The sequence below is a fragment of the Centroberyx affinis genome, unplaced genomic scaffold (genome assembly GCF_046629955.1).
Source record: "Centroberyx affinis isolate AG114_WGS23_722 - 3 ecotype Tasmania unplaced genomic scaffold, CSIRO-AGI_Caff_v1 ptg005145l_1, whole genome shotgun sequence".
NCBI classification, from domain to species: Eukaryota; Metazoa; Chordata; class Actinopteri; order Beryciformes; family Berycidae; genus Centroberyx; species Centroberyx affinis.
This window is the reverse complement of record NW_027282554.1, coordinates 81,444-221,806: the sequence shown is the minus strand read 5'-3', so window position 1 is coordinate 221,806 and position 140,363 is coordinate 81,444. Positions and strand designations below refer to the sequence as shown.

General features: G+C 41.9%; 13 protein-coding genes across 16 annotated transcripts in view; 5 read left to right on the top strand and 8 right to left on the bottom strand.

Moving 5' to 3' along the window:
- pomgnt1 (protein O-linked mannose N-acetylglucosaminyltransferase 1 (beta 1,2-)) overlaps positions 1-323 on the bottom strand; it is a 13,276-nt gene extending 12,953 nt beyond the window's left edge. The window contains exon 1 of the mRNA XM_071546142.1: positions 1-323. This exon is cut by the window's left edge and continues 57 nt beyond it. Coding sequence (XP_071402243.1) covers positions 1-63 — 63 coding nt within the window. The 5' untranslated portion in view covers positions 64-323.
- Positions 324-1,511: 1,188 nt separating this feature from the next.
- On the top strand, positions 1,512-3,035 carry LOC139666819 (interferon-induced protein with tetratricopeptide repeats 1-like). Its single transcript, XM_071546144.1, has 2 exons — positions 1,512-1,516; positions 1,697-3,035. Exons 1-2 carry the CDS (start codon positions 1,512-1,514, stop codon positions 3,033-3,035), a joined length of 1,344 nt encoding a protein of 447 aa, XP_071402245.1.
- Positions 3,036-3,262: 227 nt separating this feature from the next.
- On the bottom strand, positions 3,263-8,015 carry prpf38a (pre-mRNA processing factor 38A). 2 transcript variants are annotated; one of them, XM_071546160.1, is made up of 10 exons: positions 7,834-8,015; positions 7,263-7,422; positions 6,526-6,647; positions 6,252-6,337; positions 6,055-6,165; positions 5,252-5,358; positions 5,104-5,130; positions 4,713-4,804; positions 4,101-4,149; positions 3,263-3,746 (listed from the first exon to the last, which is right to left on the bottom strand). In XM_071546160.1, the coding sequence occupies exons 1-10, from the start codon at positions 7,961-7,963 to the stop codon at positions 3,701-3,703; spliced, it is 930 nt and encodes a 309-aa protein (XP_071402261.1). In that variant the 5' UTR covers positions 7,964-8,015; the 3' UTR covers positions 3,263-3,700. The 2 variants fall into 2 exon arrangements, with proteins under 2 accessions (XP_071402261.1, XP_071402262.1); XM_071546161.1 differs by having other exon boundaries at positions 3,263-3,743.
- A 266-nt stretch (positions 8,016-8,281) lies between these two features.
- On the top strand, positions 8,282-19,499 carry orc1 (origin recognition complex, subunit 1). The gene is made up of 18 exons (XM_071546159.1): positions 8,282-8,391; positions 8,570-8,697; positions 8,971-9,143; positions 9,376-9,823; positions 10,248-10,491; positions 11,070-11,195; positions 11,790-11,855; positions 12,187-12,294; positions 12,524-12,770; positions 13,592-13,698; positions 14,211-14,312; positions 14,584-14,755; positions 15,421-15,528; positions 16,696-16,845; positions 17,278-17,397; positions 17,533-17,702; positions 17,882-17,969; positions 18,080-19,499. Exons 1-18 carry the CDS (start codon positions 8,294-8,296, stop codon positions 18,272-18,274), a joined length of 2,850 nt encoding a protein of 949 aa, XP_071402260.1. The 5' UTR covers positions 8,282-8,293; the 3' UTR covers positions 18,275-19,499.
- Positions 19,500-26,224: 6,725 nt separating this feature from the next.
- LOC139666824 (ly6/PLAUR domain-containing protein 3-like) lies at positions 26,225-30,425 on the bottom strand. Its single transcript, XM_071546156.1, has 5 exons — positions 30,281-30,425; positions 29,364-29,477; positions 29,052-29,219; positions 27,612-27,728; positions 26,225-27,132 (listed from the first exon to the last, which is right to left on the bottom strand). Exons 1-5 carry the CDS (start codon positions 30,327-30,329, stop codon positions 26,750-26,752), a joined length of 831 nt encoding a protein of 276 aa, XP_071402257.1. The 5' UTR covers positions 30,330-30,425; the 3' UTR covers positions 26,225-26,749.
- Positions 30,426-52,494: 22,069 nt separating this feature from the next.
- LOC139666832 (phospholipase A2 inhibitor and Ly6/PLAUR domain-containing protein-like) lies at positions 52,495-62,863 on the bottom strand. The gene is made up of 6 exons (XM_071546168.1): positions 62,738-62,863; positions 54,588-54,708; positions 54,289-54,396; positions 54,005-54,169; positions 53,431-53,541; positions 52,495-53,244 (listed from the first exon to the last, which is right to left on the bottom strand). The coding sequence occupies exons 2-6, from the start codon at positions 54,634-54,636 to the stop codon at positions 53,102-53,104; spliced, it is 576 nt and encodes a 191-aa protein (XP_071402269.1). The 5' UTR covers positions 54,637-54,708; positions 62,738-62,863; the 3' UTR covers positions 52,495-53,101.
- Positions 62,864-64,212: 1,349 nt separating this feature from the next.
- LOC139666829 (E3 ubiquitin-protein ligase TRIM65-like) lies at positions 64,213-70,385 on the top strand. The gene is made up of 9 exons (XM_071546164.1): positions 64,213-64,248; positions 65,961-66,337; positions 66,774-66,869; positions 67,583-67,816; positions 68,053-68,212; positions 68,376-68,417; positions 68,548-68,595; positions 68,709-68,947; positions 69,762-70,385. Exons 2-9 carry the CDS (start codon positions 65,966-65,968, stop codon positions 70,059-70,061), a joined length of 1,491 nt encoding a protein of 496 aa, XP_071402265.1. The 5' UTR covers positions 64,213-64,248; positions 65,961-65,965; the 3' UTR covers positions 70,062-70,385.
- Positions 70,386-70,460: 75 nt separating this feature from the next.
- On the bottom strand, positions 70,461-80,351 carry eef1db (eukaryotic translation elongation factor 1 delta b (guanine nucleotide exchange protein)). 2 transcript variants are annotated; one of them, XM_071546158.1, is made up of 8 exons: positions 80,232-80,351; positions 75,003-75,120; positions 74,465-74,536; positions 72,371-72,455; positions 71,999-72,111; positions 71,633-71,845; positions 71,271-71,465; positions 70,461-70,593 (listed from the first exon to the last, which is right to left on the bottom strand). In XM_071546158.1, exons 2-8 carry the CDS (start codon positions 75,114-75,116, stop codon positions 70,555-70,557), a joined length of 831 nt encoding a protein of 276 aa, XP_071402259.1. In that variant the 5' UTR covers positions 75,117-75,120; positions 80,232-80,351; the 3' UTR covers positions 70,461-70,554. The 2 variants fall into 2 exon arrangements, with proteins under 2 accessions (XP_071402259.1, XP_071402258.1); XM_071546157.1 differs by lacking the exon at positions 80,232-80,351 and adding an exon at positions 75,623-76,920.
- A 534-nt stretch (positions 80,352-80,885) lies between these two features.
- On the bottom strand, positions 80,886-84,922 carry pycr3 (pyrroline-5-carboxylate reductase 3). 2 transcript variants are annotated; one of them, XM_071546155.1, is made up of 7 exons: positions 84,656-84,922; positions 83,445-83,538; positions 83,303-83,367; positions 82,931-83,110; positions 82,621-82,833; positions 81,927-82,019; positions 80,886-81,744 (listed from the first exon to the last, which is right to left on the bottom strand). In XM_071546155.1, exons 1-7 carry the CDS (start codon positions 84,662-84,664, stop codon positions 81,538-81,540), a joined length of 861 nt encoding a protein of 286 aa, XP_071402256.1. In that variant the 5' UTR covers positions 84,665-84,922; the 3' UTR covers positions 80,886-81,537. The 2 variants fall into 2 exon arrangements, with proteins under 2 accessions (XP_071402256.1, XP_071402255.1); XM_071546154.1 differs by lacking the exon at positions 84,656-84,922 and adding an exon at positions 83,788-84,466.
- A 7-nt stretch (positions 84,923-84,929) lies between these two features.
- On the top strand, positions 84,930-89,863 carry bmb (brambleberry). Its single transcript, XM_071546152.1, has 13 exons — positions 84,930-85,091; positions 85,596-85,844; positions 86,073-86,201; positions 86,396-86,581; positions 86,708-86,930; positions 87,243-87,359; positions 87,473-87,652; positions 88,246-88,452; positions 88,558-88,696; positions 88,824-88,885; positions 89,029-89,156; positions 89,288-89,388; positions 89,555-89,863. Exons 2-13 carry the CDS (start codon positions 85,596-85,598, stop codon positions 89,682-89,684), a joined length of 1,851 nt encoding a protein of 616 aa, XP_071402253.1. The 5' UTR covers positions 84,930-85,091; the 3' UTR covers positions 89,685-89,863.
- A 208-nt stretch (positions 89,864-90,071) lies between these two features.
- On the bottom strand, positions 90,072-96,120 carry LOC139666816 (GDP-L-fucose synthase-like). The gene is made up of 10 exons (XM_071546141.1): positions 96,099-96,120; positions 95,157-95,314; positions 94,923-95,037; positions 94,614-94,742; positions 94,453-94,526; positions 94,205-94,338; positions 93,936-94,067; positions 93,745-93,824; positions 90,999-91,098; positions 90,072-90,895 (listed from the first exon to the last, which is right to left on the bottom strand). The coding sequence occupies exons 2-10, from the start codon at positions 95,312-95,314 to the stop codon at positions 90,840-90,842; spliced, it is 978 nt and encodes a 325-aa protein (XP_071402242.1). The 5' UTR covers positions 96,099-96,120; the 3' UTR covers positions 90,072-90,839.
- Positions 95,429-100,871, bottom strand: LOC139666815 (leukocyte elastase inhibitor-like). Its single transcript, XM_071546139.1, has 7 exons — positions 100,699-100,871; positions 100,027-100,215; positions 99,467-99,604; positions 99,258-99,375; positions 99,001-99,143; positions 98,641-98,808; positions 95,429-98,376 (listed from the first exon to the last, which is right to left on the bottom strand). Exons 2-7 carry the CDS (start codon positions 100,192-100,194, stop codon positions 97,969-97,971), a joined length of 1,143 nt encoding a protein of 380 aa, XP_071402240.1. The 5' UTR covers positions 100,195-100,215; positions 100,699-100,871; the 3' UTR covers positions 95,429-97,968.
- Positions 100,872-127,373: 26,502 nt separating this feature from the next.
- Positions 127,374-135,047, top strand: mylk4b (myosin light chain kinase family, member 4b). The gene is made up of 12 exons (XM_071546163.1): positions 127,374-127,928; positions 129,790-129,871; positions 131,000-131,441; positions 131,588-131,802; positions 132,248-132,353; positions 132,970-133,063; positions 133,594-133,703; positions 133,855-133,996; positions 134,198-134,268; positions 134,374-134,502; positions 134,628-134,859; positions 135,003-135,047. The coding sequence occupies exons 1-12, from the start codon at positions 127,374-127,376 to the stop codon at positions 135,045-135,047; spliced, it is 2,223 nt and encodes a 740-aa protein (XP_071402264.1).
- The last annotated feature ends 5,316 nt before the right edge of the window (positions 135,048-140,363 follow it).

The following is a 140,363-nucleotide window of genomic DNA, read 5'->3' as shown; positions in this document are numbered from 1 at the left end:
CAAGCTTCGCTGTTGGCGAGGGATGAAAGGCTTCGCTCGGGGATTGGGTGTCCAGGCGTCCATCCCTGACACTGACGGTCGCCAGAGAGCTCAAAGCCTCCGCCTGTCCTTCCCCTCCTGCGGCCGGGACATGCACTGCCCCACAACAACACCGAGTATGGCTGGCGAGCCTGTGTCACATTGTCATCTTCAAAACAAAAATAAAGCTCAGCAGAGGTTGTGAACAGGCTCCAGTGGCTAGCCAGCAATTTTAGCTAAGCGCTAGCTAGTTATTGTTACACCAGCGAGATAACTAATTTTAGCTTGCCGCCCCGGAACGTAAAACACATGGCTCCCCTCGGTATAGCACGGGACCTCTTGTTGCTGATGTTACGACTCAAAGAAACGCCAATACGCCTTGCATTATCGCCTGAAGCTCTGCTCGTAGCCACCTGCAAAACCAGCAAAGTAGCTACATGAGCTACATGCACGGAGTTTCTGGCGCAGTGAATATGACGTCACCAGCCAAACGTTGACTCGTTTCCGTCCTCCCTTAATTCATACATTCCTTCCTTCTTTCCTTCCTTCCTACTTACCTGCCTTCATTTCCTCATCCCTTCAGTCCCTCCTTCCTTCCTTCTTTCTTCCTCACTCCATTCTTTACTTCTTTACTTCCCTCCTTCCTTGCTCCCTTTCTCTCTCCCTCTCTCCCTTCTTTCTTTCTTTCTTTCTTTCTTTCTTTCCTTCCTTCCATCACATGAAACGAATAGTGGCTGTCCAAACATTAGGGCTGTATTAGGCCATTGTGTTTGTGGGGATATCTTTGAGTGGGGTAATTATTAGATTTAGTCCGTTAAAGCCAAATATCTGATATTAGCTTGAATATAGCAGTCTCTGATGGTGATCACACCATTTGTGTCACAACCTGAGATAATAACACAACCACTTGCTGTCCCATGAGACTGAAAAGACGGAGACCCACTGGATTATACCAAAACTTATCAAATATTGTTAATAGCAACTTTTACACAGTCAAGCCAGGAAGCGGCCATCATGGGGACAACAGGTTGGGAACCATTAAACATCGTATTAAGGACCACTACATAGGCTATGGCTTACAGGATGATCAGCTGTGAAATGAGTGACCTGTTCAATTTTCCATTAGGAGGGCCTGTGATGCTGTGTCCAATAGCCATAACCATAACCATAAACCACAGCCATGTATTTGTATCATTTTGTATGTCCGTAATCAAGCTAACCTTCTGTTTATAAATTGCCCTTTTAATCTTTGCCCCACACATGTCCACGGAGTCATGACTAATGTTCCTTTTTAGTAGAATAGATTTGTATCAGCTGGTTTCTAATCCTGGGAATAGAAAGTCCACCAAAAGTCCAAGCAGGATGTTAAACATTACAGCTTTTATTGCACCATATGAGTTAAACATGACTGATTTTATGGCCCCACACCCGAAGCAACAGCATACATATAGAACAAGAAATAGTCACCAATACAGTTGACAAGGAGAGCTAAGATGAGGTAAGTACTTGCTGAATCTGTATTTCGCATAATTCCATCATTGATATCACCTTCATGAAAAAATGGTTATTTGAACTGAATAACTTCTTTTAGAGCCATTTCTGTCATACGCCACAGACCACATATTACAATATTAACCAATGCATCCAATGCCAATGTTTTATTTTCATTATCTATCAGTGCTGCTCAAAGTCAGACAACACTGAGGGCCAAGCTGGAGGCACTGCAATGCCATTTCACATGGGAGCTAGACCACAGCAGATCAAAACTTCTGCTGCTCAGGGATAACATGGAGGATATTGGCACTGAAGAGGGATACCTGTGGCTGGGGCACATTTACAACCTGCAGGGATACATACACTACCAGTTGGCCTCTCAAGATGACACCCTGGGTTCCACTAGAGATGACGCTCTGCGGTGCTTGAGGGAGGCAACAGAGGCCTTTCGCCAGATTAGAAACACCGTTTCAGACGAGGGTCCCTGGTTGTTGGTGAACTATGGGAACCTGGCTTGGCTGTACCATCACCTGGGAGAGCAAGTGGAAAGTCAGTCTTATGTGGCAAAGATAGAGGCCCTGCTACTGAAATACCCATCTCCACCCCAGGATGACCTCCATCCAGACATCTATGCTGAAAAAGCGTGGACTGTGATGAAGTTCAGCCCAGACAGAAAGTTGGAGGCTACAGAATACTTCCAGAGAGCCATCAGCATGGAACCGGACAGGGTGGAGTGGCAGACTAGCCATGTCTTGGCATTAGTGAGTGCTGTGGAAAACCGCACCCCCAAGGAAGAGGCTGAGATGACGAAGAAATTGGAAGATGCCAAGGAACACGATCCAGAAAATTCGTACCTTGCTGCTCTTTACCTTGGGAGACTTGCTAAGGATGGTAAAAAAATTGAAGATGAAGCACGCAAGTTGGCTAAAAGGGTTTTGGAAAAGCCTGTCAGCAGCTACAGTGGTATCAGACCATTACTAAAACTTTACAGAATGTATTTAACTATTGATGAGGCTGTTGATTTGGCAGGTGAGGCTTTAGAAAGGCATCCAAATGAACGCTATCTGAAAAGCTGCCTTGCAACCTGCTACAAATGGAAGATCTTTTCAGACAAGGACAGTCACCTCAGGCAAAGTATGGTGGACAGAGCAATCGGTCTTCACAAAGAAGTGATCTCTCTCTACCCTCACACTTCACTACCAACAAAATTAGCCTTAGCAAGTCTATATGCAGAGTCAACTCATCACGACAAAGCACAAGCCGACCAGATATACAAGGAATTGCTAGAAAGCAGCCTGGAGCCTGCCGAGTTACAGATGCTTTACAACAACTATGCAAAATACTTACATCATCATCATAAAGACCGCCACAATTCAATAATCTATCACATGAAGGTAGCAGAAATACCACAACCATCCAACCATAGAAAGAACAGCATCAAAATTTTGAAAAAAATTAAAGACAGGAGGATGAACCGAATGTGTGGAGAAATAGAAGACTTTCTGGCTAACCTCCAAGAGTAACACATAATGGAAAATGAATAATTTGCATTTACTGTAGCTGTATTCACAGGGCTGGGTATTAACAGAATACCTGTAACGGCATTATGTATTCTCAATAAATTTCCTAAACTTTGTTATTTTTCACTTCTTCTGTACCTATCTGTATCTGTACCTTTATACCTCAAATATAGCAAAGTAATCTTAAAGTAACAGAAACACAAATGTGAACCTTGATTTCCGTACAGTGACTTGTCTTTATTGTGGTTGAATCAATAAAACATCCCATAAACACATGACTCATGTAGTAGGGGAAGGTTCTTTATTTCTATAGCCTAATGAATGTCAAAAAACAGTGCTAACTCATATTTGATATAGAGACACTGAAACAATGTTTACAGGAACCATTTGCTACATTGACAAATATCCAAAACCTGTTAATGTGGGTCGCAATTATTCTGAAGGATGGAAACACAACACTGGATTTACTTGTACATCTCTCGGAGTGAAGATATACAGACTGTGTCCATGCTCAGTCCATGTGCATTGCAGTAAAGTTAAACATGTTTTAGGCTGGTCCAATATCCATTTCACAAAATGGAATTTAAAAAATTCAAAAAACTTCATACAAGATTTAGAGGTAATACCTTTGACAGCTTGCAGGTAAAAAAAGAAACAAAAATAAATGATCACTCGTTTCCTCTTCGACTCTTCTTGTGACTCTTTTTTGAACTCCTGTAATATAACAGAATAAAATAAAAATATTTGGTGTTGGTCAACACAAACAGGCAACAGATGAATAGAATTGCTGTCATGATCTAGGTATATACACAGAGGCATTTCAATGAATGGTATATGTCCATCACAAATTATGAATTAGATTGATGATATTTGGACAGATTCCCTGTTCACTTTGTCTTTATCAAAGATTTTTTATTGTGCAAACACATTCAGATAAATACCACGAAGTATTTAAGAAATTAGAATTACTTGAGTGGACTTAAAAAGTATTATGAGATACAGCACCAGTTTCTAATTTTGAAGCTTTACATTTCATTAGACCTTCTTGCCTTCAATTTTAGCACTCACCTCTCTGGGGACTTCGAGTGGCTGCGATGCCTGTGGCTTCTGTGATGACCTGGTGGAAAACAATGAGCTGGATTTCAGAATAGGTGCCTAACTAGCATCATCAAATCAAGCTTATATATTGCTGCTGCCAGGTAAAATCCACATATCTGCAAAAAGGGTTTCCCCAGAATGACTAAATGCTGGATACTTATTTTCTCACCGACATCCATGTATTTAAAAAAAAAAAAAAAAAAAGAAACACTAAAGTGCAGTTAAATGTGTTTTCCAATAGCAAGCAAAAAAAACAGTAGCAGCAATACATACATACAACTTCATATGAGCAAAAAAGCTAGTGAATGGAAAACAGAAAAAAAACGTTTGGTTGTTGTGTCGTGATCATGAAGCCTAAATTATAAAATTTTCAAAAATCCCATTCTGGTTGGATAAATTAGAATGAAAGAATTAAATTCCTCTCATAAAAACTTTTATACTGAGACATTTAACAGTGATCAGTGTGTGATTGGTGAAGATCCAACTGTGGGGTGGCGGTCTGTTTGTAACTGCTTCATGGTTTACAAATGGAGGCTGTCCCCCTTCATCCGCTCTCAAGTCATCCACTGATGCGAGTGCTACCTGGGGACTTGGAGCGGTGGCGTCTGTCTCGGGACCTGCTGCGGTGCCGGCGGGGGCTCTTGCTGCGGTGGCGGTCTCTCCGGGGGGACGGGCTGAATGCGGACAAGACGAATAAGGAAAAAATTATGTCAGACAGTGGCCCCCACTCTAAGTGAAGTTTTTGGAAACAGCGTGTGATCAGGACTACTGGAAATAATGTGGGGAAAAGGAAAACAGAAATTTCCATTAGAAAATGGTAATCTCCAACAGAATAGAATGGGAGTTGTGTGAAAAAAGCCTGAAATCCTGGAAGTAAAGAATCTATAAAATCACATCTGTGGAATAATCAGATTATGCTGCAAGTATCTGTTAAGCCAATTGGATTTAGGATTTTTTTAAAAAGCACACGTACCTTCGCCTCTTTGGTGATCTGCTCCTCCTGGAAGGAAATAAACCACATGGGATTTAACATTGTAATTTAGCATTCATCATCATTGAGAGTACAGATATACACAGCTAAATGTATGTTAAAATAAAGGATAAATATATTATTGACGGACCGTCTGGGTGAGCGGCTGCGTCTGTAACGTGGAGAGGGGGAGCGGCGGGGTCTGTCGTTGTCACGGTAACTGCGTCTGTGGGGCTCGGGGGTCTGGAGTCTCTCTGGCTGCAGGCAGTGAAATAGACAGACAACATTACAGGGACCATTAAAGACTTTGCAAGATAACACTTGGGTTTCCGTGATCTTCTTTCCAGTACACGGCCAGCTAGAGCCAACACAGAATCCCTCATTATTCAAGTCTCTAGAAATGAAATGTGTTATGATTGTTTCTGTATCATGATGCAACAGAGTTGCTGCAACTGTCAAATTACCTTTTTGTTCATTTGACAGTGGAGCCCCTGTGCTTCTGATTGTAAAAAAAAAAAAAACTGCGTTGGCTCAGTGTTGCCACTGAAATGTGGATAAGTACGTATGCCTTCAAGGAGCTAGAACGGTCCAATAAAGCAGGAATCTATTCAGTGGAAATCAAACTGCTAACTAACAGTGTGCTCTACCCATGAAGTTATTAGGTGCTTATTAGGTGCTGGACAGAGCATCTCAATAAGAGCTGGGCTCTGTGTGTTCGTCAGTGCTGGCGGAGTCTGCGGGAGCGTCTGTGAGGATGTACGCACAGGATCAGGCCCACTGACAAGCTAGATGGCGGTGATATTAGATGTGCCAGTATGTGTAGATTTACTGTTGCCCTATTACATATCCCTGAGCACCTAAAAAGCGTTGGTAATAGTTATTATTCACTTCAGTGCAAACCAATTTTCAGTCGGGGGAAAAATATAGCTAGTTAGGCTTTCAGTGTTATGTTACCTTCTCTTCCTCTTCATCCTCCTCTTCGCTGCTTTCCACCTCATCCAGGTCTTCCTCCAGAGCACTGATGCGTGTGTCTAACAGCTCAGCCTCCTCAAGGACCTGTCTTTTCTGTGACACACACACACATACACACACTTCAGTGGCCTAGACGTGTGAATCAAAGGTATGCGTGTATAGACATGATGCCAACTCACCTGAAGCCTAGGTAGAATGATGTCGCACATTCTCTCAGCATGAAGAAGCTCGTCTATGAACTCATCCACATGCATCAGCTCAAACTCTGGAGCAGAGAGGAGGAAAGTAGCAGAAACAATAAACCATTACAGAAAGATGGCGGCACCCTGGCATGACATCATCTTACATCCACAATACAAAGCATCCAAATGGCAACATTTGTTCTTGCTAGAAGCAGGCTGGCAGGAACAATTAGCTTGCTGAGTGATGGACCCACTTTGAAAAAAGACTCACCTCCGTTTCGGTTCTGACTCTTGATTTTTCTGTAGTCATTGTATAGAGGCTCCAGGTACTTGTAACAATCCACCGAGGTGCCCGTTAACCTCATGTACATTGCTCCGAGTAAGCGAACGTATCTAATAAAGAGAGAGAACAGGTTGCCAGAAGCTGATATGTACATATAACTCGATGAGATGACTATCACAGCACCAGATTCACATTACAGCATAATTGCTGGTTTTTATAAGCTATTCCAATGGTTCATTGACCCGAAGGTAGTCCAAGAACCAAAGGAATCTGAAATAGATGGTTTGGTTCTAATAGGCAAACAAACGTTACAGTCTAGTCACTTCTCATGCTAAATAATCAAAATTCAGCCTATTTAGCATATAACTACTGCTGATTATTAGACTTACCAAACATGATGTGCTTGCCCCTATGACTCTCATTCATTTAGCTTCAGTGGTGGCTCAATTTTGCTGATGTGCATTTGCAATTGCAGAGTAACTCACAGGCTAAAGAACCATCAGAGTGTCATATGAAAAAAGACACCTGTCTAATAATATCTCCACATTGTTCTGACCTAAAACATCAGGAGGCAGTGGGAGTTACATTTATTATGGTTGTCAATGTTTACATGTTCTTTTATATCCTTTATTAACCAAGGATATGGATGAATTTATGAATTTGTGTTGTTGACAAAATGGATACCGCTCCTCTTCGTTTTACTCCCTGGATCCATCAGAACTTACTTGAAATCTTCATTTTTAATGAACTCCACGATGATATCTTTCTCGGGCTGAATCTGCAGCATCTTCAGCGTGAGGCAGAGGAAGGGAGTGGGCTTGATGTTTCCACCATAAACTCCACCAACAAACTTCAGCTCCATGGCTTTGTCAACAACTAGCTCGGCTGTGGATAAAACAAACAGTACATTGCCTTTACAGCTCTCATTTCTCACATGCATTGACTCACTCATGTTAAGTTTCTCCTAAAACTCCAGGTTTTACAGGGGTATTTACATATATTTTCGTATATTTTATGGTCCAGCAGAAAACACAGTAAATCGCACTTGGGTGTAGCAAACAACACAAAAACTATGAATCCACAGCCAGTCCCATTTGCTGTGAATGGAGCAGACTCTCTTTTTAAATCACAGTAAAGCCGTTATTTGGTCCTCTACATGTTGGGACAAATGGATTTCACAAATTCAAATGAACGGACTTTATTTAAGATTAAGAAATAACGTGTGCATTCGGTTTTCGGGCTGGATGGTTAGCTTACGATAGCCGAAATTAGCTTGCTCGCTAACAAGTTTCTTACCCGTAAGTCCAAAACACTCTTCTTTCCAATATTTAGACTCATAGATTCGAGTCCTGATGATTTTCTCCACCAGATATTGTGGATTTGTCCCGTGTATACTGTTGGCATCTTTAACTGTTCTATTCGCCATCGGGATGGGGAAATGTGTTTCTTTAGCGAAACAACACTAGCGGTATCGGCTTCTTGACCTTCCTTCAAAACAGCATTCATGTCCGGGGTCAACGTCTGTCGAGGTGATTGGTCGATAGCTTTGGAAAACGGAAATGACGAAATTTTCGCGCGAACTGTAGCTGGTGTGTGTTGTTTCAAGACTTTTTGCTGCAAATCGTCGTCTTAAATCCAGCTTGTGAAAGAAAGCAGGCAAGTGATTAAGCTACACTATTATCTCTAGGACACAATCTGTCTTTTACCTCTGCATTTATCACCGTTTTATCTCAGCTAGCGTAGCAGGTAGTCAATTATGGTAAGATACTTTACAAGACTGAGAGTGCGACGAGTCTACAAGTGGGTTGGCAAACCAATAAGTATCGATAGGAAATTGAAGACCTATGAATATGGGTGAGTACCGACTTCTAAGTTCATTTTCTACGAGTGCATTTTTCTGAAAGCTATTCCTGTGCCTTGATTATTTCAGTTTCCTTGAGAAATCCCTGCTTTTCATGTACAGTATATCAAAATTAGACTTGACTGATTGATTTCAACGTGGCTTTTCATTCTCTTTTTTATCATGTGCTAGCTCCTTGAGAATCAGTGTAGAGGGTCTCCCAAGGACCACTGAGATATCCAAAGGCCAACACATTCTCATAGAGGGAGAGGATGAAGACAACCCCTATGTGGCGAAGGTCATCAAGCTCTTCGGTGATGGTGAGTCACAGACAGTGGGAAGGAATGCATGTTATAAATCAATAGATGTTTTGTGACCTCTAAAAAGCATGAATTTCTGAAAAAATGGCATCCCTAGGGTAAAATGAAACAACCCAATTCCACTCATCACAAACTGTGTGAGCAGGTTAATTGTCATTTCCCTAATGTTTCTCTAAAATATATAATTAATTAGAGTAATGCATGCCATAATTTATGCTAACAAGGTGGATGGGATCCCCTTCCACTCATCCCTTGTCTCGGACTGTGTTTCAGAAAGCGGGGGGCAGAAGAAGGCTCTGGTTCAGTGGTTTGTGCGTGTGTCAGAAGTGCCACCGAACAAGATCGCATTGCTGGGCAGGGAGCCACACCCACAGGAAGTCTTCTACTATCAGGGCCGTGCCTGTGACGACGAGGTGGATGCCGTGTCCATCATCAGCACTGTGCAGGTAAAGGAGGGAGGGATGGTCACTTGGAATAAGACTTGAATAGACTATAAATGAAGTTTGGCTGAATTTTTCAGTTTTTTTTTGTTTGTTTTTTTACATTCAACTCAGTTATTTTGACATAGACTCCAGTTATCTTTCTTTCAACCCTCTATTTCTTTTGGAGGCAGAAGTGTATTGGGTTTCTTCTTATTCTTGATCACTCCATTCTAAGTGCATCTCCTTTTGCCCAAAGGTCAAGTATGTCCCGGGACCGGCTCCCTTCCCCGAGTCTGACAGCAAGGACACTCTGTACGTGAAGGTGTCCTGGGACACCAAGGCCTTCAAGGTTGTAGACCCGGCCGTGATAGAGGGCGCCGCTCAACCCGCTTCCCCTCCTCCTCCTCCTCGTCCCAAACCGTCCCTCCCTCCCTCGCCCCCCTGCTCCCCCCCCGCGGCGGCTCCGGCGTCCCGAGGCCCCTCTCGACGTGCTCTGCCCACCCCAGATCCCTCAGTCATGCGCAGAGCCTCTACTGCGGCCCACAGCAGGGCCACCGTGAGCGCGGGCAAGATGGGCACCTCCGAGGCAGAGTCCATACACTCGGCCTCCAAGCTGTCCGCCTCCAAATGCCTGAGCGCCAAGCGGAGGGCCGGCATCACCAGGACACCGGGCGTACGCAAGAAGCTGGAACTCAGCAGTGAGTGTCTCAAAAACAGGATGCCGTTCAGAACGTTTATTTTTTTCAGTGTCGGTTGTTTGCGTGTTAATAATGACACAGGTAAATATTTAAGAAGTAATTGCCATGCGCAAATACAAGCCCCGACTATGTTTTTATCCAGCTGTTGGGTTAATTGTAAGCAAATGTTTGAAATTTTGCACAAAATAAAACGTAAGTTAGGTGCATTTCCATCAGCTGGGTTGAAGAGAATTTCCTGAAAGTAGAATATCGCTGTGTCAGAAAACACATCCACGAGTCATGATTGATTTGACAAATGTGTTCTGTTTACTGCATAATGTCTTTACTGACAAAGAACTTTCCACCTCAAGCAAGCGTAAATATAATTTTGTTATATTTAGCACTTTTTATCAAAATTTTACATTGCATGTTATTCTCCTCCTCCTGTCAGGTCCAGGGAAGAAGACGATGACCCGGGAGGATATTCTCAGCCAGCTGCTGGATGAAGAGGTGGAGTCTGAGGTGATACTGGCCCAGAGACTGTCGTCCTCCCCTCCTCAGGCCCTGCCCCTGTCCCGCAGCCTGGCCCCCATGAAGATGGCCCACAGGACTGCCGCTGCTCAAGATGCGTTCCTGCTGAAACCCTCTAGCGTCAGCTTGAACAGACTGTCCCCCACCAAACATGACTCCACCAGGTAAAGGTGGACACATACACATGCACACACAGTGTCCAAATAGTGCTAAGTAAATTGTGCTTAACAATGAGTACTAGATAGATACTTAATTGCCACTTGCTTGGCTCTGTAGGCAAACTGGTGGGGGTCTAATTGTGGGCTGACAATGTGCAGGATAAATTTGTTTTAAATTTTTGACTTAGTTGAAGTTAGGATAGTTGAAAGTGGAGAGAGACAGGAAAGCCTGGGAGAGAGGGGGGGTGACATGTGCCAAAGGTCCTGGGCCGGATGCAGCTGTACTACATGCACAATTATATAGCAATACATAAACATGACAATTTCAACATAACATTCAGACCCACCTCATTGGCGGCGAAAGGCTGATTTAGAGCATTGCATTATTATTATTTTTCCATGATTGATTAATTTTACTAGTACTACTTATGCTGTTACAAAGAATATTGTCATCAACCAAATTAAGGGCAGGACTCATGCGTAGTGTGATTCCTTGCAATATGCATTCTGACTATCTGTAGCTACACTGGCTACACTGTGTCGTCCTTCTGGTGTAAAGTTGGACACATTGGCTGCTCTTCTAGGGAGCTGCTGGATATGAGTCCTCTGGAGGATGAGGTACTGGAGGCAGAGTTGCCAATCGGTTCGGCTAAGACCCCGAGGAGAAGAAAAGCCACCCCTCGAAGAGAGTCTGCCACCAGAGGGCAGAAGTGAGTGGGCCACTCAAGGCCCGGTGGCTGGAACTTTACATACAAATCAAGGAGTGGACAACACTTTCAGTGGGAGGCAACACAGGAGCAGTGAGATTTGAATGATCGGGCCATGTCATGCCCTCCTAACTTCTTGGCTCCTGTGATGTCCCGTGACAATGTCCACTCCTGTATTTTCCTCCTAGGCTGCCACTGGTTTGACGGTATTGGGACATGTGGTGGGGTGTGATGCAAAAACGGGGAAAAAAGATCTTCCGCACAATTCACACCAGTGTGGTTTTTTTTGTGGTGATGAGTCAGTCCAAATCCTGTCTTTCTGTTTTTTTGGAGGAGTTGGTCTGAGAAAGTCGCAGCAGTGTGAATGTTAGAGCATGTTGTGGTAGCTGGTGTCACAAAACTGTAAGTTAACTGCACATACAGTTGGGCATTATTGATGGCACTTTAAATAGGGCAGATTTTTTTTTTTTTTTTTTTTTTTTTAGAAAAATAAAATATAAAATGCTGACTACATGTGTTACTGCACCTTTACCTGATATTTTTTTCCTTATTTCTAATCCCTATCAAATATGTCTCATCATGTCTGCCTTCAAATAGAGCAACCACTCCTTCCCGAAGGACAGACTCGTTGAAAGCCATCAGGGAACCTGCCCTGGCAGTGCTGTAAGTACCTGTGTAATGCACTGATGAGGTTATTCTTATACTGTATTTAAACTCTGATGAGCAAGAACACCTGACACTTGAACTTGGAGTGCTCCAAGCACCTCAGTAATTCACTGGTAGTTTTCACTGGCAAGAAATCTTAAGACCATTCAGTTCAAAGCCACATTAGGTTGGAAGTTGATTATTTCCTTTTTATAAATACTATTTTATTTTTATTTTTTAATACTTTGACTACTCCATTGATTATGATAAAATATTTTTCTATCTGCACCATGACTCGGTTCAGCGGATGCACTTCCCGGCCCACACTGTTTCTGTCTGGTGTTTACAGGCCAGAGGTGGACAATGAGAACTCTCCCATGCTGCCAGCCGCCATGACACCAAGGAGCTCCAAGAGGAAGTCTGCCCAACTGGTGGCGTCACGCATCAGGAAGCAGCTGTAAGTGCTGTCAGGGATTCATAACTCACTGACTGTAAATTCTGCAGGGGTCAGAAAACCTCTGACCGCTGCTTCTGTCTTACAGTTTAATTTTAGGCTTAAAAAAGGGAATAATGTATCCAGCTTTTAGACTAGGCACCAACAATACACATCCCAAATGGTGAAAATGGGAACGTAAACAGAATTCAGTTTCCTTCATAGCGCTGAGTCTCACTGTATTTTGTGTTAGGAATCTGTTGGATAACCAGCAGGACTCCGACTCCGATGGAGAGGATGGGGATGACTTTATCCCTGCTAAGAAGGAGCTGCAGAGTAGCAGTGAGGATGACGAGGAGGAGGAAGAGGAAAAGATGGATAGCGACGAGGAAGTGGTTGTGAAGAGGAGCAGACGGGGTGCCGCGGCGCCTCGCACTCCTCGCTCCACACAGAAAAGCCGCTCCTCGACCAGGACCCCGCGCAAAACTCCCAGCAAGAAGGTAGAGTGGATGCCAGATCCCTGCCTGGATCCAGTTCTGAAAGGCTTGTTTCTAAGAATCTTATAGGTTCCAGTGGTCATTTCATTCCTCTCTGAATCTTTCCTCATTTCTCATAAAGAGGCAACATGTTTTGGGGTTCTTCTTGCATTAAGTATTGTCAGTCGTACATACGTTTTACGGCTGTCTGACTGTCTGTCATTCCAGAGACTTAATTTGAATTAGAGACCTTAAAGTGATGTTGAACTTTGCTAGTACTTTTGGTTGTGTAGCTTCCTGGCCATGATATAACCCCAGAATTGGTGATTGTCTGTTATTCTGGGGCTCCAGTAGAGGAAATTGGAGAATTGCGTTTTTTTTCTCTCTGCATTCATTGCTATTGTATGTGAAACATCTCAAAATCACACTTCTAGCACATAAGCGAACACGAACAAAGCAGATTCTGACAATATGGTCTGATAATAATCGCTTCTTTATGTTATTAAACTTTTCAGTTTGAACAAGTGTAACACTGGCGTACGTTTCCTCCAACCGGATTTCGGTGTTACACTTGTTTAAAATGAAAGGTTTAATAACATAAAGAAAGCGATTCACTTAACCACACATGAGTGACAGTACTAGTGTCTTTTATATATATTGTCAGAATCTGCTTTGTTCGCATTCATTTATGCGCTAAAAGTGTGTTTTTGAGACCTTCGGCAAGACCCCATGTCAATCTGTGGACACATTTTGTTTATGGGAACAGATATGAAATGACATCAGAGCAAGAGGCTGCCATATTTTCTTGTCACCTTGTCCAGTCTGACTGTTGCCTGTATTGACAGGCTGTGCCCAGCACACCGCGGACCCCTCGTCATGCCACGCCCAGTATCCCCAGCCGGTCCCTGCCAGCCAGACAGCCTGCGAACGTTCTAGAGGAGGCCAGGACAAGGTGAGGCGGAGAATTTGGATCAGAACGAATGGTCACCAGTCCTAGATCCTGCTCTAAAGGGGCTTGATGAATGTGGGCCAGTTCACTTAATGTCGACTTAAATTGATTTAGCTGTACGTATAAGTTTATAGACTAAAACTGGGAACTGATTGCAGAAGAAAAAGTACTGCTATGACTCATCATTTTCTCTTTCATGAAAACACACTATTAGAAACACTTATTTGCATTTTCGGTATTCAATATTCATATCGCCCGTGTTGCAGATTAGTGTCCTTATTCAGTGGTGATTGCACAACAACAGTATATGGCAATGAAAATAAGATAATCGGATAGCAATTTGAACAGCATGACAATCGATTATTCAGCCAGTCATTAAACACAGCATTTATTGGATTGGTAGGTGGGGTGGAATCTATGGGTGGAATAGAAACAACATAATTGGATATAGAGTCCATGAAACATGTTATATGTATTCTGTGTGTGTGTGTGTGTGTGTGCGTGTTTTCCACAAGGTTGCATGTGTCCTCAGTGCCAGAATCTCTGCCCTGTCGAGAGCAGGAGTTTCAGGACATCTACAACTTTGTGGAGAGCAAGATCATGGATGGCACCGGAGGGTAAGAGGAGCATCTGGCCGTTTTCATCCCATGAGGACTCGCTGGGTCGAAAACATCAACTGTGTTTTAAGATTTCGAGAGGAATAAGAATTGAGGCGGCTTAGAATTAAAGAATTTAGTCTGTCTGAGCACTTTTCCCAACATTTGAGAGTCTAGTTTTAGATAGATAAGTAGATATATTGAATAGCAGCAGCTCCGGAGAAAGAATTCAGAATTTCTGACATCATTGGCTTGTCCTCTTATTTATCGGTGCTTCACTGACTTGTTTCAGGTGTATGTACATCTCTGGTGTCCCGGGCACAGGCAAGACGGCTACGGTGCACGAGGTGATGCGCTGTCTGCAGCATGCGTCGGACATGGACGAGATCCCTCCCTTTCACTTCATTGAGATCAACGGCATGAAGATGACAGACCCTCACCAGGCCTACGTGCAGATTCTGCAGGTGAGGACAGAGTAAAGGCGCACACCCCAGCACAGGTGTTTACTGCGCTAGTTCTGCAGGCGTACACTACCAGTCAAAGGTTTGGACACACCTGATTGAATGTACTATGTTTTTCATTATCTGAAAGCCATTTTGATCTAAAGGCTTCTGCTTAAATGCTTGAAATTTGTTTCTGAGACAAATATAAATAGTGAAGTTGATGCCTATGTATGAAGTTCATTCCATAACCTTTGCCTTTCCATCAAGACAAAGGGCGGCTACTTTAAAGAATCTAAAATATAAGATAATTTAGATTTTTTGGTCACTGCATAATTACATTTGTGTTATTTCATAGTTTTGATGTCTTTACTATTATTCTAAAATGTGAAAAATAGTAAAAATAAAGAAAAATGTACGTGTCCAAACTTTAGACTGATACAGTATAGCTCCAAAATAAAAATAAAAAATAAAAAAACAAATGTTACAGTAAGAGAGAAAGGATTGTGTATTTTTTTCTTTTAATATCCAGTATAGTCCTATGAGTGCATGGCTTTGTGAGTATAGCCTCAAAGTAAGTGCTATAGGACAGCCAAAATCTTACTTACTGCTTCTTTAATTAAATATGTGGGTAAATTTTGACTCTGTTGAATGACACCTCTATGCCTGACCTCGTCTCCTCTCTGCAGAAACTGACCGGTCAGAAGGCCACAGCCGACCACGCAGCAGCTCTGCTGGAGAAGAGGTTCAGCAACCCGGCGCCCAGGAAGGAGACCACCGTGCTGCTGGTGGACGAAGTAAGAACACGGCTTGGCCGACAGTCTGCAGGCTTTCCTTCCAACCAAACACTACAGCGGCTGATTTCATGAACTGGCTGCTCCCTCACTCTGGTGGAAGGTGTGCTAATCGGTGAACTCTGCAAGCGTTTGGTTGGAATGAAAACCTGCTTGGCCTTCTGTGGCGTATGATGATATATCCACTGGGCTTTTACTTCGCATGAGAACAAAAAAAAGAACACTCTTGTCTATTGCCGTTTTACTTTTAGACATTTGTTTTGCTCTATTCATAGTATTTTCTTACATCATTCCACCGCCATCTTGGTAGGAAAATAAAAGGTGATTGTAATCAAATGGCAGCCACAGCCAATGAGCTGTCTATATGGTAAAGCACCATATTGGTAGGAAATGCATGTGACATCATGGGAATACTATGAATATACTGCAGCACTGGGTTCAATCTGCTTTCACCTTATTCAGCTCAAAATGTAATTGAAATTGCAATTCACTCATTAGCAAGAGAGGAGTTCTCAACAACTTTATTGGTAAATCGGTTCACTTGAGAATTGATATCAGTGCTGCTGTGTTAGAGCATCGTAACTCTGATCCGAGGTAGTCGAGTGGTTAAGTTCGTCACCTCTGCAGCTACATGTGTGTCCCTGCTGGAGCTTTCTTTTCTGCGTCTCCCCCACTCTTTCTCCTTCTCTACTTTCCAAATGTCTAAAATAGAAACAAGAGAAAGAGTTATACATTACCATCTTCACACACCATGAAACTGATGCCTCTACATAAAGCTTGCACATCCAGGCTCAACAGCACTAGAGGGCCCTAAAGCTTACCGTCACAGTCAGTTCAAGCGTGTGCAGTTCAACAGTGGCTTCATGAAAATCTTGCCGACAACACCCTACATGTGAAAAAAATACTGGGTGACTGAACTGCCCTCTCCTAAAAAAAAAAGTAAATAAAAAATGGATGTGCTGATTGTATTGATTTGATTTGAAACTTGATGTGTTCCTGAAGTGAATTTCATGATCTTATAGGCCATGAAGCACATCCAAGGCTTGCTGTATAAATTTGAAAAATACTGGGGAAAATCAACAGTTTTCAACATTTTTTTTCTCAGCCGTTGCAAAGTTGTCTTTTCGTCTTAACAGCAGTGGTATGTTTCACATATTTCAATGACTGCAGCTGGACCTGTTGTGGACCAAGAAACAGAACGTGATGTACAACCTGTTTGACTGGCCGACACGGCGCCACGCCCGCTTGGTGGTGCTGACGATCGCCAATACCATGGACCTGCCGGAGAGGATCATGATCAACAGAGTGGCTAGCAGACTGGTGAGAGCGCTAAGCCTGTCCTGACACAGTGCCAGGGCACATGCTGGATTTTCTCTGCGATGTTTTGTCAGTAAAAGGTCGTATTAGCAGTTTTCATAAACAGTGTAGTAACGCAATTTCAGTTTACACTCCTGCTCTCACACCACTGCTTGCAGTTGTGCATGCTTTACTATTATTCTAAAATTATAAAATAACAAAAATAAAGAAAAATGTGGTGTGTCCAAACTTTTGAGTGGTAGTGTATTTATATTTTACATTAATCTAGCACTGTGTTATTATTGCCACTGCTTCAGCGGTTTGATGAGACTGTGTACTGATCAGGGACCATGCCTCTCTACATGGCCTTTAATGATGGAAACAAAAATGTTATGTAATTCTAATTGTTTGGTGTCTGGGGTGTGTGTGTGCGCGTGTGTGTCGGTGTGTGTCCAGGGCTTGACAAGGATGTCGTTCCAGCCGTACAGCTTTAAGCAGCTGCAGCAGATTATCATGTCCAGGCTGAACAAGGTCAAGGCCTTTGAGGAGGATGCTCTTCAGTTGGTCTCCAGAAAGGTAGCGAGGAGCGGCAGCCATCACCTCACCTGACTTATTTTAGTTATTAAGCACAGCGTCCAGTCCCAGTCGAGTCCAGTCACTTGGAGTTAACAGTGGGTTCAGAATGATTTCAGTGTTCCTCTCCCCTCACAGGTGGCCGCTTTGTCGGGTGACGCTCGCCGCTGTTTGGACATCTGTCGCCGAGCAACCGAGATCTGCGAGCACTCTGCCTCCAGCCGTCCCGCCACAGGATTGGTGGGAATGAGTCACGTGATGGAGGCGCTTAACGAGATGTTTTCCTCTGCCTACATCACTGCCATCAAGTGAGATTCTGTCATGGTCGTTGAGTCATTTAGCTGTCAATTAGCAGTCGATGATTAACTGGGTGTTTTTTTTTTGTTTTTTTTGTTTTTTTTCTTCATTGAGATGTTTTAGAAATGTGGCTAAAGTGTCCAGTTGTAACTGGCATGAGATAATCATGACTAATGCTGTATGTTTTGAGGTGTGCATCGGTTCAGGAACAGCTCTTCCTGAGGGCGGTCATTGCCGAGTTTCGACGGCTGGGATTGGAGGAGGCCACCTTCCAACAGGTAAAGCATGTACAAACCGGCGGAGAAAACACATTTAAAATGGAAAACTCTTCTGAACTTGCCACCTTGATCTTCTCATCATACTTCTTTCTGCTCCTCTCTTTCCTCAGGTGTTTGTGCAGCACCAGGCGCTGTGTCGGGTGGAGGGCCTGCAGCCCATCAGCGTGTCGGAGGGCCTGGCGGTGTGCCAGCGTCTGGGAGCCTGCCGTCTGCTTCTGCTGGAGCCCAGCCGCCTGGGAGTGCAACAGCGCGTCCGCCTCAACGTCAGCCAGGACGACGTCCTCTTTGCCCTCAAGGCCGACTGAAGTAGGCTGGCTGCTCCGAGAACATTTTTGCATTAACATTGGGTCAGGGGTTATCTTAAAACTTTTCCTTTTACCACATGAGAAAGGTAATGGACTGATGGAGGGGGGGTGGGGCTGGATTGGCCCACAGCCGTCTATAGTTCATCAAGGGGGCAGAAATGTTATGGCCATGTCGGCTCAAATTACCTGGTCAAACTAAGAGATTCCTTCCGTAAAAATGTCACTGTGAGATGCCTGTCCTTCTAAAAGACGAGAGGATCATAGCTGGATATTTTGAAGGCACTGTAATACATTTTAGCACAGGTTCCGAAACTTTTTTTTTTCCCTCTTTCTTTTTTTTGTTAGCCTAGGCTTCAAATAATATTTTTAGACAACTGCAGACTGAGGGCGGTGGCTGGGGTTGGATTGCAGTTGGCAATTTCCTCTCTTTCACTCCTATTGAAGATTCCCGTATCTGGTTTTCTCCAGTTATCTTTGGTATTGTCCTCGCCTGTCCTAACATGCCTGTTGACAGCTTATGTTTCAATGAGTTTCAATGAGAAAGGATTTATTTAGAGTCTCGTGTTTGCAATACTTCAACAAAGATGCTAAGGAAATGTTTAGAAAAGCTTGACCCTCCAGCTACTTATAAGGAAAACTGGTCTCAGATCAATTCTCTGCTTATAAGATATTTTAATGTATATGGGCCCACAGCTGGGTGTTCCAAAGGCTGCACCTTAGCTCAACTTGAATTATGATCTATCCTGAAATGGTCGTGATATGAACTGAAACGATCGGGTTAAGAATTGTTATTTATTCATGTAGTACCTATGAAAAGTTCTGCCGATCCAAGTTCTCATCAAAATCTATCTACCGTATATGAAACACGGTTGAGTTTTCAAACCTTAAATGACTCCTTTTGTTATGTATTTCTACTTTAGAGTTTCACAAGAATTACATTATTTCAGTTATTTTGTGACACTGGACATTTCAGCAACATCAGAGGGAAATTTTTGGAGCACTTGACAGCAAAACTAATTTTAAGGAAAAGTTACACCATTTGAGCATTTTATCAAATGTTTGTGTTTAACTTAATAGAAGTTTCACACTTATTTTTTTTCACAAACCCGGTTGTTCAAGTCTCATTTTAAATCTGTTTTTGTGATGGGAGAGTTTTATGATGTCCCCATTTCATTTGTTTTATTTGAAATGTGATGTTTCTGCTGTTTCTGGTCTCATTTTTAATGTTGCTGTAGTGTATCTTATTTTTATGTTTCAATATTGAATATGCAATAAAATTCGATCTTAAATATAACTGCAAGCAGTGATGATAGTGTTACAAGCTCAACACGTCAATTTGACTGAAGATGACTTCTTGAAGAAATAAAGAAACAATTATCTCATAGTTGGAACTTAAAAAGTTGAAAGAAGATTCTGCTGTACGTAATGCTTAGGTATACAGTGAAATACAGTGGAGGTCTATGAGAGACCTGGTTATTATCGCTGCCATTTGGCATTACTCTCACCGACTTGGACGCAACTTGTTAAGAACGTTCCAAATAGGATTACTAAGGAGCCTAGCAAGATTTGTAGCAATCGTCCAATCACAAGCCAAGTTATAAGCAAAAATATTATAGGCTGCGCCCACCGGAAGTAATTTGGACCAAATTTTGGATTATGATTTGTACTTGTCCACTGAGTATGTGTAGCAAATTTCATGACATTTGGTACATGCAGTTGTGAGAAATAAATCTTTCAACATTTTGGCGCCCCCTAATGGACAATTTTAAAGTGGTTTTGCACACATAGTTTCTGAACTCTATTCAACATAAGTGTGAAATTTGGTGAAGATTGGACACACAGTCAGTAAGTTAGGCCATTTTTCTACTTAGCTACATTCCGGGTCAAGAATTTGTTGGCTAATTGTAGCCATGTCGTTAAACCAATCAGGAAAAAAATGGATCCTTTGTGTATCTCGGTATGATAGTGCTGTGTACACATTTTGGAGGCAGAAAGTCAAAAATTTAAGAAGAGGAAGTGAAAAAACCCTTTTTAATGAAAATCAAAATGGCGGAAAATCCTATATGGCGGAAATTGACCCCACTATGTGCACCTGACTTGGCCTGACCCAAGGAATCTAAGAAGATTTTTTTTTTCTAAGTCAAACAGTTTAGAAGTTATACTGTAGGTCAAAAGGGCAAGTGTCTTGTCATAGAGCCACCAGCTGGCCGATTCATGTAAATTTTGTAGTGGCTGACAATACAAATGTATCTGCCAAGTTTGGTTACTGTGGATCTTACGGTTTCCGAGCCCCAGATACTTTTAGCGGAGAAAAATAATAATAAAAATAATAAAATTTCACGACTTGATAAATATGACTTCCCCTTCTCCCTCTTTATCTAGCAGTGCCACAGTGAAGGTGGAAGTGATCAAATGACTTAATTGTCTGAAACACTGAACAATGTTTGGTGAAGCAGACAACAGACAGAAGTGACAGAATACAGCCCAAAATAAAATGGCAGAGAGAAATAATTCAAAACAGCTATGACTTCATTTGTTGGTCTTTCTGATGCGTTTGGAGTGGGACCCAAACCCCCTGGCAAGAATGGAGTGCTTTTCAGTTGTTGGGATAGAGCAGCAAGCAGTGGCTGTAGAAACGTTAAAACATTAAACAGGGTGTGGTAAGTTTTGAGTCAACTTAGGTTTATGCTATAGAGATCTACGCTCACCGGCCACTTCATTAGGTACACCTGTTCAACTGCTTGTTAATACAAATATCTAATCAGCCAATCACGTGGCAGCAACTCAATGCATTTAGACATGTAGACATGGTCAAGACAATCTGCTGAAGTTCAAACCAAGCATCAGAATAGGGAAGAAAGGTGATTTAAGTGACTTTGAACGTGGCATGGTTGTTGGTGCCAGACAGGCTGGTTTGAGTATTTCAGAAACTGCTGATCTACTGGGATTTTCACGCACAACCATCTCTAGGGTTTACAGAGAATGGTCCGAAAAAGAGAAAATATCCAGTGAGCGGCAGTTCTCTGGGCGAAAACGCCTTGTTGATGGCAGAGGTCAGAGGAGAATGGCCAGATTGGTTGGAGCTGACAAAAAGGCTTCAGTAACTCAGATAACCTCTTTACAACTGTGGTGAGCAGAACAGCATCTCAGAATGCAACACGTCAAACCTTGAGGCGGATGTCACTTTGGTAGCCGGTTGACACTGAGCTGAAAGTTGATACCTACCCAGTAGTAGTAAGGTGTACCTAATGAAGTGGCCGGTGAGTGTATTTCATCAACCAACATCAGAGAATGCAATTCGAATTATGCCCCAATTCAGAAGCCAGTTAGATTAATTCAAATTTAGTCATTTGTGCATATGTGTATTTATGTTTTGATGTACTGTATATTTTTACACACATTGCAATTTTGCTTTGGAAAATTGCTTATATAAATACATACATACATACATACATACATACATACATAAACAAATATACAGATGAATTGATTAACAAAATCAGTCATATATAATATGTAATGTATAATAGTCGAGGGGTGGGGTGGTACATGGATGGCTGTAATCCTCTCTGTCCTTGCATGATGAGTGTGGTAATTGAAGCAAAGGAACCAGACTGACTTTAATGGATCTATTAAACCAGTGTATGTTGGCTGAAATACAGCTGTTCTGTAATTCAATTCTGTTGGTATGGATGAACCCTGCCAACAAAAAAAACATACTTATTGCCCCTTTAAAGGTCTTCTTTGCTCATTTTCTCCTTGAGCTAATCCAAATAATAGAAAATGCAACAAACACAGGTGCTGTCTATCAATAAAACAGTGAGTGGCATGTCCAGGCCATTTTGACTGGGGTGGCTAAGGTGGGGCACAGACTCAGGCAAGGGTGGCACTGAGCGTGGCATTTAGGAAGGATGTAAGCAGGTCCAATTGCTGTGTTGGTGTTGAAAGGAAGTGTTCTAATCACTTTTTGGATTCAACGCTAGGAAGAGGATTAGGGCCACGTGAAAATTTTTAGTTCTGAGATTAAAGTCTCATCTCTACTCATTAGAAATAATTAAACTTAATATGATCAGACTTCATGGTGTAGATCACATGCTTGATTTTTGCCTATTGTGATGTTTTTATGTAGTTTGTGTTTATGTGGAACATAGTTTTATGTGAAACTTTCAGCTTTTGCCGTCATATTGACCAGGACTCGCTGGAGGAAGAGATATCATATCTCAATGGGACCTTCCTGGCTAAATAAAGGAGGAATAAAATTACAGCTCAAGATGTTTAACTGTGTTTAAGTGTGTTCAGTGCTATGGGAGATAAAATGCCTGTGTCGATGAATCACTGAGGAGAGATGCCCATAGAATTCAGCTCTTACTGATACAAAGAGATGCCGTTTGATTTGGCTCTTTGAGTCCTGATACTCTGGAGCGCCCAGGCTGCCAATTCTCTCTCTCTCTCTCTCTTTTGTATGTATAGCCATGTGAACAGACTACATTGACATCAAATTTTTTAAAGATTTTATTAATGCCTGTTAAGGCTCAGCGAGGTCTGACTGCAAGCTACAACTCAGACTTTTTGGCCTCTTATGAGCTGAGGCAGCGATCCTCAGCTCATCCTCGCCTTTAGAGTTTAGGCTGAAGACTAAAGATGACCTGGTCTGGTTGGTGTATACCTTATACAGAGATATATATAGAGACGACGTCTACGACCGGATTGTTTCACAAGTTTTTTAGGTCCAGACGACATTTCGGCTAATCTCTATAAACAGATATCTGCATATGAGACGTCGTCTCTCAACTCCAACTCCATTCTCACGTCTCAAGTTGCTAATCGGACTGTAAACAATGACCGGCGGACAGAAGAGGAAGTCTTGGCCCGGATGTCCGCTGGCTACACCGGAAACCCCGAAGTATTGGCCATCGCCCCCAGAGTCTAATCGTCGTCAGACCGATAGATGATGGGTTCCGAGATTGACTGCAGTGTGATGGCCCCCATCATCTCTGAGGTAAGGAAAAAAAAAACCTGATAAAAAAGATGTGTAGTTTATGATTGAAATGTCACATATAAACCATAACTGTTTTTTTTTTCTGACGTCTGCTAAAATTCACTATATTCATTATACTATCAAATATGTCTGCTCTAAACTTAGAGCATCAGTTTTACAATTAAGTGTGATAATTAAATACTCTGTCTTTTGTCTTTTCAGACTCTAGAGATTTGCAGTGCGGCGGCTGCAGGGGGTAGGGTGAGTTGTTGATCATTTTGATAATAGGAGAACTTTTTTTTAACTCCATTTTCTTTGAGACTCGCATAAAAACATCTCTCAATACTCAGTGCTTTTTTCTCCACAGATGCAAACAAAAACAAGAAGAAGAAGAAGAAGGGAGTGCATGCCTTCTTCCGTCGTATCTGGAAGATGATAAAACCAGCTGGCCGCTCTCTCTAAAATAACAATCTCCATAGCAATAAAGAATCATAGCATTTGAAAGTATGGCCATTTTGTTATTATTTTTATTGGATGTATTATTCATACATTAGGGTTCTCAGTATCTCCACTGTAAAGAGCAGTCTGTTTTCTGTGACCACTGATTTTATGCTAACGAGCAGCTGATCTGATGTAAGTAGACAGTCTGGCGTGATCTTGGTCAGACACGAAGGGAGTCTGTGTGTCAATGGAGAATTTTAGTGGCACATGATGGTCTAAATGCTGTTTCACAGGCTTTATCCCCCTAAAATTTGGGGGGAAACACTTCATTGGAATTTTTTGGCATGAAACGGTCAGATTTAAAGCTATTGTATATCAGCACAAAATATCAGAAATTTCTGGCCATCACCTTTGCTCTCCATCTGAGCGATCCAAAGGTGGATGCTGAGGATGAGAAAAAGAGAGGAACAGCACTGGTTGTGCAAAATCAAACCACTGTACCACAGCATAGGGAAGCCTGCGTGAGCAATTTTCAGCCGTCACAGAACATTTTGGTAGATGAGAGAATGATTGCGTCAAAGGCAAGAATTGGACTCAAACAATATATGAAGAACAAACCTACAAAATGGGGATATAAACTGTTTGTCCTGGCAGACTCCCTGTGCGGTTACACGTGGAACTTTTTCATGTATGAAGGAAAGTCCCCTGCCGAGCAGGGCAAGGGTCTTAGCTATGAGTCAGTCATGGTCCTTCTTGAGGAAAAGCTGTTGGGCATGGGCTACAAGCTGTTTGTGGACAACTCCTACACAAGCCCCACACTTTTTAGGGACATCCTCCGAAAGAAAATATGGGCTTGTGGGTCTATCCGACCAAACAGGCTTGGCTTCCCAAAAACACTGTCCAAAGGAAGGTGAAGGGAAATGATGGACAGTGGTCACATGCGGATATCCCTGTTCCAGCAGTGAAGGATTACAATAAGTGGATCTGTCAGATGCCCTGATTGGATACTACAATGTCATCCATAAGACAAAGAACTGGTAGAACAGGACTTTTATCTACCACTTTGTTCACATTGCAGTAGTGAATGCTTACATCATGCACAGGGAATTAAAAACACAAAAAGATCTTACCGAGAAAGCATTCCCGGAGACACTTATCTTCTTCTTATCTCTCCAAGATCGGATCAGATCAGATCCCTCTGCCACTTCCTCCTGCTCCTCCTGGTGCTGCTCACAAGCCAGTCTACATTGCAGGTGACAGGACTGCCACCAGAAAACTCCACTGAAGTGTGTGTCCTGTGATACACCATTATGCCTTTTGCCGAAGCGTGATTGCTTCAATGCCTGTCATGATCTGAATAACCTGTGAATAACCTGTGAGGCAATGACCCCTGCTTGCTTCAAAGCACTGCTGTGCAACAATTGTAAATAGTTTTATGTAAATAGTTCTGGATGTGTGAATGTGAAAAATATGTTCTCACTGTACTTTTATACATATACTGTATATTTTTACTTGGTGTAATACTTTTGTATTATATTTTACAACTTAAGTATTATTCAATTATTGCAAAATACTATGTTCTCGCTTTTTACTTTTACATATATATATTTTTGCTTGGTGCAATACGTTCAGCAGTCCATTTCATTTGTGCACTAGTGTGCTCTCAATACTGTGTTTTTTTTTCCTAGATACAGCCCTTCAAAAAATGTCAAAAAAGAGTAAAAAAATGTTTGACTCTTTTCTTCTATTGTTTTAGTATGTTTTTCAGTCACATAAAAATCATTTGGATAACATTAGATATTGGTAAGCCCAATTGGCCTTTTGGAGAGGTTTTGGGTAACTAAGAGGTGATCAAAAATGTATTTCTAAAATATTTTTTTATGAGTAATTTGTGTGGTATTGTTGAAATACTTTTAATAAGTAAAATAGTCTTATTTACCTCTAAAGACCCATAATGTCATTTGGTTACCAAGTGTCCATTTGGAGTCTCCAAATGGCCATTTGGAAATCTGCCCCATCTTACCCTATAAAAAACATTGCCAAATACTCATTTTTGTTGTTTTTCCATCTACTTTGAAGCTTCTAGGCTGAAATAGCACAGCCACAGGTAACTACACTCAAAAAAATATATATATTTTAGGTGAGAATGAAATTTCAATTTCCACTGTGTTTGAGTAATTCTGACACTTGGAGAAGAAACTCCCAATGCCTACCTATCAGGAATGACCAAGCTTTTGCCTGTAGTCACAGGGGTTCAAGAACAGTAACCATTTTATTTTGGGCATGTCATTTTCAGCCTTCAGAAATAGTATGGCTTTGAATCAATGACACCAGTTTGAGAGTTTATGAATGATGTCCCCAGGTGATGGATGGCCACGCACTTCAAATCATACTATTAACCTTGTTGATAAGGGTCTGTCTCATACACATTTCATATCCTGTAGGTGTACACATAGTAGCACTATACGGTGTGAAGAAACTTCAGTAGGAAAAGAGTATCCAATTTTACAAATGAGAGTTTGAATCCAAACGGTTTTTCAAAGCATTCTATTTATTGGTGTACTGAACATTTTACACTTTAAGATAAAGCTTCAATGCAACATTTATGTGTCTAAAATATTCACCAAAGAACGTTTATCCTGTAAACAATATGCTGAATAGTGGAAGGACATATCGTATCAGTGTAAAAAGAGATAGGCACATAAAGCAAAGCTAGACCTGTACAGTGTATTAAAAGCAACTCTTTGCTAGGCTGTGTTTTGCTGGGACAATTACATCACAGTAACAAAACAAAAGGCAGAATTTAACTAAAAAAGATGAACAACCTCTATTAATTCTACTTAAAGAGATCACAAATTATTATCTATCATCAGGCTTGTGCATTTTGATCAATGAACTAAAGTGAACGCAGAGAGAGAGAGAGACTGAGGGAGAGGGAGGGAGAGAGAGAGGCTGTAGGGGTGTGTGTGTGTCTGTGTGTGTGTGTGTGTGTGTGTGTGTGTCTGTGTGTGTCTGTGTGTGTGCATGCCCACGCTCATAGTCTCACACCTCCGCCACTACTGAATGAGTGTGAAGGTGATGAGCCTCAGCAGCAGAGGAAACATCCCCAGTCTGATGCGCCAGGCGCCACTAGCAGTCGTCGGTGTTTGGGTGGTTGTTGTTGTCGGTGTTTGGGTGGTTGTTGTTGTCGGTGTTTGGGTGGTTGTTGTTGTCGGCGTTGGCATGGTAGCTGTGGATGGGGGGGAGGTTGCTGTGGGTGAATCCCTGTTGCAGAGGTTTCCCTCGCAACAGGTGAGTCCAGCCAGTGACAGTGTGTTCAGGACAGCGGGGAACAAGGGCAGGGCCTGGAGCGAGGGCAGCAGTGTGGAGGAGTTACACAGGAAAGCAGAGGTGCAGCCCCGGGTCAGAGTGGTGACGGGCAGAGGCGACTGAAGAGTGACTGTCAGTGAGAAAAACACAAACAGCCTTGAATGCTGTTGGCGGCATCATGTCACCATGCAACTATATGTTAGAATAATAATATGACTTAAAGAATTGACAAAATCCACCCGTGGATACTCTTGCACTGTTTTATATCATCAATCTGTGATGTTCAGTGCATTCTAGGAGTTATGTTGCGATGAAGTGCTGTTTTTCTGCTTTTAAACTCCGTTGTAGCTGTGCTGGAAATATCTCAGTGTGACCTCATGTCATCTATATTTGGCCACAGGAATAAGAAAAATACACCAACAAACAACAAAATGGACAGCAATGGAATGCAATGTCCATCACAAATAGTTGTTTTTAAAAGTGTTAAGTAATATAAAATTAAACTCTCCACATAAAAAGCAGGCACCTTCCCTAACATTGATCTCAAAAAATATGACTTGAATCCTAAAGTGCCATTGAAGTGGTCTTGCACATGACCTTTGAACTCACCGGTGCCATTGAAACATCGATCCTCATCTCCTTCACAGTTGACAGTACTGCTACACACACTGTCTCCTACACCACTGCAGGAGGCACACTGTAGTCCATTGGGCTGACCACTGGCAACTAAAGAGGAAATCACAGGGATACATTACGATCATCCTCTCATTCTAGCTTCCAACTCTAACTCCACTCCATATGTTGTACAAAATATTCAATGTTTACCACACAAGAGTTCTCAAAGCTCTCTGTGTACATGCATAAAGTATATGTAGGGGACTCTGTTTGTTTAGTGTGCGTGTAAATGTGGGTATGTGTCTGTAAGTGGGTGTGTGTCTATCAATCTAAATGAGTTTCAACCAACATGTAAAACAGCATTCCAGCACCAGTTTATCACTGTGGAGGTAAATACTCAAAGTTCCTTCTATGATATGATATCGAATCACCTTTGACAGTGATAATGAGATAAGATGATGTGAGTTTTTTAATTCATCAATGCTTGTTCAATCCCAAATTCTTTTTAGGACATAAATGTATATCCACATGTACTTTATATACACCTAGACTCTAGGAGCATTAGATTTAGAGATAAAAAAAACAACAGTTTTTCAAAATTTTCTTTTGTCTATTGTAAAATTGAAATACAGGTCTTGTATTCTAATGTATTGTAAGTTTTATAATTAATAAATAACATTGAAACTTCAAAATAAAACTTAAAATCCATGTTTAGCTTAAGTCTTCTTACATCAAAAAACTCTTTCTAGAGGGAAAACAAATACTGAAGTGCCTTCAGTACAGATTCTAGAGATATGAGACTCAAAGTACAGGTCTTATGTAGTCTAGTGTATTCCATTATATTTCTAAGTTTACAAAGCCCTTCTCCTCGAATGAAAATGCTTCTCTGTGATGGGATATACTTTTGTTTTTATTAGGAATTAGGCATTTACAGCAAAAATCCACTCTAAAACAGAATTAAATTAAAATCTTTCAGTCAGGCTTTGTGCTCATGAACAAGTCTCTCCTAAAACCAAAAACAAGAATATAGCCGCAAGCGGCCATGAAAGGGGTTCAAGCCTTTTCTGAACGGTCCTGACGTCGCGAAAAAAGCGTCAGCGGTTCCGAGGACATGGTCCAAATATATCCTTTGATATATCTGCCAAGTTTCGCGATCATTGAACAAACGGGTGCGGAGTTACGGCCGTTTTAGTGTTAGGCCACGCCCATTTTTGGCGTTTGCGGCGCCCCCTTTTGGTCGAATCGCACAAAATTCGGTACGCATGTTCGAAATGCCATTCCAGATGAGGCTGAGAAGTTTGGGACCGATTATGCGAATGGGCTTTGATTTATTGGCTGTTACATGGTTATTACACCATAGGCCTCGCCCACTAACCCACGTCAAGTGAATCACAGCTCAGTCAGAATGATGATAGTATTTATGAAATGTCCTACCAGACAGTGTTTGGTTGTTGCAGTTGTCACTGTTACAGCAGCGAGCAGCTGCACGGAGCACTGTGAATCCCAGGTTAATGGATACGTTCTCAGATGTTAGGTTGCCACAGAAGGCAGTGGATACGCAGGATTTCTTCACTCCATTGAAATTGCCCAGATTCAATGATGCTGTTGTGTGAACAAACAAATCAACAAGCAAAGAAATTATACAGGAATAACATTCTCAACCTCACTTAGCATGTTGACACTACTGAACACAACGCACACGCACTACAAGCCAAATATTTGTTGTGAATTAAAAAGGCGACTTACTTGACACTGTTGCTGTGAAACATAATGGGACTGAGGAAGGGCATGACACTAATGATGTATTTGTGCAGTCTGGGTCTGAGAAATCCTCACACACGGAGCACTGCATCGTCTCAGCTTTAGAGGAGAAAAGAGCTGTGATAGATACTAGGATACAGTGTACTCCAGCAAGCCAACAAATATAAACACTCACACTGCCCCTTTAAGTTGACAAAGCAAGTTAGGTGATTTCTCGAATTAAGGAATTAAGTGTACTTTTTGCATCTTTAGATTAAAATAAGTGTTGCCTCAGAATGGCAACCTGATGAAGGCCAGCTTTCAAGCCCTGTTTGGGCTGGTGTGGGCAGGTAAGGCATGGAAGAAGCAGTAAACAGTGTGACAACATGTCATTTCTTTATTCCCACGGTGCAGCCAAGGTCATCCCACGGCCTGAATCATATTCAGGTCAGGCAGGGAGGCAGTCGGTCAGTCCATCAGTCATCAACGCTTCGTGAGATGGCCTCTAGAAGGTGTCTTCGGCTATCAGATGCAGTGTTTCCCATACAGGCTCATTTTTATTGTGTGATGCACCGCCACACAATAAAAAGTTGGCCAATGTATAGAAATGTATGTAAATCGATCTCTAATGCACCTAATGTGCACATCACATCATGTCTGTCATGTGGAGATGCCCAGACCAGTAGACCAGCAGCATTGTACTCAACACGACAGAGCCTCCCATTGTGAAAATAAAGTTAAACTTAATACCTGTGTAGCAATGCTTCAATGCAACGCATTTAACTGAATTGAACACATGCGGTGTGGGCCTGTACAGGATCTGCGCTTATTTTCTTTATGGTTTAACATGACAACTCTTAAGATATGCATACATATATATTTTCCTTAGATCTACTTCACTAACATAACAAAATAAATTTTACCTGTACTGAAGACAACCCAGGTGAGAAAGATGGCCAATATCACCTTCATCTTGGACAGAGAGAAAGAAAGAGGTGGAGTTCAGACGGCCCCAAAGGTGAACAGTGATTTTATACTCCTTGCGCCAGGGCATTATGTGCGTCAATACACACATCATGAAGACAGGAACCACCATTGTCTGTCACCAGGCAATCTACAAATCGAAAAGTAGACATTCCAAAAAGCATGTGACATTAACCTGTATGTGGGTATTTTCTATCTGATGATCAGGGTATTTCAGTACTCATGTTAACATATCTCTTTACTGCTCTCCCACCCATAACTTGCCCATTTTAGAAATGGCTAGCTTGCCCTACTTTTATGTACAATAGTCTTTGAAGAAAAAACACCAGTAGTATAATATAAAATCTATTATCATTATTATTAATCTATCATATCTAAATAAATGTTCAAATGATGTTTTTCCAGTGCCACATCCATGTTGTTTATGTCAGATGAAAAATATGCATAGTCTCCTGTGTGGGATTATATCAATCAATCAATGTTAGTGATTAATCAGATGACTAATCTGTGTGTGTGTGTGTGTGTGTGTGTGTGTATTTGTGTGTGTGTGTGTGTGTGTGTGTGTGGGTATGACTTAAGTCACTTTCAGGGACACACCAGACTTAAGACCAGTTGATTGGGGACGGCTTGTGCAATTGTGGACAAAAGCCGTGTCCCCAAAAAGCTGATTTTTGGGTCAGTGGTTAAGGTTAGGGTAAGGGTTAGGTTTAGGCAAGTAGTGGTTATGGTTAGGGTAAGTCTCCAGGAAATGAATGTAAGTCTATGTAAATACCCCAAAAGTGACATAAGTAAGACTGTGTGTGTGTGTGTCTAGAGGAGAACTTTGAGACAATTTGAGAAAATTAGGGCTGTGGAACAATACATGCAAAAAAGCTACACTGTTCTGTTTGTTGCTTGCTTTGTCCTGTCTACAATTGTAGCCTACCAGGTAGGCTACAATTTCATGTACTACAACACACCAACCTGTGACAACAGGAGAAAAACAGGACAACAGACGTGTGTGGCTTCTCCGTCACAGTAGTAGTCCATAGTCCAGAGTGGAGCCACAGTGCAACACTGCCCTCTACTGTCCATACACTTTAGTGTCTTTTCAATTGGCTTATACGCCATGCAAAATCAAAACAAAATCAATCAATCTAATTAACACAAATGGGATCACACTTTATGTGTATCACATAAGCTTAGGTGGCCTATTTGCTATGGTGTCCCCCAGGAGTCCATTTTAGGTGCTATTCTTTTTTCTGTCACAATATCCATTTTCATCGCTGTGCAGATGATATCCAGCTGTAACGGTCAAGCCAGTTTAGACAGCCTTCAAAAGGGTCTTGCAGACGGTCAAATGACAACAGCTGGCAAGAGAAGGGCCTGATCGAATGTTGGATGCCAGAAAACCTTCTCCAGCGCAGTGACAATAAATAAGATATGCTATTTGGCTCCCAATCTGAAATATCCCAAACTGAGACTCCACAAAACCATTCTCACCAACTTCTACCTGTGCACTCAAAGTATTGCCATGGGTTGCATTACTGTTTTTTTAAACACATGAAAAATAAACTTGAACAATTTAAAACATGCAATTAGATACCTTGGTGTTATTTTTTACCTTGAACTATGTTTTGAAAGTCAGGGAAAGTCAAGTCCAGTCCTGTTTTTATCAGATGAAAATATAGTCAGTCTCTGACCTGGATAAAGTCATCCATGCTATTATTTCATTACATTTGATTACTGCAGCTCCATCAAGGGCACCGATGTTGGATTGAGAACCGATGTGGATAGAATTCTACAACGGTTAGACAAAACAGAAAGCCAAATATAGCAGTTGGAAGATGAGAACAACCACTTTAGTCAAACTGTGGATAAAAGTGCCAAAAAAATGTGTGGAGCTGCATCAAGCCAGTGAGGATGCCACTAATAGAGATAGATGCTAGGGAGGGATTTATCAGAACTGTCAGGTTATAAAATAAACTGGCAAAAATCAGAAATTATTCCCATGTCAAGACAATGTCACCCTTCTGTAAACACACGTCAGTTTAGATGGATACCTGTCGGGATGAAATATTTAGGAATGTTAATGACCTAGTTCTGGCAGGACACTCCAAGTCATGCTATGCTGCGTCAGCTGACTGCTGCCACACCTATCACATCTTACTGTACTGATTTGGCAGTCTATTTAAAGGCCTTTACATTCATTCTCATGAAATCAAATTGAGCAGAGTTACCTGTGTTGAAGAGGGTCCAAATGAGAGCCAGAGTCAGGATCAGCTTCATGGTGATGAGCAAGTGAGCAGATCAGACAGTCCTGGATGATGGCAATAACACCTCCTTATATACTGTAGCTGTTCTGAATAAATGGGAGAGAGATGCATGCTTGAACCCACACGGACTGGGTGTGCTCCCACCATGATAATTTATTCCAAACAGTAGCCTCATGTTTTCATTCTTTATAATGCCCCCACACCCTTTTTTCTTTGCAGATCCAGTATCACGTTAAGTTAATTTTCAACTTTTTTGTCCTTTAAATTTTAATATTCAATTCCTACATTTTGGACAGATGAAAGTTTTAATTGCATTATTTATATTTTTAACAAGAAAAAACATTTTAAGAATGTTTTCGTAAAATCACATGTTGATGCTCACCCTTGAGACCATGAAAAGATCTGGGATAATTTTCAGAAAATCCAAACCAAAAACAACACGTTTTTTTTTTTTTTTTAGATCCAGTATCATCTCTTTGTCCTCTGTGCAAAAATATGTGGCAATGAAAAGTACATTTTCAACTTTTTTGTCTAAATAAAAATTTTAAAAAATTATAAATTCCTACATTTTGGACGGATGAAAGTTAGCATTCTAATTTTCAGTTGCATTATTTATATTTTTAACAAGAAAAAAACATTTTAGAGTGTTTTAAAAATCCTATGTTGATGCTCATCCTTGAGACCATGAAAAAATCTGGAATAATTTTCAGAAAATCAGTCATGTATAATTTTGTTACTTTTGTATCTTCAAAGCTGGGAAAATTAGAATTAATCAAATAAGCATCACAGACTGCAAGCCCCCACTGTCACAGTGTAATTACACTGTACTTATATGAAGGACTATTGCGGTGAAATTTCCCCACAGTTGAGATTACTTGTCTGTGACACTGCGAGAGCTCACAGTCAATCCAAAAACAACACATGGTTTAGGTGAGAGAGGGCAAAAGGCAATGCATCAAGACAAAGTCAATTCTTCTCATGACAATATCGTTGTCGGCTCTACTGATGGTACAAACATCTATGAATGGTACTGATAGAGTTATATTCATATCTTGCAAACCCATGTGTGCTCTGCATGGTTGATGGGTGCACGATGCCACAATAAAATCAGACATGTACAGTATACACAGAAGATGATGTGTGTTAATGATCAGACAAAATCCATTGGACTGGACTGCATCTGGTGCGACAAGTAGAAAGATTAGAGAGACTTCACAAATTCTAAAGAATGGGGAAATCATACCATTTTTACAAATTAGAGAGAAATACAACCTAAAAGACAATGCTTTTTTGCAATATGCTCAGTTGAAATCTATCTTTTCCAAATATACAAATTAATTTATTGGCTGTAACTCAGCAGTAGATACAAAACTGAGGATGCTTGCTTGTAACAGGGGAACTGTTTCAGGCCTGTACAGGCTGCTGACCCACTCCCTCACTGATTGTATTGTACTGACTCAAACCCGGTGGGAACAGAACCTAGGTGTGTCAATACACTGTAGAATGGGACAAACTATGGAGAGATTCAATAACTACATCTAACGCAGTCAGATTCAGAGTCCTACAATTTAAAATTCTGCATAGGGCATATATAACTCCCTCAAGAGTTAAAAAAAATGGACCTAAACTTCTCAGATCAGTGCTGGCATGGTTGTGGAGAAGTTGGTACTCTGTTTCATATGCTGTGGCACTGTCCAGCAGTTAAAACATTCTGGGTAGAGGTTATTGACACACTCTCTGGAATGTTGAATGTAAATGTTATTGTTTGTCCTGTCATATGCCTGCTGGGGGCTAGGGCCACACAATTACAGAGCAAGTGTTTGCAGAAAATTGTTGGACTGGCCTTTCTGGCCGCTAAGAGGGTGATTTTGTTGAACTGGAAGATCCGCAAACCCAGATGTTTCTCAGTGGAGAGCTGGTTGAGTGGATTCCTAGACTTGCTCAGTATGGAAAGAGTTGCTGGGAGGTTAAGGGATCTTGATCATGGTTCCACTGGGCTGTGGGACCAGGTGAGAGGTTCTTTAGCCTGTCAATCCTATCCTTAGCTCTTCAATCTCAAATGTCCAAAAAAAAAAAAAAGAAAGTTTCCAAGCACCTTTTTTATATCTGTAATTTTTGAATTTTGATTCAAATGTGGTATTGTATTGTGGTTAGTCTTTATTGTGGACGGCTGAGTACCCTTTCTGGGATTCTTGTTGTTCTTGGTTGATATTTGGCATTTCCATGGACTGTCTTTGTTGCCATGTCATATCGTATTAGAATAACTGCAATTAATTGCTTAATTCTTACATTATATTGTAATTGTACTGTGGTGTTGACCCCTTTTTTTTTTTTTTTTTTTTCGTTTTGTTTCTCTTTCTTTCTGTCTCCTATGTGCATACGTAGGTGTCTGTATGTCTTCTTTGTCATTTGGTGGTCTGTATGTAATTATTAGAAACTGTGAGTAAAAAAAAAAAAAAGTAGAAAGATTAGGGTGAAAAATAGTCATCAGTGGTCCTTGTTTGAGACAAACCCTACGCCAAAATGAGTACACAATGTTTAGAATTGTAGCCATTCATTTCCAGTTGCAACTAAAGCACAATTGGTAGACATCTTAGTCTTAGTATTGTTTTTTTATATAGCCCTTTATAAGAGTCAAGTCTCAAAGGGCTTTACATACTATCATATACCATACTACATCATATACATACTACATACAGCATATACACATCTTTACTATTTTTACTACACCATATACATACTACAGATCATACTACATCATATACTACATCATCAATCACTCACTGTAAGCCAGTAGTATTAAAAAGTAAGAATTCAGTTGTTTGAGGATTGGAGAGGAACGCTAAATGTGACAGCATGGCTCGAGCCTGATTTGAACTCTTATAATGAAAATGCATGGCACTGCAGGCAAAAACCCCACTCAACTGTTGGGTTCCAGTAACCTTTCATCAAGTGCTGCTCAGATGTCTTCAAATGTTGCAAAACTTCAAGACTTATGTTGAAAATAATACTAAATCAGTCGAAATATTCTGCATCATATTGCGCAAAGCTTCGCTGTAGAAAGGGGGTCCACTAAAAGATGGAGAAATATATAAACAGTTTCTGCACCAGAATGTCCATAAAAACATTAGCACCTAAGGAATATTTTCACCATTCACTCTATATTGGGTAGATAGGATAGTCTTTGGAAAATTTGGGATGATTTATAAAGTGCAAACACAGAACAAAAAATACCAATGAATTAAACAGCAATTCACAGAATAATCAAATAAACCTGGATAAAATAATTAAAAAAAAAGGAAAAGGTTGCCACTTACAAAATTAATACATTCCACTTTTTTTTTTCATTAATCACCTCAACAAACAATTGATATCAAACATATTAGAACAATGACATCTATTTGACTGTTTATTTATAACCAGCAATGTATTCATTTCACAACATTCACACATTTAACATATATATATTAACTTATAATTTAAGTTATGGTTCTATAAAAAAAAATCCTTCAAACAAAAGACATTTACCTACACTTAAGTTTAACAGGCCGCAAACCAACAACAGCTGCCAGGCATCATCAAACAGAGTAGCTGGCACCAGGTGCAACTGATAACCAGCTCTGTCCCTCCATACCAGCTGAGGGATTGGAGGGTGGATCTGTCCATCAAGCTTGTGGCAAAAGCTGCAAACTTTAATGGGTAGTGTATGGATATCTTTCTTGAGGTATTCTTTGTCAGAGAATAAAATAATTTTGGGTGTTCTAATATGTAAACACCAAACACATTTTTTTCAGTTTTCATCGGCACATGTCTTTATAGGGGGACTTACAGTGTGAGTGTTGTTTGAGGCAATATGTCTATGATCACATGTTCAAAGAAACATTCAAAAATGTAGAGAACGCAGCTATCGGGGCAACCTTGTAAGGACCAGGATGCTTAAGTTGTTCATAAAGCTGGTACATGTGAAAGAGGACAAATGCTCTCCTTTTCTCAAGACAGCAGGCATGAAAGGGGATACAGGGAAAACAGCTCTCGAAACAGGATAGTCAGCTTTGGCAGGTTGTTACCGAAAGCTAGACTATCTCTGGAGACATAACTCACAAAGACCTGTGAATTATGTGCGTTGGCCTGATCACCACTGTGAGGTACTGTGCACGCGGATGAAGGCACACTTGTGAAAACCTGAGATGTGTGGAAAGTTACAAGCTCATGCATGGAGTCTCCATCCACTTCTTTGTCTTTTACAGTAAAACCACTAAGCAGAATTTCAAAACAAAACACGTTCGTCATAAGATATAGTAGGCTACATATTCAGGTCACTGGATTTCATTGTGGCTCATTTTATTGTGAATTATTTCAAGTTCCTCATTCTTTTGCATATGTTGACATTAATACAGGTTATAATGTAACTATACCAGAGGGTCAGAGCTTACATAAAAGCCATCACTGGATGTTAGGGAAAAGGACTCAGCAAAGACACTTTCACTGATCACACCTGACCACAGATCCCTAACTCAGTGAGTAACCTGGAAACTGAATCTAGTCTGAAACCTACTGCACCAGTCGCACCATGGCTTTGCATCCTTGTTTCTTAAAGGAATAGTTCACCCAAAAATGGAAATTGAAACATAGGTGAAGTTTGTTAGTCCACATAACACACCGGGACGTTGCCAGCACAACTTCGTAGCAGCCTTCTCCAAGACAACTGAAGTCTGTGGGGAGACAATCTTTTAATTCCCAAAAAGGAGAAAAATGACCATTAAATTACTCCATAAAGCTCATGCAGCATATTCCAAGTTTTCATGACCTGTGATATCAAATTAAACAGTTGCACTGGACAGGGTAAAATTGTAATGTCAATGCAATGCAGATATGACTATAATGCAAAAGTGTACATTATGGAGACACAAGACTGATAAAAATTAACTGAGAGGGCGAGAATATTTCTGCATGGCTAAAAGATGTGATGTTTTTAATTTAAGTTTAGGAAAAAAAAAATATATAAAAAAAAATAATTATATATCTATATATATATATATATATATGCATGCTCTGTGACATGCATAAAAATGCTGAGCAGGCTCGATTTTGAATCAAGATGGCAAGAGGAATTCATTATTGGGGCACGGATGGCAGGAGCTTCAGTCACAAAGCCTGCTCAACTGGCTAGTGTTTCAATAGGAACAGTGACTAAAGTGACATCTGCATTTAGATCTATGGGAAAGACAGTAAAAAAGGGTCAGAAATTGTGGTCGAAAGCGCACATTGGATGACCGTGATGCTTGTGCATTAGTGCGATATGTAAGGAAAAACAGAAGAGCAACTCTTCCTCAGGTGACTGAGAATGTCAATGCAGGACGTGATCAGACTGTGTCAGCAAGAACAGTCCATCGACAACTACACAGAGAGGGATATTATAGTAGGGTTGCAGTGCATAAACCCCTCATTACAAAGACGAATGCACATTTGAGAGTTTAGTGGTGCAAAAACCATGGGCAGTGGTCTACAGAGATGTGGAAAAAAGCGATATGGTCAGATGAGTCATAATGGACAAGTGGGCGAGTGCATGTGTGGCGTACACCAAGAGAACGGGACAGGCCTGAATGCTTGACCCCTACAGTGAGGGGGTCCGGTGGCTCTGTTAAGCTGTGGGGGGCATTTTCCTGGCGCGGTTTGGGTCCACTTGCCCCCTTAGAGAGAGGGGTCACTGCAAATCAATACAAAGTTATTCTGAGTGATCACCGTTGTCCTATGATGAAACATTTCTATCCTGATGGGACTGGTCTCTTCCAGGATGACAATGCCCCCATCCACTGAATGGTTTGATGAGTATGAAAGTGATGTGAATCATATGCTAAGGCCTTCGCAGATCTCAACCCAATTAATTGAACACCTATGGATTTTGGACTGACGTGTTAGACAGCGCTCTCCACCACCAACATCAAAACACCAAATGAGGGAATATCTTTTGGAAGAATGGTGTTCCATCCCTCCAGTAGAGTTCCAGAGACTTGTAGAAGCTATGCCAAGGAGCACTGAAGCTGGCGGCTCGTGGCCAAACACCTTACTAAGACACTTTATGTTGGGTTTTCCTTTAATTTGTCACCCGTCTGTATATGGGCTTACAGTACCGTACAAAAGTCTTAGGCACCCTAGATTTTTTTATATACATTTTACCTAGATGTTTATTTATTTGTTGTCTGCATTAGAGTGTCAGTAGACTGCTCTTTATAGTATTCTTTTTATATTTAGAAACTTTTCATTTAATTATTTTTGAAAGTAACTTCTAAGAATTTTGCACAGTACTTCATATACTGTATACTATATTAGCCTATTTTTTTTTTAAGTATTGCAAATGCCTGGAAAACATGAGAGCCTATGAGTAACCATGCATTATTTAAACTTGCAAGCGATTTCAGACCCTATAACCAGTCCTGAAACTAATGTGTGCTATGTGGAGATTTCCGTGAGCTCTAACCATTTAAACAAACAGCCACACACGCGGGCCAGCTGTGTTGTTGTTTTCAAAAATCCTGGTAATGGCAGGATCGATGAAGCGAGCTACTAAACGTTTTCAAGTAGTTGCTAACTTGCTACCTACCTCTTCACTTGTGGGGCATGTAGTCTTCAGCGGGAGAAAAATCTGGCAAAGCAAGACTGGTAACGGGCGATATTTACGTTTATTTTAGCCATTAGCCTTTGTGCACGGTTTGTCCTAAGGGGCTCCTGTAGCTTCAGCAGTTTTGCTGTGTGTGTTTACAAAATGTGTTTCTAGTGGTCGGAAAATCGTTTAGTGTAGCTTTAAAACTGGGACCTGTCTCACAAAGTGACTTTAACATAGTCAGGTTATCTTTGCATTAGCTGTCTTCACAAAACCTAACATTGGTGATAACATTAGGTAACCGGCTCTGTCAACCCAGGATTTACCTAAGCAGCTATGAGCGCGTTCACATGAAAGAGGCGGGCGGGATTTGTAACAATCACATGCAACATGGAACAACATGAAATTGATCCCTGTGGGGGAAATTAGGTCATTGTAGCGGCAAAAGTAATATGATTCAGCTTGCAAAAGGAATATAATGTAAGCACACAAAATTCTTATCACTGCCTGTCATTAAGACACAGTGTTCATTCTTCTCATTAATAGCCTACAATGTTGTGTAATCCCAGTGAGGCTGTGAAAAGATTTCTTATTCACAAAGTCGGCCTCATATTGCTCAGGGCTTTGGTGATGGAATATGAGTGCAGTCTATTGAATTAATCACAACAGATTTTAGAATAGAATTTCACCGTACTCATTTCATTCTCTATTCACTAACTTGTTAGAAGCCCTCTTTTATAGACAAAGTGGGCCGGCCTGGAAATGCTACAAACAGTTATATCTAATAAATTATAACAGGAAGCAAAGTGGATCTACCGGTAAACAGAGTCGCTCTAACAGCTTACTATATGATATTTGTCAGAATTAAATGTTTTTGTTCATATCAGGATTCTACATATAGCATGGAGCACCCCAGGGGTCACCTGGTGTAGTGACTGCACCCACATCATCATTGTCATCCCACATCTGGAAAGGCCCCTCCAGTGTGAGCCTCTTCCCTGATAACAGATCAGTATGTTGGGGGAAGACCAAAATCAGGAGAAATCTTTGATACAGACTCATGAAACCTTGGTTTTCACATTGTCTCCCTCTGGACCTCCGCTGGTGTCGTATGTATGGTCATTGTCCGCTGGGCATCATATCATACATCACACAGTTATATCACACACTTCATTACGGCTCCCTGTAGTTATAGGCTACAATATGTATCCTATTCATCTAAGTCAGTTTTCCAGATAGCCTAGTTATAATCGTTGCTGACTTGTGTCTTCCATTGCTCAACTTCTATAATTGTGTCTGCTGAAATATTGGTTTAATTATCAGTATTGTATATTCACATGATCATCATTCCTGATGGTATACATAGGTAAACCTCCTGTATATACTGTACCATATTCATTTACATTTACCTGATTATTGAGTGTGCTGTAGTTTAGTAATAAATATATTATTTTACATAAAGTCACCTCCTGTGTCCATTGTGTGGGTTTAAATTCAAACATGCTGAGAATTCAGTCCTTCAGATGAGACCTGTTCATGCTGTCTGTTACCTGGTGCCCCACCACAGTGGCCCATCGTCTTAGGCAGAGTGCTCCATAATGTTAAAAACAGTAGATGTATGCATTATTGTGGGCCATTACTCACCGTTTATTTTAGAAATGAATTGGATTCTGCACCTATACCTGCATTTGATTAGACCACATTTGATTCTGCATCTAGGCACCTTCACAAACCAAGCTGTAGTTAGCCACAGCGATTAGTTTTGACAGGAATTAGGCACCGCTAGGCCTATACACAGTGAGCCAATAGCCAATATGCACCACTTGTCATACAGTGGGCCATAATAACAGAAACAGAAAGATATGTCAATGACAACACTTGTATTGCGTTATACATTATGTTGAAACACAAAATTAGTGATCACAGACAGTTATGGGCGAAAGAAAGTTGGCTTCTTAACATTGCTGGCAACGGTGAGAACCGAGCTATACCCTGCGTAAGTACGGCAACCATGTTTGTGAAAAAGGTCTATAGCTCAATGATTGATCACAAGAGTAAGTCTAATTTATGATCCGATGTGCATTCTTACTCCCAAATTACTGTATATGCATTGGCTCCCAGTATCCTTTAGAATCGTTTTTAAAGTCCTTCTACTTGTATAGAAAACTCTCAAATGAGACTGAAGTTGTCACTTTAAAACATCTTTATTAAAACTGTTTTTGCCTTGTTTTTACAGTAGTAAAATGTTCTCGCATGTCAGTGAGTTAAAAGTAACATTACTTTAAATGTCTTGAAAATAAAACATTCAAAGCCAAATTAAAAGAAATGGACATTGCTGCAAACTAAAACAAACTGCAATCCAACAGCAACAAATAGACTCTATTAAGCAGTCATTTCAATATTCCCCAAGTACCCTATAGTCCATGACTTAACATTTTTTATTGAACAGAACCCTAATAAAGGCTATAGTGGCTACTTGTTAGAATTTAAAAAAAAAAAAGTGCTATCTTATCTTTACTTAAACATGTTAAAATATCACATAGGCAACACAAACCAGAGTTATGAACATGGAAACAAAATATAACAGAGCCGGTGATGGAATGTTTACAACCTCGTCTGTCTACTTAATTCTTGCACAGCTGGCTGTGAAGCCACACATACTGAATAGTCCATCTATCCAGGCTGCAGAGAAATACAAAAGCCAATGTGGGGCTCATAGTAATATTGGGCAGAATTTTGGACAACCCCCACAATGTTCTTTATTTTTATTTCTTTAAGTAATTATATCAGTAATATCAGTAAATTGTTTATCATATTCACTTATAAGGTTGGTTGAGAACAACTGAATTGCACGCAGGCACGCGGGGGCAGCCCTGGGGCCTTTTTGAGAGGTCCATGTCATGTGCGTAGTTAATTGACCGATAGCTACAGGTGTAGAGAGATGCAGTCGATTGTGTGTTGTAATTAACGTTGACCTGGGAGAAATAAATGTTTTAAAAACATATACACGCCTGGACATCGGTTTATCCAAGTGTGTTACACCAACTCTACTCTTGCACAACTGATTCAAATAAGGGCCACACGTTCTCATGACACCTTAATTGAATCAGGTGTGCAAGAGTAGAGTTGGAGCTGAAAGTTGCAGTACAGGGGTCCTTGAGGACTGGGTTCAGAAACACTGCTATTGTTACAAACCAAACAAACAAACAAATAAATAAATAAATAAATAGAATTATTCACTAAAATACTATTATTATTATAACTATTAATTTTAGTGGAAAAAAAAACATTTTATCCATTGTTTTATGCAGATTGAGTTTCCCTCCATTCAGCTTCCGCATTCCCAAAGTTCGCGTGGCCACGTTACGCTACTTTTGTGTCTGCGACAGTGTGCGTCTTCCATGGCCACATGATCTTGCAACGTTTGGGAACCCAGAAGCGGAATACAATTGAGGAAGCCTAGATTTGCATAAAATAATTGATAACATTTTGTTTTTTCCCACTCAGAGTGATTTTTTGCCCTTTTATCAGCCTAAAGGCCTCCATTTGCTGCAATTGTTTGGAAGAAAGCATTTCCAGCAGTGAGCCTGGGGAACTCTGTATGAATTGTACTGAAATTGAATTTTTGGGTGAACGATATAACTAAAACGTGGCTGAGAGTAAAAGTTACTGAGTTAGCTTTTTTAGAAAAGAAAACATTTTTACATGTGATCTTCCCCATGCAATTCCCCAGGATTAGAGTTCAAACTCAATTCTTTTAATTAGAAACTTAGTAAATTACAAAATAAAGTGCACAAAGTAAAGCCAGATTTATCTTCTTTGCTGACTTAATGTTCACTTGAAATTTAGGATGGTCCACTTTCTGGTGCTTATGGAGAGCCAATGTAATGGATGTGATTTAAAATGTAGCCTCATACAATACTTCAGTACAAACATAGTTCAGTAAAAGTAAAATTACTGACTTTAAAAAATACAAAAAGTTCAAGTACACAGAAAAGCTAGGCTACTCAATTACAGTAACATACACGCATATGCACAAGCATGCATTGATGTCTGTGTGCCACCTGAGTGTGTGTATCATTCACACAGTTTATGTTGGCCTACGCCGTCCTGTACTGTTCTAATAGATGAAAGTAAGGGTAAAGAGTCCGAGCAGCAGAGGGAACACACTCAGTTTCACAGCCCAGGCAGAGTTACAGAAATTGCCCTGACAGCACTTTGGTCCACTGGTGAAGTTAATAAAGTTAGCCAGGGAAGGCACTATAGTCACGTGAGAAGCAACTCCACACAGGTTTGCAGACGTACAGCCAAAACTCAGAAAGGTGTCAAAGCCATTCGTCACTGTAGTTGAAAAAAAAATTACATTTACTATGGATACAATTTTAATTGTCTTTTATTAGTTAATTTTTACAGAGCCCCTAAGGGGACATGGGGGAGGGAAAAATACACGGAAGGAATGATGGAGGAGAAAAAAATAGATACTTTTACATTCTCTCGCAAAACTATCGCGTTCTCCCAAAAGTGTGGGAAAAAAAACTTGGTTTGTAAATACATTTTTTGCCGTTTTCTCCCTGCAACACAACACACCCCCAACGGCAGTACAACTGGCTACACGGCAATACTTTTGCCAGAGAACACAAAAGTATCTATTTCTTTTTTTCTCCCCCTACTTATTTTTTTCCCCCTTCCGTGTATTTTTTTCCTTTTAGCAATCTCAAAAGTATAGAAGATTATAAGGAGCATTTGAAGACAACATTAGTAACCAATACTTGTCCTGGCAATAGCACAATCTTTGTGCAACCTCCATCTGCAACATGAGGACTCACCTCTCCCATTAAAGCAGCGGTTCTCTTCTCCTACACATTGGAATGTGCTGTTGCATTCAGTGCTTTCCATACTGTCACAGGAGAAACACTGTAGGCTATTACTGGCCTGGTCAGCAAGAACTGAAATAGAGCAGAGTAGGAGACATGCCGCTGTTAGAGTTGGTCGATAATTTAATGGAGCTCATGAGAAATTTTGGGAGACACAAAACGCCAAAAGAAAATGATGGAAGATGGCAGACGCCCATTTTCCTCATTTTATTTGAGCGCGGCCAAAGCAATAATTGTTTATTCAAAGCAATAACAGGCCTACGTAAGATCTTTTTCCCTTGTATATTATTCACAAGCACTTCACCACTCTAAAGAATTTACTTACAAGGTAGAGTTTCAGAGTTGCAGCCATCTGTGTTGCAGCATTGCAAAGATGCAGCTAGGCTCGCAAACCCCATTCTTCCTGAAAATGTCGTGCCGTCACTGCAGACAGAGGATGGCACACACGCCTTGAAGATTTCCTCCCTTGAATATTTCACCACGGTTGCTACAAAATCAAACTGCAATTTGTCAGTGTTGATGGAAAAACACTGTAATGCAGAAATTGAAAAAAAAAGGCAGAATTTTGTTGCACACTTTTTACACCCACCATTTAAGGCAGCAGTTACACAGCGCTGGTCAGTGTCAGAGGAACAAGCACGCAAGTCTGTGTCTGTGCACTGAAGATCATCAAAATTAGTGCATGTATGACACTGAAGTGCTTCAGCTGCAATACATAAAATATTCATGAATGAAATGAGGAGTACACCAATAAGGACATAAACATCTTTTTTTTCCCCAATGTAAGATGGCTCATTTTGCACGATGATGATTAAGCCAAAGTAAATTCAGGAAACAATTCTGGACCAATAGCCTAGATTTCTGAAATCACTAAATCATCATTAAATCATGAAATCAAATTGAGCAGAGTTACCTGTGTTGAAGAGGGTCCAAATGAGAGCCAGAGTCAGGACCAGCTTCATGGTGATGAGTGAGCAGATCAGACGGTCCTGGATGATGGCAATAACACCTCCTTATATACTGTAGCTGTTCTGAATAAATGGGAGAGAGATGCATGCTTGAAACCACACGGACTGGGTGTGCTCCCACCATGACAATTTAACAGTAGCCTCATGTTTTCACTCATTATAATGCCCCCCCAACCTTTTTTCTTTGCAGCTCCAGTATCACATCTTTGGCCTCTGTGCAAAAATATGTGTCAATGAAAAGTAAATTTTCAATTTTTTTGTCCTAAATTTTCGACAGATGAAAGTTAGCATTCTAATTTTTAATTGCATTATTTATATTTTTAACAAGAAAAAAACATTTTAAGAGTGTTTTCGCAAAATCACATGTTGATCACGTTTGAGACCATGAAAAGATCTGGGATAATTTTCAGAAAATCCAAACCAAAAACAACACATGGTTTAGGCGAAAGAGGGCAAAAGGCAATGCATCAAGGTGAGGTCAGTTCTTCTCATGACAATATCGTTGTCGGGTCTACTGATGGCACAAACATCTATGAATGGTAGTGATATACACAGAGATGCTACAAGTCACTTAATGCAAGTCCAAGTCTTAAGTCTTTTTGGCTCAAGTCTGAGTCAAGTCTCAGATGGTCTGCTTAAACCCTAACTTTTGTCCATAGAGACTAAACCGTAGAGAGGACATTACGTCTTTAACTGTGGGATAACCGTCCACCATCTAGGTGCAGTTTACCTGTAACCATAACAACTAGCCTACTGATGGGCAGCAAACATGGCTGTCCTGATCTGTACCTAATTGCTGCCCTTAAAGGACCAAAGAGACCAGAGAGGCTGGCATCACCTTCCACAAGTCAGTATGAAGTAGAAGATAGAGACTGTTTTATATACCAGGTTTCAACTTTTGTGGCTAGTAGTAGCCAACAGACTGGGGTTCTATTTGAAATTGTTTGTAGCCTAACGATAACATTAGCTGTTGATGCAATCCTTACATTTCAGCTTTGTGATTTGGCCAGGTCACTGTAATTGCCATACAATCACTGATGTTTCTGAAAATAATCAGCACACAGCATTGATCATTATGTACACACAGCTGTCTTTTATAGCACAAGGGATGTAGAAAATGTTAACAACCAGTTTAACTATAAGAGTTGGATAGCAGGAGATTCCATAATCTAACGTTAAAGGATAAGCCTGGTGTTTTTTAATGCATTGTCAACAAATAACAAAATCAGCAATGAATTTGTTTTGCTAACAAGTCTCGTCCATGAAGCCAATGTCCAATAAAGCCATGTCTCAGTAGCCATAAAACTCCATTGTATTAAAAAAAAACCTATTAAAAACACATCAAAGTGTTATAAACACAGGAGGGACCCAAACGCAGGACACGGACAGAGTGGTGGTAAGGAAAAGGTTTAATTGTAAAGGAGGATCTGGATGAGGGGCTGAAGGCAGGGAATGGGAATCCGGTGGCTGCAAGGGGGAGTGACGGTGAGGAGGAGCGGGGCTTGGCGTGAGCGTGGGATGAGGGGAAGCGTGGCAGGCATTTAAGTCGCGGAGGTTGATACATCTAGTGGAAGGGCTGATATGAAAGTCTATATGACATCAGTCTTTCTACTTTCTTAATAACAGGTTACCTCTTAGGGCTGAACGAAGTAGTATTTTTATCGTTATCGCGATATGAATTTCCGTGATGAACACATCGCAAAGGGCTGCGATAACGAGCCTATTATGCAGGCTATAGTCGCCTAGTTTAATACATCCATGATAGTCGCCTGCGAGTCTACAGTGACGTAAGTCTACAGTGACGCAAGTTGCGTGTGCCTGCGCGGATAACATACGACATGCAGAGAGGCAGAGAGCGAGAGCAAACGGTAGCCTACAAAAATGAGTGAAAAAACAAACGAAGAGGAGAATGTAAGCGGAGCAGCGTCTGACGATTTACACCTGCAATAAGCGATTTCAGACCCTATAACCAATCCTGAAACTATTGTGTGCTATGTGGAGATTTCCGTGAGATGTAATGATATAAACAAACAGCCACACATGCGGGCCAGCTGTGTTGTTGTTTTCACCTCTTTTCTAAAGCTTGTTGTCAAACTCGGTCTGAATCGTAGCTTTTCCTGTGTCTCTTCCCTCACTGTTTAAAAGCAGCGTTCACCCCCTCCCATAACTGAAAAAAAATCTCGTAATGGTGGAATCGAACAAGCGAGTAAACGTTTTCAACTAGTAAACTTGCTACCTACCTCTTCACTTGTCATTGTGGGACATGTAACCTTCAGCAGGAGAAAAACGGCCCTTAACGGCCCTGCTCCACTACAGCCATAGGCCATTAGCCATCGAAGGAATGATTCCTTTAAAAGCACTGAAAGACGCTCCACTGCTCGCATTGCATTCGCTTTGCATCCAAAAAATTGTTTTCTGGTGTATCCATTTACAACATCACGCACCCTATGGAGCAGGGAGAATTTGAATGGTTTAGTCGAGCTATGAAATAGCTTTACATTCATTCTTTTCTGAATAAATATGATTTTGGTACCTTTGGCTTGTGTAAGCAAGTGGCTTCACTGCTGGACCAGCTTCACATACAGCCAGGGTAGGTTGAATAGGAAGATTACTACTGTTTTCTTTAACTAAGGCTATTATATGTACATTATTATCATACTGTTAGAAATTTTATCAGAATTTGTGTTCTGATACAACTCTCTACAACCCCTCTCCCTCACCCATCCCAAAGGGGGAGAGGGGTTATTTTACCTGGTGTGCCGTGGGTGTTGATTTCTGAGATGTAGTATGTTTCAAGAGTATGTTTCTCATATTATTATAGTACTTAAATGGAAATGGAATTGAGTGCACAACACACTCGTCTACGTGACAACATGCCTTGATGTGGGGTAAGTAATCACAAGTTGTCAAGTGGTATTTCATCAGTAATAACTTTTGCTTCCAGTAAATCAAAATGTAAAAAAATTTTTTTTTTTTTTTTAGATAAGACTTTAATCAAGCTACAAAAATATAGTCTATCAGTAGTAAGACACTGCTGAGAAATACACCAATGAGTAAAAAGTGTGACAACATGCCCCGGTCTCCCCTACTCACTGATTGATTTATTAGTTTATTAAAGTGTTATACACACAAGGTGCCCAGCCCACATGGACTCACATGACACTACCAAGTAGTTACAATGGTGTATAACATCATAAAAAAAGGAGATTCAGAAAACTTCAGATATCACACAAACAAAATATCCTGCTTTTCCCCCATGCTTTACAAATGAAGCGAACAATATGGAAGCTACCCTTTCTAAAACATGGTTCAAGATTTTCATAATCATCTAGCCAAAAGAAATTCACAAAGACAGAAGTCATTTTGCTATACAACACATTTCTTAGATCAATATATGCTGGACTGTAGAACATAAAATTTATTTCATTCTCAGTTTCTCCCAAACCAAAATGTAGGCTATACATATTGTTTCATCATCAGAATTTTTTTTACTAAACCTAACTGTTTCAATGGCTGGTGGTAATGTAGGCTACCTGACCTTAACTGTGCACAAAGAGATCTATGACGTCTAGTTAAGTTTAAGATAACATAAGGTTCTGTATTGAGTGTGACAGCATGTCCTTAATTTAGGTTTAAACCAGGTATCAGTGGACCACTTTTCTTTATACATAAGGAATAACTTATCTTTCATTGCCTTCAAGTTTCACCTTTATATATTGTGAAAAATAAAAGATAAAGCTAGGTTATGGTTAACACAGCTAGCAAATAGGAAAACCAGCTATCTTGACCTCAATTTCATTTACTGTAGATATACAGTAAAAACATAACACGTTTGTTTAGAATCGAAGTGCCTTTTGTTAACTCACCTGGCCCACCAAGTTTCAAGTCACATCCCCCGTCCTAAGTGCCAACTAGTGTCGAGACGTTCACGTGAACGGCTCTTTCTTAGGAACAAAGGGAACCGAGTCTCAATGGGCGATGAGCCGTTCTTATTTTACGGACAGATATGTCATGGTCTTTGTTGCCGTCTCCTACCGCTGGCAAATGTTTCCCCCTTCACTTAAGAGACAGCTTATGCTCATCCCTCGTCGCTTGCCAGGAGGTGCGTATGTCCCAAAAGGCACGCACCCACTGTCACGTGTGGTTCACAGAGCGAAGGCATGCACGCACTGGCAGAGAGTACGGAGTAAAAACATATCTAGCCTAGGTAGAGTAGGCCTATCATATATTTTCAGGTTTTCTTCATGTCATTTGCCAGTACGCAGATGTTACAGTCCTGTGTGCCAGACACTGGGCGACTAATACATGCATTATATTTAGTAGTGTAAACCTGTCACTTGTAAAGTGCCCCCTCTCCCAAACAAACAGGCACGCGCACACACACACACACACACACACACAAAGAGCGAAACGACTCTTGGAAATGAAGGGAGCCATCAGATCCGGTTCCCTTCAAAGAGCCGTAATTCCCATCAGTGTAACTGATCTCACCGGTGGCGTATGCATTGGAGACCAAAGGGATTGCTTTACCTGGTGTTATTGCGCAAGGAAAAATAGTTCTTAACAAAGGCAACTCGAGGAAACGTTGAAATGAAAGGTAAACCTATTTTAGCCCCCATGTATTGGCATATACATGATAGCATACACTACTCTGTTAAGAAAATACTCTTACGGACTCATATAGTGTTCGCATGAATTGACAACATTTTTATTGTAGCCTATTTCTACTAGGCTACTTTTCCTCAAATTACCATTCCCCTAAAATTATATGTTGTCATATCGGCAAAGGTAGTGGCTCGCCATCTATTTGCGTTGTTGGCCTTGACACAGGTTGAGCAAATAGTGGGCAGCCTAGTGTACGGTAACATCACGCAACTCGCACATGTTAATGCCCATTTAACTGCCGGTGCCATCTGGAGCACCAGGAGCAGCAGTGACTGACGGTGGGTTCAGACCGCAAGCGTAAGCGGCGTGAAGCGCAGCCAGTTTCCTTTTGGCGCCCATGTTAACCGATTTGACCGTTCAGATCGGCCGCGCCGCACCAAGCCTCGGCGCGGCGCTCCGCAGCCGGCTCGCGATCTGGAGCGCCAGTTTTGGCGTCTGGTCTATTTTCTCCGCGAGCCGCGGCGCGCATTTCACAGGAAAACACCATAGAAAACACTATAGATGGTCAAATCTCCATTATATCACCACAGAATCACAAATATATTAAATGATCAACCAGGGTCTTCAGTGTTGTTGTTCATGAATCCATCTGCACTGATGCAAGTTTTAAATGCAACACATTGTAGGATGATGATCTATCTGGTTTTGAATTATCACTTGTCTTTTGAAAATTGCGTCTGTTATTGAGTTACCACAAAAGTAAACAAGGATACATGTTTAGGTTTGTTTATTTATAGGCTACTTAATTTATTTAGGCCTATATGTCATTATTTAAAAGAGACAGAGATAGAGAAAGAGAGAGAGAGGGGGAGAGAGAGCTATCTAGGTCCCCGAGGGCTAGGCTTTCCTAATTATTGCCTGATCACAAGTCACGACTCTTGCTGAGAAAACAAACAAATACACGTGACCGCTTTGATATGAGGGAGTTTGTGAAGAAGGGGGGGAATTAAGAAGATGGAAAATATAAAGTTCATCCCTGATGTGGAAAAGTACAGTGAGCTGTCAGCATTGTTTCTACAAGGACAGAGACAAGCTTTGGTGGCTATTGGAACACAATGTAAGCAGCCTACAGCATGTTTCCACAGGGTTTTCTCCTCCTGTAGACCATGTAGACCAGGAGAGCTGCTGGCTGGCGCGGAGAAATATGCTTCCTGTGTGAACAACCCAACTGCGACTCACGCCGAAACACACCGTAGGGGGAAAGCCCTTTTCAGCAAAAGAAAATGCATCTGTCTACTAAGAAAGACGTTTTCAGTAGCCTAATGTTATGCTGCAGAGTTTTAAAAACAATTAATGGAAGGAAAGATTACATTAGTGTAAGGTGAGCGACACCTGAATCCCTCTCTCTCTCTCTCTCTGATCTCTAATTCACGAGATGTTCACGTTTCAAGGCCAATTACAGTTTTTAACTTTAAAAACAGCATTCACTGTAGTTTTGATAGATATGTACACTTGTGGTTCCTATATACTTCATTTGGGTTACATTATCATTGTATTACGCAGTGCTATAATAGCTAAATAAGATGTATAATCACCTGGCTATAAACTGCAACTGCATAGAGATTTAACAGTAGGGGAACAGAGAATTCCTGCAACGGGACAACACGGTCTCACGGCAGTTCGTGAAATAGTCACAAAATTTAATCTATTGATTTGTGTAGCCTACATGGACACGATTTTTCCATTTTTTTCGTGATACTCAGCACGACTTTGAAAAGGAATGTATTTCAATTGGAAGTATCTTTCGTGCCTGCAACACGTTTTTTTTCTGTCAGTCGGGACTCAGGAAGTAGTGTGACATTGAAATAAAACCGTACGTTTGCCTTCGATGCCGACGACTGGGGTTCAATCCCCAGCGTGTTCAAAGTACATTTCAACCGTAAGCCACATTTACATTTTTAACGAACGTTTTTCTTATTTAACCATGACCAAACCATTTCTCTAACCTTAACCAAGTTGTTTTAGTTGCCTAAACATAAGCGTAACACAAGTAGTTTTATTTGCCAAAACGTACGTTTTCAAATTCGTGGTGGAGGAACGTAATTCAGGTCATGGTGGAGGCACGTTCTTTAGGTCGTGTTCATTTCATGAAAAAAATGGAAAAATCGTGTCCATGTACACGAATCAACAGATTACATTTTCGTGACTATTTCACGAACTGCCGTGAGACCGTGTTGAATGGGATCATAGGCATCCATCTCACCTGGGCCCACTTCATGCTAATATATATATATATATTTTTCTATTGAAAGATTATTATTTTTTATTTAATGCATTGTGAGAGAACTGTAGCTGTCTAAAATGGTTGTAGATGTTGTAAATGTTGTAGTTTTTACATAACAATAGCCTAACTGTGAGCTAATCATCAAATTATCTGGAAGTATTTTATGATGGTGCATTTATTTTGAGAAACCATTAATCCTTTTTTCAAGAAGACTTAATAATTGTCATATTTCTTTGGTATTGGTTGTGGAATGGTTGTATTAAGAGTATATATTAAATTGTGATTAAAAAATATTGTTAATGTAGGCTAAAACCCACTGAAATGATCTATTGTTGGCAGCAAGTGAATATCACCAACATTGAAACACACCTAACGAAACATAGATGCAAGAATAGACAAAAAAGAAGCCCCTTTCTGAATTATATAGAGCCTGGTGTCACTGCTATACTGCTGCAGGGATCTTTATGAGTTACCTTACTGTACATTGCTGTGGTTACTCATTTATTAATCTCAGTTGAGTTGAGCTTTGTTTTGTTTTGTTTATTGATGTCTTATTTTATTGTCCTGGTGATTGTATTATTGCCTACTCAGTTATTTTTAATAATAATAATACTAACAATAATAATAATAATAATAAATAAAGACAAAAAAGAAGCCAATGTGATTCAGTGAGACTTTATGAAAATTTAAGCAAGTGACAATCCATATAAAGAAATGATTAGGCTACTAGAGGTGCCATCATGTAAACAAGTATAGTAAAAAAAAAACCTAAAAAAAAAAAAAAAACATTCCTGCACATGAAGCAGAGACAGAGCTGAGTGAGCTGCTGAGAACTCTGGTCAGTGAGAAACGTCCCACTGCTCTGGTCTCTGAACATTCTGCCAGTCATCTCTATGGGCCAAAAAAAATCGCATTGAAACTTAAATTGCTATATAAAAACAATAAATCAGAAAAATACAGAGCATACCTTTCATGAATATGCTGAACATTTTAAAGTTTGAATGCTGTTGATAGAGTAAGTGCCTAAAAAGCATGCGCATGCATTGGTGTCTGTGCGCCACCTGAGCGTCATTCACCCAGTATACGGACACCCTCCTGCGCTGTTCTAACAGATGAAAGTAAGGGTAATGCGTCCGAGCAGCAGAGGGAACACACTCAGTTTCAAAGACCAGGCTAGTTGCAGAAATTGCCCTGACAGCAGTTTGGTCCACTGATGAAGTGAAAGTCAGCCAGGATGGCCACTAGCTGAGGAGCAATTTCACACAGGTTTGCAGACACACAGCCAAAGGTCGGAACAATGGTGGCTCTATTTGTCACTGTAGATGAAAGAAAAAAAAATGTTTTACTGAACACAATTTTCATTGTCTTTGATTAGCTAATTTTAGAGATCTCAGAAGTATAGAAGATTACAAGAAGCACTTGAAGGCAGCATTAGTAACCAATACTTGTCCTGGCAATAGCACAACCTTTGTGCAGCCTCCATCTGCAACATGAGGACTCACCTCTCCCACTAATGCAGCGGTTCTCTTCTCCTACACACTGTATTGTGCTTTTGCATTGCGGGGTGTCACAGGAGAAACACTGTAGGCTATTACTGGCCTGGTCAGCGGGAACTGAAATAGAGCAGAGTAGGAGACATGCCGCTGTTAGTCTTGGTCACAGTTGATAATTTAGTGGAGCACATGAGAAATTTTAGGAGACACAAAATGGGAAAATGATGGAAGATGGCAGATGTCCATTTTCTCTTTGTATTTGAGCATGGAAAAGCCTATTCAAAGCAATAAGAGGCCTATGTGAGTAAGATTTCTCTTTCCTCAAATTATTCACAAGTAGTGATGACCTGGGGCATGTTGTGACACTTTTTCCTCATTGATATATTTCTCAGCAGTGCCTTACTACTGAGGTACAATATAGACTTTTCTAGCTAGGTTAAAAAAAAAAAAAAACAGATACAAAATAAAATTAAAAAAAATAAAAATAAAATATTTAGTTTCAGAAATAAAGCCCGAGACAACTTACCCATGTGACAACTAGCCCCGCTGTCCCCTACTTCACTGTTCTAAAGAATTTACTTACAAGGCAGAGTTTCAGAGTTGCAGCCATCTGTGTCGCAGCATTTAAAAGATGCAGTTAGGCTCCCCAAGATCCCAAAGTTTCCTGAATATGTTGTGCCGTCACCGCAGAGGGAGGATGGCACACACGACTTGTCGATGCGCTGTGTTGAATTTCCAGACTGAGTTGCTAGAAAATCAAACTAGAATTTGTTAACATAATGGAAAAACACTGTAATACATAAGTCTTAAAAACAAGACAAATATGATGAGAAATGCCTTTTGTTTTTTTACACTTTTTACACCCACTTTTAAAGGCAGTTGTTAGACACCGCTGGTCAGAGAGACAGGGGATTAAGCGCATGTCTCTACACTGAGGATCATCGGAAATGCAAGTATGACACTGAAGTGCTTCAGCTGCAACACAGAAAATATTCATGAATGAGATGATGATGTGTACAACAATAAGAACAATATTAATACAGATGGTTCTACCAGGCAACAACAATAAAGCATAAAACATTTTGCACGATGATAATTAAGCCAAAGTAAATTCAGGAAACAGTTCTGAACCAATAGCTTAGACTTCAGAAATCACTGAAAGTTACCTGTGTTGAAGAGGGTCCAGATGAGAGCCAGAGTCAGGATCAGCTTCATGGTGATGAACAAGTGAGCAGATCAGACGGTCCTGGATGATGGCAATAACACCTCCTTATATACTGTAGCTGTCTTGAATAAATGGAAGAAAAAACACAAGGACTCTGTGTGCTTGTATAATTTCCGGTTGTTAACTGAAGCCCAACCTCACAAAAATTAGGAAATGAGCTGCTCTACACTTGAATTAGACATATTGGCAATCGCTCACTTTAAGCCAAAAAATATGTTTCAGTTCACTTCACCTACACACACGTAAGTATATTTCCACCTCCTTAAGAATTAAGTTGTTTGATGATAGGAGAGGAGCACCAAATAAAATGTGACAGTATGGCTTGGGCCTTATTTGACCTCAAAATGAATGGTGTCACAAGCAAAAATCCCACTCAACCACTTCCTTGTCATCTGTGCCTGAATGTTTGGCAATGAAAACTTAACTGAAACAGAAGCACATACAAGGAAAAATCAATAAGGATAACACACCCAAATGCTGGAGCAACTGTGGTAGGGAAGTAGCCGATCATGCACCTGTTTTATTTTTCTGTGATAAACCTAAATTGTATTGGAAGGAAATGAGTGAGTTAATGTCTCATATCTTTTGCAACCAGCTACTCCTCACTGCAGAAAATGTGCTTTCAGGATGTAACGTTCTTGGTCGTGTTTTAGCTTACATTAGCTTTAGGTTGCTCCAAGATAGCATGACAGAGCCAGACGACGTCAGTGTTGGGATTTCACACATGTACCACTTTATTCACCTATACTTGTCAACCATACAATGCCTGGTCTCTACGGCACTATAATCTCTCAACATACATGTAGATTGATATAGTTTAACACGTACCAAATCATTACTGAAGACACAAGCTACTTGTCGGGAGACAGACTGGGAGTAGTACTCAACCTGTGACTGTAACTCTCAGTAAAACCAAGGAGCGCCACCCAGTGACACAATCTGTCACTGCAACCAAACAATGTTCCAAAAGCATAGTAGGCACATTTGCGACTGTTACAAGGATTACAGCCGCAGACATTAGTCTCCGAAAATGACCTCTACTTATTTCGAATACTGCACATAACAGCCCTGACACAAATTACAAAAAATTGGTTAAGTAAATGGAAAGATAGCATTTCTATATATATATTATGGAGAAAATCACTATCAGATGGATTCATTTGAAGAAAGATGGGCTAAAGTGGTTAACAGCAGTGTAATTAAAACATACACCTAGTTATAAGATAACACTATTAATAATCTCCTATACCTGATGACGAACTTATGTGGGCGAAAGATAACAAGCTGCGGTTTACTTTATTTTTCCTTTTTGTTTTTTTTCCTTTTTCCGTTTTTCTTTTCCCCACAAAGTGTAAGCTCTGAATTGTTTAATTAGCATCTTTATTTATTTGACTATTTTTATGCTTTTTCTGTTACGACAAAGAAAATGTTTTTTTCAATTAAATGTATCATACATGTTGTAAAAGAAACTCTTTGACAATAAAGTACAAAAAAAAAATGAAACAGAAGTACAAGCCCACAAAAAATAGGAAATGAGCTGCTCTGCACTTGAATTGGTAGACATATTGGCAATTGCTCACTTTAAGCCAAATATATATTGTTTCAGTTCACATCACCTGGACACACATTTGTATATCCTGAACAAAAATATTTACCTGACTTGCCAGATGTTTTGTTACACAGAACCATCTGGGAAGTCGTCATTGGAAACTGTTTGGAAAAGGGCAGGCACTTTCAAAAAATACTTGGCAGGTGATTGGATGAACCATCTGTCTATCACCGTCTATCACGGGCTAACTTCAGCCAATCAGATCAACGAACCATATAAACAAACTCTTGCCGAAGCCGGTCGGGGGAAGAGCGAACACACTTCGAACTTTTCCATCCAGAAAAGCCTTCAGTGCCGTTCTTTGCTCTTCTTTCAATGAAGAAATACTCTCCAGTTCAGAAATAACTGACGTCTTTAGGAGCCGCCATTGTTGTGAACGAACAGTCGCTTCTCGCTGTCGCCACACCTAAACCACACCCCCAGCTGCCCTCATAGGACGCTGATTGGTCTGCACCGCTGTGGTTCGGCCACAAACGCATAACTTGAAGCCTGGCAAGATGGATTCTTGCGTGATCGTGATTTCGTGAATCCAGCTACCTCGCAAGGTAACAAAAATAGCCATTCTGTCACATTTAGCGCTCCTCTCCTATCCTCAAACAATGGCTTGGCCTTGATTTGAACTCTTACTCAAATTGAATGGTGTTGCAGGCAACCAATTATTTGTCCTCTGTGCAGAAGTGTGTGTCAATGAAAACTTATTTTTCAACTTTTTTGCCCCTTAAATTTTCGTTTTCATTTGCTACATTTTGGACAGATGAAAGTGAGCATTGTAGTTTTGTCTTACATTATTTAAAAAGGGCCTGATTTGAACACCTGTAATGAGAATGCATGGTGTCACAAGCACAGACCCCACTCAACCATGGGGTTAAAATAACCTTCAAAAAAGAAGAGATGTCCGCACAACCAAATTAATTACAAGAGTTTATTCTATGCACAGCAGCAAGCGAACGCATTTCAGCACTAAACCTTCATCAGCGTTTCCACCCCCCTGGGGGAGTGACCCATATTTATAGACAATTACCAATATCCATAAACTCTGGTAATTAGAACCCGTGTGATAGATTAAGATAAACAGTAACAATACAATGCAAAACACTGAATATATAGAGAAAATACAATATCAAATGACAAACCTATAAAATGTATAAGAAGATAATAAACTATAAAACTATCTGCACAAACTGCAGATCTTTGTTAAGTTACAAGATGTGTTTCAGTTTGTGCTGTTTAAACCAAAAGACATCTTGTAACTTAGAAAGACCTGTGTATGTGAGGTACTGTGCACGTTGATGAAGGAACACTTGAGAAAACCTGAGATGAGTGGAAAGTTTTGTTACAAGGTCATGCACAGTACCTCCATTCACTTCTTCCTCTTTTACAATAAAACCAGTAGAATTTCAAAACAAAACACTTTCATCATAAATTAGAGTCCATGTTCCAGGTCACTGGATTTCACTGCGTTCAAGTTCCTCATACTTTATATGTTGTCATTATATCCCTGAAATGAGTTTCGGGGATGGATTCACCCCACCCACCGCTGTGTCCGCCATCTCGTCCGCCGCAGATCCTTCGTGTGAATGTGATAACTTGAATAGTTTTTATAAGAATCTTTTAAAATTTGGTATTGGTACATTGATGACCCCTAGAGGAAGAAATCCATCGATTTTGATGTGTTTATGATTATAATCGGCCTGATGGTGGCGCTATAATTAAAGGTCAAAAATAAGGGCTGTATCTCCCACACCGTTTGTCCGATTTACATGAAACTTGGTACACATGTCCACCTAATCTAACAAATTTGCCATAAGGACCCTCAAGCTCCGCCTGGATTGAATTATTTGAAAAACATTTTTTTAACATCTCCTCCTACACCGTTTGACCGATTACCATCAAAATCGGTCAGTAGCATCTATGGTCTTACACTCTTTAAATTTTGTCCATAGATTGTTGATATCTACTGTAGTTTTGAAGATATTAACTCTTAAAGTTGTGAAGGAGGCGTGGCCTATAAGCTAAATTGTTATAACTTTTTTATAGATGGTCCAATCATCATGAAACTTGGACAACATGTTCAGATATAATGAATGAACATGTGTGCAAAGCCCATGCGCCTATCCCTCTGAACAAAGATGTTGATAACTTTATTGTAAAAGTCTTCCTTTTCAGGTGTATTCCTCAATTTCATGAGTCTCTCCTTTTTAATGGAAATCAGAGCCAAGGATGAAAGCCTGTCCTGTTCCATCCTATTACGGCTGTAAGTCTTAATGCGTTTTAATGCTGAAAAGGTCCTGTCCACAGATGCAGTCGTAGCAGGTATTGTTAAGACCAGCTTAGCTTTGTGGCCTCAGGTAGCCTACATTCTCTTGCAGGTCATTGTCCCTCAAAAAAGTAAGCAGCTGTGACATTCCTTGGATCATTTGGAACAGTATAATCCCACCAAATCAGACTTTAACTAGATAAAATAATTTTGCGTATTTGGACAGGCTCTTCAATTTGTTACAGTCAAAATTAGCTGACATCTCAGCAAATGTCTTGCTGTCAACTAAGCCAAGGAAATCAAGCTCATTCAAATTGTCAAACCTGGTCTTCATTTGTACAGTGATGTTGTCAAGAACATTGTAGAAGATTCTCCTCCTTTCATCTCTGGTGGATTCGCTGTGACGTGTATTGTTGTCTATCAGATTCAGTTCATTGTGTTTCTGTTCAAAACGATCATATAAACTATGAAACTGTTCGCCCTGATTGTTCAAGGCACACATAGTGTCTCTGACGCGCACACAGCATAGGCCAATGTCCATTGCCTTGTTCTGAAGAACACGAAAGAGCACGTCTGTCACGTTAAATGTGCCATCATAAGCCATCAGGAGAAAATAGGTGGATGCTTTTGATAGCCATAGATCAAATCCAGAGGCCATAGCGAGGGTCTGGTAGGTGTTGGAGGATAGTCTGTACCAACCTGGAGTTTGAGTTCCACCTAAAAGATGATGCTCTAGGGATGCGGCATTTCACAACTTCATCCAGTAGATGTGTGCGTTTGGTAGACTTGCTGAAAAATGACGCGAGCCTTTCAGCAGTCTTGAAAAAAATGTTACACTCAGGAATGAATTTTGCAGATTGTGATAGACTAAATTCAATTTATGCGCTTAGCAATGCGTAAATATAGCTTCTGGCACTTTTTCTTTGATTTTTGCCTGTACCCCGTTGAGCTCTGAGGCCATCACTGCAACTCCATCATAGGTTTGTGCGACTAACTTCTCAACACAGTCATATTTCTGTAATAAATCCAAGACCATGGGCGTTGCAGCTATTATATGAGAGTCCCACCCACTTTTTAAAATTATTAGTTTAGACCCCCCCACTTTTACCATGTTGAAAATCAGTGCATTGGTATCCACTCGCATACCTAATGCTTATTGAGAGAATGCCCACATCAATGAAATTCCATACCACGTTTTCACTGCTACCTTGCACCCAGGCAGATTCTCACATAGCACTCACACACACACGAGCGCGCTGCTAACGTCAGCTAGTCATTGATGTCTGGATGCCAGGTAGCTGAGTTAAGGCCCATCACACTTAGAGCGACAACTATAAAAATAACTATAAACTATAACGATATGCTGTTGCTCAAGTGTTCACACGACAACGATATTGGCGCTGAATATTGGAGCATGATTACTTTACCGACGTGCTTTTATTTTACTCACTCTCAAAAGTAAATAACGACATAGCCGAAGGATTTGGGTTCATGCATTGCCACAAAAGAGAGAGGAGATGGCAGATAATAATGCTCTTTTATGGTGCTTTCATAACATTATTGTGCTTTGTTTATATGAGATCTAATGGTACTAATGGTCAAGTGAAGCTATTCATTTCTTTACCAGTAGGTGACTCTCTGCACACCACATCTACCGTGGATCAAAGAGTCAAGTCTCCTGACCGTGTTGAGAGAAACACCTGAACGTCACCGTGGCTAAACGGGTTTCAACAGGATACTGAAGGGACACATGTTGTTACCTCCCGGTCATATTATAAACATAGGATAATAGCGCATTTGCGGTCAGGTTGGCCAAGAGATTATGCTATTTTCTTAGCATCATGCTAGCAAAAGGTAGCGATTTAACTAGCTTCCAGGTCAGTAAACAGCCTTACCGCTAATCCCAAGAGCTGTTCCGATCCCGACCGGTATGTCACGTTTCTTTTCAACACTTTTAGAGGCGATAGGCTTTGTGAAACAGCGCGGGGTTCCTCAGCAAGCAATGCCATCACTGCAGTGAACTACTGCAACTTCAGCTAACTAACAGCCGGGCCTGGCTGGCCCATGGCCTCAGGTCCTGGTGATTCTTCATAGTAGTAGAAATGATTTGAAGATGAATGTAGTTTATTGGAGAATGCATAGGGGCACTTTGACTACAGTTGTCCTCTCCACTTTACTCATTGATTTGATAACATTAAAGAAATTCAGAAGAGTGGTTATTATTAAAGATGGCTCTGAATTAGTCATCGAATCAATTTCTGTACTTTTAGCTTTTTAATATCTTCAAATATGTGATCTGGGGCCAACCACTTCCTCTGGATGAAATTACAAAATGTACCCATAATTTTTCTCATGCTAGTATAGCCAGATAAAAGTATCAAACCATCTGTTAAAAGGCACCAGAATACAGAAAATGACATCTACTCTGTTAAAAAAATTTCTGGGGGAGGACCCCAAGACCCCCCATTAGATTGTCCCACCCACATTTTCAATGCTTGCTACGCCTGTGTCCAAGACATATTCTGATATTCCCTGTGCCCATCTGTCATTACTCACATCGTCAAATCCCAAAAAGGCTTCTTTAACTTCACTGATGCTGCTGACATATCGCAAAACCACAGATATTTGGGCTTTGTTTGTGATATCTGTAGTTTCATCTACTTCGACTGCAACAAACAATGCAGCGTTTGTCACTTTTTATATGAAACCTTATAACCTCACCGATTGCTTCGATAAGGTCATTCTGAATCCTATTTGATGTGCCCATAAATACAGTTGACGACTTTAAATGTGTGGCTAATTTGTCATCTTTTTCCGCCAACAGATGTAAAAGTTCAACATAATTCCCACGATTGATGGAGCTACTGCTCTCATCGTTCCCCCGAAAGGCTAGCTCTTGTTTGGCAAGGTAGCATGTGGCATCAATGAGGCTTTTTAATAACTCCCTGTTAGCCTTTACTTTTTCATTGTGTGCAGTGACATGCAGCCTGTGCTGCTCGTCCAGGGCCATGTCTATGCGACTCCAAAGCCCTTGGTAAATTGTTCAGGTCGCAGTAACCACCTTTCACCCACACGCTATCGCTGGTCGAGAACAGTAGACACGAAAAGCAGAAAAGCTTGCTAGCCTGGCTGCAGCCACACAGCCAGTCCTTCTTTTGGTACCATTCTGTTGGAAAAGTTCGTATAATCTTCTGTCCCTTCCTTTGAGTAAGATCCGTCAGGTCAGGTGTTGGCTTCACATTTGCGACCACATTCCTTTTTTCCTCAAAAGTAAATGTTGAAAATAGTTTAGCTGAAGTAGCTAGCGAAAAAGTTGCAGCGCAGTGAAGAGGTCGTCACAGTGTGTGGCAAGCCAGACGGGTGGGGGGGGAGTCAAAGTACATCCATGGTCATGCATTACTTTAAAGAGGCAGGGTAGCACTGTGCCTCATCGTTGATACTGCTAGATAGTGTGAAAACAGACTACACATGCGCAAAACTTCGAAACCATTTGCTTTCATTCCACACAGCAGAGAGAGGCACAGGCAGACTCTGCCTCAGCAGCCTGCATTCACGAACGCTGAATCCTGAATGGGGCATGCATTATATTGTTAAAACAACAAATTTTACGTTGTTTTTTGTTTTGTTTTTTACAACAATCTTAACAAATTAAAGTTAAGAATAAAAAGAAAAAATATTTTTGTAACTATCATGATATTTAAAAATTTTTTCTTATTAGCCTGGGTCACCCGCTAATAAGCGTGACGCACTGCCTACCCTGCATACCCTGACTGCACATCACTGCCTTTAACAGATGCACCAGGCAATTATTATCGATGGATACCCACCTCCAGTGCAACGCTGCACTACATGTTGTAGCTTCTATCACTGCACCATCTGTCCATGCATAAAACCAACAAATAGATCCAAAGTCCTGCGGCATTGGAGAGCACATCTAAGGACAGCAATTCCTTTCAAAGGTAATTATTTAATCATAGTTTGCATTTTCTACTGATGGAGGATATACATTGGTATATATCCAAAGTGGAAATACAATGCGTCGACTGGCCATTGGCTATTGTCTAGCAATTTTGCCGTAGCTATTATGGAATTACTGTTAATGACTTTTTTTTGGAAAATGTGCATCCCTAACCCCTAATGAAACAATGAGGGTGATTTATTTTGCTCACCCTATTTTTCACTTATTTAAGTTGTATAACCTCATAAAAATGTCAAATTTTCTTACCAGTTTGGTGTAAAAAAACAAAACAAAAACACCCATGGGTCTGTGAGAAACAACCCAAATCATTTTAGCAAATTGTCTAATCCACTGTATAGATCCACTGTATTTTAAAATGGTCTTTCTTTCTGTAGACATGAGAATTTGCAAGTGCCACCAAGGCTGCAGGAGAGAGTCATTTCCATTGCCCTGGCTGTGATGTCACAATAATAAGGAAGGATGATATGTGCTGGCATTTGCAATCCTGCAATGGGGCAGCACCTTTGCCTGTGGTAACATCCAGCCACACTGCCGCACCTCTGCCTGTGTCAACGTCGCAAGCTTCGTTATTGAAGTTTACCTGTATAACTGTTTGTGGTTCGGGATTCCCCCCATCCCCAGCCAATTGGGGGTGGCGTAGTCATCGATAATCTAGAGACCTACTTCCTACTGGTCACACATTATCCACTCATCTAAGACCTCAGTATTCATACTGATTGTCACACCTAATTCTCTTTATATTTAAGTATGTATACTTTAGTTCCATTAATCTTTGGTTAGCTTTATTTTACGTGTTTTGTCTATGCTTTGAGCAAGGTCATGGCACACAGATATTTCAAGCTGTGTCACTAAGTTTGTGCTGGTACTTGGTAAACCAGAGAATAGCACGTTACAATAGTCGAGTCTAGACGATACAAACGTGTGTACTAGGGTTTCAGCGTCAGACATTGTTAATATGCCGGATTTTGGAAATGTTACGAAGATGGAACAAAGATTAACCTGTTATGTAATGGTAGAATAAAATTGTTTGGAACCATTAGCCTACCTACTGTGTTGTGAATGTTTTGACCCCTTTGACCCCTACAGTCACCGCCTGCAGCTACACTGGAATTTGTAATTTTTTAATCTCACAGGTTTTACATAACTGGAGTGACAATCATCAATGTAATGGAAGTTTGTGGCGCTTCAGAGCTCATACTTATCCCCTGTAGTTTGGAATGATTGAAAAGTCACTCATACATATTAATATATTAATGATATGAATACATGGGTATTTGTTTTTACGCATCAATAATTATTTGAATAACTAATATTGATGTATTTTAATATTTGTAATATATATTACAGTAGTCTTCATATATTTATTAGATTTCTAATATATAGTTTTCATATAATTATATTTTATGAACTATGACCTGGCAATTGACTTCTGAAAGAAACTACAATACATCCTCCGACAAGCCTGGTGCGATAATTAGAAACGGTCCAGCTGCAGACGTCCCGGCCCAGGAGGGAGGTCGTCATAGATATGCTCAACCCCCATTGGCTCACAGAACTTCCGTGCCTCAAGAGGGAGGTCTGCAGCTGGACCAAGGAGGTTCTATGCTGGACCCTTTTGGTTGCATCTGCGGTTCCATGTTCCAGCGGCCAAAGGGGGCAGCAAAGAGGCTTTCCAGCTCGCCGCACAGGGAAGAGCGTAGAAGAAGAGTGGCAGCCAGGACACCCGAATGAAAACGACTCGGACAAGCCACACAAAGGTGAGATTTTAACTTTATTGCAAATATTTTCAAACAAAATGTTTTACTCATGTAACAGAAGAGTGTTCAAGGACGACAGAAAGCTTGTCAGAATGGCAAAATTCGATCTGGACACCTTGCTTAACGATGTGATATAGGGCTGAACGATTTTGAAAAAATATCTAATTGCGATTATTTTGACTGATATTGCAATTGCGATATGATTTGCGATATTAGAGGGAATGGTAATTTTTACATCATTATTCTCATTTTCATTGAAAAACGTATTAAAATGTTTATGGTGTTATTTTTGCGGGGATCTGTACCAAACAAAGATGTTTTCTTTAGTCTGTGGAATATGATGTGTAGGCCAGGACATCTCTGCAGCACGACAATATTTCATTTAAAATGGTATTTTGACAAATATTGCGCCTCCTGCGATTTGAAAATTGCAGTAGGCCATGTTGCGATTTCGATAAAATTTCGATTAATTGTTCAGCCCTAATTGTGATAGCTAATGGGACAAAGGATTGGGAGGGAACGACCCGGGACTGACATCCACGCAGTGTAGTATCAGTCCCAACGGGGCTAGGTAGCAGCCTGAACTCCAGTCGGTGGTCATCACAAGGTAAACAGCCATCATAGGCTACAGGCCAAACAAAAATCAATTAGCCTATTTTGTTGTTTTTTCCTCCTCCTTTCCTTCGATACAGCTGGTTATTCTGTTTACCAAAGTGGTACATTCTATTCCTCAAATAAAACGATGGGCAAACGTTTTGGTGGGCTTATCTCCACTATCTCTTGGCACTGATTACCTTTCTTTGTTACACTTCAAATGCAGAGGAGGACAACCGCAACAGAAAACTAAAATGAACAGTTTAAATCTCACCAATCGGCCATCGCCGGTAGGCCTTTACATAAACTGGCCAATGCTATGCAGACTTGTGACCTAACATCTGTCCAATACATAACCAAAACAGCAGATATGACAACAGCCGCACGTTTACGCACAACACGTCAGATACTGAATACACCGTGGGGCTTCTCTCTAAAATGCTGTAGGCCACATCTGTTGTGGAAAAATGTTGCTGCCTGAAATTCATCAGTGAGTAACGTTATTTAAAGAAGTACAGATTCTGTATACTTTGCTGAAACTTTTCCATCCTATTATTAAGTGGATACTGCTCAATGGCGATTGAGCCAAATATCATGAGAGGATATGTAGAAAATGTTTGCTTAGTGCTGTAAAATGTGACTAAGGTTGATAGTGGACAGGATGAAGGAGCGGAGTGTCAGGGCCCTGACTGACTGACCTGAATGAGCTTCTCGATGACACTGCTGTAGTGAAATCAGTGCACTATGGGCCCCCAACTGATTCAGTGTATTTCACCCATATTTGCAACGCTGCTGTTGATGACTGCCATGTGGATGTTTCTGAAAGTGATCAGTCCCAGCAGAGGTAGTGGACTTCGTCAATAGATTGTATAGATATTTAAGAATAGAATCACACAAATGCTAAGAGCTAATGTATTATTAAAAAAACCAAAGTCTGGCAGCCTAGGTGGTCTTGAATGTGGCATTGGGGAAGGTAAGCCCAGCTAATGAACCCTTTAAAGCCAGGCATTTGGTGTCACTGCCAAATGTGGAACTTGTAATAATTGACAAAATTATTAACTTCTGCATACCATGCATTGCACAAATGGTATTTTCTGTCTCTGTGGCTGTTTCTCCAGCAACAATGGCTCAGTCCCCTCTCAGCTTGGACCAAGCCCAGTTCAGCTGCTCTATCTGTCTGGACGTTCTCAAGGATCCAGTCACCATCCCATGCGGCCACAGCTACTGCATGAGCTGCTTGAGAGACTACTGGGACCAACGTCAGGGGCAGCAAGCCTGCAGCTGCCCACAGTGCAGAGCAACCTTTAGTCCCAGGCCTACACTAGGCAGGAACACCCTCCTGGCAGAGATGCTGGAGAAGCTAGGCACCGTGAGGCTAAGTGATGGCCCCTCCGCCCCCCCTCCCTACCGAGAATTGGGTCCCTCAGTGGACCGAGGCTTCGCGCACGCCACTTTTGATGTGTCCTCAGTCCGGCCTGAGAGGAACGAGGGGGAGGTGAGGTGAACTCTCATGCTCCGAGGGGTGGGCAACCGTGTGCCATGGAGGGCCAAGAGTCTGCAGGTTTTCATTCCAACCAAACACTACAGCAGCTGATATAGCTAATCAGTGAAATCACCTGGTGTAATGATTGGTTGGAATGAAAACCTGCAGACTCTCAGCCCTCCATAGCACACGGTTGCCTATCCCTATAAACTGAAACTCAGGGCCACACACCTGGCCTACATTACAGAGTCAGACAGCCCCTGTTCATGATGTATGCTGATTATTTAATGTACTGGTATGGATTAGTTTTAGGGTAATCCACTGTTTTTATTCTGGCAGGAGACTTAACTCACGTTTGATTCTTAAATGGCAGTTTCTCTTCAAGGTTCCATGAGGTATCACTTTGCTGACACATGAGGTTTTATTGCATGTAATGTCTCTGCTACAGAGGCTGTTGGGGGACACACGGAGACAGCTCGCACAGCAAATCAAGGAGAGGGAGTCAGAGCTACAAGAGCTGAAACAAACTCTCAAGTCCTTCTCTGTGAGTAGGAGTAAAATGGTATTTCATGATGCAGTTAGCTTTATGGGGTAACTATGTTTGTTTATATTTTGAATGTTTGCACAGCCATATCGACTTTATGCAACTTGCTTACCAGGTATGGGGGACATTATGTCTGTCTCTCTCTCTGTGTAGACACATTCTTGTGAACACAATCACTCAAAAACAATACATTATAGAAACTTCATACTGACACCACAGGTTCCCCCAATAGAGTAGATGATCTGATTAGATTTTGGAGCACCTTGCAGCATATATTTGCATATTAATGAGGAAAAACAGATTTTCTTTACTTTTACTATAACTCGTTAATGCTTTAAGATAGAGTTCATATTAATACCACCCATGTGTTATGTGAAGATAAGCATATTGACATAGACACACATTTGCTAATCAATGCATTCATTCGCTTAATTAATAGCTTCATTAGCTTAACTGGTTATGCTTAATATATCGTGGTGATTATGGCAGGACACTAGGCAGCTCAAGTGCCTCTTGTTAAATAATAATGTGATATCCAGTGTGAAGTTGCATTTTACATATTGCTTCATTTGAACTACCGAATAAAAGCAATCATCATGAAATCACTCACTCAATCTAAACGCCATGATGAAATTAGCTTTAATACTCTAAAACCACCATACACACACAAACACACAGATACACACATATCAACAGCTTGGTGTTTCCCCTAGCGTCTGGCCAAGGCAGCAGTGAAGGACAGCAGCAAGATCTTCACAGAGCTGCTGGAGTTCTTGGAGCGGTGTCGCTCTGAGGTGAAGGAACTCCTCAGGGCTCAGGAGAAGGCAGAAGTGACTCGAGCCGAGGCCCAGCTGCAGCATCTGGAGCAGGACATCTCAGAGCTGCGGAGGAGAGATGCTGAGCTGGAGAAGCTTTCACACACACAGGACCATGGCCTGATTACACAGGTGAAGACACTCAACCTTTTCTGAGAGTCAGACAACCAGCTAATGGAAACAACATGCTTATGGCTTCTCAATATTTTTAATTTATTATTCAAAGTTCTAAAACTGTAACTGAGTTATTTATTCACTTGTACTTTCCTTGTCCTTGTTAACTCTCTTGGTAAGTACGACTGAAGATGTACAGCTTTGTGTCAGTTTGTGTGTGAGTATTGAGTGCCGCTGTGTTTCCTCTGCGGTAGATGTGCCAGGGGTACCGCGGTACGGTCCGTCCAGGAACAGCCAACTCCCTGACTGTCAGTCCACACATCTCCTTTGGGCCTGTGAGGAAGGCCGTCTCAGACCTGAAGGAGAAGTTAGAGAGCCTGTACCACAGAGAGTTCCCAAGTATCACCCATGCCGGTAAGTTGGGTGTCATTTTTCTGACTGTAACATATTCTTTCAGTTTCATGTTGATGGCTACAATCCAACCATACATACAATGGATATTATAAACAATGGCACACGTTTTGGACATTAATCCTACTGTGTGTGTGTGTGGATGTTTGATTTACTCTTTTCATAGTGAAGAATGTGAGTGTTCTGCAGGTAGCCAAGCCCAGCCCAGGTAAGTATCTCTAATACATGAGCAGTTGTATGTCACCTGTCAGTGTAACACTTTTTTGGCAAATTATTGAGATATTTTCAACCACATCTTTCTGTAAATATTTTTTCCCCCCACATTTCTGCAATGATAGATGCTGCATATGCTGCTACTTTGGACAACAGAGATGAGCTCCTTCACTGTGAGTAACATTGATCTCTGCCAGTCTAAAGAGCCACTATACAAGCAGTCCCTCTTCCACATGTGGGCACGCACACACACTTTTATTGAGTCTGCCCTCCCTTTGCCCTGCAGTTTTCTGTCCTCTGTCGTTGGACCCATTCACGGTGCACAGGGAGCTCTTGCTGACTGAAAGGAACCGCGTGGTCAGTCGAACTGGAGGACTACAGCAGTACCCAGACCATCCTGACCGCTTCGATACTTGGGGCCAGGCGCTGTGCCGCGAGGGTCTAGAGGGCCGCAGTTACTGGGAGGCTGAGTGGGAGGGCCTCCAGGTGGCACTGGGGCTCAGCTACGAGAGCATTGCTAGGAAGGTGATTATGTCAGGTTTACACACTTGCGTGTATCATTGATTTTCAACCATGTGCCTTCAACCAGAGAGCAGGGAACTAATCGGTGAAATCAGGTGGTGTTGCGTTTCCTGGGTCACAGTGGCACATGGTTGAGAACTACTGGTTTACATGGTTATGGTCATTGTCTTCCACAACTATGAAATGGGAAGGGGATTTAGGATCAGTCTCTGTGATTTTGGCACACGCAATATCTTTGAAATCTACAGGCCCAATTTTTATGAATTTTGGTTGAATCATGTGGAATGCTAAGGATCAACAAGTCACAATACTGTACCATGACCACTGTGTCAAGGTTTGCTATAGACTACCTGTAATTTTAGTGACTTCTAAAACACAACCCCAAAAGCAAAAAAAACTAGCTTATTTAACTGGTGTGTCTGATGCCGACTGCCAAAAGATGTATAAAATCATTGGAAGCATTATTGGAGAGAAAATTACATGCTAACAAGGATGACTGTATTTCTTGCCAAGTATGCTGTACAAAGCACATGTTTAGCCCAATCAAATCAATGTTTCCTTAGTAATGTAACTCTGGGTACATTGACAATTTGACAGGTACAAGAATTCCATGACAGCCATGGGTTATGATGAAATTATTCAGACTGAATTTCCTATCCGGTTGTGACCACACCTTCTGGCCATTCATGAGTCAGTCAGAGCAGCATTATTTTTTAAGTCCTATTAGCATCTCCCATCAGACTTCGTTGAAATGAAGACTTTGTTGATATTGATCAGATTATCGATTTGTTATTAATCTGCTTGATCCCATCCTCAGGGATCATCCAATGACTGCAGGCTGGGACACAACTCTATTTCGTGGAGCCTTCTCTGTAGCGCGTCCTCCTTCATGTTCTGCCATGGAAATGAGCCGCAGGCTGTAGTGGTGCCCCGCAGCATGGTGTCCCGCAGGATAGGGTTGTTTCTGGACCATGGGGCGGGGCTGCTTTGTTTCTACACTGTGACACCTGGAAGAGTCCACCTCCTGCACAGGGTTAAGACCACCTTCACCCAGCCCCTCTATCCTGCAGTGTGGCTGGGAGCTAAATCTAGCGTCACCTTCTGTTCCATGAGCTGACAGAACACAGGAAGTTAGCATACCTTTTGGCATTATTATAAATTTAGTAGGTCAGAACTATTTGTACTTTTGCATGTTACTCAGGTATAGGACTGTATCTTGCCACTATAGCATGCGTATCCCTTTATTGCTAGCTAGCTATGGTTTCTCAATACAGCTTGGTAAACAATGCACTTTGGGCATATAACACTTTGAACCTCACTGACTGATGTGCCTTGTTATTCACCATTTGTTTTCAAATGTATGACAAAATGCATATATTCTGTATATAAATACCTCTGTGACCAAACAGGACGTCTTTTATTCATAGCAAATATTAAAATCTGAAGCAAACACTAAATTGGTTTACTCTATTCCTTTTACTTCACATCCAATATTTTTAGATTCAGGAGACGGGGCTTTAGTGCAAGAGCTTGTTTTTATTATTATTAACCGTTTGACACAATCAGCAGAGAAAAGGAGTGTGGAAAGAATGGGACAAGACGTGCTTGAATCAGATCTTGTTGAAAGCCGCTACGTCAACACTCTGGACCTGAAATAGAGCAAGAGGGAATAACTTGCATGAGATTACAGACCAAGAGTCCACGCCTAGATTGTAATTTAACACCGTCTCTGCAAGGATATTCTGGGACTGTGCATCTGTAGGGGACTGGTATTCTATGGCCACCTTCACATCTGGCATTAGCATGCAACTTGTATGTAGATTGTGTCTAGACCAGGGGTGTCAAACCATCTGCCATGGAGGGCAGAGTGCAGGTTTTCAATTCAACCAAAGACTAACCCAGGTGATTTCACCAGTTAGCAGACCTTCAAATCAGCTGGTGTAGTGTTAGGCTGGAGTCAAAACCTGCATACTCTCACGCTCAATGGCACATGGTTTGACATCCATGGTCTGGAATGATTTAGCTGGATTACGTTTACAACTCAAATTGAAGTGTCCCCAGAATACACATGGAAATCTGATTTGTCTTTCAAAACATAGTAAACAAAACATAGATCCTAATAGTTAAGTAAATTTGAGACTTAACACCACATTTTTATTCTATCATAACACAATCACGCAGACAAAACATCACACACACAATGCCAGGTGTAAAAGGGGTCTCTCTTGCTCAACTGGTCTGTGGCATGGTGTGGGACCTTTACAAAAAACACTCACCAAATATGTGATAAGACTACGGCACAATAGCACACCATCTTTGTACTCACATAGTCCTCAAACTTGGTGATCTCCTCTTCCAACATGTCTGTTCCCACCTTGTCATCCTCCACCACACATGCAATCTGTAGCTTCTTGATGCCGTAGCCCACAGGAACCAGCTTGGACGTGCCCCATAACAGGCCGTCAGCATGCACCGAGCGCACACACTCCTCCAGCTTCACCATGTCAGTTTCATCGTCCCACTGAAAGGGGAGGGGAGGAGGGTGATGAGGGATAAAGTACAAGATGAAAGGGTAAAAGCTACCGTCAAATGATCTCAGAACTCAATGTGAGCATGTTGTATCCCCAGTTTTAGGCTCCTGTATAAACAATGACAGAATGTTTAACAAGTGAATAGACTGTGACATACAGGCTTGACGTCCAATAAGATTGAGGACTTGGCGATCAGGGCGGGTTTCTTGGCCTTCCTCTCTGCATACTCTTTCAACCTCTGCTCTTTGAGTCGTTCTGCTTCTGGATCTTCATCGTCACTACCAAACAGGTCAATATCATCGTCATCCTCCTCGTCTTCCTCCTCTTCTTTAACTGGGGCGCTGGTCTTCCTTTGCTGGGCTGGAGTGCCCTGAACAAATTAAAGAAGATAACATTAGTCGCTCACTCCCTCTCTCTGACGTTATGCTGCTAAAATGGCAGCACTGTAGAACCCTGACACAGGATGATGACTTAAAGAGTGATTACAGGATTGTCCTGCGTGCTGAAGAGGGAAGAGACTCACATTTGTGTAGGGGGCTGCAGGAGCTGGGGCTGGGGTTGCAGCAGCAGGGGATTTCTCCAGAACTGCTACCCGACATTCCAGTTTGGAAAGTGCTGACCTTAAGTCGTCCACCACTAAGCAAACAGAACGAGAGAGTCAAGCAGGTTCAAAAAGTCTAGGAAATCCACTGAAGGGATCCTGAACTGTGATTTGGTTGAATGTATTTGCACAGTGATAAAACAGAAGCAGATAGTCTTTAACATTAGATATGCAAATAACCATCTTCTCAATAAAAGAAGATAGCCAGTAGAGGAGAGACAAAATCTAAGTAACAGAAACAACATGGTGGTATAAAAATTGATATCTGATTGAAGACCACACACATAAACCCACCTTTGTGTAGGCTGTGGTTCTCAAGTTCCAGGCTCTTGATGCGAGATACAAGTTCCCCTTGATCGCCTGCCCCACTGCTGGTACTCTGCACAGCAAATAGAAAAGACAGTGGAGAGTGACAAGACTGCACAATTAAGAGAGGGAGTGACATCTAGTGGCCAATCCAAAATATTAGTTCACTCTTCAAACCAAACCTAAAAAGCAGACCCCCATACATGTGAACACGCAACAACACACAACCAACGTCCATCTCACCAGCATCTACAGCCAGACTGGCAGCAGAAATACAGTAGCCATGGTTGGACCCTGATAGAGACAAGTGCAAAGAGGTGAACGTTGAAAGACGGCTACTTGGATGGGGTCCATGTCTGCCATAGTCCACACTGATTAGCCTACATCTTTCCAAATGGCAATAATGGCACTAATAAGCCGACTAAAGGTGGAATTCTGAGCAACTGAGTGTGGATGTCAGCTAGGTCCACAGAGAGGGCAATGTGAGAGAGCCCCGTTGTTCTTGGCAGAAGTGGTTCCAGCCACACACAAGATGGGTGGTGGGGCACTTACGAGCTGGGATTGGTGGTTCAGGGAAGGTTGACCAGACCCTCTGTTAAACAGCGTAGTCTTCAGCTGGGGGGGAGGGGGGGAGATTTCAGGCATGGAAAAGGAAAACCAGGGAAAAGGGGGAAAGGGAGGGAAGGAGGAACAGAATTGAATGAACGACATGCAGAGGGGGGTTTAAAATGAAGGAATGCTACCGAGAAGCCTAGAACAGACAGCATTACCCAAGACAAGCAAGGAATCAATGTAGAGTCGGGGGGTTATAGAAGAGATCAAGCTAAAATCAGATGTTCGCACACATCCGCTCACACATCCATATGTATGAAGGTATTATTGTAGCAAAACACCTGATAACTTGCATACTGCAAATTAACATCTGAACACACACCTGTGTCCTAAATTTGAATTCACTGGAAAGATTCACAAATGTAGAAGTCAATATTTGAATGAATGGAATAGAAGCTGCAAATTGGTAACTTAGGCCTATTTGCCATTTTTTTCTTCAATATATTTTTTGAGGATATAATACAACTCAGTGATTACAACTCCTCTAATCTGCTGTTGCACATATGTTACAATCTTGCAGCTTGTATTCCATTCATTCAAATATTGGCTTGCACATTTGTAAATCCTTTCTGTGAATTCAAATTTAAAAACCACACAAGTGTCAATATTTTCTATGTGTGTAAATTCCAACATGCAAGTTCCCAGGTGTTTTGCTACAATAATACCTTCACACGTATGTCTCATTATAGAGTACACCTTTGTTCATTTTATTAATGGCTTGAGCGGAACACCTGGCCACTAGTTCAATAAAAATCAGTATCCAAAACAAGTTCTTTTACCCTACCAGCAACAAGGAAATGACACAGCACTACCAGTCAGAAATCTGTCAAGCAATTTCCCAAGCACGTACAAATTACATGCTCACCCATACGCTGCAGTGGTTCTCAGCAATAACCAGAACTACTCTACAGAGAGGCTCTAATCTGCTGCAGGTATGAAAGGTCAAAGTAAAAGCACCCTGTTTAAAGAATGGCACAATGACACGTAGCACCAACTGCATAGCATATAAGATAAAAACAGATAGGGGATTCAGAGCATGTGTTTGTGTGAGTCTCTGTGTCCAGTGTTTTAAAGCTGATCATTCACGCTACATTGACTGGAGTATAAATAAATCATGTGAGACAACAGGCAGATACTGTGCATAGATGAGGAAAGAAAAGTCAGCACTCATAATGTCCTTTTGTCTTTTTAATTAAATGGGCAGCTACAGAGCACAAACGACGCGTTTCAGCAATAAGCCATCATCAGCATTGTATGGCATGGCTTATTGCTGAAACGCGTCCGTCGTTTGTGCTCTGTAGCTGCCCATTTAATTAAAAAGACAAAAGGACATTATGAGTGCTGGCTTTTCTTTTTTCTTTCTTCATCTATTAACCTTTGGCCGTGCACCTAAGGAAGATTTTTTGATCGAGTTGTGCTCGCACTTGGCAGAGTTTAGATACTGTGCATAGCCTATAGAATAATACTTACTCCTGCTAGAGACTTCTGGATGTTCTCCCGGGCCCGAGCAATGTCTTGCAGAATGCTGTTAGCCCCTAAATCCTTAAAGAATACAAGCAGATAGGAGCCACTGTTTATATGTGTCCATGCTTTCTTTTGAAAAGGCATTTGCACCAACATTCAATGAACTGCTTTGCCTCGCGCCATTGACTACAGTTACACTTGTAACTCCTACAGCATTTTTGAGATCTGATTCCTAAAATCTGATTTTATGACATCACATCACTGCAAGTCTTGGCCTGAAAATGGCTGTAATGAGTAACGGTTAATAATGTATTCTTTAAATCTTGTGTATATGACTTGGTACCTACTTATGTATCATTTAATGTAACCTGCCATGGTTGGATAATAAAAGCTGCACTGAAATGTCGAGTGCAACTATAGCCATTTTGTGTCCCCACATAAGTTGCATTAAGTACTTACAAGGAGGGAAGCAAAATGGCTTCAGATGGGAGATGTGACAACCTAACGCAAAGGATAGGTAGAACTGCTAGGACAGTGTGGATACCTGTGGTGATTGTGAAGAGCCATTCATGTGCTCATAGAAGCGTCTCTCTGCCTCATCATAGCGAGGTTTATCAAACCAGATCTTCTCCTGGGCCAGGAAGTCTACTGCACTCATGGTGCTACAGAGCAGAGAGCGAGGGAGGACAACAGAGGGATATATGAAAAGGACACAGTAGGTTAGAAAATTACCATTACTACTACTAATAAGAATAATAGCCAAAAAAAAAACCCTCTATCCACAATTCTTTCTTTCTTAGCTATAATGTCTCAGATCATTTTATGGCCCAATGTATGTATTCTTTTATTTTATCTATTCTCCCCACAGTCAGACCACCCCAACACAATTCCACAATGAAACCCTAAAGAAACAAAGAGTAACTCGAGAGAAAATTTCACAGAACAAAAAAACAACAAATCATGCATGAAAATTATAAAATAGACTAGAGGATTAAAACAAGAGGTGAAAAAAAGACAAGCAAAGAAAAACAAATCATCATAAATATCACTTGAAAAAAACAAACAAAAAAAACAAATCAACACAAAAAGACATAAATAACACTGAAAGCATAAAGAGGAACTGAAACGCTTGGAGTGGCTCCATTCTCCTGGGCTGGGTCATACTTGTCCCTCAGTGGCCTGGTGGAGGCACCTGACGAGGCCTCAGCGTCTGGCCCCCGAGCCCCCTGCACCACCATGGCTTCAGCCCCACAGTGACCACGGAAACGGCTCTCTGCGGCATCGTAGCGCCACTTGTCCAGCCACACCCGCTCGCTGTCCGGGTGAAGGAAGTAGCAGACTCCTGCCACCGACGCTTCTCCCTCCTCTGGGACCTCGGCCGGCTCCTCTTCCTCCTGGATAGGGTGCAGGGCGTGGAAGACGTCTGCCTTGCCCTGCGGGACCACCCGTGTTTCCTCCACCACCACCTCCTCCTCCTCCTCTTCTTCCTCCTCTTCTACAAGGCTTTGAGGATGATCACTGCTTCTGGAGGTGGAGGGAGAGTTGGCCCGTTTGGAGGAATTGTTACCATAGAGATTCTGGTAGAAGGCTGCCTCGGCACGGTCATACAGGGGTTTCTCCAGCCACACATCTCTGAGCAGCTCCACTGGGATACGGGGCAGTCCGTTAATCGGCTGCCGAGTGGTTGGTGTGGCGGCTGCTTGCTGAATAGGGGTTGCGGGAGTTGGGGCTAAAGACTGATATCCCTCATCAGGTGTTGCGGGTGCGATTGGACGGTTAGGCGGAGATGGGAGGTCCAGGGAGTTTGGAATGGACGGCTGTACGGATTCTTCAACGAAACGGCGCTCTGCCTGGTCGAAGGTTGCTTTGTTCACCCACACTGCCTGTACCACATGGTGACAAGCCACCTGATCGGCATGGCTGCATGCCGGTCGTGAGGGAGAGGGAGACACGGAGGACAGAGAGGTGGGGCGGTTCTCTCGGGCTGGAGGTGACCTGTTCGGCTGGGTGGTCCCATTGGACGAGCGTGCCAGCCAGCACTGGTACAGGCTCTCAGCTTGCTCATAGATGCTGCGCTCAAACCACACAGAAGCACAGTCTGACTTCAGGCCAAGCAGAACTGTGCAGGGGTCCGGTGGTTGGTTGGTCCCCTGGTTTGGTTTCTCCACATTCTTGACTTTGCCTTCGACCTTCCCCTCAAGGCGGCTCTCAGGATTTGACACACGTTTCCGACGGCGGCGGCTTTTCCCACTGCGCTTCCCGTCTCCATTTAAGCTGCCACTCTCTGGGGAGGATGACGCCGTCTCTCCATTTCTCTGGCCTGAGTCAGCCTTGTTCCTACCTCCCACTGCTACATCGGTGGAACGGTCCACCTTACAATGGCTGGGCGGTAGATCGTGCTCCGACTGATCCACTGCAGAGCACTGGGGGATCTTCTGAGGCATCATCTTTGATCCGTTGCAGAAAAACAAGAGAATAACAGGGATAGGCTCTTGGATTAGTTACAGAGGCAAACAGGTTTACAGACAATTAGACAAAAAAGGGATTGATCGATGAGACTCAGTGCTAGACCTGATGTCCGTTAATCAGTTAGAGAATTGCTTTGTCAAAGAGTTATTTCGGGGATCATACCCTACATTGCAGAGAGTCTACAAATCAATCCCAGGGGAACACAAGTAGCATGCAGGAAACTGGACACACCCCATGCAGATGAGCTTTAGCTAAAATGTTCAATGAATGGAATCGACTGGTTTATGTACGACAGAAAACATTTAAATGCTCATTCCAAAGTTAGGACTATGTCCATTGCTAAGCTCACTGAGGTTGCTAAAGCAGTCTCAAGAAAAGAAGTTAGTAAGGGAAAATGAACTCTGGTCTGGATGCTTTTCATTCTAAATGCCCAATGCGGATGCAGAAAATTGTCTGAGGTGAAGCCAAAAATCCAAAGTGCTGAGCCCTTGAGTTCATGTTCCCACTTACACGATGGCTTACAAAATAAGTGAGCAAACAAAAATAAGTAGACAAATGCATACATAAAATATTTTTTTTGTAAAAACATGATTTGGGTTTACCGCTTGTGCAACTTGGACACTGACAGGTTGCAAGAATAATGCTAACAAACTGCTATCAATATTGTTTACATGATGTCTGAGCTAAAAGTACATGGGTAAAAAAAATGAAGCATGCAAACAAAGTTTGGATATGAGGAGTAAAAAGCAACATTTGGAAGATTTAGGAAATGAATAATAATTAACTTTATGTATTTATCTATAAACAGTTTACAAAATGCTTCACATAAAATGAAATAGCACAGCAAATAAACTGGCATGGATGGATTTGTGGTAACAGCACTGACATGCTCAAACAAGAAAACTATAATCCATTAATTTCAGAGGTTTTGCTCTGTCCTTGACAGCAAAGTCAAAGCATGCGTTTGTAAGACTGAACAGTGTTCTGCTGTGATACAGGAAATGCATTCCCTAAATGTTTCACCATGTGGAGGTTAGCCATTTTGATACAACTGTATCAAACAACTGAAATGGATTTGGGCACAGGTCCAGGAAGTCATTTCCTGCTGTTCATTACATTATATATTTATCAAGCCTTTGACTCACCTTCCTTGGTAAAAGTGTTGAAATCAAACTAGTATCAAAGTCAAATGCTCAACACGTTCCTTTCATCCATTTAGCCGCAAGCCATTGAGAAAGAAATTAAACAATCACCACCTTGAAAAATAAATTAAAACTACACTGGAAATACAACTATGTAAAAAATGAGCTACATGAAACCCAAACCCAGTTACAAGTCGATGTCATGAAGAATACTCACTTGTCCAATTCTGAGAGCAAGATGAGAGGAAAGAAGCTGTGTGTTAAAGACTTCTCAAAAATAATTAACCTGGCTAATACCTTAACGTGGAAATTAACTCCCAAACAGAATTCACATGGTTACTCCTTTGGTCTTGGATGATGGCAAACACAGAAAAACATTTTAAAAAAAAACTTTTTATTCGCCATCCTCCAAGGCTCAAATTATATGTGAGGCCATCAAGCAACACCTTGGGTGCATCCCAAAGCTTTTTCCACTACCCCTCCTTTCCTCCCCTCCTGCAGGAAGTAACTTGGAGGAGACGAGGGGGGCAATGGAGGAGAGGAGGGAGCAAGGGGAAATTAGAGGCCATTTGCTGCTGCATCATCAAAAATGGACGTCTCCTATTGATGAAGTGGCCCTATCATAGATGACATAGCTCAAGCTCTCAATACACCTTAGAGCCAATCAAAATTTTTATGCAATGCTGGCACACTGACCTTAAGATGTTGACGTTAAGTAGTAAAAGTTACAAGTCAGAAAATAGCGCTGACTTTAACGTTAACTTCAAGTTACGTTAATCAGTATACTCACATTTATGAACTGGAAATTCCCCAGCCATTTTAATTACAAGTTTTGTCAATGTCATATTCTGGGTGTGGCCACAGTGAGCGCCCCACCCCCAAGGGAGACTTCAGGAACTGGTTTTCTCATGTCCTCCAACATTGGGACAGCAAGCAACATGGCAGCACGAACATCAGCTTGCAGGCCACAGAGGAGAGGTGGTGGAAGTGGGGGACAGGAGGAGTGAAATCTGGAGCTCTGGGATGCACCCTTTTGGAGCTGCACTACTGACAACTGTATGGTGTAATGACTTGATAACCGTACTGAGGGTTTACTCAAGTTATATTTCATGGTGCTGATCAGAAAGTGTACCCTTATTATAACCCGGGAAATTCGCCTTTGATAACCTATTACCATGGAGTCCACAATCTGGTCTCCTGGTTGGTGTCAAAGGAGTAGCTCTGAATGCTGCTGGTTGATGCAATCAGAGACCATTTACTAAACCAGTGATTCTCAACCTTTTTCATATCAAGGACCCTAATTCTCTAACTGTGTTAACTTAACTGGTAAATTAAATAATGGTGAAGTTTAACAATTCATCAATTTGCCGGACCCCCCTGGAACCCCCTCAAGGACCCCTGGTGGTCCCCGGACCCCACGTTGAGAAGGGTCAGCTACAGTGCAGCAGGGTAGGGAGCCGGTGATTTGTTGAAGGACACTTCAGCGGGGCGGATGCTTAACTTACCAACACGGGGGCTGAGTAAATGTCATTCAAGTCAAGGAATGTCTCTTAACTACTAAATCATTAAAAGTCCAAGATCACAGAGATTAACACATCCAAAGCCTGTATAAGGATTTATTTTCACTTGAAGTTAAAGCAATACCTTGACTGATAATCAGACTAATCATAGGAAGGGGAAATGTAGTGTAAGATGCTGACTGGTAAGGGAATGGCCCTTCATGGCCCTTCATGGCCCCAGTAGCGCTGTCATCATCAAAAGGCTGCTAACCTTAACATTAGCCATTTTACATCACCTCGAAGCGAGTCCTGTCATAAATACTCGTCATTATCTAGTTGGTTGACGTTGCGTGACGAATAGCAACGATTACTTTCACACCTGACACCAAACTATTCGTTTCCAATTTGTCATTTATATGAATTGTCAAGGAAGCACAGCCGGCCAGTGAAGCCGGCATGGTTCAGCTCTGGCCAACGTTAGCTAGCTGCCTCGATTTAGCTTGCCGATTGCTAGCTTCAGCTAGCAGACATTAACGTTAGCCTTCTGATTCACTGCTGTGTCTCTCCTAAGCATGAAGTAATATGCCAGCCTGCCTTGAAATTAATTCCCCCCAAATCTACTGACCGAAACCCCAGCTGTCAGTTAACGTTAACGTTACTTACTGCTCTGTTTGTCGGTGGCGGACCGGGCCGGTTGATAAAACGTGTGCGTCCAGCAGTATTCGGTAACGGGAAGGAGGAAGGAAAGGAGGGAAGGAAGGAGCAATGGTTGCGTGAACTTGAAGGATGGGGGAGGGGGAGCGATGATTGATGTTGATTGTTAACCCCGACACTAATCTCATGTATTGTTATTTTCAGTGAGGTAGTGGTAAATAAAAAGGTGGGTCATATGGCAATAACCACCTCCAATAAACAAAAATCAATTATAGTTTCAGATAATTTATTTTTGCTTTCCTTAACGACTATATCCCCACATAACTATCAGTTTGACACTTCAAAGATATATATAATATATATCTTCAACGTTCATGTACATTATAAAGATTTCTGTCAGCGGAGGTTGGAAAATAATTTTACAAATAAAAAGGGGGTAAACTGAGTTCAAGTGGGTTTACCCTCCACTAGATCCCTCCATGTACTTCATCTGTACCCATCTATCGGTATGATTTTCCCATTTGATCTGCATACGTTTATATTGCTTTGTATATTCCCATTCACTGAGAATCTGAGTTTCACCCAGTTTCAATGTTTTAATTGGATCCAATACAACTCTCCAGTTGACTTAAAATTAAATGAACAAGGCAATGCACAAAGGGAACCAGTTCACATCACAGTTTATGAAAAAAAAATATTCTACTCACTTTGAATTATATGCAAATCATGAATATTTTTCTAAACATTGTGTGACACAAAGCTAGTAGTGACAAAAAACTACATCTGGAAAAGAAACTACAGCTGTATAACCACAACCATTCTTCAATGACCCCAAATGTATGCTTTATTTGTCCAAATATAAAATTATAATGACGGTAGTGTATTATATTTAAATACATTAAGATCAGCAGATTAAAGTTCAATACTGTGGAACTCCACATACTCATATCATTTTAGATCATTGATCCAAGTATTCTTGTAATGATCAAATATTTATTTTATTATCAGTGTGCATGTTAAGATTGAGCTATAAACAGTATCAGGGCAATGGTACTGACAGGGAGTGCTGTTGGCTTAGTTCACTGATGTACACTTTCTGTTCACAACAAATCCCTCCTGTCACAAAAAAGGATTATCAGAAGTATAAACTGCACTCATTTAAAAAAAAAAAAAAAAAAAAAAAGATGACACCAATGACAGTCCAGTTTTGTCTGTATGTCCCTTGGTGACATGAGCCACAAAGTCAGTTTGCCATTACGCTTGAGTCAAGTTTAAGTCTGAATGAGTGGTTATTAAAGGAGCAAAACAGCAACCATCATTTCCTGCATCCCGCTGCTGCCGACTTGCGGCCGAGCTCCCTGGCTCTCTCGGTGGCAGATTCCACGGCACTCATAGTTGCTGCCCGCACACCACCCTGCTCCAGGGTGTGAAGCCCGTAGATGGTTGTCCCCCCTGGGGTGCACACCTCAGAGCGAAGCTGAGCTGGATGCTTCCCTGAGTCGCGTAACAACCGGCCGGCACCCTGCAACAAGAGGGCAACGAAAAGACAACTAGATCGATGAGGGCGGGTTCAAACATCATACTTTTATACTGAGAGTTCTGAGACAGGCAGACATCAGCCATTTTTTATACTTATAACAAGTGATACTAAAAATGGCTGTTGTTGCTACATTGAAGCAAGAGCACACAAAGTGTAAAACTGACCAGAATAGTCTGCGATGCAATGCTGTGGGCCAGAGCACTGGGCATGCCCATCTTAACAGCCCCTTCTGCCAGTGCTTCAGCAAACAGATACACCTGCGGAGTGAATCACATGCAGAGACATCAGAATTAAAAAGGGCAATATGCAAGATTTTGCTGTTCTGTAGCAGAAAATGACCATAATATATCTGCAGGGATCTCATGGGGTATTTGATGAATACAAATGACTCAACTATTACTTTGCCAGTTGCTGAGATTTCTGGTTTCAAAACTCACATTTTCAAACAATGGAGGACAGTGCTACAAGGTGTCGCAAGACTTTTTGTTCAAGCCAAAAAAGCAAGTGACAAGTGCAGTATATACAGACATGGATCTCTGCTCTATGTAGCTTGCTTACTCATCTCTATTGTGAAAATGTGACTCTTATTTGTGTCCATTACAGGCCACTGTAAACTGTGCCAGAGACCTGATAATGTTGCAATTCCTTGGTTGCTGATAGAGGTTGATAAAAGTCATAGATTACTTAATGCCCCTTTAAATACATGGAGGATACATTTCCTAAAATTCAACATGATTCAATAAAACAGAACCACTCGTTTCACCCATTTCTCATCAATTGCATATAAACATATTTGTGTTGAGGAGTAGAATAGAAAAGACATAACAAACAGGTTTTCCTCCCCCCTAGAGCACTCACAAAGGCGACTCCGCTACCACTCAGTCCTGTGTGGACGTCAATCCAGGACTCAGGTCCCTCCTCCACCAAACCACAGTGATGCAACAAGGAGAGAAGCAGAGCTCCGTCCTCGGGCTTTGCCTGGGATCCCCTTGAAAACAGGAGAGCCCCTTCTTGGAGCAAACACGGGAGGTTGGGCATCAGCCTGAGGACTACTGAATTCGCTGGCAGGAGCTTGTAATTGAAAGAGGGAAAAAAAATGAACAAGATTACTCATCCATCAGCTAACATGCTTTTGGTTTATAGACCACATGTGGGCTAAGGGACTCACCTGCTCCAATGTTGCCAACGTTACGCCGGCTGCGACAGACACAATGATGTGTTTCTGAGTGACGTATTGCGAGATCTCACTGAGAACAAGTGGAACCAGGTGAGGTTTGACTGCCACAAAGACCAGATCTGAACCACAAACCAGCTCTGAGTTGGAGTGAGTGACTGCAATCCCCAACTCCTGACAAGCAATTGGAAGAGACGTTATTGAACAGCATGTACCTTTGTGTCGGCATGCTCACACAGCATGAATCCAAGCACAGAGGCAAAATATCAGCTCAGCTTGTTTTGTCTGAGAAAAGTGACGGTATAAGGGAAATACGGGATATGGAGGGGATAGAAATAGAAAAGGAGAGAAGAGGGAAAAACATACCTGAAAGCGCCCTAAGTTCCTGGAGGATGGGGCACTCACTTTGACATTTATGGGAAGAACATCTCCTATAATGGAAACATAAGATTGTAAACTCCCTCACTTAACACCTTTGCCCTGCTTCACCCCTGTCCTCCTGACTCACCAGACAAGATGCCCTTCGCTATCCCATAGGCCATGTTCCCTGCCCCGATAAAACCAATCTTCAGCTGCGAGTCCATCTCAGGGTCTGTTTTGATCTGCCAGACGGGTAGGGACAAAGGCGAGAGGAATCATCAACAACATGTTATAATCACACTCTCACATTTAGCTGAAAGCAATTACATTTGAACAACCCCGAGGCATCTTCCCTAGGGTATAGGTTTTGCATATGAATGTGCGGGGGGGAGAGGGGTAACAATTTTGACAACAGATGAAAGAAATCATGGAATCAACTCAGAATTATGGTCTTATGACAAACTAGACCGAATCCACGGTGTCACCCCTACAATCAAATCCAGATTCAGACTGGAACTGTCTGGGCAGGGCTGAGGCCAGTGCAGGATAGATGCTTCTCCATCCGAGTCTTCCGTCACTTCATCATTCCTATCAGAGTGGACCACAGCTCCGACTAAGGGACGCCTCGATTCCATGATTGCAATCATTGTTTTTTCATAACGCCACCAACCCTGTATTTTGGAAGGGGCGTTGGACTGTGGTTGCCGCTTGCACTTGTAATATGCACTTTTGAGAACTTTCCAACGAATCTTTAATTGATCCACTGATCTGTGGTAGCCGGCCGCTGTCATTCTCCTGTGCGCCACCTTGAAGAGTTTGTTGTTCCTAACTTTCCTTCCGTCTAGGCATTTCTTCATGTCGAGCTCCTTGAGGATTTCCAGAAATAACTCCGTCTCCCTCACGTCCCAGTTCTGTTTCTTAATACTAGTCTCGTCCATTGTTGTGGCAGAGCAGCCAAGTTAGCTCGGTGGCTAGTAAACGTTAGCGCAGCAGCAAAATGTTGTTCAGACAGCTAGCTTGCTACTGAGGTACTAGCATGTCTGAGATGTGGCAGAGGTAGAGCTGTGCAGTTGCTAGCTTTAACTTTAGCTTTATTCAGCCCACTGGTCGTCCAAACAGTGTCGATTAAGTGCAATGGCCTCTCTTTAAACACCTGGATAGCCAAATGTAGCTCTGCTGCTGCATCTAGCTAGCGTTAGCTAGAAAATAATCCAGGGAGAGATTATAGAAACACAATGCACGTGTTGCTTGTTGACTGGGCAACCATAAAGTAACCCAGAGTGTAACAAACACGATGTCACACGATACAGTGAACAAAAAGCGGCTAACGTTAACGTCGATAATAGGATATTTATTCACCTGATACATTTAAGATTTGTCCGAAGTTTTGCACAGATCAGATTGCAGGTTAATTTCAACTATCTGCCGGTCTGTCAAGTCGGATGCACCGGCGCATCCACAAACCAGCTGGCCGTCCGTAAACTATTGGTCCGATTGGTTTGTACTCGCTGCTGCACCAGGTAGGCGGCGTCTCCAGTACCTCCATGCACTTCAGCGACCTATTTTACAACCCCCCTTTCCGTTTCAGCTGTGACTTGAATCGAACACATCCCATATCCGCCCCCAAAAATGTAAGTAATGCCATTGGTTGCATCCTTGCCGTATCAATAGATAGGGCGGAGAAGTTGGGGAGGAGAAAAATTTAACTGTCATTCCCATCAGCTGTGCGTGTGAGTCTGGGATTCTGATCTTCTGCATACTACCAGCTATTCTTCAGAATTGACGCTTAAAAAAGGTATTTATTTGTGGAAATGTTTAAAATTGCGCATTTACTGAAGCGTACGCGGCATTATATATTCATTTTTAATTATTTTACCTCCACTTATAGCTGTAACAAGTTAGCGTTAGGTGTATTGTGATAGCTTTTGATTGTCAGTGATGTTGTGAAATGCGTTTCTTGCATCCCATTTTTTTGTTTTGCGTTTTCACAAAATATATGCAAGGCTAATTCTTAGTAGCCATGTATTATATTTTAATAGTGTGTGTACGGTCCCTCGGTAGCCTGCAGTAGCTGCTGTGTGTCTGTCACGAGCGCCTTGCTTGGTGCAGACATGCCTGGGCAAAGCCTCATGCTGGTCTGCGCTCAAGGCTACTAGGTCTGTTTATGTGGACTAGCTATCCGGTGACTTTTTTGTATGTGTCCAGTTTAACTATCTTGCATCTTGTCCTGCTAGTTATAGCTGTATTCATGACACACGTGATTCATTTGTGCTCATTATTTTCTGAAATTTCCCTCGAGATGGCCCGGCTCCTGATCCGTCGCCTGTCTTTACTGCTGACGGTCATGCTGGCCTCCCAGTACCCTGCAGTCAGTGGGTTATTTGACTGGCTGAAGCGAACAGAGGCCCCTCCAGCAGTCCCACCACCAGCAACTCCAGGACGTCCTGCAAGAGATGCCCCTCCATTTGAGATGACTGTTGCTGATGAGAAGTTCTTGGCTGAGGCAAAGCAGATGGAGCTCAGCCCCCTGGACAGCTGTCATTACAGGGTAAAATAGACACTGTCATTGCTTTTTAGTGCACCCAGCCTTGTAAATCAGTCTGTAGAGCTTTTTTTTTTTAAAGGGGAAAAATACTTAATGTCTCACCTTTTTGATATCAAATTGCACACAATAGCAGTTTTCACCATCACCCTCACTGCTGCCCCAAAGCAGCTTCGGTACACCTGCACAGGTTGTGTGCTGAAACATCTAATACAGCCTTCTGTTCTGTCCCAGGTGGTTGCTCAGCTGAAGTCGACCTGTGAAGGTCTATCAGAAGAGCAGCTTGCCAAACTTGGAGTGGTCCTATTCAACTGCCAGGCAGAGGTTGAGGGGCGCAGGGCCTACACTTGTACAGAGGAAATGGTAAGCTTTCAGAAATTCAAGAAATCCAAACAATGAAGGTAGTGGTTACTTAGGAACAAAACAGGGGTAAAATGTGAGGGTTTAAAAAAAAATCTTAAAATCACACCAAAGCTGTGATATTTAAAATGGTGTATCTGTGTGTTTTTGGTCTTGGTGGAGCTTCTTATGTTAAAGTCGTCATTTTTATGTTTCAGACTATAAAGCAGTGCACAGAAGACATGGACTCGGACACATGGAATGCATACCACATAGTGAGCAACCGAGCTCGCTCTGTGTGCTACGCAACTCGCCAGCAGCACTTCCGCCGCAGGGCGGAGCTCACAGTCAATGCTCTCATCTCCACAGCCACCAGCCAACTGGATGCAATGAAAGACCTCAAGGTAGAGTTTTTAGTTTTGCCTTTTTCAGTTTTAGCGGGGCAGTATGCAATGGGGGTGCCAGGGTCAGATCCTGTGCTGGTGATGGTTCACAGTTCATTTGGCCTTGACCATGGTGCTTTATAACAGGAGGGCCAACTGGAACTGAGGGAGCTGACTGCAGCCTCGTTGGACAAGCTGCTTCAGGGCCACAGTGCTTTGCAAGCCCAGCAGGGGAAACTGTGGGAAGGCCAGGAGCAGATGGAGAATTCCCTGACGACCAACCTGGAGCGGCTGGGCCAGGAAAAGGCCCTCATCGCCTCTGGACAGGAGCTGGTGGCTCAGCTCATTCACGGCATTACAAAGAGAATGGGTGAGAATGTATTTTGCTCAACATCACACTTCAAAATATTCTCCTTTTGTATTCCTTTCCCCTAGTATTGGTACTATTGTTTATAGATGAGCTTTGACAAGTACAGTGCTGATTGAGTTGTGCCTGTATGAATCGGCATACCAAAACAGGTGGTTGTATTTGTGCTGTGCACAGCTGTGGTTACATTTTTGGAATTGGATATGCTTTATACTTCTCAATCAACACTAGTATTACCTGTTATCCCACTTTCACAGTCACAGTCGTGTGTGAAGTAATGTGCTGTACCTGCTGTCTGCTTCTGTCTTCCTGTAGAGAATGTGAGTGAGCATTTGAAGAGCCAAGGGTCTGAGGTGCAGGACAGTCACAAGGCTATTATTGAAGACCTTGCAGATGTCAGACACCGAGCACAGGACATCTACCAAAAAATTGGTAACCAGAATAGTGTATCCTAAATCTAAATTTGTCACAATTACATTTCTAGTTCATATCAACACTGTCCATTCCTCTGCTCTTTTTTCCCCCTGTGCCCATGGTTGCCTCAGACCATAGTATGTTAGGGTTTCTCCAATACCAGGACCAGACAGCACAGTACTACTCTGACCTGATGAGCAAACTGGAGCGCATGAATGGCACCCTGGGAGTCATGCTGCACTACCTTGATAACATGCAGACCCGTATAGAGGACAGGCTTCACATGATCCAGGGCTACCTGGGCTGGGCAGGTGAGACTCAGACCCACATATATTTTAAAGACCCCATGAAATGGCATCTTTACTTCCTTGATTTGATGCATTTCATGTTAAAACAGGATGTTGGAGTGGGACATACTGCAGTAAGCAATCATTGAAAAGTCTAAACCAATGGAATATGAGTCTGGGAGAGAAAGGCAGTTTTATTTGATGGGAGGGGTGAGGAGGGGTGGGGCGGGGCGGGGCGGGACTGTTAACAAATCTGCTAGTTTTATTAGTTAGAAATGTATATTTACGCCTACTAGTGCAGCATGAGGTCACCATGAAAGATACTCGGTTTTCCAGTAAGGAAAAGTAATGGGAGTTCATTTCATGGGGACTTTGAAAGAAATAGGAAGAGCTGGTCTTGGCTATTCCATGTTGCACCTCTGAGTGCAGAACAAAGGCACAGAATTTCAAGACTATTGCGCATTTAGCTGTAAATTACCCCAGATCTCACAGTGCCGGGGTAATTATTTGACACAATAGTCAACCTGGCCACCTGACTGTGCTCTAATCAACCTGGAATAGACTTATATTTTCAGTATGGATTTATGACAGTTTCCCCTGTTCTTCTCTGATAACAGGTCTGAGCCTGGCCGCCATGTGGACATGTATTGCACATACAGGCTATTTCCTACTGTGTGCAGTCCTGTTGACGTTTCTGCGCTGTCCAATTTTCTCCCGAGCCATGCTGCTGCTCACTGTGCCCCTTAATGCAGTGGCTGAGGTCAACCAGCAGCCTGCACTGGATCTCACCGGCCTCAGCCTGCTGCTGCTCACTCTCTCTCTGGGTACGGACTTGAAGCTGCTTACAGGTGTACGATGTATCATACAATCAGCTCTCTTTGTGTCATAAGGTTGTTTTCATTCTGTATTTTTGTAATATGTGTGTACAGGTTATTGGTTTGTGAATCAGCTGTTGTGGGCATGCTCCCAGATCAGAGGAAAGTCGGCCAGCCTGCCCGCACTGGCCCCCAGCGAAATTGTGGAACCAGAGAAGCAGCATGTTCCATACTGCTCCTCTACACCACAGAGGTGAGTCTGCAAATGCCTCACCAGTGTCACAAAGAACCCCAAGGATTGTGGCAGTAACTGGTTAGTGGCCCAAAAATGCTTGTTGCTTTATTTGATGTAGTGTGTGTGTCCTATTCTTTATCTTCAGAGATGAACTGGACGGCTCCATGGAGCAAGAGGACCTGCTGAATCAGGACAGCTTCATGCCTGGTGAGGAATGCATATCATTAACGGTGACGGATTGTAGAAATTCTCTCCAATGGAAAAGCAATGCATTTCTGATAGAAATCAGGTTTGCCTAAATTCCACTACTCACATCTCTTTGCTTTCATATTTCATATTGTTGCATACAGGTGACCCGTGCATATCGGCACTGTCTCCCTCCCACAGCCACCCAGTGCCAGAGGCCAGGTTTGTGCCGATACTGGGCACACCCAATCAATCAACTCCCAGGCTCATAGCACGGCCAAGGCTTTCAGCGGTGAGCACATGGAAGTGAAGGTCATGGGTGACTATAACTGGAGAGATCCAGTGGAATGGCATTTATCAGTTGTGAATATATTTTCAGTAGTTTGTGTCGTCACTAATTTAATGTGGTATTATTATGTTTAGGCTTTCATTGATGATATTCCTCTGAGGAACCTGGGAGGTGTTTTTGATGCAGTGAATGACTCAAGAAGTGCGAGTCCAAATCTGTCACTAGCCAGCAACAGGTCAGTGTTGTAAACTTTTCTGTTTTCTCAGATCTGACCTTTATCAAACAAGTTAAACTTGATATACTTGTATGTCCTTATTGTTGTATTTTTTCCAAGTTGGCACTTCTATGTTTTTTTTCTTGACATTTTCATTTTGTCTCTCCCTTCATCTTCCCCATGGTAGCTCGGTGTCAGGCCGTCAGTTGTGCTGTGGTATCACAAAGACGGGGAAGGCTTGTAAGAAGAGAGCCGTGGTGGGACAGGAGTACTGTCGAGTCCATGAAGGGGGCTACACCTCCTACATCAACCCCTGAAACTCCAATTTTACCCACTTTATTATATTGCTTGCTCAAGTTTTATTGCTAGAGGTCTGTCTCTGCAACCGTGTGTGTGATTGTGTTTATGTATGAACTTCTGCCCAACATTTTTGCTATAAGTTTAAGATGAAATTGGGTAAAATAGACACTACAATTATGTATTTTTACTTTTTTTTAGCAACATGTTTTAGTGTTACATTTTTTAATTAATAAATTATTTCTTTCTCTATGAATGAGGCTGTCTGTACATGTATACAAATGGCAGTGGTAGTCCCCAAGGTTGCAAATTGATTCACTAGACTTGGTCTTACTGCATTTTACTGCCTGTGAAGTCACACAAAAGCCAACAAAACTCAGGATTTCAAGTCAAGATGCCATGACAGGTATAAAAACATTTATTTTGTTCAGTGCTAATACTGAGCCCATTTCATAAAATAGTTAAATATGCCAAGCCACCAGTTAAACAGCAGCATGTACCAAAACCAAGAGAAACAAATCATTGTGTTCATTCAATAAAGTGAATCTAGGCTACATTAATTAACACTAACAAATCCAAACCCTTCAAGAATGAAGGTCATTCAGACTAGTGAAATGTTGAACTGCTGAATACAGGACAGAAGATTGTGTGTGCCAGCTCCTCGATCAAGAAGCAACTGATTTACAACTGAATTGTTTAACACGAGCATAGTAAGCAAAATTCATAAAATACATCCTCACAATGACACATTTTATTATGCCCACACATAGTTAAACAGCTCAGATAGCTGAAGGTGGGTTAAGTTCTACTGTACTGATTTAAGTTGTACCACTGGGGCAGATTAAATTGACGTCACACTGATGTAACAACCATTCAACCACAGAAACTATAAGCAAGTCTGTAACAACAAAGTTTGGTCTGCATGGTGTTGCAGACGATTCAAGAGTGGTGAGACATACTGTTGAGCTCACACTGTTCACACACTTTCAGTGCATAGATATGAGTGACGCAATCATGATCACACCGACAGACTTAATTTACAGTAAACTGCATTCTGCCTGGGTGGATGAACCATCTTCACCCCTCACTACCTCTACCAACACCCCTTTCTATTCTTGCTCCTCACTGAGCAAACAGTGGCTGGACTAAGATTTTGCCAACTTGTTTGGCAGACTTCACTTGCGAGCTGTGTCATAGTTTGCGACAAACCAATCACAGGTGTCCTTCAAAGCTGTAGATGAGAAAAATAAGAATCAGTGACAGCATACAGCAGATGTAAATTTCACACATGCATGCACATACATAAACAGAGACATTTAATGAGGCAACTGCACCTTGGTTAAAGGGCGTAAAGGTGAAGTTTGGCAGGTAGCGGAGCAGCTTTGCGTTGCTGGCCGTCTTCTTGAACTGGCCGTCTGCTTTACTGGTGTCAAACTGGAGGTCAGAGGTCAAGGAAATCACATGGCTAATGAGACAATTGGCAGTATTGTGAATAACTACTGCAAGCAGCTGAAGCTGTGCAATACTCAGTTTTGTTTTTTTTACAAAAGTTGGTTGTCACCTCTGGTAAAAAAAAAAAAAACTAGAAATAACCGCCTCACGGTTGTATGCCTCAGCCAACAAGTCAAGTTGCAGTTTACATCCATGTCTGTCCAGACTCATAAAATATATGCAGTGAAAACTTTGAAGGAATTTAATAAAGGTTATTAAATGGAAGTTATCACTGTACTGACATGTATGATTCCAGTGAATAATTTCCAGTGAGAAACATGCTGTCTTCACTTAGAGACTATTTTTACAGAGGAGTACAGAGGACTGATAGAGAGCTTCATCACATGGTGCAACGACAATCATCTGAAGCTCAATATCAGCAAAACCAATGAGCTTGTGGTGGACTACCAGAGGAACAGGAGGCCCCCTGTCCTGGTTGTCATCCAGGGAGAGGAAGTGAAGAGGGTGGACTCATACAAGTATCTTGGGGTCCAAATCAATAAAAAACTGGACTGGACTCGCAACACTGAAGCCCTCTTCAGGAAGGGACAGAGCAGACTGTTCTTCGAGACTTCGAGAATCCTTCAGTGTGTGCAACAGGCTCCTGCAGATCTTCTATCAGTCTGTAGTAGCCAGTGCTCTGTTCTTCACAGTGGTGTGCTGGGGTGGTGGCATAAAGGCTTGGAGGTCAGCAGTCTCAACATGCTGTCTGTGAATAATACTAAAAAATACTATGTTAATACGTGTAGACTATGTAAGATGTATCATGTTAGTTGCTGTTAGTTGTTGTTATCTAGATTGCGCTGGATCAGTGTATGCTAAAGCCATATGGTTTGTTTGTCTGCCTGGATCTTGCCATCTTGGCAAAGCTAATTAGCCAGCCAATATAGTTTTGTCATTTTTTTATTTGCAAATTAAATTACAGTCATGTACCTGAACATGTTAAAAGACATACGTGTGTTCAATTTGGCCGCTGATCACTAAGACATATTTCAAGCAGCTGAGAACCATGAGAACCGTGAACTATAGAAAGACTGTTTGTGCTCAATAAATATGTTACATTTTTTTCTAACAATAGAGCCTATATTTTTAAAAATCACGTCTAATTTTTCCAAAGAAACTAAATAAAAGCTGTCAACCCAGTAATCCTAACACAACTCTCTTTTTCTAAACAATTAGGCTACAGCATAAATAGTTGTCCAGTAAAATGTATTGAACATATAGAATTAATGTGATTATTAGGTCAACTTAAAGGATTTTGGTGCCTGCAAAAGTAAGTGACAGCACTTCCACCGTTTTTGTAGAATGAACCAAGATCGTTTTCTCAGCTACAGTGGTAAGCAAAACATTATGACGTCACAGTGAAGTTACCTTTGAACTTTTGGATATAAAATGTCATCACTCCATCATTTTATCCTATTAGACATTTGTGTGAAATTTTGTCATAATTGGCGTATGATTTTTTAAAAATAAAAAATTTGTAGGCTTTATTGATAGAAACAGATTTATGAAATGTACGAAATTTACTTTCATTTTGAGATAGCCTACTTGTTTGAGGTCTGACCATTTTTTCTTCACCTAAATGTAAAGAATTGCGATATAAGCTATTATATTACTATTATATATATAGGCTATACATATCACAGATGTATAAATTAAATATTCAAACCTCAGCTGGAGTTCGATTGTCGACGGCAACGCTGTTGACCGCAGCAGTGATTTCTTTCCATACTGCATTTTTCCGACTTCCTTTGATGCCAATTTTCAGGCTGCCAAATAGAACTAATTGGTTCAATTGGACTTGCAACGTTAGAGTTTCTATTTCGAGGTCGGAGAAGTTTCTCTTCTTGGACGCATCTCCATGTCGTAAACTCTAGGGGCAAGGCCTCTAAACCGAGAATATCCAGGGGCGTGATATTTAAATGACGATTGTTTTCAGCCGCCACATTTATCAACGCCCGATCATTCTTACGCTGTGATTGGCGAGATACGAACGTTTCATGAATCACACGTGAACCCTGTCGGAAGATGATTTCTGCACTCGGATCTGCGCTGGTTTCTACGTTAGATTGATAAATGAGGGCCAGTGTGACAGAGAGACAGGAAGGCATGGGAGAGAGAGAGGGGAGGACATGCAGCAAATGACCGCGGGCTGGATCCGAACCCGGGTCGCTGCGGGAAGGACTGAGCCCCATGTGGTATGCGCTCTACTCGGTGAGCCACCGGGGCGCCCCAGCGTATGAATTCTTCTATGAATTCTTCTAGTGAATTCTGAGTTATGGCCAAAAACGTCTTTTGTGAGGTCACAGTGACCTTGACCTTTGACCACCAAAATCTAATCAGTTCATCCTTGAGTCCAAGTGGATGTTTGTGCCAAATTTGAAGAAATTCCCTCAAGGTGTTGCTGAGATATAGCGCTCACGGGAATGGGACGGACGACCTGAAAACATAATGCCTTCGGCCACGGCTGTCGCCGGTGCAGAGGCATAAAAAAACAGACATATGACCACATTTTTGCCTGCTTGCTGCAACAGCTCAAAAGTAACTTGCTGTGACAACATCCATTAACTTGCTTGATCAAAAGGATACCACAACTTCACCTTCGAAGCCCAGTGCTTGCACAACTGCACCTGCTGCTTCTTTGATGGACACCTCATCTTCCTCACCAACTAGCATGAGAAGAGAGCAATATATTACTTCGTCAATACACCTTACTTTGAGTTGCCAATAATTCAATTCACCTTTCACTATCAATATGTTGGCTGTACATGAGAACTCACCAGAGAGTATGATTGGATCCACCTCATTATACTCCCTCAGAACCCACAGGAAGAGGCGAGCCAGGTCCAAAGAGTAAATGAACTGCCTTCTGGGAGTGCCAGAGCCCCATACCACCAATGGTTTCCCCTCCTCTAACAAACAAACCAACATATGACAACACACACATGAAAGAGAAACTGGTTTACATGAATCCATGTCTCCATACTCCTGTCCATAATGCATTTTACTACAGTATCTATGTTTGCTTATCCATCAGAATGTGACTTACTTTGAGCAATGTAAGCTTTGTGTATGAGGCCTGGCAGCACATGACCATCGTCAATGCTGAAGTTGTCATGGGGACCAAACACATTAGTGGGAATCACAGCTGTGTAGCAGCGTCCATGCTGCTGAAAATATGCCCTGCAAAACATCCACACAATTTGGCATACAATTCCCACGCATGTGCCCATGTATATACACAGATAAATACATTACATTACAGTACACAACCGACACCTGAGTAAATTTACATACCTATTATGAACATCAATCATTCTCTTTGCATAGGCATAGCCAAAGTTAGACTCATGAGGTGGGCCATTGTGGATCTGTTGCAAAGAGATAATAGAAAGTCAATTGCCATTTACCAAACAGATACAGACCAGCAAACAGCATACTACAACACACACGCTTACCATGGTCTCATCGATGGGGTAGGTGGTCTTATCGGGGAAGATGCAGGTGGATAGGCAAGACACCACCTTGACCGCACCTACTTCATGTGCTGCCTGCAGCACGTTATCATTGATGTAGATATTGTTCCTCTGAAGGGGATAGATAGGCCTACATCAATAGCTAACGATGACAAATCTGTAATCTGTAAAATAATTGTTAGAATACTAGATAAAGACACCATTCTATTACCGCACAAAGTGAACTTCCAACACATTTGCAGTAAAGAAGCTCGTGATAATTGAATCTAATTCACTGTGATTTCCTCATACCCAGAAGTCCAGGTTGGCCCTCATGTTCTTGAACAGTCCTCCCACCATAGCGGCTAGGTGAATGACGTGGGTGGGCCGATGCTTCTGAAACGCTGCCCGTGTCTCCTCCATGTTCCTGAAGAAGGGCCACACACAGAATGAGGAAGTGACAGAGACAGTCTCTGATTTGTGTGAATTTAAATGTGTGTGTGTGTGGGTTGGGGTTGTAAAGGCAGTAGTAGAAGTAGTTCTCACATGAGGTTAGCATCCTTGGAGGAAAGGAATATCCATTCTTCCCCCTCCCTGCCTGCCCTCTCTTCTTTGACGACGTGCTGTATGGCCCTACCTACCAAGCCAGACCCTCCTGTCACCAGCACCCTCATTGGACCTGTGTGATCCCCCAAACAATCCATCTACACAGACAAACCGACAGAGAATGGTGGTTTCATCCTCCATGTGAGTGAAGTATAATGCAAATGACACAAGACTCTTATTAAGAGCATTATTGCAGTGAGGCTAACATTTTATTATACCAAACAGTAGATAATCTTGCACCTACAGACTTAGTGTTATATGTTTTGCTGACAACGTCTACAGGTGGGTGTATCAGTTTTGTTATGCTCTGTTCAAGCAGGACTGATGGTAACTTAGATAAATGCCACGTCATCCAGCAGTTCAGTCCGCTGGATCAGGTTTTTTTTTTTTACACCAACATGGGCCAGACACATTTCATTAAACAGCAGAGAAAATATTAAGTGAGGGCACTGAGCGTTATCTAGAAAGCTATATCAAGCCAAGTTTAACTCTAATTATCTTATCTAATTTACTTTAGCTTAACTGCCAAGCCCAAAATTGTACATCAGTCATTTGTTGCTACACACTAACGTTACTGTAAACGTGTAACAACGGTAACCCAAGGCCAATTTGCCATTGTTACCTGCCTCTCCCCTATTAAGGCAGTCAACTCGTGCAGTAGTACCAGCAAAGCCAGCCAGGCTAGCTACGTTAGCTAAAGTTGATGTTAGCTAGCTTATAGTTGTCATTAACTACCGTTAGTGGTTTCAACGAGTGTTTACGTGAATAACAACTAATTGCAAAAATAGCAAGTATATTAATATGTTTCTTTTTTTCTACGAGTGTGGCACTGTTACCGTCATACTATGCTAACTTTGGGCTGACAAATTAATAGTCTCTCACCGACAAGCTGTAACCTGCGAGTGGGGATGGGAAGCGGAGCCAGTGTCAAGTCAGGGAGAATTAAAAAAAAGATGGCTTCCGATCACAACTTTCAAAATAAAACCCTTATTGACAAACAGGTGTTTCATTTTCTAATACAAAGTACAAACGTGAAAATAGATAATGCATTTAAGGAGGAATGTGTATGTGTAGTAAATGAAAAAAGTTGCTGTTTTTTATATCAGAAATTGGTTAAAAATGCATTTCATGGGACATAAGAGGATATAAAACATTAACTTCGTTTCAGTCAATATTTACAGTAAAGAGTATTTTGATACAATTCCTACATTTTTTAACCAGGCATGACAAATTTGAGCTTTTATTTTGAAGGCAAAATCACCGTACTCTAGACCTCTCATCACAGCAAGCAGTAAAAATGACACTTCCGGCCAATAGTTTTCAAAGTAAAGGCCGCCATGACGAACATATTTCAAGGCTTTATCCAAAGCTGCATGAAGAACACCGTTTGGCGTGCTATCCCCTGATGAAAACCACAACCAAAATGTTCTTTGAACTAGCCATGAAATAAATGCGTTTTAATGTTTTATCTTCTTTCTCATCTGATGAATGTTAGGCCCATATAGGCTAATACTATTACTATATTGTATATTGTATGTCTCAAAAACATACCATTGACAGTTATCACTGCAATCTAGTGGACAAAAGCAAAGGCACAGCTAAATTTCTGAAGGCACATGCTAACTGACTTACAACTGAGGCTATGTGTGTGTTCACCCAGCTTGAGTGGATATCACATCATTAAGGGGGGCATGGAACCCCCTCAGTCTACCCAAGCAAACACCTGAACAGACCAAATATGAAATTCATTCCACTTAGCCTCACCACCATCACTTTCTATAAGGAGCCAAACTCTGGAGAGAATGGAGTTTTGTCACTGGATTTGTTTGTGTACTCTGTCTATACTTACTCGCTGTTAAACACATTTTATTCCTTTTTTTGCTAACTTATGTAGCTAAGCAGATCAATGCTTGCTCATGAAGGAATTGGCGCCTAAAACTCGCTCTGGACACTGCTGCTGTGTGAGATTAGGCCACCAGTGAAAAGCCTGCCTGCAGCTGAAAAGAATTCCATTTGTTGGAACTGGAATGCTGTTTCAGAGAATTGTATTTACATTGGTTTCTGCTGAGAGTTTGAGTTCCACATGTTCTAAATTCTTTTTCAAAGCCTAGTGCAGTGATGCAAGGGCATTAAACATGCTACTGTAAAAGAAGTAGTAATATCTGAATTAAACAAATTACCATGAAAATGTCTCTTTTTTTTGCTTTGGACACTCTTTGAACATATTTATGTTTAGATTCATTAATATTCTAATTATATATAATTGGAATGATAATGTTTTTAATTGATCATTTCAACATTTCAAGCGTGAGTACTTTCAGTCCATAAGAAATACTACAAAGCAAGCAATATACTGTATGTTCACTTAATACTCAACCAGACTCTCTTCTCTATAAATGCTGTATTCATTTTTTCTAGTATGGATAACATACCAAACAAACTGTAGATTCCAGCTGATGGTCTGCACTAAAAGTCAAAGTCTCTCTTGTTTAATATTTTACTTTTTTATAGTAAAAGTATTATGCCCCTAACTCTTGGAGCTCACCGTATTATTTATATTAAGCCAATAGCATATTCACTATTATTTTTGACTAGCTATATCCACAATTTCAATAATAATGTACACAGCAATGTAGACAGCAAAATATGGTTACACCGTATAATCTGGTGAACAAAGCATTTCCTTAATTAGGTGTTTTTCTGAAAATTTTCATTATTTGAATTCAACCTAGTCCTTCCTGTGCCGGTTTCTCTACTGAGGAGAGGAGAATCTGCCAAGGAAGAGGATGGACTTGGTCTTGTTGTGCCTTATGAAGAAGAGGAAGGGGTGGTCTGCTGTGAAGTGTTCCTCGCTCAGCATGCAGAAGGCTACCAAGCCAGCTGTGGCTGCGGCCGCCTCCGTCCCCTCCTCGTTCACCTCCACAAAGGCCTTATGGGCCACCGTAGACAGGAAGAGTCCGCCCTCGCCATTCATTCCAGACAGGTCGGCCTTCGCCCCGCAGAACACGTCCGTCATGCCCAGTTTGCCCAGAGGCTCGTTCAGCTCATACTGCTCCTCCAGCTTAAACTTGGGCAGGTGAACTAGGATTTCTGAGTGGATGTCCATGTTGTCCCTGTTGGTCCAGTCATCCAGCTTCTCCTGGGTTAGCTCCTTCTCCAGCTAGAGCATCACACACACACACACACACACAAAGTTTAAGTCTAGCTCTCTACCTCATATCATAAGAGGTTGTACTTCAAAATCGGGTCCACATCAGCTCTTTGCATCCGTGTTGAATACTATAATCCTTGAGTAGTGCCTCAGTCTTGTCTCATTTGCTTTATGCTTAGCTGGGCAGATGTTAGAAATGACTCTGAAATAAAAACGACACAAAGCAGAAAAGGGGCCTTTTCATGAGAGGGCGGCTGTTCATGGGTTGCGTACCTTGAGCAGAGGGTCAGGGCTGTTGGCGGACTCCTCAGGCAGCAGGACGAACATGCTGAGCTCCTCCTCCATGTAGGGCAGCTCCAGGATCTGCAGGCTGTAGTCAGGGATGTAGTTGAACGGCAGCTTCTTCATCTGGTACATCATCTGGACCGGCTTGGTCTCATTCTGGCACACAGGAAACGCAGACAATCAGGGGATCTGACCTTGTTAGAATGCACTGAATCTGTATCTAGTTGGAGGTTTATTTTTCAAGCTAAAGTCGTCCATATCTGTGTGAGAACATTATCTCTCTTGTGTACAACAACTCATACAGTTCATATTCATCAACAAATCTGCAGTCTTCAACTTAGCTTTCACCTGGTTGAGTTTAAATGGCATCTCTTTGGTGTTTGCCTCATCAAAGCGGTTCATCCAGTTTCCTTTGAAGTAGATGGCATTGACCAGAGCCATTCTCGTCATAGTACTGACCGTGCCTGGCTTCAGCAGATCTTTTATCTTATCTGAAAGGAAACGACAGACAAACCGACCACTGAACACCGACTCACACAGAACATTATCCGGCTGTACGCATCACAGGAATCCATTTTGTGTCTGGTTAAGCTGGATATTCTTACTCTCCGTCTGCTGCTCCACCCAGGTGTTGATGTCCACTCTGCACTCCTCTGGAGCCCCCATGAAGTTGACGGCCTTCAGGTCCGCATGGTAGAACTTCTGTGTGGCTTTTAGGAAGTCCTGCGGGAAACAGCGGACGTCTTATGAATCCACACAATCAGAGGGACTGTATCTTTCGCGATGAGCAGATTGGGTGAAAAAAAAAACTCACCGGGAGGAAGTTGAAAGTATTTTCTCCATAAAGGCGGTTGGCTAGTTTGAGGATATATGAGGCAGATGGCGAGTTGACATCAGCACTGAGCGTCTGGAAGGCTGTGTGGACGTCCTCATCCAAGCTGAATGAGAGGGCCTGTACGCAATGCAGAGCAACAGAGTTCATTATCAATCTCCCTAAAACAAATAATTGTGGTATTACAGATAGTGAAGATGAGGGTGAATGCAAGAGGGCAAGGAGATTACAGTGAGCTTGAATGAAGCTCCATAGATTCAGACTTTCAGAGGTAGATTGAATCCATTGTTCTGTGTGCAACTGCCATTTTTTTTTTACAACCCTCTCCTTTTGTAACATACATGCTATATCTTCCAGAGGCAGGTAGTGAGGTCAAAGTACAGGTGTCATTACACTTAGTCATCTCTTCTCTCGCGACACGCCCTTCACCCAATGATGTTTGCACTCAGACAGAGACCTGGGCCTATAGCCTATACGTGAGGCAAAGAACAGGTGCGCTACACTGATGGGAGAAGAGAGAGAGATAGAGAGAGAGTCCTTACCTTTGCCATCTGGGTGGCAGTGTCTCCTTTAGCTCCCAGGTAGACCATGGCCAGGGCCGAGCTGATGCTCAGGGGGGAGATGAAGACGTTCCCGCCGGGGTTGGCTTGGCTCAGAGTACGGAACAGCTCTAAGGCAAAAACTGTGTTTGAACTGCTGAGGGTGGCCATGGCTGCTGATGTATGGTCTTCCTGTAAAACACAAATGCCATTCATAAATAAGCCCAGAATGCAGATACATTTCACATATGCATCAGAATATTTTTAGAGACATGTTTAAAAAAAATGCAGAAATTGACAAAAAAAAAAAATTATATGCATTTTTTCATATAAAACACATTTTGAATACTGGAAATACATTTTCCTGCACTGTTGACAAATACATACTTATAAATGTATTTCCAAATATATTTTGGGCTCTCAATATATACTTTTGGCCTAGTTTGGTCTATTTTGAAACATATAAACTAGCCATTTTTTTCGCATGATGATGTTTATGAACATAGTTGTTTGATTACGACAGGCTGCGATACCCGGAAGTGACTCCGTAAAAATCAAAGCTAAAGTAGAACAATCTGGAGGCAAACTGGACAGGCAGCATACGACTCTGGATCAGCTAGAACATGCGAGGCTATTGTGTGTGGATCACAAGTATCCATTATATTATTTCATTACCTGATCTGTGTCCCGCAACGAGTGAAGCACACGGCCAACGAGGGAAGCGAAAGTAAAACGTAAAAACAGCAACAACTCAGAGAAAGTCCCTTGGGGGAGAGCAGCGGGGTCCTGGCGAAGTGGATAAACACTGGCTTCCGTCCCAAATCATGTGCTGCTGCCTCTCATTGAGGAACTGTGAACTGGCACTGCGCTGCTGTTGAGTGCAGTGGGTGGGGTGCACGCGGTTTGGCAATAACTTACCGTCGAGTGACAATAACATTTGCTTCAGAAAGAAAACGCACATTCGCACAATGTTGGGAACCTGCAATAAATGTAAAAAATAATACTAAAATAATAATACATATCACAGTAAAACTAGGGATATTATAGTGATGCCAAACAAATATAAAGTAATAAGATCATTTTAAACTCATTGAGTAGCCTACCGCAGACACACTATCTACAGGAATATATATTTTTTATTAGGGACTGTCTATGCCTAGTTTTTTTATTATTATTATTGGGTATTAGGAGTTGCAGAGCTGCCATTGAAATTGATGGATTATCTCACTAACTGGAATTGAGTTGGTGTAAGATCTGGTTCACAATACAGCTATAGAGAGATTTTTGCACACAGATAGGCGGTAGGGCAAATCTGACAAGTCTCTACCAAGGGAGTGAACAGGTTTGGAACAAAGTGTTCCTTCATGCTTCATGCTAAGAAAGGTGTGCCTGTGTGATTTATAGTAGAGATGTAATCCTGTCTCCACCCACCATTAAAGACAATGTAATCTCACAGATTGAAGTCCTATAGACAATTTCATTTTACAGTAAAGTTCCACAAGCAGTGGCCTTGGCAACGGCAAGACCAGAAACATGTCTGATTCATTGCGACCCTTGGACTCCAGACTTCTCTGTCACGTAACTGCCTTCTCACTCTGTCCTCCTATAGAAGTCCTCCCTCCCTTTCCTCTCTTTCTTACACCTGGGGTATTCATGTTTATTATGATCTTAATTGTCTCTGTGCTTTATAGAAGATGAGCAAGGGGAGCAGTGTAATCACTTTCCTTAAGCCTAGTAAGCCTATTCTGACATTTTGAGAATTGTCACAATATTTTTAGGATTGCTACCTTTTAATCTCACATTGTGTGTAATTTGCTAAAAAAAAGACAAAAAAGACATTTGCTCTTTAAGCCTGATGACTTAACACTTAACTAGAAACTTTCTCCCCTGTAGCTCTTGTTCTAGTGACAAAACTTATTACATTCAGACACAAACCCTATGGACACACATGCAGAGTGGGTTTAAAATCTCTTCTCTACTATTTCCACTAGAGAGAGCCATAGGGAAGTGCTGCCAGCACCGGGCCTCTCTCCTCGCTTGTCTTGAGGATTATCAGTATGAACTTTACACATCTGAATACTATAAAATGATCACAGCACTATGGCACCTTTCAATTATGGAATGATTTAGGAATTATGGCTTTCTCAACAAGCCTGCCAGTGCTACTGTGTTGCTGTGTGTGTATATGCATGTGCGTGTGCCTGTCCACTGAAGATGTAAAGACTGATAGTTGTGTTTGACAGAGAGCCATATTGGTGGGTCAGCATGTCCTCCATATGACGCCCCGCTGAGGGGGAAAGTGAAAGTCACATACCGACCTCAGTCCCCTTCTTTCCGAGGTGTGCAGCTCTTACAGTTTGACAGGGCCAGTTCCGCGTCCTGTCAGCATAGCCTATGATCACGGGGCGCTGATCCTTTCCACATGCTCGTCAGCCATGTCATTTATGAGGGGAAAGTGGACGGGGAAATGGAGTTAGCCTGGTGGCAAGTGAGGGCAACGGGTTACTTGGTGGATACTGCCATGTTGGGTCCTAATGTCGGCCATCTTATGAAAAAACCTGCTTGTGCAATATGGATAATGTGGTTCTAGCAGGAAAGCTACTCGCGCTCTTTAAAGGCTACTCAGTTATATAGTTACTTGTTATTGTACAGGTAATTGCCAGAAGCTTATGCAGCTGTGCAGTGGTTTTCAACGTGGTGTCGGGAAACCACCAGAGGTCCTTGATGGGGTTCTAGGGGGTTCCCAGCAAATTGACGTATTGTTAAACTTCACCATTATTTAATTTACATGAAGTAAACACAATTAGAGAATGTAGAAGAATGAGTATTTTGATCATAGTTTCACTGTTATCTCTCTACCTACAATACAGATAGTCGTGGAATTCAGGACAAAATCATATCAATATTCTCAGATTTGGGTCCAAGAGACAAAATCTCATCAAATGGGGGTCCATGACCCTAATGTGGACTAAATTAAGGGTCCTTGATTTGAAAAAGGTTGAGTATCACTCATTTAATAATAAAATGCTGCATTTTTTTCTGATGTATTGCTGCGTAATTACCACTTCGATACAATTTGACACAGTTGTTATATTTTTATTGCTTAACTATAAAAAGAACTTAGGAGAATCTGGTCGTGGGGTGCTTATATTTTCGATATGTTGCACTACACAGAGAGAGAGAGAGAGAGATTGGCCCAGATCTGCTCTCAAAGATTCTTTGACCTTTCATAAATCTCATCATTGTTATTCTGACTTATTTACGAGCGCGAGATGAAAGCGTACCAGGAGTTCAGCTTGCCATAGACAGCAGGAGGGGGGGATTTCACATTGTTTGACTTATTTTACCTTTGTCCTCCAGCAGGCACATGGAGGACACTCTCATGCCCCTCGTCTCTGCCACTCTCACACTTAACGGTTATAAACTCACAGGGACCACGGCTTATGAGATCGGGTCCTGCCCTAGCGCAAATTACAAAACAAATAAAGGCCTGTATCCCCTAAAGCCTGCGTATTGGTGATACATGGGACCACAGTGGATACAGGAGTCTGAATAAGGTGCTGCCGTGGAAAAAATTCAAAATGTTTCGATGAGAGAGGGTAAACAGATGCAATATGATGAGCTGTTTGTTCCAAAATAACACGGGACACTGTGGATGTCAATGTAAAGCCAAGGTCTAACAGCTTACCTGTACTGAACATGAATTTATGAGAGATCAAATATAACTTGATCCCAACCCTGAACCGTCCTCATTACTTTGAGTTGTTGGATGGAGTTTGCTGAGTTTGACTGATCGCTGCCCCTTACAGAGACACTTCTTTTCTAACAGAGCTTCTGTAATGTGAGTGAAGTGCTCATGTGTGGTGGGTGAAGTGGGTGTTTGGAAGTCTGCATGTGCATGGATGTTTATCTATGTGTGTGTGTGTGTATGACTGACTGAACGCACGCTAAATACGTACTAATAGTTCATGAGATATCATCGGATACCACCTGTAGTTGAATGTTTACAGCACTGATCTCATCTTAACGCATGCCTCTAGATGTTAATGCTCTCTTAAGACGCAACTAAATAAGGTGTTACATATTTGATGCTGGAGTGATCCGGCACCTCAGTTTGATCCAACATAAGACGATCACTGCGCAGCGACTCTTATCGTGTTTGCTCAGATTTCTCAATCCAGCTAGCTAAGCACTTTAAGTGAAACCAGTTTAAAGTTGTTGGAAATTAGATGCTCTTCTTTAACAACATGCCAGCAGTGTAAGAGCCACATACGATCACACAGCAAGACACATGCCAGCCAATTAAGACAGAGAAACAGTATTCTATATACATATGCAATGTACAGTATGTCTCTTGGATGCGGGGATGTAGTGTAGCCTAAACCCATCTAAACTCAGTTAACCCTTGCTTTTTATAGAATAGAGTTTACCCACCTTCTCAGCCTGACTTAAATCTTTATAATGTAAATTCACAGTATATGTCACCGTAGGTAATATCTGTTACCTACAATGACATATACTGTGAACCTATCTATATTTATTTAGCCTTTATTTTACCAGGAAGTCCCACTGAGATTCAAAATCTCTTTTCCAAGGGAGAACTGGCCAAGAAATGGCAGCAGGGGTTACACAATAAAACATAAAATACAGTAAAACATACAAAAATAGTAAAATATGTTCAATAAAAAAAGAATCACACTTTAAATCAGAAACAGGAGCGCACATCTTGCATAAGACTGTGAATAATTGGTTTGAACTGATTTAGGGGAATAAAATGGTCAAGCTGGAGCTTTAACTGAAGATTGTTCCAGGACCAGGGTGCAAAATAATCAAATGCCTTTTCACCAAAGACAGTTCTGACTCTGGGAACTTTAAGAAGAATACAGGACTGTGATCAAACTGATGTAAGTGATATTAGGATTGGGTCTTTTAAAGGAACATTTCTACACCGTATTTCCATATATTGGTCCTCACTAATACATGCTATGAGACGGCACTATGTCTGTCTACTAGCTCTGTGTCTCGGCTGTGGGAAGCCCCAAAATTCACCCGTCAATGACGTCATCGACAGAGATTTCCAACTCGTAGAAACTACAACTCTCTTTCTGGATTTTCGTCTCCGCCTCAGGCAGCGGGCAGTCCAACCAGGAAGACAGCGTAGTAGTCTCTAGCAAAAAACCTAAACCAATGCCTTTCTGAAAAAATAATCAATTTTTGTTTATACTGGTGGTTGTTTGTGCTATGATGATCACCAACTGGAGTTCACAGTTTACCCCTCTTTTTATGTGCCACTGCATCACTGCTTGTCTGGACAGCATAGCCTTAAAGCAATATTCCACATAGCTTTAATATGGGGGTTAGCCTACTTGCCGCTTGACCACCATGAAAACCATAATATAAACTAATCACCCAGATCCGATGTTTGTAGCATTCGCATTTTTACTTTCCATTCATTTGAATGAGGCCATGAAAATAGCCTGAACACTTACATTTAACACGTTTGTGAACACATTCAACAACAGATCCCGCCTCATTCAAATGAATGGGCAGCAAAAATCCAAACGCTACAAACCCGTCTCAGCTGCATCCGATCTTGGTGAGTAGTTTATATTCTGGTCTTTATGGCGGTCAAGTGGCGAATAACCCCCATGTTAAAACTAAGTGTAATACTACTTTAAATAGGCTGCAGATCTCTAGACATGAGCGCATGCCGGTGTACTGCAGTGGCCATTACCATGTGTGGCTCCATCCTCTATGAATGCACTTCAGGTCAAGGCAAACACGGTGCCCTCAATCCTGGCAATCAAGGGAAGTAGCCTCGCCCGTCCACACACAGTGTGCAGCGGAGCGCGGTGGTCAGCCAGCATGCCGGACTCAGTGTGCGCCCGCACAGCTGTGACCTTCTAAGGGATCACCAAGGAATCTGCCCTCCTGATTGAGATTCCAGGTAAGATTAAGTGCGGCCCCTGGAAAACTGTGTCAAGTATACCGTCTGTCACCTGTCAGCTTCTAAAGTGCGAGTCTTTTGTTTTTCAGCTCGCGTGCAGCCAGCGCCCGCAAGATTTACACTTCATACAGTGTCAGCGGCCCTCACAGAAATTGTGATATGATATTGCCCAGTGTGTCTGCTGTCTGTCATCCAGCCTGGGAAATTGAGTTAAATGACTGTCAAGCTATGTTTTATTATGAGTCTTTTAATTGATTCACATTAGGATTTTTATTTGTTTATTTATTTCAGTTCATTCTTAAAAAAGATTGTATCATTTTAACACATCTGTGTGTCCTCTTTGGGACAACACACACTTTTGTGTTACGTTTCACCACAAGATATGTTAATAACAACATGTTGTGTTAAAATGTGTTTTCATTAACTGTTGTGTTGAAAAGTAACACAAGTGTGTGTTGTCCTAAAGAAGACAAAGATGTGTTAAAGCTGACACATCCTTTCTAAGAATGTTTAGGTGTCAGTATTGGTTTGGTAATTTTAGTTTTAGATTAGTTTTTATTTAGCTTCAGTTCTAGTTTTAGTATATTTTGGATGGTATTTTTAGGGATGGTATCTTTGTAAGAGTTCAGAAGAGGTATTTTGGACATGTTTGCAACAGATGTTGTGTAATACAAACAATAAATCATAAATTCTTTAAAATTCGTTTAAGTTTTTAATTTGCGTTCAGTAAAATAGCCAAAAACTCATTGCTCAAAATTAATTGTCTTTTATACCCTGCACATAAACAAAAAAAAACAAAACAAAAATGAAAAGCATTTCAAATATATTTTTTATTTTACTTTTGTTGTTTTAGCACAGTTAAAATGTTTTCACAAATTCTAGTTTTGATTTCTATTTCAGTTTACAACAATGCTTTTTAACACCAAGTGTTTGTCTTAGTTTCAGTTGTAGTTTACTATAATAGCCTTGATTCGTATCAGTAGATGAGAATTTAAGTGTTATAGACTATAGGCCTACTCACACTTCCATTAAGAAACATTGAATATATAGCCATGTCACCTGCCACCTTTATTAAAGGGAAATACATTCCTCAGTTTATTGTGATTTTTGTTGCTTAAGCTCATGGTCTTTTTAAAAAATGACATGTCAAGTTTGACAAGTTTAAAAGTGTTTTACAACAGTAGAATATAAATGAAAGCTAGACAAATGTTTTGTGGCCGCTGTGGTAAAGGCAGACATGCTAGTTCTTGAAAGGCCCAGTATAAACCAGACTAAAAGAGACAGGCATGTGGTGGTCAGGTCGGACAACTGTTTGTTTTACAGTTGTCCTTTCAGTGTTTTCTTTATAAGGCTGACTGAGATTATGGTAATCACAGATACTGACTTACTATTGTTGCACTTATTGTAAGTTGCTTTGGATAAACTCCAGTTCAGGATTGTACAGCTGGAGTTACAATGTCCAGAGAACAGTGGCCAGTTGTTAAGCCACACATCTCCCAACAAGTTGTGATGAGCCTGTTGCTGAGACTGTCCAAAGATGGTTAAGTGTTGCTGTTGCTGCACTTTGCTGCACTTTGCCAGTCTGTTCCTGTAGGCAAGCCAAACAACATTTTGAGACACAAAAAAGTCACAGTATTGATTAATACTGTAAAATGTTTTGAAACATTACTAAATCAAAACTATACAAAATCTACTAGGTCCATAATAATATGGTTGTAAAAGCAGCATACACAGGTTGTTTCCTGTGATCAGTACTATTATGACCCTAATGTAATCTAATTGAGATTGAGCTAAATATAGCACAAGAAGAAATGCAAACATTAGCCGCAGTGCGACACACAGGGGCTGTTGTAAAGCACTGTTAAACCCTATGGCAACAGGCAACAGTTGAGCCAATTAACACACATGGAGAAGGTACAGGGACAGGAGGGCGACAGAGGAGTGAGAGAGTATTCAGTGTGACGACCGGAAGAGAGAGACTGAGCTCACTAATGGAAAGGTCAGGGGAACAACACATGATGATGATAAAAAGAGCAGACGATAATGAGAAAATAGTGTGAAAGGCTGGAGCGCAGGAGAAATTTACATATCGTTGCCAAGAGTCTCATTCCAAAATGTTGTTGCTACTCACCCATCAATTAAAAAGAAATCAAATAATGTATTTATGAAAATGTTGCTTTTGTGTAAGCAATGGTCTTAACATAAAGTTAAATCATTTTCCAAAGTGAGTTCTACTTTCATGCCAGGAACCAAAAATGCCTTAAATGTGTGTGTGTGTGTGTGTGTGTGTGTGTGCGTGCATGTGTGTGCGTGCATGTGTGTGTGTGTCTGTGTAGGGGTGTGACCCTTAGGGTGATGAGTCTCACAGCTGACCCATCACAGCCCTCTATATACATATATATATATAGAGAGACCAGGTGGAGAGATTCTTCATATATCCCTACACTATATAATCCCTCACAACAGAGTTCTGTCTCTGTGGTCGTTCCCATCCACTTCAGCCACAAGCCCCTATATACGTGTATATATATAAACTACCAGTCAAAAGTTTGGACACATGTTTTTCTTTATTTTTACTATTTTTCACATTTTAGAATAATAGTAAAGACATCAAAACAATGAAATAACACAATTATGCAGTGACCAAAAAAGAAAAAAAAACAAACGTATATTTTAGATTCTTTAAAGTGCCTTGATGGAAAGACAAAGGCTTTGGAAAGAAATTCATACATGGGCATCAACATTTATATATGTCTAAAAAAACTAATTTCAAGCATTTAAGCAGAAACCTTTAGATCAAAATGGCTTTAAGATAATGAAAAACATTCAATCAGGTGTGTCCAAACTTTTGACTGGTAGTGTATATCTGTCCCCTTGTCATCACTCAAGGTGAATATCTCCAAAACTCCAATCTCTATCTTTGCGTTTCAATTCTCCAGTCCATCATTTGAGTCCCCTGTGGTAACCGAACCCTATTTCTTCCCCGCTCCACTCCTCTCTCTCTTGTTCTCCCTCTCTCCCTCTCTCTCTTGCCCCCCCCTCCCTCTCTCTCTCTCTCCCAGTCCATCATCCCTCCCCATGGGAGAGACACATGGCACCCCGGCATTCCACACGCTCCATTATAATAAGCCACATTCCCTGGAGCGCTTCCTCCGTTCTGTCCCCGCCTGTGGTCCCCGGGTCCCTGAGCAGACCCCCTCCACCACCACCCACACCCCCCACAATCTTACACACACACCCTCTCTGATCCCCCTTACCACACCACCTACCCCTCCTCATGCTTTTGACTTATCCCTGGACGTCAGGTGGCTCCCACAGCAGAGAGCCACTAGCTACCAGCGCTGCCCACTGAGCTGTCTCTCTCTCTCTCTCTCTCTCTCTCTCTCTCTCTCTGTCTTTATCTCTCTCTCACACACAGACTGGATAGATCTGTCCTCTTCTAACTCTTTTGATCTGTGTAGAGAAGAGAGCATCCTGTCCTACCCACAGCCCAGGACCCATACACACATACACACACACACACACACACCAGAGGAGAGAGAAGAAACCTGAATAGAGGAACTCTATCACACCCATGAGAGATATGGGAGGAAAGGAGAAGAATATTTTGGTTATTGCCAATGTACCCGGCTACCAAGGGTGAGTTTTCTGTGCTTCTAGCTTTAGATCTGCATGCTGTCGGTTCCATGCCTATTCTTGCATATTTTCATTTACATTTCATTTCATTTTCTAATTTGAATGGTCAAGGAGGGAATTTTTTACCCTCGCACAGTGAATCTCCATGTTATTCTTCAGAGATGCAAAGCAATCTTAGACTTTCATAATAACCATGCTTAGAATTCTAACACCTCTTTTCCAATGGTATCGGTTGCATCCAGTGCAAGGTGCCAGTTGTCAAGTTACGCGGCACACTGACATTTGGTCCTGGACTGGCTTAGTCTGAGATAATATTTGACCAACGCATCTTGGCTGTGTTCTTGTCATGTATATACAATATACTGAATTTAAAGACTCGACCTTACAACCAGAATAATTTATGTATCATTAATGTAAATGTAGATGTAATAGCTAAATGTACTGTTTCATTTAAACCTACTCATTTACTAAACCTACCAATTTTTCACCTTATTTTCCCAAATTAAAATGAGAGAATGAGAATAATATTTACACTGTAATTGATTATAGCTACTGATTGCAATACTAATTCTACACAGTGTAGAAGTTTGCTGCAATGTAATAAAACAGTTTCTTTTTTGGGTATGTTGGGCAAAGTAGAATGCAACTCTGACTGCTGTGGACTAAAATAAGGGCTCTGCTTTGTTCTTGGCGAAATGGAAAAGTACATTGAGTGGAAGTTCTACAGTTACACTCTTCTGCAAAGTTGCTGAGCTGTTCTTGCTGTGAAAGATTGAAAGGGCTGCGGGCACCAAATATGTGTGTAGGGGTGCAAATAAGTGTATTTCTGTGTGTGCGTGTGTGTGTGTATTGGTGTAAGGTGATGACTATGCAGACCTATACCTCAGTTTAGGAATCTGTGCATTTTCTGAGAAGCATGTAGGGGGGGTTAGTAGTGTGTGTGTATGTATGTCTGTCTGTATGTGTGTGTGTGTGTGTGTGTGTGTTATATGTGTTTCTTCCAGCGCATACTCAGGGTCGGGATGGGTTTGGTAACGTTTTGGCGCGGTTCGTGAATACCCTCGCTTCAACCACTTGCATTAGACACCCCAGAGAGCGATAGCGATGATAGGGTGATCAGGGTGACTGAACTTGGCCTTAGTTGTGATCAAAGCCGTGGCGAGGCTGGTGGGCTGGAAGGAAAGCGCTTGACGGGGGGCCGCCGAGGGGGGATACTGAGTTTAGATGGCGAAAAATAAACCTGTTGATTACTTGATATTATGGTGACGGGCAAACAACATGCTTAATTTGATCCCTATTAATTTGCAAACTTGATGCCGTCACTTCAGTATTTCATATATCTTCTCTCATTAAGGAGTGCGGGCTTGGAAATGTTTTTTTTTTTCTTCTGGTGAACAAGGTTGCATTGGAAGGGTGTGTCAATTAACAAAGGGTATTTGGAGATCTACACTTGAGGCTCCACTAGAAGACTTTCGATCGGCCACTCGAGGATTACGAACTCATACAGTACATGCACACAGAGAGGTGCCTCCCCTACATTCCTATGGTTTAGGCTTTAATAGATGTTGCCATGCGACTAAACCTGTACAGCAGAGGCCCCTAGACAAAACTGTGTTGATGACTGTCCATGTGAAGCCTCCCCTCTTAGTTAGGGTGTCCCAGACTAGACCCCCTGTCCAGGGCCGACACTTATATAAGGCTTGTTGTAAATCCGCCCTGCTGCTGTCACCTTTCTCACATGTAACAAACAAAGCGTAGTGGAATAAGGCCTAGGATTACATACACATATGCACATATACAAGCATGTACTATATGCATGCACACATGTGCGAACACACACACACACACACAAACTCACATACAGCAGACTCTGTGTCTCCCCACCCCACTCAATGATACCTGACAGCAACTGCGAAGATTTAATGTATCTCCAAGGCGGAGACACGCAAAGTAGAGGCTGTTTGATTGAGATAATGTGATTATTATGGTGTATTTTCATAATGTGTTAAATGAAATGTTGATTGGGAATTCGCGACTGTCGGAGTCTACTGTGATCTTTTGGAGAGGCAGATCTGGCGTCACCTTGACCCACTGTCTGATATTTAAGTCTGGGTTGTTATTCTAAGCAGGGTCAGATAAGGGCTGGGAAAGCCGCTGCTGCCTCAGAAAATAAATAAATAAATGAATCATTCATAGACAGTTAGATGGAACTTGGAACTTGGAACTTGGAACTTGGAGACAGCCTGTAATGCGTGTTTCTTTATCTATGTGTCAGGATACAAAGTGAGTTATGGGCCTGTTTCTTTTGGGCCTACTGAGTATGAGTATATTTTCATTGTACCGGTCCTCCTATTACACTCTCATTACCCCCAGTGCCATTTTGTATCCTTGTCATCAAGAAGGTATAAAGGAGAATGCTGTATTCATATTGTCACCTGTTGCCACTATCTTTCTTTATCTCTCTCTGACAGCCTCCATAGTCCCTAGCTTGTACAATGTACAATTAGCCTGTTACAATAAACCCACAGCTATTTACAGACTTTGGTGTAGCGCTTGGCCACAACCCTGTACATAGAGAAGTAACTTCACAATACCAAAAACAACCTGATGGTGTTTCCTCTAATTAGCATTATTGTCATAATTAACACTTATCGTGCATATGGTTCTCCATTCCTCCAAGCCCCCATAGACAACCAGTATAAATAGATGCTGAGATATTTGATGCCCGCGGATAGGCTTGCAAGGCCTGTTTTGACGGCGATGTTTGCTCTCATCACTGTACTCTTGTAGCACATTCTGCATTTTAGGGGGCAGTTAAACGACGCCGACCCCTCCCTCTTTTTTCTTACTCTTCTAAACACACACATACACATATAAACACACACACACACACACACACCTACACACACATTTCACTGTCTTCATGATTCATGATTCCTTTAAGAGTTATGAGACACACGCAGTTCCTCCTATCAGTTACATAGAGGGATTATGATGGAGAAGACAGATAGGAACCCCCCTGCTGCTTTATGTTTTATAGAGAGGGATTACCAAGGGCAGGCAAGCAAAGTACACATACACAGACTACAGCATTGCTTGGACAGTGACACACTCACCACTTGCATGCATGCACAAGTACACACATAAGTGCAGTCACATACCATACACAATACTCTTACGTAACGGTCGGTTAAAGCAAACAACTGCAATGAGTCAAAGTGACCACAATGGAAACCAATCTATTGTGATTTAATGCCCCTCTGCCCAGCAACAAGCATTGTAACAGCTCTATCATATAACGGTTTTTCACTGATGGTGGTTTTCCATTTCTGGTGATAGCCTGCCCCTTGACCTGGAACTCTACTATGGCGCCCCAAAATAAGCCCTTTAATGTGGGTGACCCAGGGTCACCAAGCCTCCCAGGAGCATCAAGGGTCTCCAGGGCTGAGACCAAGCCCCCCTCCAGCCGACACCGTCAAAACAGGCGTGCTAGTTCTTGAAAGGCCCTCGGAAAAACACCAGACTGAAAGGAACAGGCAGGGTGACGGTCGGGTCAGACAACTGTTGTGTCTTACAGTTGTCCCTTGCACTTCTTTATTAGGTCGCTTGAGATTATGGCACTCACAAAGGCAGACTTTTGATTGTCGCCCTTATGTCATGTTGGTTTGGATAAGGGCATCAGCTAAATGTCACAATTATAAATTGTTAGTCTCCAGTTGAGTGTCTGCAGTTACAATATCCAGTGAACACTTCTGTGATGTGATGTGGCCAGTTGTTAAGATAATCTTGACCAGCCACATATGTATCAACAAATTGTTAAAAGGCTGTGTTCGTTGTCCTCTTATAGAGGCAAAATAGGTAAATCGTAAATCTCAGAGTGTGTGATTTGGTCTGTTACTACAGACTACATTTGGCTAGCAAAGCTGGTTCATGATAATAAGCTTTTCCAAAGATGAGTTTACGCTGAGCAGGATGTGATGTGCTTTGTTCTCAGTCTATTGATATTTCTGTTAGGCTTTCTGTACAAAATATTTTGCTGTACAAAAAAGTTACAATATGCTTTGTGGAGTTATCAAAAGTATTTCAGTATTCCTCATAGACGTAATATCAGTCAATCAGCCTATTAGACCATTTCAAAATCTTTGAATCAGATTGTGAAATGGTCTAGTAGGCTGATTGGTGAGTCACAGCTTAACCCAGCGTCCCTGTACACCAGACAGTTACAGCGGATAACTGGCTCGATTTTAAATGACGACTCCCACCCTTTGCACAGTGAATTTCAGCTTCTTCCTTCGGGACGAAGGTTTATAGTCCCAAAGTGCAGAACAAAGCGGTATAAAAACAGCTTTGTTCCAGCAGCCATCGCTCAGATGAACAAGTCATAGTAACATTGCACAGATGATATAGAGGCAATGTTTATTTATTTATTTATTTTATCTTTTAGTTTTTGTGGTTTAGTGATGAATTTTAGTGATTGGAACTTTGAGTACTTTTATTATGTTTGTCTACAGTTTGTGTTGTTTCTTAATGTGAGTCAAGATGGATGACTCTCTACTGCAAACCAAATCTACCTACGGGTACAAATAAAGTAACCTGAACCTGAACCTGAACCTGATATGACATGACTACTGGGTAACAAAATTGACAAATCAATGTCATATTTCCATAAATCAGTATCAAGACTTTGTCCCTCTTTGCCATTTACAGATAACACGAGCAGCACAGCCTGAATTTGTACTTTCACAGTTTCAATCTGAACTTCATTTCTCATATTGTGAAAATATCCTGTCATGAATGCAATAATTCATATCAACTTGTATCACATGCCATGCATATTGTTGTAGCTGCACATTTGGTGCAGCTGCACAGGAAACCTTTTCCTTTCCATCCCCAGCCTGATGCTGGAAAGGAAAAACAAAACAAAACAAAACAAATGTGGTGATGCAGCATTTGATGTTCGTTCAGCTGTAAATTACTGGATGTAAGAGGACCAACATAAGGAGCAGTGACAGGTGCATCCCTGGCCAGTCTTTTGGTTTTAGTGCTGCGGCTGAAATCCTACCCTGAGAAAGCCCCTGATGCTGAAGGATTGGCCCTGGCTGCTACATATACACATCCGGGGCTGGTGGACCGAGCTGAAACTACAGCCGCTCTCTGACCTCTGTAATTGAAAAGCATAGGCAGGGAATTTGCACTCTGGAGATATAAATACCCCCGGTGATCTGCTATAACTCCCCTAGAGGCTCAACAGGTAGAATACAGCAGAAAGCCGGCTGTCACCCGCGGGCGTCACAGCAGATTCCTCCTCCACATCATCAGTCATCCATTTAGATCTGAGATCCTACCCACTGGCAGACAGGATCGCCACATAGGGAAAGCACTGCTATTTCAATAGTGTGCCCTCATGTTCCCACATATAGGTTGAGTGAGTATAGATGAATCCATGATGGCATCAGGACTGATGTAATTTACACTGTACCATCACATTCAGAAAAGGGATAATCAAAACTTTTTGTAATTGCAGGTCAGACAAGAAGACTCTGTGTAATGAGTCGGTTTCTGGCAGGAAGAATGGAAGAGTCCATTCCTCAGGCGTGCCGCCGCCACCGCCCATCCCCATGTCCCCCATCGCCGAGAAGATGGAGGGGCTGAAGGCCATCCGTAACCGTAGCAACAGCCTACGCCTGGGCCGCCTAGCGTTCTATCGACACCTGGAGAAGGTGGAGACCATGCGCTGCTTCTGGGAGCTCAAACATGTGGAGCTGGAGGGAGGCAACCAGCAGGTACCAGACTCCTCCTTCACACTCTTCTCTTATCACCCAAAGCTTTACAGCCATACCGCTCACACTCTCTCCCTAAGAACTGCACTTAATGTGATAAATCATTGATCCCTGTTAAGGAGTTCTCTTTTCACCTTCCTCCTTCAGTGTCTTGCTGAAGGACACCTCAGGGAAGATTCTTGCCAAAATGGCCACTTGAACCCGCGTCTTCTGGGTCACTCTACTCACTGTGCCACCCTGCTACCCTTGGGAAAGCAGGGTGGACAGGGTTCAGTCCTGGTTCAGTGGGGGACACGTGGTTCCAGAGGCAGGAAATTTACCCACTCAACTATCTCTGGGCACAAACCAGCATGAACTTAAGAAAATACATTTAAAAACGGTGGGGTGTTGTTAAAAAACTTGTTAGTGTCAGAAAGAGAACAGGAGAGATACTGTCGTGGTAACCATGTTGGACATTTAGCTCTGTGTTATGAAGCATTAGCGCCCCCTGATGGCAGTCCACACCATGTGCTCAACAAGAGCCAGAATCAGCAGCAGCCTGTTGTGAGGGAAGGAATAAGGCAGCCGAAATAAGCATCTATAAGCCACAGCCAAGTCTATTCTGGTTCTCAGCACCTGTTGGCAGAGCCAGCATGCCTTGACAGGTGAAATGCAACAAGCTCACTAGGGGGAGCAGCGTATTGCTTAATGTTTTTCTGCCTGTTTGAACCCCCTCAACTCACACACACACATACACACGCACACACACATGCACACACTGACTGGAATGAGCTTTTGGCACTCAGTCAAGGACGTACACAGATCCAGTGGCCACAAGATGGCGTCCCCGGGCAAGTTTGTTGTACTCTCAACACAAAGGATAATAATATTAGTAAACAAAGGATAATATTAATAAACAAATGCTGCATGCATTTGTTTATTAATATTATCCTTTGCATAAACCAAGTGATCATCATCACAGTATGTCTAAATAAAGACACATAGAATAGATATGATAGCTTTATTTATTGTTTTTTTACTGATACTTAAAAAGAAAAACCTCCTGCACACTGTCCACTTCACTTGCAGTTAAATCAATTTTATTAGGAACAATGTTCCTGAAATTTTGTTCCTAATAAAATCAATTTAACTGCAAGTGAAATGGAGTTTGTGAGAGCTTTTTCCATTTCAGTCCTCTCCTACAAACATGTCTTTGGAACATTCAGGTGTGCAAAAGTTTTATTTTATATATATATATTTTTTAATGATGCTAAAATAATTTGCAAAGGTAAAGGGTTAACCGGCTTAGTAAAGGTTTATTACTCTTTCACTGGAATGAGAGCCCATACACTTGACATATATGGTCTCTGTGAAGAGTCCAGCCCCTTTTTGATCTCAATGGAGCTATGTCTTAACCAAGTGAAGAAGAGTTGGAAGCATGTTTGCATTGTGGGAGTGTTTGCATTTTATGTTGTGTTTTCTTTTCTTTTTTTTTTTTTTGTGGTTGAACTATAAATCAGTGGGGCTTTCGAAGTGACCACCAGGCAGAACTCAGGGAAATGTTCCAGTTAGATGGGAGGCATGTGTAATTCAAGATCCTCAGTCTATCAGAGTGCTGAGCAATCACTTTCTTTCTCGCTGCTCTCTCTCTCTCTCTCTCTCTCTCTCTCTCTCTCTCCCCCTCCTCCTTCTTGCTCCACTATCTCTCCCATTGTCCTTTCTCAGTGCCTCTTCTCCTTTCTCTCTCTCTAACTGTTCGTCTTTCCCTATCACTCTCTACCCTGCCTCAGTTTTAATTGCAACACACTGTTACGTCCACTAGATCCAGCAGCTTCATTGCCAGACGCTGCTGCTCCCTCCTGCTCTGTGCAGCGGTTCTCCTCAGATTCCCAGTGGGGATTCTTTCCTCTTAGGGGTCCTGCTCTATAACCCCTGTAACCCTTGCCCCTCCCAGCTGTTGCTGCTTGTTAAGTAGAGCTCACTTTGGAGTGCTATGCTCTAAAAAAAAGGGTACTTTGAAGAACCTCTGATAGTTCTTCAAATTGATACCATGGAAACTATACATAACACATTTTTTTTTTAACTCTTTTTTTTTTTTTTGCATTTACCTTGTTTGTGGTTGCTTCAAAGAATCTTACAATCCTAATTTTAAACAAAAACTGGTGAAGCAACCAGTACACTTCCAGGCACCTCAAGGTTATTATAAGCCCCTTATACTGTAAACCCCTACTACGTTTTCCAGGGCATAGGCAGGGATCGGATCTGCCTGAGCGCAGTGCTGACGTCCCACCATCCAGCGTAAATCATCAGCTCCATCCAGACAGATAGCTGTCAGACACACTGAGACACTTTGCTCTGCTCCAAAAAGGGAACGCTTTGCAGTCCTGTCTTGACAACACTGAAGGAGTAAATCTGTACCTGCCATTGTTTTGTCAAATGAACAGGTGATGTGTTAAATATAGGTGTTTGTGTGTGTGTCTCGTTCTCTGTTTCTCTCTTTTACTTTCCTTCTGCTTCGTCAAGCCATCAGGATGTAAATTAACTCCCCACATACAGACACACAGCTTTAGCTTTGTTTTTGTCTTACTATAAGAGTGCTAAAAGCAATAGAAAGTTTTATAACAGTTACTTCCTCTCCACTGATTGAGACAACAGCTTCGGCCCTTGTTTTGTTTTCTCCCCTACAGTGTGTGGCAATAGAAGAGATATACTTAGCACCATGCAGACACAGGTGTTTGTTTATGCGTGCGTGTGTTTATGTATGCATATTTGTGTACCATTGTGTGCATGCGACATGATGCATAATTGTGCCTATTTGTGATGTACGGAGGGGCAAAGCGACTGCCTGACAGATATACTTAGTGACCCCTGGACACAGGACTATGCATGCATGCATGAAGTGCTGTGTCTGAAGTTAAAGGATACCACGGCGGTCTCACTGACATACCAGCAGTAGCAGGCATCTGATTCTGCGTACAGCGACGACACCCTGAACCCAACACCACCTGTCCCGCTCTCGTCTCAGAGACGGCATGTTCTCTCCTTTTAGGTCCCTGAGTGGGGGGGCAGGGAAGCGGCCGGGTGGGGAGTGAATGGATGGGTGGGTGGATGGGTGAGTGGCTGTGTGGCTGCGTGACAGCGCAGACCCCCGTCCCGTCCCTGTCCGTAGTGACTGAGGGACTGAGCGATCACTGCACAGCTATAGTGGCCCGACTCTTTCATAATCAGCGCCCGCTGTCCTGCCCCATGTCAACAACTCGCTGCCCGCCACCCGAGACACCTTCGCCACGGGTGACAGAGAGACTGAAATAAGACAGGAGGAAGGGCAGGAGGAAGAGGAGCAGGAAGAGGAAGAGTAAGGTGTTCCAGGTTTCTGTCATGGAGAACTTCCTAAGGGATAAGGATGTATGGATAGTAGGGAGTGTATGTCTGGTGGCCTCCTTCCTGTGGCGACGGCTATGGAAATTATTCTCCTACAAGAGGAGGGGGAGGACCACGACTCCTGCAGACATACAGGTAATACTGAGGGAGCAGAGCCTTGGTGCATGCACCTGTGCTGCATGTGTGCAGGTGAATCTGGGCCCTGGTGAAGGGTTAGGGGTGCATTTGGTTGTATAGTGCACTCCTCTCTCTTACTGTGGAATATAGAGACAGAACAGATGCATGCCTGGGTAAACCGGAAAAGAAGTGACTCTATAACGGATGTTGACACATTATCACCTGAACAGATGCTCTCTTGTGTTTCATGCTCCAGAGTGACACAATCAAGACAGTTTCTATTAGTTTTCTTTATCTTATGCTGGATATCATAATGTATCATCTTGGCAGATATGATATGGTACCAGCTGTGATCAGTCTTTGTGTATATCAAGCCAGAGGGATAATGGGCAGTATGAATGAATGTGTTTGCTACTTTTAGGCCTGACCAGTGCATGATGAGTCTCTGGCTGGTAGTGCAGAGCAAGACACATGGGAAAGGAGAGCCTGGAATGCTTCAGCTCAGCTATGCCTGTGTTATCTGTGGGTGGCCTAGTTTAGTTCAGCTTTCACTCACATATCAGAGGAAATGGGTTGCGTTTATGGTGATGTGAACAGGATAATATGATCCAAAACTGTTCATCCCCTGCATAAAGTATAGGCTTATCATGTCTGGGTATACACAGTATGGCTGTTTTTCCAAAACTATACTTTGGCACTGAACAGCAAAGGTATCATTTGCATCAGTCACATTTCCGTCCATGGGTTGAGAGTCTTCCTGCACACACTGTATTGACAAAACTATGGAACAATAGACCATGGTGTTACTTGTCTTGTACATGCATTGGCAGGTGAAACAGCATTTCATCCTTTGGAGCTGGTGCACGAGCACAGGATGGTCTGTGGAAAAAGATAATATCATCTTACATGCGTCATGCTTGTCACATGTGACATCTGTATTCCGTCCCACTTAATCATGACTTGCTTGTGCCCTCTACGCTACGCATACTACGCCCTGTGTAAACCGGTTTAATATGTTAATATAATCCTGCCATGAAGTAAATGTAATTGACTCCTCATAAAGTGTTACAGCTATGGTGCTTTTAGCAGTTAAGGCCTGTCAGTGTCAGCTCAATGTTTTTATTAGTTTCAGTGTTCTTGTCTGTATTGACATTAGTATTAAGCCACTGAACTTGTTGGCACCGGAATTATAACGCTAAATATTATTTATACTCCCCTGGACAGTTGAGACCAAAAATGTCAACATGTTCTTGTCAAGTCAAGTAATGTCAACTTGCAACTCTGCCAAGAACACATTTTTTTTCTGGCCTTTTAATTTGTGAAGTAGTAAGAGGAAGAGCAGTTTTCTTGTGGCAAACAGTTTAGATTATCAAAGGAAATTGCTTGGAAATTGTTTAAAAGTCAGTTAGTATACTTTTGTGTGATTGACATTGTAAATGAATTTTCCTGATGCGGTAAACTTCACCCATCTGGTACAGATTAAAAAAATAAGGATTATTGGCAACTGCTACAAAGATAAGGTTAAAAACAGGCATACAAAATATGTGTTTATTTCATAGAATTATTCCACCATCAAATAGAATATTTCTTGCACACAATGTTTCTTAAGATGTTTGTAAGGGCCATTTATATGGAAACTAATTTAGTTTTAGATTTTTATATATTTTCTTACAGAGACAACTCTGCATTACTATTATTTAACCTAACCTATTATGTAACTTATATTCTTCATGTGTAATCTTAGTTGCCTTACATTAATGGTCCTCACTCATTGGTTCATATAGCAGAGAAACACCATTATACTTGTTTCATTTAGTGGAGAGAAGAAGCTGTTAAACTCGGGAGAAGATTTGTTTTTGACCGTGCCCTGATATGTTTTATTTTTGATTGATTAAATACATAGTAAAACTAACATCATGGGGCAAAGAATGTATTTGTATAGTCACACATCAACTACAAAACAGCTAAAAGCAGCTTGGAACATACAGAAGAAACTGCAGCTACAATGTTGACGTGATAAGGCTTTTTCCTTATGGAGGAAAAGTGTTCACAAGTGTTTCTGTTGGTGAGCATCTACAGTGAAATACAATTAAAAACAGGATCATAACCTTATTACATTCAAGAAAAGGGAAATGGACAAGCAAGGGACAGGCATGAAACAAATGGTTTAGTGTGGGCTTGTACACAGTATAGCTTGTGCTAATGTGTGTGAGCATGTCTAATGTGAGAAAGCCCCCCCCACCCCCCCCCACCCCTCAGTTTCTCGCGCCTGCATAGTTGGGACGGAATTAGCACACAAACAAATAGAGGAGAGATGGAAGAAGATAGCTAGAGATGGTTTCACATGAAAGAATAAACACATTTAGAAATACAAAGAAGGACATTTAGGATTGAGTGTGTGTGTTTGTGTTATTGTAGGCTAGGAGACTGATGGGTGAGAGAGGAGATGCTGGTATGGGTTTGCAGAGAAAGGACGACCCAGCTCAGTATGTGGATCCTAAAGAATCATTACTGGGTCAAGTGTCTCAGATTGACCAACCATATTAAAGGACTACTGCTCCAACTCCTCATTCACATTTAAAGCAATATTCCACTTAGTTTTAACATGGGGGTTATTCGTCACTTTACCGCCATGGAAACCAGAATATAAACTAATCACCAAGATCGGATGCAGCTGGACGAGTTTGTTTCAGATTTTTACTTACCGTTCATTTGAATGAGACCACGAAAATAGCCTGAAAACTGACATTTAACACATTCATGAACAGATTCAACAACAGATCCTGTTGTTCTGTGATTTTACAATTGACTGTGGGTCCAACGTTTTAGAACATAATTTTTCCAAATAGCATTGTTATTGATAGAAGAGAACATAGCGGTGGGATACCATTTAAGGAGAGATCGTTCCTGTTTGGGAGACCGGATCTACTTTTTATTTTTTTAATTTTTTAATTTTTTTTAAATACTAATTTTAGTGTAAAGCAAGAACAGAAATGCAAAATGATGAGGGACCCAGGACTGCTTTGTTGTCTGTGGGATCTGTGGGATCTGCTGTTGAATCTGTTCACAAACATGTTAAATTTAAGTTTTCAGGCTTTTTTTTCTTTCTTTTAAGCCTTGGCTCTCTTGGCTCTGTCTTCCTCTCTCTCTCTCTCTCTCTCTCTCTCTCTCTGTCTCTCTCTCTCTCTGTCTCTCTCTCTGGCTGTCTCTCTGTCTGTCTCTCTCTCTCTCTCTGGGAATGTGCTGTTTTCGCCTGGACTCCTCTGGCTCTCGCTGGTGTCCAGTATCAGCCGTTTGCATAACTCATTACCAACGCAGTGCTGATATCTAGTGGTGGTGCTTGTCACACACACACACACACACACACACACACACACACACACACACACACACACACACACACACACACACACACACACACACACACACACACACATGTGCATGCTGACAGGTGCCCTGTCTTACTGTGTGTGTTGAGTTGCAGAAGTTCATGCATACACAAGATGTAATCACAAACCATCTGGTATGCTGGCTTATGCAAGAGAAATGATTTATCATCTTGAGGTTCAGGCCTAGTGTCCATGTGTGAGCGCACGTGTGTGTGTGTGTGTGTCATCAAAGCTGAGACTGCTGAAACTGCCCCCTGGGTCTTCCCTAAATCCAAAACCATGTTAGCAGCATCTTTGTCTCGTCTTTGAAAGAGACTGGGTGGCGGTGGAGTTAGGGATGGAAAGGTAGAGACAGAGACAGAGACAATGATAGATAAAGAGATAGTTCAGTCAAATTTTTTTGTATTGGCCTTAATCACGGTTACAGACTCAAAGGGGTTCACACATCTACATTTCAACACAGTAAATGAAAAACAAAAACAATGGCACCCCCCCAACCTTAGACCCGCAATGAGAACAAGGAAAAGTCCTATGAAAACCTCATTAGGGGAAAAAAATGGAAGAAACCTTGGGAAGGGCCTCACAGAGAGGGATCCCCCTTCCAGGACGGTCAAGTGTGTAGTGGGTGCCAGGTTAGGGTGCCAAGAGTGACACTCAGAGTAGAGGGTTTCTTAAAGATGTTATGATGAAAAGCTGGGTTAAAAACTAAACTATGATGCAATGAAAAACCATGAGTGTTGAATGGTGAATATTAAATAGTTCAAATGAGCAAAAGTAACAGCAAGGACAAGTGACGGGAGGTGAAAAGTTTTATGTTCAGCCCCAGTTCAGCTGGATGAAAATGTGCCTACACCTAACCTTGATTTTATTCTGTTTGTTGTTGTTGCCCAAACTTCACCCTTACCTCCTGTAAACCTTTTCCTTGCTTGAACGTATCTAGACCCTAACTAATATGTTGATTGACCAATGGATGCAAACCGTTGACCAGTTCAACTGAGTCATTAGTTCCCAAAGTGAAAAAAGTGTATATTTTGTTTCACATAACTCTTGTTTGGATGAGGACACATGTTGGACACATACAGTTGCAAGGGAGTGGAAGAGGAGAGAGTAAGATAGCAGGGAGAAATTAAACTGAATTGAACTTGAGGCTGACATGCAATCACAGCAGGTAGTTAAAATGATATTTCACTGCAGGCTACGTTTATGAGCTGTCAGCATGTAGGTCTTAAATGGCTGAGATGTGGGGAGGGGGTTAACCAGAGGACAGATCGTTGTATACTCTGGTGTGAACTTCCCCCGAAGTGCCGACAAAGCATCATCTCCCCTGCTCCCAAATTGCAAAACCTTGTAACCCACTGTACAGATAATCATCTGCACAGTGGGTTAGAAGAGGAGTCTGACCTCTGTGGTCCTCTTCTGTCCTCTAGTGGTAGGAAGAGAGAAGAGCAGGCTTTTTGCAAGCTACTTCATTAAAGATAAAAGTTAATTATTTTATCAAGCTCACATTGTATGTTGTCACTGCACATTTGGATGACTTCTGTGAATATGGATGCAGGCCATGCTATTTCTCCTACTGTAGTTGTAGCATGTAGTTTGCAGTGTCATATTGAATTAGCAGTGACCGAGAGAGACATGAGATACTCTGCTTGAATTCTCTGCCAAGCTCTCCTGGTTTGTGTGTGTGTATGTGTATGTGTATGTGTGTGTGTGTGTGTGTGTGTGTGTGTGTGTGTGTGTGTGTACAGTATGTATAGGGGACAGAGGACTGACAATCATTCCACAGGGTCAGAGGGTCTTCGTGTTACATAATGCTGACAACTAGCAGCAAACCCATGATAAGCGAGCGTGGTTCGTTTGTGTGTGTGTGTGTGTGTGTGTGTGTGTGTGTGCGTCTCCAACACACACAAACAGACACAAACACATTTACACACACCTTGCTGACATCATATGGCGCCCTCATTTCATGAAAGAAATTCCTCCACTGCTGTCCGAGGTTGTGAGAGAAAGTTGAAGGAATGTGCCCATGTTAGCTGAGCCATGAAAGTACAGATGGTCACTTCTCATAACCAACGGCTAGTGGTGGCACACTTAAGTCTGTAAGATAGAAAAGCAGAAATGGAGCTACAGAGATAAATGTGTGAAGCTAACCTGCTTTCTTTTGTTTTATTTTGGCCGGACATCCATCCTCCACTGCTTCAAATGTCTCCTCATTTCAACTTTCTCTTTCAAGATGTGTCACCGGAAGATGCTATTCTGAGATAGCTGAGCCCTCGCCAAGCTATTGTTGAACGTGGATTCAGTTCATCACAACAGCTTGAGGCACAAATTTGTCCCGTGTCACACGGGCTATTATTGTGGCCTTGGGCTAAAGCTTTGTTCTATCCCATCTTGTTCAGGCTATTGCTGTTGAGTGAGGCCGGCATATTGTATTACTGGATAACGTGTAGAACTAGAATAAGCATTATGTATTGACTTTGTCTTCCTGTTTTACTGAGTGACTCCAGAGATGGTGGATAGGGAATTCAAAGTCTCTGGTAACTCTATATGTGGGGTGAGTCCTGTGTGACGTGAGCGGGTTAGGCTGTCAGTCTGTCTCATTCTCTAATGGTGCCGCTATACCGCGCTATATCATCTTACCTCACAACCTTCTCTGACTGGGGATTTCAGAGATTGTCAGTCTGGGTACAGTTAAACCACCCACAGCCCTCCACACGCAAACCCCACACCACCACCCTGCTCCTCTCCTTTTGGCTCTTTGTAGCCAATCTATTTTGCTGGTGAGAACTGTTTATTTTCGTCATCTGAATACCTATTAAATCTCTCATAGGCCAAGATGTAGGCAAAGGCAAACTGTCTTTATATAGCACATTTCATACACAAGGCAAATTCACAAAAAATACAAAAACTACATAATGTGTCTAATAAAATGACATTATAAAAGAAAGAAAGAAAGAAAGAAAGGAAGAAACAAACAAACAAACAGAAAGAAAGAAAGAACATATAGAAAATAGAAATATTCTTTTATCGTACTCCAGTATGTGTCAGAAGTTGTCAAACATTGGCACTTAGTGGTAGTGATGTACTCATATTTTGTGGAAGAGTATGCAGAGTGATGAACTCAGTAGAAGCCAGTAGAAGTGTGACATAAATATACCAGCTAAAGGTGCTATTTATCAAGCTGTGGCAAACACAGATGTGACCTAAGTGTCTTATACAGACCTGTATCTCCAAAATGTAAACCTTTCAGGAACTAAGAAAAGCAGCCTTTAGCTTTTTTTTTTTCAGTTTATCCAGTGAGTTTTCATAAGCCCAAGGGTTGTGGAATTGTATCAACCCATAGAGAAGCATGTCATCCTTTAATTAGGTAAAACATGAAAATCACCAGAATTGGAGTTATGAGGTTTTCATCTGACAACAACGATATATTCGAGACGAGTTTCACAGTATTTACTGTACTTTATCTTCAGAGCCACAGCGTCCTCATTCATCCTCACCTGAGCTGGTAAATAGGCAGTGGGGATATGGATGATAGAGTGTTAAGCTTGACAGCTGGCAGGTCTCATACAGTCTGCTGGGCACAGTGAAAGGGACAAAGAGAGTAGGTCAGGTTTTTCCGGGGGTGACAGATGGATGCCAGTCTATAGGCGCCAGCACTTTGTCACACTGCCTACTCCAAATACCACTGTATTGAGACATGGAAAGGTTTAAGGCCAGTGTGCTGAGTCAGAAATGCACCATAGAGAAAGTGTCAATTGTTATGAATGTGCTTTTCTTCATGTGTTTTGTTCATGTGTTATGCATTTGCGTCAATTCCTCCCCCTGATTGACACCTGAGGTGTAGTAAATTTCCTCTCCTGCAATCCTCTTCTCCCCTTCACCCTATTATAGACAGTTGTTAGGTGTCAGTGGTATCACCTGTTTCCTGTTCCTCTGTTTCTTGCCCCTCACATTGCATGAATAGCAGGCCTATATCGGGAGCCTTGCTGGCTTTTGTGGACTCCTGATGAAACCAGTCTTTTCCTAGATTCCCTACTGCACCAAACTCTTACTAAACTCTGCTACTTTCTTCGCAGAAAGTGAAAGCGATCACCCAGTACTTCAAATTCAAAAATGTTTTCTCATCCTAAGTGCAGGCAAGGCAATAATTATTATCCCAAGTGTTGGCAAGAATGGAATTTCTTGATTTTAAATGAGACTTGTGGGACTCAAGTGAAGAAATAGTTGTCCTGCAAAAGACTGGAAATTAGTGGAGCAATTACGCAGTATCCTGCTGACACATCCGCTGGGTGAGAACAAGCCAGTTATGAGAACCGTTTGGCATTTGAGGTGGTTCAGAAATACCCACAATGCACTTGTGTCTGTTTAACATGGGTCCAGAGGGGTTAAGTCTTAGTGGCCTTGCACACGCTTGCACCTGTCACCCTTTTTCCTATAGCAGAGCAATGGTAAAGCCATATACTTCCATATAGACATTTGAAAACAAGGTCCTGTTTTGCACAACATACTGTACATACTGTACACCTGTTTTTCCCACGATTTTTAGTAAATGTCACCTATCACATTTTTACATGTTTCTTACTTTTTTTTGTTTGTCTTGCTTTTAAGCGGGTCATGTTTCAATAGCAGATTCTTAAGATTCTAACACCTTACTGAAAAGCTTTTTAAGTGTCTCAAATGTCACACAGCAATCCTCTGCAGCATCCCCTCCCCAACCCCCGTAAATCCCCAACTGCACACCCGAGCCATCAGCCCTTATCACTGGCCACTCACTCATTGACGTCCATGAGGGGCTGCACTTTTATTTGGGGGACACCCACATGCTATTCTTAAAGCTCCCCTCTGTGGTGCTTCGTTCAGGGAGAGATCTGCCAGACGGCCTGTGTTCTCCCTCCACTTCTTATCCCTTAGCTGCTGCCTGAAGCTTTATCTTCATTGTCATTCCCATGGAGCCTGCATGAAACTGAATGGACTTTATTGGTGTGAAAAGGAGATTCTGTTGTTGCTACCCTGGCTGGAGTGAAGAGGGGAGAAGAGTTGTACTGTATGCTGTGTGCGAGGAAGGAGGGCTGTGTTGAGCTCCAAACTTCCATCATCATACTGTGATAGCCTACCAAAGCAGTCATGAGTTCCAGCTTGGTCAACTCTTTGGCCAAGGTCTACGACCCCAACCCTCTCCATGGTCAGAAGCCCGGCGGGAGGAAGCTGTCACCTTGTGGATCAGACAAGTCGCACACTTCCTCTTCTTGTTCTTCTTCCCCCACTCCCTATCCCGATGCTGCCCTGCGCTGCATGGAGAGCCGCATGGACTCCCTGAGCTGTCAGATGGAGCGCTTGCTCAACATGCAGCAGACCGTTCTGACCCGGCTGGACGGTCTGTCCGAGGACCTGGGGGGCGTGGGTCGCGATCTGGCCTCCATGCGGGCGGAGGGCCGTGGGGGTCGGGGTTCGGAGGTGGAGGCGGAGGCGGAGGTGGTGTGCAGGGATCTCCGGGGGGTGGTGGTGGAGGCCAGCGAGCGGGTGGAGCGCCAGGGGCGCAGGCTGGAAGGGGTGGAGAGGCTGGTGGAGGGCATGCAGCAGGTGATCAGCTTCATCGGGGAGGTGGTGAAGAGCTCCAGGTTGGTGGAGCTCCTGTTCAAAGAGCCTGGCAGAAAGGCCACCAGGGTCAGCAACAGGAAGGTGAGCTTTATCTGGGAGAACACTGAGGTGGTTTTCCTGCAAGAACCGGCCAAAAATAACCTTAAAAATTCAAAAGGGTAACCCTAGAAACTCAAAAAACAACAAAATAGCAGAAAATGACATGGTTGTCTGCTCACTTTTGTTCTGCTCTGAGTAGTTTATTCACAAACTGGTGACAATCATGTTCTGCCAGTATTATAGTTGCCCCAAGAATAGAGTGCTTTGAAGAAGACGCAGTGCAATGCTCCCCTACTGGTTCAGTTACACCAGCTGTGTCCTTAACCCCAACACAGCGAGAGCTCTAATTGCATTGTGATGTCTAGAGCGCATGTATTTACTGCTATCTCAAAGCTTACAAATGACATTCCAAGTGGACTTGATTTAGTATGTGACCTATTCTCAATGAAAATAATTCCTGTCTGCCAATGAACGACACAAAAAATGGACAGATCTTTGGATAGGATCTTTATGGGTAAAACATATAAAGCTTTGAATATTTGAATTAATTCTTTGTCGTAATGATTTTGTATATAACTGTTACTCATTCCTATTGGTTCTGAAATAGTTCCACATAAAGATATTATTAGTTCTGTATATCTGCTACTGTTGTCCAATGATTATATGTGTTTCATAGTGACTCCAGACCAAATGAAGTGCAGGAGCTGCCTTTCCGTAATGTTAAGTAGCTGTCCTTCTTGCAGCGGTTGTCTTTTGCCTCTGAAGTAGATGATCACTGTCAGACAGATTATCTTATCCAAACATTGCTTTATCAACAGTGGGTTGGGCTCAGAGTGACTACAATTGCAAAGGGTCAGTTAGTGTTTGTCTGACAGATATGAAGGATTGGTCTATTCTGAATAGGTGACATTATAGTGCAGTGATTGATTAGTTGGGCTGGTGTCCTTGTATGTAGCTACACATAGCCTGCATCACATTGTACATGTTAGTTATTCTTGGTACTTCAACCACTATGAAGAATGTACTGGGGACTGTGTCTCGGTTTTTACTGCCATGTGTGTGTGTGTGTGTGTGTGTGTGTGTGTGATGGGATATCTTATATACTTGAATTTTGCTGAGTCAGAAGCTTTTAGGAATTAGCTTTTAGGAGTGGGGTGTGGTTAAGTAAACATCCATCATTTCAGATTTATTACACTAGATGGCCTTCTGTCAGACAAGTTGAATGACAGGGTTCACCTGATCTTCTCCTGTATCCAGTTCATCCCGTTTAAATGTCAGTTATATAGTGTATTTATTGTCTTTGACTGTAGTCAGTGGGAAATAATGACCTTTATTTATATTGTTCTTATCACATTTTGTTTATCCACTATGTGTGTGGGCAAACTTTGAATAAGATTGTTCCAGTGTTGTGTGGTATGTAGTCTGCTAAAGTGAGATGATATATACGACCTCTCTTCATTCTAGTGGCGTAGGCATCTGTCCAGCAAAACATGCAACCCATACTTGAGTTATGATGGCAACCATAGCAACAGCAACAAACACCTTTGACTGACTTGCTGTTTGACTGTCTTTCTATGTGAGCTGAAATATATGACCATGCTGTTGCCATCGGAAACGAGACTCCTGGCTCCACAACCAGCCACGTTATATAATGTATGATATGTGAACAAATGACTTTCACAGATCCTTTTGACCAGTGAGGGAGAACTGCTGGAAATGTAAGACAACCATGTGCCAGAGTTTAGGTTTGGATACCAATTCAGTGCATGTCTTTCAATCCCTGGACCAGAGTTGTGAATCTGACTCCCACACCGTTCTTGGATATTCAGTGTCTTCTGCCTGCTCTTGTTCTTTTTTCTACATCTGTCTGTTTTTATTCAATTCCTAGGCAAAAGACAACAAGGCAAAGGATGACAAGGATAAAGCCAAACTCAGCCTGAAAGGTCTGAAGGCCCAGAAGAAGAGGAAACCCCTGGACACCTCAGGTAGTCACAAACAGTCACTTGCTCTTTCCCCCAATCACCTAAACTTATACAGAATCCAACTGTGAAGCATGGCAGCTTTGATGTGTAATGATCAGGATTATACCATGGTCTGGGTGACTACTTGATTCTGATTGGCTGCAGGGTGTCCATTAATTCCTGATAATGGACACCTACTAAGTAGTTCCAGTGAAACTGTCTGTTCACCGTTCTAAATTAATGCGCTGGCTACGTAGTATCAGCCTGTATCTAAAATGAGTAACCATAGCAACAGGGACGCAGTCAAAGCCTCCGTTTAAGCCTGATTTGTTCGTGAAAATCTTGATATTGATTTGGGGACAATGACATGGCTGGATAGCTAGCTAGTCTTGTTGTTAAACATACAACAACTGTCAAATTATATTTACTGTTTGTCAACCGTACGCAATGTTATTGACTGAATCTTGCTAGCATAATGTTAGCTTTCTGGCTCATAGCTGAGCCAAAGGGTTCTATGAGCTGAGCGGACTAGAAATATCTCCCGTTGCCAACTCATATCTAAGGTTCGTCCTATTTACTGGAGTAGTGAACAACGTTTCCATTGCATAAGAACCTTATGGGATGGTAATGATTGTTCCTGGTATTAGTCAAACCCTCAGGTGTTACCAGGGAAACTGAGTTATGGCTTGTGAAAAACTTTAGATTTTGATTACAAACGCATGAAAATATAAATTAATGGTCTTAATTTTTTTTTTCTTTGGCAAGTGACCATGGTATCCGCGACGTCCATTAATTCCTGATAATGGACACCTCGTCGGCCATTATCCCTTACTTGATATGGTCACTATACATCTCCAGAAACTACACTTTTCAGTTATTAATGATATAATTGTTATTTTCCATTCCATGTTTTGTTGCAAACAAAAGTATTTAGGCCGTTCTGGTGGCTCAGTTGGCTAAGGTGCATACTATGTTCCTGCAACGTCCCTTTTTTGCATGCCATGCCCCTGTATCTTTCCTGTCTTTCTCCACTGTGAAACTGTCCAATAAAGCCAAAATATCAAAGAAAAAAAAGATCATGAATGGGTTTTGTGTTCAAAATTGTTATTTGAAAGTTTTCATACATAGTCTGCTCTGTTTGTCCTACTTCAGACACCTCCTCCCTGAATGAGCCTGTGCTACAGGAGCAGGTGGAAAAGCTCAACAGGCAGAATGCTGAGCGTTCCCATGGAAACGCAGAGGCTGAGGGCGGAGGAGGAGGAGGAGGAGGAGGGGAGCTGGTGGAGCTGATCCTGGATGGACCACACACATCTGCCGCCCAGCCAGGAGAGGAAGAGAAGAGGAAGAAGGAAGCTAAGGACAGAGATGAGGACAATGAGGGGGATATCTTTGAGGACTCAGAGCCTGAAGTAGAGGAGGATAAATTAGAGGGAAAGAGAGGAGAGATTAGTCCAGAGCAGGGTGGAAAAGTGGACGATGAGGGGGAAAAGAGGGGTGACGGAAAGGCAGAAGACTTGTCAAAGTCACCAGAGGTCCGCGGTGCCATCTCAGACATTCCCCCTCAGATCTGTGAGACCGGTCTCCTACAGGAAAGGTACTTCTACCCAATCACAATCCATATCAGTATAGACTGTTTCGGACCAAAATCTGTCCTTTCTATGGTGACAAAAAAAGTCTCCATCTGACAGTGACGTTGTATCTATCTGTATTTAATGTCTCGTATAAACTTTGTGTGCGTAGCTCTGAGGAGGCTGGGGAGATGGCCACTTGCAGCAAACGTCGTGTCACAGAGGAAGACCTGGTGAAGGATGACCTCAAAAAAAGTCGAGTGGAAGAGAGGAAAGAGGGAGATGCTGAGGGAGTTGAGCCAAAGGCTTCCCAATCAGATGAAGTAAAGACAGAAGTGGAAGCGGAAGGGAAGGAGGGGGAGCCAACAGTGAAGGAATACATGATCGGTGAGACATGAAATTTTCTGTGGTGCCTGTATGAGAATGTATGAGAAGCGATCCAAGAAAAATGCAGTTTGGAATGAATGCACCTTTGCCGTCTCACCTAAAACCCATGATGGGGTTGCAGGCTTTCCATGTAGACTCGACCCAGTTGTTCGTTGGTGACATTTGACTTTTTGTTCCTCAGACCATGAAGCAGATCAAATGACATAACATAACACCATGCATGTTCGAGCGTCACTAACATGTCAGCCGGCACAGCTGCCAAAGTCGATAATGAGACATTGGCATGCTGCTATTTTGATCCATTTTGTTTCCGGAGACTGAGGCCTCTTCCTTATTCTCTGCTTCCCTCTCCATATTCTATGAACGATTGGATCTCTCAACATCATTTTCATCCTTCTCCTCATTTTGTCTTTGCCTCCTTTTGCTCTCCATGTCTTTTCCTCAGACTCAAGCCCCCCACCTTCAGCCCCTTTTGACCACCGCATTGTGACTCCCAAACCCCACCAGATAGCCACCTTTTACACTATCAACAGGGATGAGGTCCTGGGAGGGTGAGTAAACAGAGAACTGAAAATAGGAAGAGCACCCATGAAAGCCAGGCCACCACCCCTGCCTCAACATACACATGCACAGACACATCCAGTGAATCCCCAGCTCTCATATCAGCAGGCGGGCCGTTTATTTTTATTTCTGTATGTGAAAGCCTCTCGCAGCCAAGCACACACAGATACACACACTCAGACTCGCTGGTCGTCTCTAATGAAATAAGAGGGGATCTCACACCTTGTGAAAGGGCCAGTAACAGTTTTTTCCAGTCCCTTTTTATTGCCCCCTCAAGGGCAGAGGATTGTGAGCCTCAGGGGGCATTTATGTAATAGTGGGCCTCTCTGATGCAACAGAGCAGTGCTAAATCCTGCCTCTCAAACTGGAGATTACCCCTCAGCATGCAAACACATCTCTCAAATAACTGACATAATGACTCACTGCGTAACCCTTATAACTGTTTAACTGAGGGAGCTTATTATTATGATGTGTGTATACGTGTGTGTGTATATGTGCGTAAATCCAAAATCCAATATCCAGGATGAGGTAATGGTATCTTTGCTTACTCTACCCCTAGCATCTATGTGTTTGACCCCGTCTATGTGTTTGATTTGCTTTTACTAGGGGACGTTTTGGACAAGTTCACAAGTGCGTGGAGAACTCCTCTGGTCTGACATTGGCTGCCAAGATCATCAAAGCCAGGAGCCAGAAAGAGAAGGTACAGCAACGACCTGACAATGAATGTTGGATATAAAACAGAATACTTTTATAGGTGTTCAGCCATATATTTTATGAGATGCCAAATTCCCCACACTGTCAAACAGATGGTTACTTTTATCATTGCTAAGTGCCATAAAGAATTAGATTTTAAAAATAGACATAGCGCTCCGACTCGGGGTGTGCACATGTGGTAATTTGTCAGTCTCATCGTGTCCTCATCCCTCTTGCTCTTGGTCACCCAAGAGTGACGTGGGATGTGATGGAGTTCAGATGTCCGAGCATAGCTGTGTGCTTACATTATCATCTGAGATATTCAGAAAGCTCATCGCCAACCAAAAGCACAGCCAAATCCTCAGCTGGCTCATGTTGCTCTCACTGATCAGCCTTTGTTGGTGCTTCCCCTCTGTCTGCCTGCCTGCCTGTCTGGTTGGCTAGCAGTCAGCGGTCTCTCTGCATCTCTGCTTGTATGTGTGCTTATCGACTTGTATGTGGTCTCCTGATTTCTGTGTTGGTCTCTCTGTCTGCCAGGATGTGGTGAAGAACGAGATCCAGGTGATGAACCAGCTGAACCACGCCAACCTCATCCAGCTCTACGCCGCCTTCGAGTCGCGCCACGACATCATCCTGGTCATGGAATAGTAAGTCGTGTATAGTTTATGTGTGGGTGTGTGTGAGAGAGAGAGAGAGAGAGAGAGAGAGAGAGAAAGAGAGAGAGAGAGGGTGTGGTGATAGTGCAGAGTTAAAAGTTATTTCAGGCTGTGATTGTGTTTGTTCCCCTCTGTGCCTCAGTGTGGATGGAGGGGAGCTGTTTGACCGCATCATTGATGAGAACTACAACCTGACAGAGCTGGACACGGTGCTGTTTATACGCCAGATCTGTGAGGGGCTGCAGTACATGCACAAGATGTACATCCTGCACCTCGACCTCAAGGTAAGCCTGCTTCATCTTCTGCTCTCTTATTCTTAGTGTCATCATTTTCTGCCTTGGTTTGCTCTTGTTACACTTGATTTGTGTATGTACCAGTTCTCGCCTTTCGATACATTCTATTTACCTCCTTGATTGTCATTTCATTGCATTTTATTTTGATAGTTTTGTTATGATTATAATGTTTCTCTTTGTGTCCTCTTTCAGCCAGAGAACATTCTCTGTGTCAGCAGAGCTACTAACAAGATCAAAATCATTGACTTTGGCCTGGCCAGGAGGTACAATTTATATGTCAATAGCTTTATTTCTGCCTCCTCATTTTTTAATACTGGACTTGACTCAGCCTTGTGTTTCTTATGGTTCTGCTGTTCTCTCTGTGACAGGTATAAACCCAGGGAGAAGTTGAGGGTCAACTTTGGGACACCTGAGTTTTTGGCTCCTGAGGTTATCAACTATGAGTTTGTTTCATTCCCCACGGACATGTGGAGCCTGGGTGTCATCACTTACATGCTGTGAGTCACGGATGCTCATTCACGCAAACTCACACACACACACACACACACACACACACACACACACACACACACACACACACAGAGCCAGTGGTATCCCTGACCTCTGTGTCCTCTCTGTCCAGGCTGAGTGGCTTGTCTCCGTTCCTGGGGGATGATGACAACGAAACACTGAATAACATTCTGGCCTGCCAGTGGAACTTTGAGGAGGACGAGTTTTTAGACATCTCCGAGGAGGCCAAGGACTTCATCACCCGTCTGCTGGTGAAGAGTAAGAGCTGGAGGATGAGTGCGGCGGAGTCCCTCAGACACCCCTGGTTGTCAGACCCCAGCCTGCACTATCGACTACATCAGAAGGTAAAGCCGATATCTGACATTCGCAATTCAAGGTGTTTAATCGATTAAGAAAATGTACAAGTATATGCACACACAAACCAATGCATCCAAAGTTTTGTGCTACACTATACAGAACTAATTCAATGGCTCCTCTCTCATCACAGAAAAACAAGTGCCACTCCACACACGCCCCTCCTCCAGAGAGCTAGACACGTAAGAATATCAGCCAACCAACATACTTAGCAATGCAGTTATCAGTCTCAAACTGTTTTGAATGTTATCTGCCTAGCTACCAACCTTCCTACCTACTCCCTCTCTTTTCCGTTTCCCTTCCAGAAGGACTGTGAGGCCCTCAGCATGCCTTTTGACAACATGGGGCCTCGGTGCCCAACACTGGACCAATGCTGCTGTACCTATATAGCTACTGGATAACTACTCTCTGCCTTGCATCCTCACATTAGCTTAGCACCTACAGCCCGCCGTTCTGTCCAGAACATTCTGTTACAGAATATTCTGTAACAGAATAGTGTGAGCAGGAAGCCTCTGACCTTTACCACTGGACTGACACCACCTCTACCTCCGAGGCACAGACCACCACCTCTACCTCCGAGGCACAGACCGTCTGCCAGCATGGTTACTTTACTGTATAGCACAATTACTTCAGATTGAATTGGTGATGACGTTATATACCTGCCAAGGCAAAAGAGTGATCACATCAACCTGTATCACAGTGGTGAATCTGAAACATTATAGGCAAAAGGCTCTGGCCTGCATTACTTGTGATTTCTACATTATATAACCCTATTTGGCCATGCCATGCATGTCACTGTGATGGTAAAAAATGACAAGTGATGTCAGCGATGAAGCCATGTTTCAAATGGAAAATCATTGGTTTAGCATCAACCAAACATTGATAAGATTGTTTTTCTTCTGTACAGTGGCTCCTTCTAAAAGTGATCCGTTTCTTTCATGTTGTCCCAGTTTGTTGCATGCTTTGCACTTTATGGCCTATTTCTCTGAGATTCAGCAAACAACTTTAAACAAATATAGACGGAATGCTACTATTTAAATAATATATTTTTTTGTGAATACAGAATTCTTCTTACATTTTTTAAACAAGTCTTATAAGTATATTATTCTTTCTCCAGTGTAAAGTAAAAATACATTTTGAACTTGGTTTCCATCAAGAGTAGCTCTGCGTTGGACTCAAGCCCTGATCGTTTTATTTGTATATAACACAATGCTACACACCCTCATTCCCCCCAAAAGAGAGACTGTCTCAATCACAGGATACTTCCCTGGTTCTTTCCTGTTGCCATATTTGGCCCAGATTGCTGGTACATTTTTACTGTAGCCTGCGTTGCCTTCTGTATGCATAAGTGCCGCTAGCTCGCCTTTGCTTCGGCAGTTTGGAGTAGCCCTCTCACCTTCCATGAAGGCATAACGAACAACAGAACACTACCTATGATCCAATGTTTATGACTGAAGTTGGTTCTTATGTTCATATATTATACTGGTTCAACACCAGACTGTACTTGAAGTGCAAAGCTTTATTCAAGAGGGGTTATTGTTTCAGGAGAGACAAACAGCATTTCAGTTAGTTATGCACATGTGTAAACGCACAGGTCAGTTTTACAGTGAGCCAACAACAGTGCGTCAGAGATATCGGTCTGTGCAGTATTGTCTCATTGTTTTATTGTCACAAGTTGGATGACTATTTGTCACTCAGTTGTTGCCTATTAATTTTATCTCCTTTTACCCTTTGAAAATGGAAAAGCTTTGTGATTTTGGATACTTTATTTGAATTTATGATATTTTTTTTCAAGTTTTCTTGTGTAATGATGAGACAGAAATAATTGTAGGAAACAAATGAACAAATAAATAAAGTAAATCGCACTAGTAAATCATTTGTAATTCAATGTTTGTTAGAATGCATTTCAACAGAACGTTATACAAGCAAGTAGACAGATTCCCTAAGAAGTTATTCAGTATACAAAAAAAAGTTATCCAGTATACCACTAGAGAGCAGTGTTGCACACATGGCAAATGTTAGAGAATTGTACAACAACTGAAAGAATTGATTTAGTTCAAGTCCATCTTTGCATAATGTGTGCCCTCCCCCTTCAGATCCATGTGATGCATACAGATGAGGCAGCCAGTTCTGTCCTGTTTGCATGCGGCCCTATATGAACTCCCTCCCTGCATGGCTGGGCTAAATGCCCGTGCTTCCAGTCATTAATGCACCGCCACTGGAGCACAGCACCTGGGGGCATCATCACATCACACAGTCAGGTGCTAAACACCAGGCTCCAAACCTCATTTAGCAACTGAGATCCCAGTGTATTCCATTCGGTTTCGTTCACCTGTAAAAACAAACCCCTCCCAGCGCATAGTGTGAGGGGTTCTTGGCTGTTTAGGAGAGAGAGAGAGAGAGAGGGAGAGAGAGAGAGAGAGAGAGAGAGAGAGAGAGAGAGAGAGAGAGAGAGAGAGAGAGAGAGAGAGAGAGAGAGAGAGAGAGAGAGAGAGAGAGAGAGAGAGAGAGAGAACTGGTCTGGTGGGTCAAAGTAAAGGTTTTTTGGGAGAAAAATGAGAACAGCAAAACACCAGACAGTTGTGCTACACAACTAGTTTTACATATATATATATATTTTACATCTAAACCAATAATGGACTGTAGAGCTGGATTTACAGTGTCACAAAAAACTCTTTATACACGCCTTTTTATTTTTTCATTCTACACGGGGGAAAAAAATCTACTTCCATGTTTTTTTTGTTGTTTGTTTTTACATATTTTTACAGCCAACAAAATATAAGACTGGTCTGACAAATTGAACTTTTTATATTTAAATACAACCTTAGAAGCAATGAGAGGCTATGTGAATGGGAAGGGGAAATCTAGCTCCATCCCCAAATTTAATTAGTCAACATAAACAATTTCACTAATTCATCTTAATGAAATCTTCATGATCTGTTTATTACTAGTAGAATTCCTGTAAAATATACACAGAAACACATGCTTTCTATTCACCAGTAATGGGATAAGAAGCACAGAAAATGGTACAGAATGGTTCTCACCACTGAGCACAGAACAGACTGAGCGCTAATATATTTGTTTAAGACAGATGTTATAGGACGGAGGCAGATAGAGGAAACAGATTGAATTCTCCCTTTCTCTGCTCTCTTTCAGATTCACACATCACACTCCTTGTCATTGGTTCACTGGTTTTCTGTCTTTTTGTAGGGGATGTCATCATAAACACACACACACACACACACACGCACACACACACACGCAGAACTACACTGAGAGTTCAAGGAAATTTGCTCACAGCTGAAAGTTGATGTGAATTTTTTCTGCATCCACGCACAGGCCTTCACTTGACTGAAACTGGAGAATGTTTTAAGGGTTGATTCCAGTCTGTGGGCAAACGTCCTCCATGCCCCTCCATGCACCTGGACGCAGGGCTGGAGTGAATAGAAAACAGACACCCGTGTGCTGAGGTCAGAGTTGAGTGTAGCCATGGGAAACGTTGAGAGACGGGACCTGCCAATCACCAGCATGATGTCAGTACCCCAGGGAGATGGGTAGTGTGAGGGTGTAGCAGGTTGGGGTTGGATTGGGGGGGGGGGGGGGGGGCTCCACTACACTCCACTGTCAGCATAATAAACTGTTATATCAGCATGACCTGAGCAAAATCCACTTAGATTCAATGGGATTCTTCTGAGTCTAGAGGTAGACGCCAATAGTAAAGAAAAATCACCAAGCCAGCCAGCAAACAAGGTCAATCAGATATTCTCTCTCTCTCTCTCTCTCTTTCTTTCTTTCTCTCTCTCGTTCTCTCTTCTTTCTCTCTTTACAACTGGTAGTGAGATCAGACAGATAGGTGACAGTCTCTCAGACACACAGTAATGTGAGCCAGAGAGCGAGATGGCAATAGATGTGTGTGTCTTGAACAGGCTTTCACTGAGACCACAATACAATTACAATGCGTCCACTGATGTTAGCTTTGCCTTGTGTGTATCTCGTTCTACCAGTAGGGCAGGAATGTGGTGGTGTGTGAGAGAGTCAGATTTGCATGCACACGAGCGCAAATGTGCCTCATATGGGATCTGACTGCCATTGGTTTCATTGCACACTGGTGTAGCCAAGCATTGTGTGCCTGGGCCTGTGGGGGCTGCGGCCTGGAAGGGCGAACAGCATCGGCCTCCAGCGCAGGTCACAGGCCCACACTAGAATGGTGAGAAACTCAATTTGAGACCAGAGAGAAAGGAATGAAAACACACACACAGACACACACACATGCATGTACCCCACATACGCACACTGCCATTGGGGATCAGAACAGAATGAAAACCAGCTGGTTTGTGTTAAATCTTAAGACAGCAAACAGAGCTGAGGATTGTCCCAGGACACAGAGAGAGACCAAAATAGTAATGGTTAGAGAGCTTAGATAGGATTCTCAATGGGTCACAGCCTCACAGTATTATAATTACACCTGATTTTGTCTGGCTATGATTAAAATAGTGAAAGTGCAGCTTTCTTGATTCTGTATTAATCTTACTCAAATGGCTGAACTTCGGCATATAGTTGACACGTGACTAAAAAAAAAAAGGCTCTTCACTCCACTTTATTTGTTTTACCATTTACTTAGAATATGCAAATCAAACAAAGGGATGAGGAAAACAATTGCACATTCAAACACTAATTTGAGCTCAACAGCTTTTCTCTACTGAAGGAAAATGTGAATGTGCAATCATCTAATGCTGCTCTGCTGAATGTAATTAGCCAATGAGAAATGAGCATTAATCTAAGGCAATATAAACTCTGTGTTACAAGTAATGTTAAATATAAGCAATAATTATCAGATCAATCAATCTATCAAGACACAATCAAATCTATATACAAAATATTAATAAAATATTCTAAAATGAAATGGCTCTTACAAATAGTATATAGAATTTGGCTTAAATCAATTGGACAGGTCAAGTCACCCTAAAAAAAAAGCCTAAATAAATGCACCAAATAATGTATATTTTACTATATATCTTACTCTGCGTCCTGGGAGGTCAGAGGTCAGAAGGGGGCGAGGAGGGAGTGACCGCAGCAGGGTGCAGAAGCAGGATGCAGGATTGTTTCAGCAAGCTGTATCTGTAACATACAGGACAGGGTGTGGTGGGCTCTCCACAGCCCCCGGCTTCATCACCATCTCTCTCTTACACCGCCCCTCTCCTTCTCTCTCGCTCTGTCTTGCTCCCTCCCTCTTTCTCGCTCTCACACACCCAACAAGTGTGTGAGGGGTAAAGTTTTCCGCGCAGCAGTAGACACACAGCGAGACTCAAATACCCAGAAACACACAGCGAGACACCTGTAGGCAGAACAAGGGAAGAGAAGGGGGAAAAAAAAGCCTCAGGCGGTGTAATGGAGCTGTGTTTTGTTCTCTTTTGATCAGGCAGGGTGGATGACCAGACCGCTGTGGTTCTCAGGACCCCAGGCAGTTGTTTTTTTTATTTGGAAGGCCAATAAG

Excerpts from the sequence above, each read along its gene's own strand:
- prpf38a (XM_071546160.1), bottom strand. The coding sequence starts at position 7,963 with ATGGCGAATAGAACAGTTAAAGATGCCAACAGTATACACGGGACAAAT. Across the intron at positions 6,338-6,525 it reads GAGTCAGAACCGAAACGGAG|AGTTTGAGCTGATGCATGTG; the intron begins GTGAGTCTTTTT and ends TCTCTGCTCCAG. Across the intron at positions 5,131-5,251 it reads CGCAGCCGCTCACCCAGACG|GAGGAGCAGATCACCAAAGA; the intron begins GTCCGTCAATAA and ends ATTTCCTTCCAG.
- orc1 (XM_071546159.1), top strand. The coding sequence starts at position 8,294 with ATGGTAAGATACTTTACAAGACTGAGAGTGCGACGAGTCTACAAGTGG. Across the intron at positions 10,492-11,069 it reads ACCAAACATGACTCCACCAG|GGAGCTGCTGGATATGAGTC; the intron begins GTAAAGGTGGAC and ends CTGCTCTTCTAG. Across the intron at positions 11,856-12,186 it reads GAACCTGCCCTGGCAGTGCT|GCCAGAGGTGGACAATGAGA; the intron begins GTAAGTACCTGT and ends TGGTGTTTACAG.
- LOC139666824 (XM_071546156.1), bottom strand. The coding sequence starts at position 30,329 with ATGAAGGTGATATTGGCCATCTTTCTCACCTGGGTTGTCTTCAGTACA. Across the intron at positions 27,729-29,051 it reads CAACAACCAAACACTGTCTG|TTGCCAGTGGTCAGCCCAAT; the intron begins GTAGGACATTTC and ends TTTCCTCTTTAG. Across the intron at positions 27,133-27,611 it reads TCGATGTTTCAATGGCACCG|TCACTCTTCAGTCGCCTCTG; the intron begins GTGAGTTCAAAG and ends TCTCACTGACAG.
- LOC139666832 (XM_071546168.1), bottom strand. The coding sequence starts at position 54,636 with ATGAAGCTGATCCTGACTCTGGCTCTCATCTGGACCCTCTTCAACACA. Across the intron at positions 54,397-54,587 it reads CTGGACCCTCTTCAACACAG|CTGAAGCACTTCAGTGTCAT; the intron begins GTAACTTTCAGT and ends TCTGTGTTGCAG. Across the intron at positions 53,542-54,004 it reads CAACTCTGAAACTCTGCCTT|TTCCCGCTGACCAGGCCAGT; the intron begins GTAAGTAAATTC and ends GCTCTATTTCAG.
- LOC139666829 (XM_071546164.1), top strand. The coding sequence starts at position 65,966 with ATGGCTCAGTCCCCTCTCAGCTTGGACCAAGCCCAGTTCAGCTGCTCT. Across the intron at positions 66,870-67,582 it reads AAACTCTCAAGTCCTTCTCT|CGTCTGGCCAAGGCAGCAGT; the intron begins GTGAGTAGGAGT and ends TGTTTCCCCTAG. Across the intron at positions 68,213-68,375 it reads CCCAAGTATCACCCATGCCG|TGAAGAATGTGAGTGTTCTG; the intron begins GTAAGTTGGGTG and ends CTCTTTTCATAG.
- eef1db (XM_071546157.1), bottom strand. The coding sequence starts at position 76,905 with ATGATGCCTCAGAAGATCCCCCAGTGCTCTGCAGTGGATCAGTCGGAG. Across the intron at positions 75,121-75,622 it reads ACCAGGCCACTGAGGGACAA|CACCATGAGTGCAGTAGACT; the intron begins GTATGACCCAGC and ends TCTGCTCTGTAG. Across the intron at positions 72,112-72,370 it reads GAACCACAGCCTACACAAAG|TGGTGGACGACTTAAGGTCA; the intron begins GTGGGTTTATGT and ends CTGTTTGCTTAG.
- pycr3 (XM_071546154.1), bottom strand. The coding sequence starts at position 84,234 with ATGGACGAGACTAGTATTAAGAAACAGAACTGGGACGTGAGGGAGACG. Across the intron at positions 82,020-82,620 it reads GTGGTAGCGGAGTCGCCTTT|GTGTATCTGTTTGCTGAAGC; the intron begins GTGAGTGCTCTA and ends TTCACTCCGCAG. Across the intron at positions 81,745-81,926 it reads TTGCATCGCAGACTATTCTG|GGTGCCGGCCGGTTGTTACG; the intron begins GTCAGTTTTACA and ends CTCTTGTTGCAG.
- bmb (XM_071546152.1), top strand. The coding sequence starts at position 85,596 with ATGGCCCGGCTCCTGATCCGTCGCCTGTCTTTACTGCTGACGGTCATG. Across the intron at positions 88,453-88,557 it reads GCTGCTCACTCTCTCTCTGG|GTTATTGGTTTGTGAATCAG; the intron begins GTACGGACTTGA and ends ATGTGTGTACAG. Across the intron at positions 88,697-88,823 it reads TGCTCCTCTACACCACAGAG|AGATGAACTGGACGGCTCCA; the intron begins GTGAGTCTGCAA and ends CTTTATCTTCAG.
- LOC139666816 (XM_071546141.1), bottom strand. The coding sequence starts at position 95,314 with ATGGATTGTTTGGGGGATCACACAGGTCCAATGAGGGTGCTGGTGACA. Across the intron at positions 95,038-95,156 it reads TCCAAGGATGCTAACCTCAT|GAACATGGAGGAGACACGGG; the intron begins GTGAGAACTACT and ends GCCCTTCTTCAG. Across the intron at positions 94,068-94,204 it reads CAAAGCTTACATTGCTCAAA|AGGAGGGGAAACCATTGGTG; the intron begins GTAAGTCACATT and ends TTTGTTTGTTAG.
- LOC139666815 (XM_071546139.1), bottom strand. The coding sequence starts at position 100,194 with ATGGCCACCCTCAGCAGTTCAAACACAGTTTTTGCCTTAGAGCTGTTC. Across the intron at positions 99,376-99,466 it reads ATACTTTCAACTTCCTCCCG|GACTTCCTAAAAGCCACACA; the intron begins GTGAGTTTTTTT and ends TGTTTCCCGCAG. Across the intron at positions 98,377-98,640 it reads GCCCTGACCCTCTGCTCAAG|CTGGAGAAGGAGCTAACCCA; the intron begins GTACGCAACCCA and ends GTGATGCTCTAG.
- mylk4b (XM_071546163.1), top strand. The coding sequence starts at position 127,374 with ATGAGTTCCAGCTTGGTCAACTCTTTGGCCAAGGTCTACGACCCCAAC. Across the intron at positions 129,872-130,999 it reads GAAACCCCTGGACACCTCAG|ACACCTCCTCCCTGAATGAG; the intron begins GTAGTCACAAAC and ends GTCCTACTTCAG. Across the intron at positions 133,704-133,854 it reads ATCATCCTGGTCATGGAATA|TGTGGATGGAGGGGAGCTGT; the intron begins GTAAGTCGTGTA and ends TCTGTGCCTCAG.